A 107,100-nucleotide genomic window follows, 5' to 3' on the forward strand; every position below is an offset into this window, starting at 1 on the left:
TCAAAACACAGATCTTAGGATTTGGGAGCTAGGACACGAGATCTCTTCCAACAACTGTCCTTCATTTGAAAAGCAGGTCTCAGCTTTGATCTGGGTCCAGCAGAGACATAAGACGCATGAACTGGGACTTATCTCACGTGCCAAAGCACAGAGTTGGACGTGAGCAGCAGCATTCCCCTCTTAAATCGAAATGGTACACTCATAACCAGGCTTAAGATGGTCTGGAAAGCACAAGTAAGTCACATGGGTTGGTAAATCAAACCCCAGGGCACCTATGATTGGTGCCTTGATGCCTCCCCCTTACCAGCACCTATGAACTCATAAGCAATGCCTTATGACTAGCTTACAGAGGGGAAAAGGCATGGGCCTTTTTTAGAGGTAAGTCTGCCAGTTCTTAAGTCCCCAGCCAAGAATAGACCACTGCTTTATTACAGTCCCACTTAAGGGTCTCCCTAAACAACAGTAGGGGAGGGAAATTCTCCTGCTGAGCAGAACTTCAGGCAATAATCCGTGCTCCACTTTTTGTATAAGGAGATATAGTACAAATCTAAACTATATGGGTTTATAATCCTTGGTTAATGGCTAATGGGTTCCCTATGTGTCAGGGACGTTTAGAAATGTCAAGATTGATAACAACAGGATCTGAGTGAAAGGTAGGTGGATGGACATGGTGGCCATGAAAATGCCTTGCTCAGCCTCCCAGCTCCATGGAGCATAACTGACTAATGACCCTGAGCTTTGTTCTTCTGGATTCTCCACCACATTCCTGTCCAGGCCACACTTCCCATAGGTAGCACTGAGCCAGTGACTTGGTATGATGGCCTTATGGATACAGACCCATCCCTGTAGACATGGGACTTTTTTAAATGAAGTACTTTGGTTCAAGAACGCTCCATCAGCCTCAGCAAACTATTCTGGAATTGCCCTGAGGTCTGACACACTGTATACACATTGCCCCTTCCTTCTCACTCTATTTCGGAGATGTCATATCTGTCAGAACTGCATTTTCCCACCGTCTCTGCATGTCTCTTCCGTTTTCCTTCACAGGTATTTCCACAATAAATCTCTTGCATGCTGGATGGTATATTTTAACATTTTAATATCCAAAGGTATCAGGCCTTAATCCTAAAATCTGTAAATGTATCTTATTTGAAAAACTATTTCTGTGTAGCTGTGGTTAGTTAAAGATATTGAGAGAAGGAGAGGAGGCTAGATTACCCAGATGGACCCTAAATGCTATCACGAATGCCCTCATAAGAGAGAGGCCAAGCTAGATTTGACATAAACACAAGCAAAAGGAAAGGCAATGGCAAGAGAGAGATTTGAAGATGCTGATAATGGAAAGTATGCAGCAGCCACCAGAAGCTGGAAGAAGCAGGGAACAGATTTTCCTCAAGAGCCTCCAGAAGAGGTATAGTTCTGCTGACAGCTTGATTTCAACCCAGAGAAACTGATTTCAGAAGTCTAGCCTCCAGAACTGCAGAAGAAGGGGTGACTGTTGTTTGAAACTACGCAATTTATGGTAACTTTGTAAAGCAGCCATAGGAAACTAATACACAGGTCTAATTCTGTTTCTTGAGTACCTGAATTTACACAAATGGTACCACCTGTCATCCAAGTCAAGCAGCAATGAGTTTTGGGGGTGAATTCACTCACTGCCCAGCAGGTTAAGGTGATGCCATCCTGAGCGGAGAATGGGGCATGACAGTCCCTGCCACAAGGCAGCCCAGTTGCTAACGGTTACCACTGATGGCATGGAAAGCATTTGGAAGATAAAGAAGAACAATACCTACAAAAAACAGCAGAGCTAGTTGGGTTGCTGATAAACTGTATTGCTAACTACAAAGGAATAATAAGAAACTGCGCATTGCTAAAAATCAGTTAAGGGCTAAGTGTGAAAGCCGTTGGCCTGTTTAATAGCTTACAAAGTGGAAGAGAAGACAGAGCTGAGCAGCCAACTGAAGCTCTAAAAGTTAAAGTTGTAGAGTTCCACAGATGATTAAATAATCAAGGAAGGTCTGTGGTGGAAAACCAGGGGACACTGACCCACAGGTCCCTGTGTTAGAAGATTCTACAGAGGCCTCTCCCATGTAAAGCAACAGGTGCCCCTCTCAGAAGCTGCCCGCACCTCCTCTCCTGGTTGCCAGCCTGATAACTAGGTTTAAATCCCAGCATAACCTGCCAGGGGCCAACCAAGCTGTGTACAACAAAGGAGGAAAGCTGAACGCTCAAGGAGCTGCAACACCAGAAGTAGCCAGGAGAGGGCATCTGGCAGCCAAGTCAGAGGGACCTCAACTGAAGGGCTGGAATATAAAACCACCCAGAATGGGTTCCATTGGAAGAATAGGACACTGAGGAAAGAACTATTCAAGGAAAGTACTGGTGAGAGGGGCGCTGGTGGTTCTGTTGAGGCATTAGCTGCAGGACAGGGCTGGCTGTGGGGAGGAGGCCACAGAGCTAGGTTTGTTACTGTTCCTGGAGATGAGAGTCAGGACAGCGGTGCTCGGCAGCAGACTCCAGGAGGCCACCGTTACCTGGACAACTGGCAGAGCCAGAAAGGCAGCCCAGGGGCTTTGACACATCGGAGTTGGTAATAGGGCTTCACCTCCTAGAGGTAAAATCGATATGCAGCCAACATGGGTGCTCCTTAAAATCTACAACCAGGTGAAAAGGCAGGAACAGAAGAGCAAGAAGGTGAGTGTGAGTGGCCCCCCAATAAACAGTCACAGTCTTACTGGGTTCCCAAATCTGAGCCAGTTTTCAAATCCAGAAAAATCGACTGAAGAGATGGGCTAGATCAGTCCAACTTTGATTCAGAGAAACTGAGGCAAAGCCAAGACAAACATCTTGCCCAGGATTGCACAGCTAGTGTGTCAAGGAATAAACTCAGGAAACGATATGTGCAAACTTATCACAAAATACTGATATGTGAAAGAATCTATAAAGTGGATGAATACCCAGAAAAATGTGCAAAGGAATACAAGTGATAAATGTACTGGAAAAATTTAGTAGAAAGGAACATAAAACAATGTGCTATCATGTTAAACTATATTAATAAATGTTTTAAATAACAATATGCTGAGTTGAAATTCAGGAGTATGTAAACTGGCACATTATTTCTGGAAGTTAACTTTCACTTTATTTATAAAATACCTAAAATTGGGGAATCTTTTGACCTCTAAATTATACACTTAGGAATTTATTATACAGAAATCATCAGGCATTTGCATAAGAGCTTATAATAACTTAGCATAAAATATAACAGGAGAGTTATAAAAAATACCCTGGTGTTTAAAGAAAGATTGGTAAAATGTTATGATATAATCATGGAATAATATAAAGCCATTAAAAATCATAATATTTAATAATATTCCATGCACTAGAAATGTTCGCAAAACATTGTTAGGTATGAAATGGTGAATTTAAAAGAATTTTTATAGTGATGTGAAAGAGTTTTTATCCAAAGAATAAATAACACTTTAATAAAGAGTCACAGAATGGTAGGTGTACTAGACCTCAGAGATCAATTATAGCAACACTCTCATTTTCTGATGAATCCACTGAAACCCAGAAAAGCTAATATTTTAATGTAGAAGCAAAAGAAATAGGCTGAGAACAATTTTGCATCCAAAAAAGTGTGTGTGTGTGAAAGAATTATGAGTTCACACCAAAAGGTGCTTATCTACCTGTAGTGCAAGTATGGATAATAATTATTTCATATATTAAGTTTTCTCTATTTTCATGACTTTTGCAATGAACATGTAGGAACAAATAAGAAATGTTATTTTATTTTTTTAATTTTATTTTATTATCGTACCCATAGCATATGGAAGTTCCCAGGCCGGCAACTGAATCCAGGCTATAGCTGTGACCTATACCAAAGCTGTGGCAATGTCTGGTGCTTTAACCCAATGTGCTGGGGCTGGGGTTAGAACTCAAATCTCTGCAGTGACCAGAGCGGCTGTGGTCAGATTCTTAGCCCACTGTGTGACAGTGGGAACTCCTTTTTATGTTTTTATAGGAAATTTTACTTTTTAAAATTTGTTCAAAGAATCAGTGTGTAAGTAAAAGCCCTCTGTTCCAAAATGAGTCTCAAGATTTGCCTGTACATACCTGACAGTTTTCAGGCAGCATTCATTAGCATTCACACAAATCCTTTAAGCTCAAAATTACCTTGGTCAGGATGCAATCTAATTTTTTTTTAAAAGGTCTGAAACAATAATCCCATTGCATGACTACACAACTAGATTATAGGGACACTGTTGAGTACATGAGTAAATGTGAATATTGAAATCAATAAAACTTAGAATAGAATTCATGTTGGCATATTTAGTTTCATGTCTAATTGTTATTTTAATGCTCAGTAAATAACCTAAGTTAAAATTAGGTTACAAAAGTACTATAATTAGTATTTTCTAATAGCCAAACTAAATTTTGGCTTTTCTTCTTTACGTTGTACCTATTATGAACACAGATTTCTAGTTTTTGCCAGTGTACTATTTAGTTCTCTTCACCGTCATTATTACTATAACCACCCTCGCACTGACACTGTGCTGACACATTAGAAAAACCAGGATCTGAAGTTCCAGCACCACGGACTCCACTTCACACCCTAGCCCTGATGTTACACATGTCCATACCCCCCAGTGCTCTCCCACACTCTTTACCACAATCAGAAACCTGTGAAGAACTAAACACTGGACCATCTCTGCTCTGGATCTCTGAGCAACAGAGGGCTTAAGGTCCTAGGATCTTTGGAGAATGAGGCATAGATTATGCAGAGTGTTAGTTCCACAAGTGCAGGTGTGGTGGGAGAAGGCAGAATGAGTAATCTGCATCTCTGCACTTGAGAATTTAAGAACTGAGACCTCAGAAAAGAGAGACTGACAGTAAAGAACATGGAAAGCTGAGGCTAGCCCAGGGACTTGATTTCTAATCCAGACTCTAGGACATTCTGAAGGATTATAGTGGTTTTACCTTTAGCGTCAGTCTTAAACCCAACTTAATTCAGAAATAGAGGATGCTTGCCAAAAAAAAAAAAAATAGTTCTAATCATTCATGCCTAAAATTACTTTACATACACAAAGAATGCCTTTATTCCCCAATGAGAGAAACACAATAAAATACTAATACCAGGAAGAGTTCATCTGAAGCATAAGTGGAAATTGTATACAGACTAAGAGAATTCTAGGGCTGGACCTTAGAGATCAATTATAGCAACATTCTCATTTTATGATGAGCACACTGAAACCAAAAGAGCTGTATTATAGAATATAAGTAGATTGTGTGATGACTTTCTAAATCCCAAAACACTGGAACCAGAAGTCAGCTAGAAATTTTAAAGAGATTGTTCTAGGACAAAAATAATGAATGCAAATGTTGTGTGCTGATATGTTAATTTAATTGAATCTGTAACCCTGCAAATGTTGTTGAAAACAAGGGTTGAGATAACTATAAAATATAGGCCTTGAGTAGATTATTAGGCAAATTTAGTGCTGTTTGAGATTGATATTTTGATACAGTCTAAAGACCTCTGGACAGCAGTCAAAAGATATAGGCTCTTCCTATTCCACTATCCCACTGTATGGTCCTTAACAAGATAATGGACCTTTTAGGGGCTCCTCTAGTCACTTGAGTATAAGATAGAAGCTCAATACAAGATCTGTAATATCTGAATTCCACATGATTCTATAAAAATCACACTTTCTGCAAATTTCTTGGGGGCTCTGTCTGCAAGTACTAGATTGTTTACACCTCTGATATTATCCACTAAGAACCTCTTATAATTCTTACATAAACAACAACAACAAAAACAGATTCCTCAACCAATAAATCAATAGTATTACTTTTAACAAAATTATCTTATGATTACCATGGGTGAAATCATTCTTGCGGAGGGGGGAGTATTGGGAGAGTGAGAATAACATATACACACTGCTGTATAAAATAGATGATTAACAGGAATTTACTATATAGCACAGGAAAACCTACTCAATAGTTTATAACAACCTACATGGGAAAAAAGAATGGATATATTTATATGTATGACTGATGCACTTTGTTGTACACCTGAAACTAAGACAACAGTGTAAATCAAATATACCCCAACAAAATAAAATTAAAAAAAAAATTTTAATTGCCTTAGATCTCATATAGCACACCCTAAAATGATACATAGTTTAAACCTCTAATATCAATTTAATAAATACTATGAAGTGTTAAAATTCTAATAAAAGTGATGAAATGTATCCAAGAGAAGAGGCAGCAACAAAAATACAATGACCACGTATCCCCACGAATGATGAACTTATAAATTATAGACCTGGTGTGAGTAACGCCTATGGAAATTTTCATAACTAAAGATTAAAGTCAAGATTTAAAAAAAAAGTTTCTCTGTAACTGCTAAGAAAAGCTTCTAATCAACACTGACTTCAAGCAAGATTCTGTTTGCTGTTTCTTTAAATAGCTAGTCAGTTAAAACTTACACTTGTTATATAAACATATCAGAATTTGAATGATCATTTTTAATTCTTCCCTTGACCCTCCATGACCAAATTCTTTAAAAATTATTTTCAGAGTCTTGACATTGCCAGATGTTCCACTGTCCCTTTCTCACCCCCTTTCTAACAGTCAAGGAGACTCATAGTGAAATAGTCGGTGCAAGTGCATATTAAACTAATACCTCCTATCCAGAAACAAGAGCACACAGAAGTTAACCTCTGACCCAAAGGCTAAGTTTAGGCCTAAAAGGAAAGGAATTCTCTCTAAGATTATTGGAAAGAAAAAACAAATCAAATGCTATTCCATTTATTCAGTAAGTGAGTATTCATCACTGATATACTTAACTGTCTGGGAAAACTAATAACTGAAGAATTTCTGAGGGCTTTTTTTGGAAAAAAAAAATATCATTTCAAATTTAAAGAGAGGCAGTGAATGGGATTCTTTTTAATTTATCCAGCAATAGGGTTGTAGAGTTTCAAGCACACGCATTTCCATCAAACACCTGATCTCCTCAAAAGCTGGTACATTCCCACACATTTATCAAGAAATAGTTCAGATTTTTCAGCTTTCCTTAGTTTCAGGGAAAGGTCCTGACATCGATTTTTGCATATGACTCTGATTGGCTTCAGTGGGAGTCCTGCACACAATTCAGTAGTAGAAAATGACCCCTAGCCTAGCAGACTATGCCCCCTTACATATTTTATAGCTTTCAATTCCCAACATTTTATTTTCTAAATCATTTGCTCAGCTCTTCTGAGCTTTCTCTATATATTCTCTAATATTTTAGAGCATAAAGTTCAAAGCTTTGGAAAACCATTTTTAATATATCTTTAACATAGTCACCATGGTCTAAAGTACCTAGAAGTTCTAAGCCATGTTACTGGCACTGACTTTCCAAAAGAAAAATGATAAATTATACCAGTCTCAAGATTAATTCAGTCTCTAGTGTTAATGAGAGTAAGTAGTTGCATACTTTCAATCTGTTGCTGACAGGAACAAATGTGATTTGTTCTTTTCACAGGAATTTGTCATTTAGGAGGAGTTCTGCTTCAAGTAACAAAATACAAGAATTAAAGTGGATATTAACGATATTTTAGTAACTCACTTATCAAGAACATTAAGGATATTTTAGTAACTCACTTATCAAGATTCTTTGAAGTAGGTTTCAGAGTTGGTTAAGACAGCAGCTCAGAAATGTCAGGATTCTGGGTTGGCTTACCTGGTACTTTGTTGGCTCTTCCCTCATGGTCACAAAATGGCTGAAGCACCTCCAGGCCTCTTGCTCTCAGACTACATGTCCCAAGGCAGAAAAGAAGAGTGTGGGCTTCACTTTATGGTTTATTCCCTGGAGCAGAGGGCGTGAGTAGAACTCCACCCTTATCTGCTCACATTTTAGTCATATACTTAAAGAAAATCAGGGTTTTGTTTGCAATGAAGTAGACTTGGTAATGTCTACCTGGACCTCCTTGCTCCACCACAGAAGCCACTTTTATCAGGTATCCTGTATAATAACTTTTGGGGTAGTCACATATGTACAGAAAGTTCCCGACAAACGTATACAGTGTGTATGTGTAGCAGGGTGGTGTCCCAGTACTCAACAAGCTTTTTCTCCAATCAAAAGACCCCAGTTTTAAATAAGGCACCACAGTCAGAGACGCTGGGGTGACATGGAATACCTCAAATACACATCATTAACTTCACTTTAACATTAACCCTAGAATTAGTGAATATTTTACTTAACTATGCATCCATTTACATAAATGACAGTAGTACAGACTTTGCAAAATATTCAATATGCTCACAATAAGTGAATCTTACGGTATGTGAATTATACCTTTCTAAAGCTGCACCACCACCTCCACCTCACCCCCACAAATAAAAGGTAATGGAGTTTCTGCATTGGTACTTTCTTGGAATATCTGCCTTTGGAACCAGCCATGACATTATAAGGAAGGCCCAGGACTGATGGAAGGGCTGCACATAGATGTTCCAACCAAAGCCCCAGCCAGGCCTTCAGCTGACAGCCAGTGTCATCACTACACGAAAGAGTGAGCAAGCCTCCAAATGATTCTAGCCTCAGCTGAAGCTTCAGATATAAGAAACAAGCCATCCCTGTTGAGCACTATCTGAATTTCCAGACCCACGGAAACCATGAGAGATAATAAGTGATGATTGTTGCTTTAGGCCACAAAGTTTTGGAGGAATTTGTTACATCAATAGATAACTGATGCTAATGAAATCACAACACAAATAAATTTAAAATGAAATGTAAAATGAAAATGCCTCTGGAGCAGTAAGTACATCATTAGGGGATGAATTTATTTCTCACAATAAATCCATAAAAATTCAGGGAGTCAGGGTAAATAGGTGTTTGGGACGATTAAACGAGATGATGCATGTTAAATACTTAGCCTAGGGTCTGATTCAATACATGTTGGTTAGTGTTGTTACTATCAGAAAATACTTTGATTACCGGAAACAGAAGGGCCCCAAGTTATCTCCACCTTAAAGTTGCCATTTAACCCACTGATTTTAGAGACAGAGAAATAGTAAGTCTTTTGCAGTCCTCTTTGTCAACATATCATCGATGAAGTTCAAGCATCTTTGTTCACATTTTCTAATTCTTAATTAGTTGCTCAAAATCACTTGTTGAAAATAATCATAAAATCAAGAAGTGAAGTTGCTGATAAACAGTTGAAGGATGAGGTTCTCATTTATTTCTGGTAACTTATGGAATATGATGGTCTAAATATTATTTCATTTGATACCTTCATTGCTTCAGAGGCAGTATTTTTTTTTTTTTGCCTGACTATCAGACAATAGCTTTTTATTTGCTATTTTAGAGAACAAGTAAAGCCAAGAATCAAAATATAAACAATCTAAAATAAGGAGTGAAAGAAGAAAGTTGACTTCTTTTCTTCCATTTCAGTTATTGCATGTCTGTGGTCTGAGAAGCTTCTCAGTAAGCCAGCAGGTTGATAGCAGCTTCAAGCAGCCATAGCCTTTGCTGTTAGCCACAGAGGACACTGAGAATTGGATCCAGTGTCTGAATATCTAAGACAGATATCTTTTGTTGCACTTCACTGAATGACTTGAGATGTGAACAAAAAGGCAGGCTGACTTCTAGTATGAAACAAGCATGCATTTGAAACTTTGCATGTTCACTGTGTCATTCTGCTACTTCAAGGGCATCAGCAAAGAATGCCATCTGAGGAGATTTATAAAAAAGACCATCTTTCTTAAGATTTAGCATAGAGTCTTATCTGTATCTTATCTATCTTGTTGTCCCTAGTGTCTTACACAATTCCTAGACCACAAGAGGTACTCCAAAAATGTATGCTGAACTGAATTAAAGTACCAGGTCAGAAAGTAGACTCGAAATCTTCAAAAGAATACTTTACAGACCACTGAGCATAAAGTGGTATTTCTCTCCTAAGCTCAATAAAACTACACTATGTTTTTCTCACTCTCTAGGCCTTTTCCATCTGAGACTACATGGTATACATAGCGTGGTAGATCAGTGCAAGATGTCTGCAGCACGATGGTGGAGTTCAAATCCCAGATCTGCCACTTTTCTGTGTTACCTTGGGCAAGGTCACCTGCCGTCTCTTACTTCAATACTTCATTTGCAAATGGAGAGAAGCAGGGCCTGTTAGGATTATTGTGAGGAATAAAGCCATAGGCATTTATAAAAGTATATAGATGGACACAATCACATGCTAGTCAATAAATGATAGCTATAATGATCAGCATCCAACCTGGTATGGTTCAGGGCATATGCAGCCCAGCCCAGGTCCTAATTCCTCCCCTTTGCCAAACTAGTTAAGAAGCCACACAGATGCTGCAGCTCAGAACGCTTTTTGCACTTACTCTGAGAAGGATGACTGGAGAAGATTTTCTTTCCTCCAAAGTTCTAGCCAGCATGATAGATGAAGAATCACACCCATGGTCCCAGCTGTAAAGAAAAACACAGTCTTATTTTATTTCATGGGCAGTTATTTTCCTGCCAGTTTGGTTTTAATTTAGTGCCAAATATGCCCCCAAAATTCAACAAGCCCTTGATTTTCCTTAGCAAATTATGCTGTCTTAACCAAACTTCCCCCAAATCATCACTAGCCACACTCAGGAACACCTCCTTTTGTTTATTTTTAAATAATGTATTATAAAGGCTTGAAATGCTGCCATCTAGAGACAACAATTTCCTAAATGTTATGAAGGCAGTGATCATGAAAGATCACTAAAACAGAACTTGGACATGCATTCTACATGTCATATTTAAATTCTATCATGTAAATTGGTTATTTACCTATTTTGCGTAAAATAAATAGGATCAAGAAAAAAGCCAAAGTAATTAAATGTAGAAATAAATAGCATCCTTCATAATTAGTTAAACCAGTTGTCTATCACAAGCAGTGTTCTGCTTTTGTTTTTATGACTGGACTAATCCTTTACTCAGCACAGAATGGGAATGAATAGGAGTGAGAACATCTTGCCTTCCAGCCCACTACCCATGTCTGGGGATCACAGTTCCACCTACTCTGCCCTGATAAACCACGTACTTCTCCAGGAGATCAGAGACCAGATGGTACATGCATGGGGTGAGTCCCAGAGCTCCAGGCTTTGTGCAGCTCTCTCAAGTCCTTTTTTTCATTTTCTTTTTATGGCCACACTCATAGCATGTTGAAGTTTCCAGGGTCAAGATTGAATCTGAGCTGCATCTGCAGCAACACTGGGTCCTTTAATCCACTGTGCCACGAGGATCCAAGATCCTTTAACCCACACCTCTGCAGGGATCCAGCTGCTGCAGTCAGGTTCTTAACCCACTGTACCACGGCAGGAACTCCTCTCTCAAGTCCTCTGTGCACATATGTTTGGGCAAACTATTTTCAGTGTTTAATTACTGACATTACATGGTGGAAGACAGGACATAAGCAGCTAGTTAAGTTCTTTGGTTACAATTAGAAATTTCATGAGGATCAGAAGAAAAAAATTTAATTTGTTATTTCTATCCCACAAGAAAGAATGTTTGCTAACACTATTATTACTCAAAGAATAAAACTCCAACCATAAATATATTGTTTTCTACATTTTCCATTACTATGTAACCAGTGCCTCCTTCACAGCCTTCAAATTTCTTGCTGACGTGTTGCTTTTAGAAACTATTACTGTCTTAGATTCTTGTTAAGCAAACTTCATCTTTTCATTGTTTTCACCACTATTTCCTCCCTATACTCTGGTCCATTTTGTATTCATCTACAAACTCTTGGAGTAGAATCATTCCACAGCTATGTGCAATTGTCCCACCTACAATGAGAATAGAATAAAACAGTCATGGAAATAGCAGAGCTATGTTTAGGTCATTTGAAAGAACAGTGGAAAAAATACTAAAAATTTTAATATTTAGGAAAAAATATTAAAACATTTAATTCCCATGGGGTTTTGTGGCTCGGAAGATTAAGGACATAATGTTGTCTCTGCGAGAACGGGGGTTCCATCCCTAACCTCGCTCAGCAGGTTAAGGATCCGGCGTTGCAGTGGCTGTGGTGTAAGCTGGCAGCTGCAGCTCCTATTTGACCCTTAGCCTGGGAACTTCCATGTGCCATGGGTGCGGCTCTAAAAAGACAAAAAAAATAAAAATAAAAATTAATTCCCCAAAAATGTTTTAGCTACAGTCCAACCTGTACTTGGAAATCCAAAAAAAAAAAGAATGAAAGTCAGCATGACTTTCATTAGACTCTGGGCCAAGTGGCAACCCAATTGCACAATTATCAAGAAGTGGTATGATCATACAACTCTCCCCCTGTTTAGCGGCTAAACACTCATATAGTATATAATGCATTCAAAGGTGAGATATAAACTTGGACCTCAATGTTCACAAGAAGCTAGGATTTGATTATGTACATCAAAACACAACCACAATAAAATTACAGATTCCAATTAGAAATAGGCATTGCAATAAGATAATACTGTTATCACATTTGTTCTGGAAGGCTGGATAAAGAACAAGGAAAATGTAAATGATAAGAAGTTTCTCTAATTTTTTTCTCCCTGTATTATCATGGTTTTGCTCTGCTATAGTCAAACTTGGGATTATTCTATTCTTTTGAAGAAAAGGCAAATCAGGTTCTAGTTTGGCAAACTCCATACTGAAGTGAATATTTGAAGCAATTTATATGTAGTGCTTTTTGAATACTTTTTGTTAATATTCTACTTCAAATAGGTAGACATAATATATGAGGAAAGGATTCATAAGTTATGTGAAAGTGAAAAAAGGGAAAAATATCAGGAAGCACAGCAATGCATTCTAGAGATCAAAAACCCAGATACACACACACACATACACACTCACAAGTGCAAGTGAAAAATCAGAAAAAGACGCATGACACAGTAAGACATCTCTAAACCACTGAGAGATGCTGATAAAAGCCACCATATGAATACTTTCATATTCATCCCTCACATTTAAAAGTGAGAAGCTTTCTTTTCATGTAAATTAAAAATTTATTCATGTAAAATCTCAGAACAAAAAGAGGATGAAGGACAGAAAAACTGGGAATGGTTAAGTAATGGGGTCTTACTGTACAGCACAGGGAACTATGTCCAATCTCTTGGGTTAGAAAATGATGGGAAAACGTATGAAAAAAAAGGATGTATATATACATGTGTGATGGGCTGTCTTTGCTGTACATCAAAAATTGAAGGAACACTGTAAATCAACTATAATTTAAAATTTTTTGAAAAACTTTTCCATCTCTGAATGGCTGGCTCTTCCCTCCACACTCCTTAAAAGTTAGTGGAGAACAATTATCTTAGAATTTACACATGTTGAGAATGGCCTGGCCAAAGATTTGTCCAGCTTCTAACAAAGAGAACTTTTTTGCAAGAGAATTCCTAATTTCTTTTCATGGATCTTCTAAAGCTATGTTTTTACGTTAAGAGTAGAAAATAATGCAAAGGCTATGCCTTAAAAATTAGTGAACTTTCAGAGTTCCCATTGTGATTCAGTGGATTAAGAACCCAGGATAGTCTCTCTGAGGCTGCATGTTCAATCCCTGGCCTCGCCCACTGGGTTAGGGGCCTGGTGTGGCCACAAGCTGCAGCGTAAGTCACAGATGTGGCTCAGATTTGGTGTTGCTGTGGCTGAGGCATAGGCTTCAGCTGCAGCTCCAATTCAACCCCCTGCCTGGGAACTTCCATATGCCGCAGGTGCAGCCATAAAAAGAAAAAATTCTTAATTATTTTTATGCATATAAAATTACTTTGATGCATGGAATGATTCATTTAACAGTCAGTAATCCTAACCATTCACAATGTATCCAAATTGTGTTGGGTTTGTAGAATTATGGATAATATTAAAAGATATCTTCACTCACCAAATCCTAACTCGTGTGATCCAAAACAATATAAAAATGTTGAAAATGAAATCAGAATTCAATTATTTTCTAGCATTTTCATCCACAACAGTATAAGAAATCATATCCAGCCTAATGATTACCAAGTTTTTCTACAAAATGATTCAACATGTGATATCATTATGTCATTAAATGACAAAGTCCTATCCATACTGCTCCCAGGACCTCCTTTGACAGAGCTTCACTGATACAGTAGGGTGACATAGGCAAGGCAGAGTAGAATTCATAGAAATTCCATTGACTGTGAATGCCCACTATCATCATGGAACCAGATGATACAATATCACAAGAAAAGCTCAAAAGAATAAATTTTTTCTCTTAAGTTTTCTTTTTTATGTTAATGTGAGAAAAAGTATATATATACATGACTGGATCACTTTGCTGTACAGTAGGAAATTGACAGAACACTGTAAACCAACTATAATGGAAACAAAAACCATTAAATTAAAAAACTGAAAAAAAAAATCTCCAATTCTCTCCCAGTTTAGTTCCTAGCCTCATCTCCCACATTTCATAGTAAATAAAGCTGTTATCAAGAAAAGTCAAAGAAAAGAGTTTTGATACTTCTCTTAAAGAGTTCCATCTGATGTGCTTATCTGGCCATGTCCCATATTGCCAATTAGCACTATAAAGTTTCCAGATTCATGCAGGTGTTCTTGATATTTTGGTAGCTGAGTTACATAAATTTTTCACAGCAAGTAAGTAAAGATAAAAATGTACCTCCACTTTATCACAAAGAAGGTTGAAATAAGCCCAAAGCCAAAATGAAATGCAGAATGAAAGCCTCTATGGAGGCATTATTAATTTATTTTCATTAACAAAAAAATTAAATTTTGAGAGAAAGTTTCTATCTGCCATGAACAAAGGAGAGATAATAAAGTCATGCCAATGACAGATTTTTAAATTCTGAGTCCCTTCTCCTGGGATCCAGTGCAGTTCATGCAGTATGAGTTCTAGACTATTAAGAAGATATAACTATATGATTACTAATAGATCAGAACTAAGGTCACATAAAATTCCTTGATCAAAAATTCACAGATACTCACCAATGTGTAATATTCTCACCAAAACAGCTCCAAAATGAATAACATTAGCATTTCCTTCTCTGCTTTAAAACGTAGACTGTAGTAAATGGCACTTACTCTTTTCTCACATAAAACTGCTTTATTCAAATTCTTCCCTGGTTACCAAAAGCAAAATAAGAGGACTCTTCTCCCCTCCACTCCATGTAACCAGTCACAATCAGATTAATTTTCATGAACTATGTCTGACATGTCACTTTTCTTCTCAACCACATCCAGGGGCTTCCTCACAAAAGATGAAGTAACTTAACCTGCCTCCATGCCTCCCATAGGCTTTGCCCAATTTGCCTTTCCTGTCTTAGATCCTTGTGCCTGGCCTCTCAAAGCCTCTTTTCTAGTTGGGCTTGTTAGCCCTTTGTTTCAAGCACAATGTGTAGATTCACTATGGCACAACACTGTCCCCCAATTTTCTTCACTTGGAATGAGTTCTCATTCTTTACTCTACCAGTCTAAACCCTGCCCATGATCTCAGGTTCAGGGAAAGTCACATGTTCTCTCTGAAGCTCTCCCTAATCTGTCCATCTCACAGTTATCTATACTTTCTAGGGACTTGTATTACATTTATTATCTTTGCTAACCAATTAATATTTTTAATATTTCTTGTATTTTTCATTAAATACTTGAATATTTACATCTCTCTCCACACATATTTGGCTTTAATAAGGATAGAGGCACCTTTTAATATTGCTTTTGCCTTTAATTGTCCTTCCCCAGTGTATTGCACATAGCAGGTGCTCAACGAGTTCTTAATTCATTCAAAATAAACTCAAACAGCAACACAAGGGATTTGTGCTACATATAAAGCATTCCTTTCCAGAGAAAGCTGCTAAGCATTGCTCTAAGTTGCCAAGAGGAATACTATCCCCTGGGTGTCATTAAAAATAGATACACACTATTTTGTACTGGATGATATAAAGGAAAGTGATAACTCAGTAAAGAAATAACCAGGGGTGTACTGGCCCCAGTTCTCCTGTTCATTATTCTTTATCTATTTCACTGCCTTCCAGACTGTAAACACCCAAAAGAAAGATAATTTAGTACCTGGATGTGCACTTTCATTTCCAGTGTGTAGGGAATAAAGTAAACCAGTAACAATAGTGAGTTCTACTTGTAGTTCTAAAGTTAGGCCTGACAAATTAGTGAAAAGTTCTAACAGACAATATAGCAATATCACATTATATGAGATAGTTTTAACACTACACATTTTCTACTGAAAAGCAGTAGCCAGCTCCAAAAACCAGCACATCTCTGCTTCATCCTTATAATCCCATCTCTACTGTCATCAACTATGCTTTTTTGATTAGTCTGCTAGATCATTTAAATTTAATGCCATTAAGGATATGGTTGATTTAAGTATGCCACTTTACTACTTGGTTGCTATTTGTCCTGTTTTTTGATTCTCTGTTCCTGATTTCCTGCATCTCTTGGGAGGAAGGAGGGGTTAAATAATTTTAGTATTCCACTTTAATTGGTATATTGACTTTTTTTAACTAGACCTACCTATTTATATTACTTGGGTGCCATTATTCAAGGGAATAATTTATCACAATCTACTTAGATTTTATAGTGTGTTAATTAATGTAAAATAAAAAATCTTATAGAAATAAAATTCCATTTAACTCTCTCCTATTTTTGTGCTATTGTTCTCTTATAATTTATTCATGTTTTACAAACCTCAGTTATCTTGTAAAAGAAATAAAAGAAAAACATAGTCTTTTATATTTATGTAGATATTTGCCGTTTCTTTATCCTTTCTTCCTCGCAAGAGATCCAGTTTTCATCAGTTGTTAGTTCCCTCTAGCTGGAGCAACGTCCTTAAGTATTGCTTGAAAGCACAGGTCTGATGATAACTAATTCTCTCAGCTTTCATTTATCTGAAATATTTTGCCCTCATTTTTGAAGAATATTTTCACTGGATATAGAATCACAGATTGGTGGTTATATTGTTGTCAATTTCAATACTTTATAGATGTCATTCTATTGCCTTCAGTCCACCAATGTTTCTGATGATAAGGTGGCTACCATTCATGTCACTATTCCTGTACATGTAATGCGTCTTATTTCTCTGAACACTTCCAAAATTTAAACATATGCTTGCTTTTCAAAACTTTAACTATGATGTGTCTAAGGTGTGGTTCTCTTTGTATTTGTCTTGTTTGGAGTATTCTGAACTTCCTGGGATCTATAAACTGATGTTTTTCACTTAATTTGGGCCATTATTTTTTCAAACTTCTTCTTTCTCCATTCTATGTCCTCTCTTTTCCTAGAACTTGTTAGACATACACTGGATCACTTGTTATTATTCCAGAAACCACTGAAGTTGTGCTATTTTTCTCAGTTTTTGTTTTCCTTCTCTTCCTTCAGATAGTCCTTCTTCATAATTTTTATTGACTTGTTTTCTAGTCACTGACTTTCTTCTGCTTTATCCAATTTGCTGTTGAGTCAATTCAGTGATTTTTTTTTTATTTCAGAAAATAGACTTTTCAACTCTAAAATTTCCTGTTTTCTTTCCTTACTGAGATTTTGCATCTATTCCCTTTTTATAAACATTGTTTCCCTTAGGCCATTTAACATGTTTACAAAATCAAGTTTAAAGTCCTCATATGCTATTGACAGAGGAGTAGATAAAAAAGATGTGGTACATATACACAATGGAATATTACTCAGCCATTAAAAGGAATGAAATACCGGCATTTTTAGCAACATGGATGGACCTAGAAATTATCATGCTAAGTGAAGTCAGTCAGACAATGAGACATCAACATCAAATGCTTTCACTGACATGTGGAATCTGAACAAAAACACAATAAACTTCTTTGCAGAACAGATACTGACTCACAGACTTTTAAAAACTTATGGTTTCCAAAGGAGACAGTTTGGGGTAGGGGGGGTGAGAAGATGCGCTGGGGTTGTGGGATGGAAATCCTATAGAACTGGATTGTGATGATCATTGTACAACTATAAATGTAATAAATTCATTGAGTAATTAAAAATAATAAAATTTAAAAAAATTTAAAAATAGTCATATGCTAATTTTAATATCTGATTAATCTGATTTTCCCCTTAATTATGTCACATCCTACTTCTTCTCTGTATATCTAGAAATTTTTCTTTTATATCACATGTTGTGCCTCATTGTAGAAATGCTATAATCTATTTTCTTTCCCAGAAGACTGTTGGTTTTTGTTATAGAAGTGAGTTAAATTACTGGATGATCACCTAGAACTTGTGGAGGCTTGGTGCTATGTTTAGCTAAGGTAGGTAGGTGGATTACCCTAGGAGTTTACCAAACTCCCTAGTTTGAAAAAACTCAAACTCCTAACTCTGTATTTTCTGCCTTGAGAAGCATCTAACATCTCTAAGTTTTTCATCCTTTCAGCAACTACTCCCTAGTGGGTTTCTTGGAGTCTCTCCCATGCTTGCATAGTCCAGAGGTCAACTAAGCATTTGGAGAGAGTTCATCTTCTTATTTTTGTGTCTCCTTCTCTAAAAATTCCTCCTTTACAGTGTGTCCTCCTAAATTTTTAGTCACTCTGGCATTCCTGAACACTAACCTTTCATTTCTCAAGCCAATAGGGTTTTGACATTTTGCTTAAATCTAAATGTTCTTATTATGCAGATAACAGAGTGACTTGTGTAAAAATGGGTGTGGAGGGACTCATATAAATGTGAATCTCACTTGTGCATATGGGTATCTTCTTTTAAGGTTTAAATCTTCTGTATGTTCTGTCTGCTTCTGGTCACTATTGAATGCTTTCAAATTATATATACACAAACGCATATGTATTACAATTGTTATCTGTGGAAAGTTCAGTCCAATTATCTACAATAACTGAGATTCCTCTTCTAACACCCTTGTATAGCTTTGCATTACATCTAGAATGGTATCCAGATTTCCAAATGTGGCCTTTAGTTACTTAAATAATCTGCCCCTGTCTGTTTCTTCCACTCCATCTTACCTGCTCTCTTATTTGCTCATTAGATTTCACTCACGCCTCAAATCCTTCAACTCGACAAACAACATACCTGCTTGGGAATTTCAGACATGCTGTTCCCTCTACTATACCAGTGTCTCTCTTACTCCTTATATGGATAACCTCACAACATTTAAATTTTCACCCAAATATCACTTCCACAAAGACAGTGAGCTGATTCCACAGATTACTTTAGTCAAGTACTACATTATGAATGGTGAAACTGAAGTACCTTTCCCCTTATTGGCTTAGAGAAAACTGTCAACCAGGATTCAATCCGCCACCATTACCAACACATCTTAAAAGAAGGAGACTGCAGAATTCCTTTCTTGGGTGACCATGCCTAGGATAAAGATCTAACAGAGTCCTCATAACTAGTGTTTGGCTGTAAAACTCCCCAGCGTGATCACACTACAGAGAAGTCTACCAGTTGATAGTCTAGTCTACATATACACATAGAGAGCATTCAGTCAGCTTCCAGTCACTCTGATATGTGAGCACCAGTCAGGGAGCACCAGACTATTAAGGAAAAGTCCAGGATAGAGGGCAGAAAACAGCATGATCTGAAAAAAAAAAAAAAAAACTTGCAGAAACCAGAAATTCTAGATAAAAACCCTTTTTTAAAAACCTCTCACTAATGTCCTCAGAACTAAGCTTTGCTTCTATAATAAGATAAAATAGGAAATTTTAACTAAGACACAAAGATAAGGTGAACAATGAATATCAAAATGAGTTCAGGGACAATATCCAATAGAACTTAAACATTTCAAAGTAGTATAGTCAAGAATTAGACACTGATTATTCTAAAACTCAGGGGAAGATTAATGGGCTATCAGTGAGATTGGAAAAAGCATTTGGGAGGATTTGGGGAGCAGAGAGTTGCTGGGATGCTGTGAGCCAAGGAGAAGACAGAGAGTCTTCAACAGAAGCACCTGAAGGGGCTCGATATGTGCCCAGAGTTGGGGAGATCCAATGGACTGATAAGTGACTCCAGCCCAGGGACTCTTGTGGGCAAGAGAAGGAAAGATCCTACTGCTTTAGGGTTAGCCTGCATAAAGATGCATGTCTATTTTCTGTGGACAGATGTGGCCACATGCTAGAAGTAGCAAGCTTGAGAGTTGTCTTATGTATTGTCCAAAATTGTCACCTAAGAGGGGAAAGTGGCCTTAGCAGAGGAGTTGGAGATAGGCAGCTACACTCTTAGTGGCTGAGTGCTCTGTTCAAGGGTGTGACTGCTTGAATAGAGTACACCAGTCTAAGTCAAGAGGGAGGCACACCAAGGATCTTGGTCTCCAAATAATCTACTGAACCATTCATGGTGGTGGGTCGGGGTGGGGGGAATCAACATTAAATTTCTTCAAGGGTCAGATGAAGTCATATTTGAATGAACTAATAGTAGAATGATTGCCCAGTTGTTCAAGGAATACAAGGTGTTGTGTGATTACATGCCATTTTTGCTTTTTATATGTTTCACCCAAGGATAATTAAAGTTTCTTTATTAGAAAGGACAAGAAGCCAAACATTTATCTAACATTTACTATATTCCAGGCACCTTATATAAACTCCATATTAATTTATTTTATCTTCCCATAAATCCTATTATAAAGGTTACGTTATTATCACCATTTTACAGATGAAGAATCTGAAAGCCAGAAAGGTTAAGTATTACTAAAGTCACACAGCTGCTAAGTGGCACAGCCAGAGTTTAAGAACCTTAGTCTAGCTCTACAGCCTGTGCTCTTAATCAATATAAATTATAGTTAGCTCCCTCATTCTAGATGAATAGATTATTCTCTGGTACATCCCTGACTATAACACATACTAATAACAATACTATTCTGAAATGGGACCTAATCAAACTTACAAGTTTTTGTACAGCAAAGGAAACCATAAACAAAATGAAAAGACAACCTACAGAATGGGAGAAAATATTTGCACATGATGTGACCAACAAGGGCTTCATTTCTAAAATATGCAAATAGCTCATCAATTCAACAACAAAAAAACAAACAACCCAATCAAAAAATGGGCAGAAAACCTAAGTATACATCACTCCAAAGCAGAAATACTATTCTGACATTTTCAACTTGACTAAGCCACTTTCAAAAGGAATAAATTTCTATTGTTGTCAGTAGTCTTCATATTTATTACCTTTCTTAGAAATAAAGCAAAAGAAATCTGCACAACTCAAGGACTATTGTTATAACCATGGAATTAGCCTTTGGAGACAATAAGTAAATTATTAGTTTGATTAAAAGATTCTTGGTAGAGATAAGATTGAGGTCATATGCATCATAATTTAGAGTTAAGTTTGATAAGGGCTGTGTTTTAAACATGTACGACACATTAAAAAACAAACATGGCTTAAGAAGCTAATAAAAAGATTGGAGTTCCCGTCACGGCTCAGCAGAAATGAATCCGACTAGGAACCATGAGGTTGCAGGTTCGATCCCTGGCCTCGCTCAATGGGTTAAGGATCCAGCATTGCCATGAGCTGTGGTGTAGGTCTCAGACACAGCTCAGATCTGGCATTGCTGTGGGCTCTGCATAGGCTGGAAGCTATAGATCTGATTAGACCCCTAGCCTGGGAACCTCCATATGCCACGGGTGCAGCCCTAAAAAGACAAAAGACAAAAAAAAAAAAAGAAGAAGCTAATAAAAAGATAGCAATTTTTTTACTTGGAGGTTACTGTTTTGAACAGAGTTTGTTTTCGATATAAGTAGCTGCCAATATTCTCAGCTATAAATTTCACTTTAGGTCATTGAAAACAGACTTAACAGACTTAAGAAAAAAAGGGTAAAATATTTCCCATTCCAATTATTTCTAAAAGACCACACTGTTAGCATTTTAACTGAGATTTTTTTCAAGTCTCTCAGGATATATCACACATCTGGCTGATTGGAAAGATCTAGATTTCCTGATAACCCTAATTAATTTTCATTCATTCATTTATTCAACAAACATTTCTTATAACGTTTCTGTGTGGTAGGCACATGCTGGGCATGGGAAACCCAAAACTGAATAAGATAAATATAGTTTCTATACTTATGGAGGTTAAGAGTGAATTTCTCACAGTTGTCTAGATTTTCCTATTCCATATACTACTTGTAAGCTGATAAAAATAGATAATCAGGCACATAGGAATGTTATACAAATGATAGTAATTAGCCTTTGAATGAGGACCTAGGGGGATTTCCCATAATAATAAAGCATATGGGCTTTATGATGTGAAGTTTAAACACTAGGATATTTATTTTCCTTTCTTTTCGGATGCTCTTTTTACAGTATACTGCTATCATTGTGTAAGAGGCAGTTTGTCACATTCATAGATAAAAAATTTACTTCCTTTAACCATATTTTCACACCCGTTGATTTTCAGTTACCCACTCCTAGGTGCTGCCTTTTCTTAAGGCAGAAGCCAAAGCAGGGCACAGATTGACTGAAGCAGCATGCTATTGTGGGATTAGCATGTAACAACTGGGTGGTTTGGAAATAGTAGCTTCCTAGCTTGAATCAAAATAATGAATCTAAGAGATTTTTGGTGAGAAGTTTCTTGGCCCTGATAGGATTTTAGTTAGCCTTAAAATATACCTCATGCTAATTAATTCTCACTACCATTTAAAACAAACACCCCAATGTTAAAATAACAAAAGGAAAATATTGGCAACCAATGAAATCCTTAGCACTGAAACTGAAAACAAAACAAGGCCCTCTGTTGCTTAATGTGCTTCATAAACTCCCCCTGAGGGGTCCTAAGCAGTTAGCAGCCTCCAGAGGAGATGTGCTTGCCAAGCAGCTGTGTGAGATGCCAAGGGCACTGGAACCATATCAACACCCTGCTTCCTTTGACTGTGGGTACTTCCCAAACTGAACTCCCTCACCAAACCGTCATTGGAGATGCACTTTCTTATGACAGTCTCCAAATTTCACAATTTTTCTTAAAACAATGTCATACCTTGTTTACTTTTTCAACTCATTTTATCTTTTATTGTTTCAGATGCCCCTCATTTCTCCTCTTTTCTCTTTTATTTCAGAATCCGCTGAACCAAAGATATATATATATTTTTTTTATCACATGGAACCTGCTGGGAGTGAAATCAGCAAGGATCTCTCCAGCCATACTTAATTTTCTTCACAGCAGGTGCTGTAGTGCTGCAGTGATTCTGGGCAGAAGTGCGGTAGGGCTTTTGTTGTAGCTGCCATGCTAGTTATCAGAAGATCAATAAATGATTAGAACACCTGAAGCAGTGAATGATTCCAGTGGTGTTGAAAAGATATAGGAAATCACTTAAGATTCATACATGTACTTATTCTCTGGCTCTCAAGATTTCAAACTTATTATGCATAGCACATAACCCACTTCCTGAATATATTGGTTGAAAGAAGTTTAAGACTGATTTTTCCTCATGTTTTGTTTAAAGAAAGAGAAAAATACAATTCAAATTTTTTGGCAATCAGTTTAATCAGGTAAAAATTAAAGAAATTCAGCAAGAGTTCATTTGTTCTATATTTGTCCATGTAAGAACATTTTCTGGATAGCTAATGTTTACTCTTTTTTAACATAAAAACTTTGAAATTTATAATTGTTTCAATTTCAACAAAAGCTTTCAAATCCCTCTACACAATTTCTTGTTTTCTCAAAAATCTGAACATTGAATAGAATTTTATCTTTTTCTTGATATAAGAATTACAATTACTCATTTGCCCTTGCTCTAAATTTACCTTTAGTTGTAATTGTGGCTTTTACACGTCCTCCATGTTTCCATGTCTGATAGAATATGCCACAACCTCACAAAATGAATACAGTTCAAATTTCCTTTTCCACACTCAGGCTGCACCCTGATCAGCAGCTCTTCTCTTTTTCTTTTTCATCTTTTTCTCATTCATGTAGAAACTAAACTTTTATCTTCGTCCATAGCTTCCAATTCCACTACCCACTCTCACCTCCTTTGTCTTCCTATTACATTGAGAAAATTGAACCATGAATCTGTCAAGGACCCGTCCATTCCTAACTCAACATTTCAACATCAGTTTCCCTTCCTCAGGGGATGAATGGCTCCTCTTCCTTCAACCCCTGCTTTCAATCTCTCTTCTGGTGTATGGCAGGATTTCCATCAATTATTTACCCTGACTCTTCCATCTTAAATCTATTTTTCCTCTTGACCTATAAATATACTTAAGTCTACTGCATCTATAAAACAACAACAAAAGCAAAGCAAAACAAAAACTCCCACTGATGCTGTACCACCTTTCAAAGTCCATTGTTTGTTGTCCATACTGATGCTCACGTACGATTACTTGTTTCTTGAGTATTTTAGAATTTCGAATTTTGAGTTCAGTTAATCTAAATCTATGGAAATGATGAGGGGACCTCATTTAAGTGTTGATCTTCTAGTGAGTCATTTTATTTGCTTCTGCCAGATATTCATGGCCACATTATTTTAATTTCTAGGATTGGGATTACATAAATCCAGGTATCAATTCCATAGAAAGCCATCATTATATTTAGGAATTCTTAGAAACAGAGTCTTTTTATCCTACTTAAAGGCAGACCCAAGGACAAATAAGTGACCTTGTCATGTATCTTTGCTGGTAGGAAGGCTTTATTTTCCTAGCTTGTCTTTTCATTGAGAAAATATCCCTTTGAAGGAACTAACAAAGGAATCACTTTGCATAGGTACAGGTCTTGAGCCATTAAAACAAAAGTCTCCTTGAAACATAAAGCCACAAATCTGGTATTGGCTTACCATGCCAGATTCCCGGTTTTTCTTTATTTTTGAACAATGAAGAGTGTCCTTGTGGACTTTAAAAAGTTGTCGTATTATATCTAGCACATCTGAAGTAGGTGATCTAGCCCTCCATGTTGCTGGAAGCGAAAATCCTCATTTTTCTAGCAGTAAAGATGGGTGTTCTGTCCATCAAGCTAATGTCAGACTGAATCATTGTGATTACAGGGAGTTCCAAAATACCCAGTTTTATATATCTACAGAAAAAACTTTTGGATTATAACTTATTCTCTGGTAGAAAGCAAAAAAATCATCCAAGGTTCCTCACCATTATTATTAACAGAACAGGTTAAAAAAACAAATCTGCATTGCACTGCTATTATATTTAACATAACTTCCATTTCAAAAAAGTGGAGAAAATTAGGTCTTAAAATTTTAAGCAAACTTCCTAAGGTCACACAATTAAGGGTGAGTCTGGTAGGTAAATTCAGAACTCCCTTTTTAAAAAACCTACAATCAGCAACAGGATTATATTCTCTAAGAACTTCTAGCTGTACTTATTGAGTAGACACTATAAAATAACTACTTTAGAATAAAAATGAAAGATGTATGCAAGAAACTCAAGGCATACCAAAAGGAGATGGCATAGAAAAAGAAAAAAAAATTTGAAAGAATAAAATGGAACTCATATAAATGAAAAACCTAGAAACTACTCATGCTTTTCATTTCCAGTAATTGTTAGCAAAGTAGGTCAGATCAACCTTCATGCTAAGAACTAATAAATCTGCCAAAAAATTTTATTAAACCTGTTTGATTCTATCTGAGGATGAAAGAGGCAAGGATTAATCAAAACAGCAAGATCTAGGGGATGAAATAAGAAAAAGATCTCTGGATTTAGGGCCACTTTTCCTTTATGAACATGCTCATACCAGAGAGACATCTGAGAGAATCAGGAATGTAGCAAGATTTTGAACAGATTCATTGTGCCAAAGGAACAAAAACTGCATTTCTGGAGTTCCCGTCATGGTGCAGCGGAAACAAATCCAACTAGGAACCATGAGGTTGAGGGTTTGATCCCTGGCCTCGCTCAGTGGGTTAAGGATCCGGTGTTGCTGTGAGCTGTGATTTAGGTTACAGACACAGCTTGGATCTGGCGTTGCTGTGGCTGTGGCGTAGGCCAGTGACTACAGCTCCAATTAGACCCCTAGCCTGGGAACCTCCATATGCCACAGGTGCAGCCCTTTAAAGACAAAAACAAACAAACAAACAAAACTGGTTTTCATTCTCCCACATAAGATAGGGTAATGATAATCACCGTGGACACTGGTTTGGAACAACAAAGAAATATAACATATGAATGAGGATCTATCATAAAAAGACAGGCTTTTATAAGAACTGAAGCCCAGCTAAGAATCATCCCAAGCTTTCATTAAATTAAATGATCTGGAATTTCTAGCCATCTCCTAGAAGAAACTATAAATCCTCTCTAGTGGAAAATAACATTGTCATACCCCTAAATTATCTCTATTAGTTTGTGTTAAATATGAAGTTTATGTTAAGAAATAAACAAGATGCAGGGAGACAACAACATGATCACAACTAAGAGAAAAACAGACAATAGAAACAAACAGAAAAGCCAAATAATAGAATTATTAGAAATAGATCTGAGTATTTTTGAGGAGATAAGATTTAAAATATTGGCAGATACTAAAAATTATATTAAAAAATCAAGTGAAAATTCTAGATGTGAAAAAATGTAATGAATAAATATTAATAACTCAATATATAGGTTCATAGTAAATTGGCCAATAGATATAAATGAATAAGTCACCTGGAAAATTGGTCTGAAAATAATGTACAGAATGAAGTACAGAGAAATAAAAGGAAGGACAAATAGAAAGACTTACACAGGAGAGTCACAGAGGATACTGTGAAATGTTCAAACAGATGTGTGCTTGGCAGCTCAGAAACAGAAGAGAGAAAAATGGGTCATAAAAATTGTTGAGGAGAGTATGTCTATGGGTTTTTCAAAGCTGGCAAAATAGATCAAGCCATAGATTCAGGTAGCATTTAAAAAACCTATGAGAGATAAATTAAAAAAATCTACATGGAGGAGCATCATAATGAAACCAGTGAAAAAGGAAGAAAAATCACAAATCATAAAATCAGTTATAGGGAATGCAGACAGACTAGCAGTTAGCAATGTTTACAGTGTTTACTAAGAGGGGAAGAGTAGAAGCAGGACCACCTGTTGGCAAGCTATTCTGGTCACCCATTAGAAGAGGACCAGGATGATGGTGGTGAGATTTGTGAAAAGTGGTTGGATTCTGCAGATATTTTGAAGATCGGATGGGGTCTACTGACAGACAGTTAAAGACTATAATAGCTTTACTACTAATAGCTCTTTGCAGATATCATTCCTAATTGATCTACTTCATAATGAAAGAATTTGAACCAAGAAAGGAACAGATGGGAGATGAAACTCAGAGGAAAGAAAATGTTAAAACTTTGACTAATTTGAAGAACAAAAATAGTGGAGTAGAGTTTAAAAATCATATAAGTGGAAAAATTAAAAGTTTTCTAGAGTCTCTATATTATTCATGAGGAGAGCAGATAAAGGTTATAGAGCAAAAATTAGGAAGAAACTTACTTTGTCAGAAATGAAAAAGAGGGGAAAGGTTATTTCAGAAAGGTAAACTGTCATGTGCAAAAGCCCAGACCCCTGCAGGTTTTGAGAAGGGTAACGATGTGGCATGTGGCTGAAGGGTCCTGAGGAAGATTAGGCTGCATCTGGGGCAATAATCTGGGGATACATTGTATAGGATTATTTCAGATCTTTAGGAGTCTGTATTTCATTTTCTTTGACCAATGAAGAGCCATATAAATGTTTTAAAAAGCACAAGGGGTGTGACTTAAACTATGCTTTTAAATACAATTATGTCAAGCATAAATATGTTAAAGAAACATAAACTGAAATCAATAAAACAGTTAAGTAACTCTTGTAAAAATCAAGTATAACGTGCTATGTACATCTGTTGAGTACAAAAATGAATGACTTTGTCCCCAGACTCATATTATTTATAAGACAAGTTGCTGGTGGTTGCAGAGAGAATTGAAAAAAAATGAATGATGCCAGGGATTAGAGGCAAAGAATCTTTGGGGTTCAAAGTGCCAGAAGATGTTCTAGTGGTTGATTTTCCTGCACTTCCATACCCACCCCCTGACACACACACACACATATACAATGTCCCTTTCCATTGTTTCACTTGTGTGTTGTTGAACAACATCATCAGGAAGAGAAAACATTTTCGGGTTTAGGACATTATTTCGTGCTGGTAGTTTAAATTAGAGCATTATGTACTCATTTAAGATGGTAACATACCAAAGCCCATAAATAATTAGCAATGCTTTATGGACTTCTAAACATGTTTCTTTTTCATATTGCTTTTTCTCTTACAAATTATGGAAAAGAAAGCTATCATAGACAGAATAAAATTTATGAGTGAAGCCTCCATATGGTTACTGTGGCTTTTCATGGTAGAGCTATAGAGTTGAATCTCAGTTCTGCCTCTAGTGTTAGAAACAGTCTCTAGTAGAACAACTGAATCCTTTTCTCTCCCATATCCTATTCCAGTGTATATCATTTACTTGAAAGATGAATGTCTCCTATTGCAAGGAGCACAGATGTGCCTCTCTTTCTCAGCTATAATGATGAAAAACTCCAGTATGCAATTATTTTGTGAATGGATTTTACGGAATGCCAACTCATGCTGCAAAACTAATTCATCCTTCTGTTAACAATAAACATTCACCCAAATGTTCCCCCACCTGCCAGAGTAAGTATGATAACAAACACAAGATTTTAGAAAAACAATGTATTTACCAAGTTCTGAAGCAGTGCTCCATCATAGTAATATTAAGGATTTTTATGAGGAAAAATCATTAGATTTTAATATACTGCAGTATATCACAATCTAGAACACTGTACTGTTAACAGCATTTCAAAGAAGCAATCTTGTTATGAAAATTGTTTCAACCTCAAGAAAAACAATTGGAAATTTCTAACTCATGAAACATACATATCTCAAGGAGTTGGGTATCTCAGGTTTGACCCTTTGTTTACCTTCTGATGGTTTATTATAACTAAAGACTTGAAGCAAAACAAGAAGCCTATTGCTGAAAAAGTTAAAAGTTTTTTTTTTTTTTTAAAGAAAATCTCAATGCTTTCTATTATATTGGCGGTTCAGTCTAAATTACGGGTTTTCTACCTAATTAAAAAAAAAAAATCAGAAAAGTTCTCCAGGCTCATTATTTACAAAATGGACAGTCTCAAAATACTTCAATGACTGCATTACCACACCTCCAATATAATCAGTGTATGAATCCTTACTTTTGCACCTCATGTCTGAAAGAAAGAAATGTCCCCTCTAATCTCCAAGCTTAGTTTCTCTATTGCTTTTCTGTGGCTGCTATCACAAATGACCACAAATTTGGAGTTCCCATCGTGGTGCAGAGGAAACGAATCTGCCTAGGAACCATGAGGTTGCAGGTTCGATCCCTGTCCTTGCTCAATGGGTTAAGGATCTGGTGTTGCCATGAGCTGTGGTATAGGTCACAGACTCAGCTCGGATCCTGCATTGCTATGGCTGTGGCATAGGCCGGCAACTGTACCTCCGATTAGAACCCTAGCCTGGGAACCTCCATATGCAGCGGGTGTGGCCCTAAAAAGACAAAAACAAAAACAAATGACCGCAAACTTAAACAAAAGAAATGTATTCTCTCCTAGCTTCTTTCAGCTTCTGGTGGTTCCAGGTGTTCCTTGGCTAGAGGCTGCATCACTTTACCTTCTCCTCTCGTGTGTGTCTGTCTTGAAATTCTCTCTGCCTTTCTCTTATAAGGATACACATGGTTCTGTTTAGGGCCCACCAGCCCACCAGATAATCCAGGATAAACTGTTCTGAGAGAGAGAGCACGAGAGAGAGCAGGAGAGAGAGAGCGAGCACACTAGCCTGATGCCTTAACTTCATCGCATCTTTTGTCATGTAATATTCACAGATTCCAGGGAACTGACAAGGATATCTTCTTCAGCCTACCACACCATCCATCTGGGTTTTTGGGTTTTTTTAAATAACTACTTCATAAATATTTATTATTTACATTCGGGGAGATCTTCTGGTGTGAAGAGTTTTTGTACAAGTTGATGACATGTATAAGCTGTGAGAAGAACGTCAGCATAATGACAAGGGCCAAAGTCAGGAGGCAACGGAAATAGAAAATACGCAAGAGTCCATCTGTGGTTTTACCCCATCCTTCTCAGCCTCTGCTGAGATTTTTAACCTCTGATTCCCAACTTTCTCTTGCCTCCTTCTCCCTTCCTTTAGTATCTTTGATTCCTCCCCTTAAGTGGTTTCTTCCTCTCATATAATCACACTACTAGTTTGTTAGGGCTGCCATAACAAAGTAACACAGATTGGGTGGCTTCAACAACACAAGCATCCCCTATGCCTACAACTGGTACTCAAAAATTTTACTAAATAAATTAATGAGCAACTTTACAGGGTGATACGGCCTGAATATCTACACTGTTATTTTTTCTCCAGATCTTGACTTTCTCTTTTTACTTGTATTTCCCTGCACCTGGTTATTTTTTTTATTTATCCTTGATGAAATAAATTAGGTCTGTATCAATCGCTTTGGAGTGTACCTTCTCTAAATTATGAATGCATATACTTCAAACGTTATGAAAATATCAATAAACATTTAATTGAATGAATTATCTTGGTTGACATATATTGTTTCCACAGGCCTGATACTTTTTGAATGGTAAAATGCCAGAGACAGCCCTAGCAAGAGACTTTCAGCATTCATTTTACATCAAATCTGCAGTCATCACAGACTGCAGCAGGTTAAGGCAGCAGGTCTGAACATGTCACTTGGGAACATGTGGTGTCCCCAAAAGCTTTCGGGGGAGGGGGATCTATGATGTCAAAAGTATTTTCAAAATAGTACTAAAATATTATTTGTCTTTTTCACACTTATTTTATCCTGAGGGTAGTGAAGTTTTCCAGAGACTCCATGATAAGTGATAGCATAACAAACTGAATTAAGAAGCTAGCTACCTTTTCCTAGGCCTATTAAAAAGGAACCAAAACGGAGGGCACAGTCGGAACATACCTCTTGGCCAGACACGAATGGTCATGGAACCAAAACCTAAAACTATCCCAATTTCTCTGAAATGTTGACACTGACTTTTAAACAAAACTGAAGCTTTCCTCCTATCAGTATCACCTTATAGCTTCCTAGCCAATCAAGTGAGTATATACACAAACAGCCAGATAATACAGTACCATTACCCTAAAAGATGCGGGTTTCTAGTTACCAATCATACTAGGAAACAATGCACTTCCTCATTCATGCTTTACGGAGCTGTAATTCCTGAAAGCCAACTTTTTGCCACTGAAAGTTTTGAAATCTCCTTGTTCACAAATAATTTGCTTCTTCATCATTCAAATATTTCTATCAAGTAAAGTTCTCTGAATTTTCTTTTGACAAGCCAAATGTTAAAAAGATTTGCAAAAGCATAAAACAATGCCATTCTTCTATTTTTTTGTTCTGAACACTAGATAGTTTTACAACGAATATTGATGTTAACAGGCATTTACTGTAGTCATTTTCAATAACTATTTTATTTCTGTTTTAAATTTTTGCATGGTAAATATTGTTAGAGACAACCCACACACAAAAGCTCTTTGGGAGATCCTCAAAATGTTTCAGATGACAAAATTTTCCTAAGACTAAAAAATGAGAATGACTAGGTTAAAAGGAGCTCCTTCCTCTATGTAGTAGGAAAACAAACCCGAAAACAAATGTTTTCTCTTTCACTACTCCTTTGGGCTGCTAGTCCCAGGGACTACTCATGATGTCTCAGGTGGGCACCATCCTGGAACACAAAAAATGCTCAGTAGAATGAGAGGAACCTGAGCTACACAGATAGACAGTATACAGATCTAAAGATACGGCCCCAAAGTCAGTTTTCTCTTTGCACTTCCATCTGACATTTACTCCAAGTCCAAACCAGAACTACCTTCCCTGGCTCCTGAGAAGTGAGGATCTCTGATTCTCTTGGCATAATTCCCCAGATTGCTGACATACCCAAACTCGGTGACCCTTACATTTCTGATGCCACTGCCCACAGATCTTTTCACATGAGGCTGTTTCTCGGAGGCATGGCCTTGGTCTGGAATGGCAAATATATTTCATAGCAAGTGCTAACTCCAACATCTTGTTAGCAGTTGGCTGGAACATTATTTGAGAAGAAATCTGAGGCATTTCCAGGCTTAGCAAGACAAATGCCATCCCTGATTAGTGGTCTGCCCTGGGTTCTCAAAGAAAGTGTTAGTTTGTGTGCTGTGTATTTGCTGACCCTATGAAATCAGTTGGAATTGCTATGGTCAGACAAATGTAGAGCAAGATAAATGTTTAGTCCATGCAAAAACTACACAGAAATGTAGTTACTATAGTGAATAATAACAGATATCAGCCATACTATCTCCATCACAAACAAGCTCAATCTGCCTAAAATATAAGCATATATTTTAAGATCCAAAGAAACAAAGTCATTTAAAAGAGCATAACAATTGCCTTAAAGGTTTGCAAAACATAGCCTGTATATTTGTATATCTGAAGACACTTTTACCTTTCATATGAATTAGGCTAGATGCCAACTCTCCTTGATTTTGGCACTTTAGGAGCTGGCCAGAACTTACTTTCAGAAACAATTTCCCCAGAATGGAATTTAGGCAGGTGAATTTTAGGGATGCCAGCTATGGCTCTTGACAACTTCCAGGTGTTGTCACTGCTGCTGTCATAGTATGACATTTGCTATAAGTCCTTTTTCTTTACAATATATCATCTTGTTGGTGTAATTAATAATTAATACATGGAGAAATAGGAAATTGAGAGAGGAGAAGGAACAAGAGTTAAAGAAGAAAGAAACCAGACAAAGACAAATACTGTATGATATCATTTACATATGAAATCTAAAAAAAACAAAAATTTAATTCATAGATGCAGACAACAGACTGGTAGTTGCCAGAGGTGAACAGTCAGGAGTGGGTGAAATGGGTGAAGGTGGCCAAAATGTACAAAAGAAGAAGGAAGACACAAGTTGTTCCTGGAGAAGTGAGTCGGTCTCACTATTCTCTTGCTTGTCAGGAAGCACAGATACTACCTATTTCTTTAAAATGTGTTCCCACAACTGTTAACTCTACATACCAACTGCCTTAGCACTGATACAAGCTGGCAATATATTCCTTTAAATCATACTTTGGTGGTGAAATAGAAGAATTTTTCATCTCCTTTGAGAACAAAGCCCAAGCGCTGCCAAGAACACTAACGTGTTCCTTTGTGAATTTGCCGTTTTGTCATTTTTGCCTGGAGTTACACTGTGGAAAAGTGTACACAGGAAAGCAAGTGATGCCTGGAGCTAATAAATCTGGCTCTAAATAGAGCACTATGAAGTAACTGGCGGGAAAAAAAAGCAAAACCAGAAAAGACTAAAACAGAATTCGTTCCCTTGGAAACGAAAGAATACTTTGTGCTTTTGGAATAAATATATATATTTGCAGTACAATTTTCACAAAAGTATGGCTTTAAGACAAAATTCTGACAACATAATCACAAACATTACTAGCAAGGAATAAGTGGGGGCATAAATATAGAGAGAATTTTATAGCTTATAAAGTATTTACATGCATTTGACTCCATAGGTCAGACCGCAAAGATTATGTACCAAAGACAAAGTGATGTGAACCAGAAGCGATGGTTATTGCTTTATTGATGAAGGTGAAATGTCACAATGCACAGAAACTTGCTCTTTCACCCACCAACAAAATGTACAAATATACAAAGGGGAATTTTAAACCTCATTTTGGAATAAGAAGAAAAACAAAAATATGTGAAGAGGGGCATATTCTAAAATAAATCATTAAATAGATGGCTTTGTAGGATTTAAATAAAGAAAATGGTGATTATTAGGAAATAATCTTGAAAAATTATTAAGAGTAAGAAAAATTCACTCCTCATAAGATTAATAAAGATTAATAATTTTGAATTATGAAATTCAAAAGGTGGCATAAACAAGGTGGTATTCCATGATCTTCCCCTTAAACAAAAGGAGAAATACAGTATTTAAGACAATTATACCAGAGATGCATGTTAACCATTAACCATCTCTTGTAAAATAAATGAATCACACTGTTAGTTGTTCCTAAAGTCCCCTCTGGCTCTAAAGTTTTTTAAATCTAGGATCCTACTGTATGAGTGTTACCACTTACATAGGTATATGTCCTTGATTCTCTCTTAATCACTTTTGGTGAGTTGGATAAAAACTTGATCATATTTATCAAATTTATAAATGATAGGTTATGTCAGAAGTAACAATGTTGAATGACACAGTTAATTCCTGAAATAATCTCAACCAGTTAGAACAGTGTTCTTCTTGGTATCCCCAGGGCATACCACAAAGCCTAGCATACAGTAGACCTCAAAACACAATTTGCTGAAAGAATAAATGAATGAATGGGTCAAAACTAACAAGTGAAAGTTATCAAATAAAATTAATTTGTTCAGGTACAGAAAAGACTAAACCCGGTTTGATAGCAATTTAGATAAACACCAGTCAGATACAATTCATTACCAGCTCAACTGAAGCCAAGCGTACAATTAATAGAAGCATATTATCTAGGGAAATTAATCTCACTGTCATCTGCTCTAGTCAGACTATGTGTAAAATACTAAATTCCTTCTGGGCATCACTTTCTAAAGCTGACATTGGCAAACTGACATTGGTTTAACAAGAGAGGGTGACCAGGATATTTAGAAGTCTGGAAATCTTGTCAGGAGATAGAATTGAAGGATCTGAGATATTTAACTTGGAAAAAGAAAACAGGAGGGACATGCTTTGAATATTTGGAGAACTGTCATGAGAAAGATATATTAAAGTCATTCTGTGAATCACCCAAGGAAAGGATATGGAAGTTCTAGGGAAATAGACCTTGCTTTAGCATAAGGAAGGAATTTCTAACAGATCTGTCCCACTCTGGATTAATCTACTCGCAAAGAAGAGAACATCTCATCACTTTAAGCGTTCAAGCAAAAGGCACAGTCTGCCAGGGCCTTGCAAAGTCATTATTACTGACGATGGTATTAGCATGAAAGATCTGAAGAGCCTTTCCTGCCCTGATATTCTCTGATTCTATGAACCCTGACCTATTTGCGGCCTAACCCTCAACATCATCATAATCTCTCTTTTCATTGACTTATGTTCTTTTCATTTAATATTTGGTAAGTTCTCTTTGTTCTTTCTCCCATTATTCTCTAGAGCTCATGAGGTAGTCCTACAATCTGACTTCCACTGCAATCGCAGAAGGGAAAAAAAATTCCCTCTTTGGCCTAAAAGCCAATGGGCTTGCATTTATTTACATTCTCTTTGATTGTGCAGAGGTATTGTTAACTGTTCTATCTCCTATGCCTTCTAGCTTTCTTTATTTCTATTTCTTAAATTACATCTCCTTTTCCCACTGACTTTTTTTCTCTTTCTGCACCAATGAATCAGTAGTTTCCTAAGGCATTGATGCTCTCTATGTATAGGATTACACTGTCATTTTTGATAGTGAGATTCACTGTTAAATCCCTAACTACAATAAGCTGTTAATTACAGCTATGTTATTAACACTATATCTTAGTAATTTATCAACAATGACAAATAGTAAACGCTGACTTGCCTGAAATACCCATTTTGTAGTTGTTCAGGTTTTTTTGTTTGTTTGTTTTTATCTTTTTGCCTTTTTTAGGGCCACACCCATGGATATGGAGGTTCCCAGGCTAGGGGTCTAATGGGAGCTGTAGCCACCAGCCTACCCCAGAGCCACAGCAACGCGGGATCCAAGCCGTGTCAGCGACCTACGCCACAGCTCACAGCAACAAGGGATCCTAAACCCACTGAGCGAGGCCAGGGATCGAAACCCACAACCTCATCGTTCCTAGTCGGATTCATTAACCACTGAGCCACGATGGGAACTCCCAGTTTTATTTTCCCAGATGAGTTGGAGAAAGTTTGTTTTGGAGGAACTTTTTAGGATCATATTTCATACCATATGAGTGAAACTATCAATACACATTACAGATGTCAGAATATTTTATTATCCTTTGAAATATAAAGGAATCTAAGGATAGTGTCACAATCATGTACCTAGTGTAGCTGAAAAGACCTTGAGTCTTTCCCACATAATGTGCACCCAAAATTCAACTTAAGTTTGTAGGCACAAACTGTCAGAAAATTTTCTGGAGAATTGAATCTCTATTTTTCAAGTCTACAGAAAGCTTGTTCTTAGAAAGAATCTCTCATCTCTTATTAAGCAGCCATTTGTGCTGTTTACCATTATTTTATCAGGCAACATTATCAGACGTTGGGCAACAGTAAAATATTCCCCATTCAAACTCAAAATAACTGAAACTAGTTGGGATACATGGTTGCTAGGTGTAGGTGGCTACTTTGAGTCACACAATCTCAGAGTCTCAGCAAATGTGTACCCTTATCAAAGGTCTAAACCATGGCTGTACAATAGAAGTTTTAGTGAAAATTGGTTTCCTACACTATTCCATAAGATAGCCATGAGCCACATACAACAAATGAGTACTTGAAAGGTGGCTACTGTGACTAAAGGAATAAGATTTTATGTATAACATATATAAAGTCTTAAACACACACACACACACACACACACACACATATATATTTTGCTTTTTAGGGCCACACCTATGGCATATGGAAGTTCCCAGGCTAGGGGTCAAATTGGAGATGTAGCTGCCGGCCTATGCCACAGCCACAGCAATGCAGGATCCAAGTTGAGTCAGTGACCTACACCATACCTCATGGCAAAGGCCTGATCCTTAACCCACCGAGCAAGGCTAGGGATCGAACCCACATCCTCATGTATACTAGTCGGGTTCATAACCTGCTGAGCCACAGCAAGAACTCCTATACATACACATATTTAAGGCTTTATTTTTTTTAGAGCAGATTTAGCTTCACAGCAAAACTGAGTGGAAGGCAGAGAAATTTTCCATATACCCCCTGCCTTCCACACATGTATAACCTCTCCATTATCAACATCCCCCATCAAAGTGGTACATTTGTTACAACTGATAAACTAACATTAACACATCAGAATCACCCAAAGTCCACAGTTACATAATGGCTCACTCTGGGTGTTGGACAGTCTATTGACGTGAATAAATGCATGACAAGTCCATCAGAGCATCATACAGAACATTTGCATTGCTCTAAAAAGTCTTTGTGTTTCATCCATTAAACCCAGTTCCCTTCCCCAAACCTGGGAAACACTGATCTTTTTACTGTCTCCAGTTTCGCTTTTTCCATAATGTCATGCAGTTGGAATCCTATATTATGTAACCTTCTTTCACTAAGTAATATGGATCTAAGTTTTCTCCATGTCTTTTCACCACTTGATAGTTCAGTTCATTTTAGTACTAATATTCCATTGTCTGGATATACTACAGTTCCTTTATCCATTCACTTATTAAAAGAAATCTTAGTTGCTTCCAAATTTGGGCAATTATAAACAAAGATGCTATAAACATCTGCGTGCAGGTTTTAAGTAGATCTAAGTTTTCAATTCCTTTGGGTAAATACCAAGGAGTACGACTGCTGACACACACGTTAAGAGTATGTCTTGTTTTTAAGAAATGTCAAACTGTCTCCAAAATAGTTGTACCATTTTGCATCCCAGTCAATCAATGAGAGTTCCTATTGATCCACATCTTAGCCAGAATTGGTGTTATCAGTGTTCCAGATTCTGTCCATTCTGTTAAGTGTGTAGTGGTATCTCATTGTTTCAATTTGTATTATTTTGATGACATATGATGTGGGGCATATTTTCATAGGCCGCTTTGCCATCTGTATATCTACTTTGGTGATGTGTCTAAGATCTCTGGCCCCCCCCCTTTTTTTTTTAATCTGATTTGTTTTCTCACTGTTGAATGTTAAGACTTCTTTATATATTTTTGAAAACAGTCTTTTATCAGATATGTCTTTTATACATATTTATTCCCATCTTGTGTCTTGTCTTCTGTTCTCTTTTTTATTTTGCTTTTTAGGGCCGCACCCATGATATATGGAGGTTCCCAGGCTAGCGATCCAACCAGAGCTACAGATGCTGGGCTACACCACAGCCAAAGCAATGCAGGATCCAAGCCGCATCTGCGACCTACACCACAACTCACTGCAATGCAGGATTCTTAACCCACTGAGCTAGGCCAGGGACTGAACCTGCAACCTCATGGTTCCTAGTCAGATTCGTTTCCACTGTGCCACGATGGGAACACCTTGTCTTCTGTTCTCTTGACATGGACTTTTCCAGGGAAGTTTTTAATTTTAATGAAGTCCACCTTATCGATTATTTTTTTATGTGTTTTGTCTTTGATCTTGTATCTAAAAAGTTGTTGACATACCTGAAGTCATCTAAATTTTTCTGTTATAGTTTTTCCTTTCCTAGGAGTTTTATAGTTGCATTTTACATTTAAGTCTGTGATCCATTTTCAGTTAATTTTAATAAAGACTATAAGGTCTATATGGAGATTCTTTTTTCTTTGCATGTGAATGCCTAGTTCTTCCAGTACTATTTGTAAAAAGACTATTTTTACTCCATTGCATTGCATTTTGTTTTTTTGTAAAAATTAGTGGGTTTATTCTTGGGCTCTGTATTCTGATTCCTTGATCTACCTGTCTACTCTTTTACCAATACCACACTATCTTGATTACTCTAGCTTTGCAGTAAGTTTTAAATTTAAGTAGTGTCAGTCCTTCAATTTTATTCTTCTCTTTCAATATTGTGTTGGATATTCTGGTTTTTTTGCCTCTCCACATAAACTTGAAAAACAGCTTGTTGATATCCACAAAACAACTTGCTGGGATTTTAATTGGAATTGCACTGAATCTGCAGATCAAGTTGGGAAGAACTGACATCTTGACAATATTGAGCATTCTTATCCAAAAACATGAACTATCCACTTATTTAGTTCTCTGATTTCATTTATTAGAGTCTGCAGTTTTCCTCATGTAGATCTTACATATATATTGTTAGATTTATACCTAAGTATGTCATTTTGGGGGTTGCTAAGGAGAAAGGTGTTGTGTTTTCAGTTCCAAGTTCCACATGTTCATTGCTGGTATAATCTTAATTTTAATTAATTTAAATTTAAATAACTTCATCTGTCTAGTAGCTATCATTTTATACAGCACAAACATAAACTACAAAGTATAATCATGAATTATTCTTTTTTAGGAATTATTCCCTTTTTCAGAATAAATATAAATGTTATTCCTATTATTGAAGTGTAATGTTGCACCAAAACATTTACCTTGACTTATTCATTTAACATTTATGGACTATATCAGGCACTACATACCAGCTGCCATACTAAATGATAAATCATGCCATTTAGGAGCTCATTGAGTAACTCAGACTAAAGACTACAGTACAATTTTGCTTGCTACTAGAGACACCTGAATAGATAATTCAGGGAACATAGCATATAGAATAATCACAGGAATTTTAAGTCTCATTTAAGATTTTTATTTAAGCTTGGACACCGTGGAAAAATAAACTTAAAAATAAATGCAAGTAGGGGACAGTGAGGAAGAGGACAAGCATTCCAGAAAAGACATGAAGTCCTGAAAGGACTCGGTGTTTCTAGGACACCGTAAGCTAATCCATATGTGGTGTGCAGCTGCAGAGGATGCTGATAAAAAGAAGACTTCATTCCATCATAAGAGTCTTACATGGTAAGCAAGAAGTTTGGATGTCAAGTAGTCACATAGTACATTATATTTCCCTTATCAAATATTTTTAAAAAATCTGCTTCAGCAGGTGTACAAGTTGTTTATAGCAAGACCATGTCTGCTTTATCCACCACTGTACTCCACGGCATCTGATAATCAGTAAGTATATATTATATGCATGAATGCTTCTGCTTGTTTTGAGGCTTGATGTCCGTTGGGATCATATCACCTACTCTATTCCAAGTTATTTCTTTAACTTCTAGTGTTCTACCTCTCAGTTTGCAATGACACAGCCCAATAGCTTGCCTGTTTGGTGGTAGTACTTAGTAACAGGTTCTATTACTGTGTTTTCTTGCATTTTAAATGAAGCTGGGAACTTGACTGGACAAGAACATTTGTGGCATTGGCTTTGAGTTACCAGAATGAGATACTGAGATGGGAAAGTAACTGAAATAACCATGTTCACTTATTCTATAGGGCTTATTTAAAAGGAATATATATGTATAATATATACACTTTTTAAGTGAGGAGGGAGGTATAAAAGTAAAAGCGATCAAGAAGAGTACTCCAGAGTAAATTATCTACTTTTTACTGATTTCAATGTAGGGAAAAGCAAAACAAATGTGCTTTTCTTTTCTTCCGTTCCATCCACAGCCCTTTACATTTATTACCTTATGTTTATATTCTTCATTATTTGCTGGAGCTAATATTCTCCTTAAGAGAAAAAGGAAAGGCTCTAGGATACATGAAAACAATCCTCAGCATTTATGGTACCCCAATTATTCATATTTGTGCAAAAAGAAAAGTAATTACCTAAAAGGTGCAAAGCTTTGAGCCCAAGTAAAAACTATCTTAATTCCCTATACAAATGGGACTGCCCTGCATTAATTAACAGCTAGAGGGGAAGATAACTGAAGGCCCTGGCACATCTCCTCCCCGCCTCCTCCCCAGATAAAAACCAAAAGGAGGGCAGAAAAAAAGAAAAGTGGTTAATTTGATTATCACTGCGCCAAAACATTAGGGATAATGCAAACAAATACCTAAATTAAACGTTACTAACTTGGCTTTCCTGCATCACATCCGCAGACAAACACCTTGTAACCTGGCTCTCAAGCAGCTCTCGCCCGGCTCCCACAGCTTAGAACAAACCTCCCGCGCGGGTGGGCGGGGCTGCGGCTCTTCCGGCCACGCCCCCGGCGGCTCTGGCCTCGCGCGTTCCGTAGCTGCGTCGGGGAGGAGTTTCTTGTCCCTCCGCGCGGCCCGTTCTGCCTCCGCTCCTGAGACCTTTGGGCTGACGTGTCTGCAGTTTGTCGGCAGCTCGGCGAGTAGGGCCGAGATGGCGGACGCCTGGGAAGAGATCAGGCGGTTGGCGGCTGACTTCCAAAGGGCGCAGTTCGCAGAGGCCACACAGAGGTGCCTGACCCTCCCTCTCCATTTTGGAGGCCCAAATAGCCCCTGGGCGGCCAAACCAAGACCGGAGGCCGCAAACCCTGGGCCCTGGACCCTCCCATCTCCTGTCAGGGTTCCCGCCTCCCCCTTCCTCCCTCAGCATGGATTGCGTTTCCAAGTATAGTTCCAGGCAGGAAGGCCGAAATCTACTCCCGGAAACTAACCCCAGCCCCTTCCTGGAGCCGAGCCCCAGCCAGGTGTTGAGGCGCGGCCCGCTTCCACCCCTGGCCAGGACTGGTAACTTGGAGCTGTCTTAAGAGTGCCCCTCTGATGTTACTTGACCATCAGCAAGTCCCTGTGGCATCATTGCCTGTTATACGTTTCCTGACCTAGAAAGAGCTTGAAAGCAGAGATTAACCCCACAAACAGTCCTTTGTAAATACTGTGTTGACTCTTTAAACATTATGCCTTTTTGTTCACTAGAACAAATGTGCTAGGCCAGAGCCATTGTCCCATCTGTCATTTTTAGGGACTCCGGACACTGACATTTACCACAAACCTGCTAGCTTGTGGGGATTGTGCCTTAAAAAGCTTTTTACCATTACAGAGCATGTGAAATGCTAGTAGAACCCTTTTTATCTGTTGAGTGTTTCTTGCCTTGTTCCTTCTGATGCTGAACACCTTAATCTCTTGATGCTGTGTGTTCTGTAGTATAGTGAGCAGCTAGGACACTTACTTAAGTGCTTGCAGTTGTGGTTGTGATCTTTCTATGCCAGGTCTTCTGCCTACAGATCAGTTGTAAGAGTGAGGTAATTATGCATTTAATTTAAAAGAAAATTTTGTTTTTAACTGAAACTAAAGTGAAAATTGAAGTAAAAGTAGGTCAGGTTTTTTCCATACCTGAATTACGTGTCCTCACTTTACCGTTCATATTTAAAGAGTAGAAGCAGGCCTAGGAAAGAGCAAACTTGAAATCTGTAATAGAAAGATTTGTAACAGTTAAGTAAGTGATTAAGTGCATATAAACCTGTTTACGCCCTAGAATTTTTTTAAAATAAGAGAAACAGATTTTACAATATAAAACTTAATGCCTTTTTATGCAGGCCTTTTCAAAAGCCCATTTTTTCATACATTCTCTTAATTTTATTGAGCACTAAATCTATCAAATGCATTTTTAAAACTTTTATTTCCCTCAGGTTGTCAGAGCGGAACTGCATTGAGATTGTAAATAAATTGATTGCTCAGAAGCAGCTAGAAGTAGTTCACACACTTGATGGGAAAGAATATATTACTCCAGCCCAAATTAGTAAAGAAATGAGAGATGAGCTACATGTTCGAGGTGGTAAGTCAGTCCTTAGTTTTTTTTTCTTTTAGTTGTTTGCAGAGGGGGGAAAAATCCTTTAAATCATAAATGATTTGGAGATTATAGAACACCCTTCTCAATTGTTAATGTGATCAGCCTTATTATTTTTAATAGGTTTGGGTAAACATGATCATATAATTTAAATAAAATCAAATATTGTCACTTTACAAAATAGCATTTATTATTTTGAGTTGTGTTCTATATGTGAATTAATCAGTTTCTTTTCACAGTTCATGAATTTATTGCATAACTTAGCTGCCTGTTACCAAGAGATAATTATGAAGGAGGAACAGAGATTTTAAATTAGAGATTGTTGAGAATCAAGGCTGTGTTACCATGTTTTATTTTTTGCAAATTAGGAAACAGTTTAATATGGTGGTACATCTGTTAGATTGTAGAGAATGCTGTTATAGCATATAAAAAAAAGTTGTTTCTTCTTAAAAAATTGAACAAATTACTGAGAAAATTTGACACTTTTATTAAAATGGATGCAACTGTGAAAACACCTCATTAGGTGTTACTAGGTATATACCCTTGATGTTTTTTTTTAATCTTCCTACATAGGCCTAATAAAATATTAACTATAATTTGGAATACTTAACAGATATTCTTTTGCTAATAAATGGAAACTTACCAGTTTCAAATATTTTTTAAAAGTTTATCTCAATTTAGTTGTCAATATCTCTTTGGTCACAGTAGATAAATTGTAAAGGGAAATAAATAACCCCCATAGATCTGGCCAGCTAGCATGTCAGTTGATGCTTGTAATTGGCCTGATGTGGTAAATGAAACTTTGAAAATAAATTAGCATCTATACCGTCAGCCACAAAGACTTAGCTAATGGTTTATATTTGAAGGCATTAATTACTGCTTCCATGTGTTCTTTGTAGAGGGAGGACCTTGGTGGTCCAAAACATAAATCTGTTAGAATTTCCAGTTTCTGGTTTGTATGTCTTACTCGTAACTTAAATGAATATTTTTTTCTTTAAAGGTCGTGTGAACATTGTTGATCTGCAACAGGTAAGTTTCAGTTTCTTAAAAAGGTTTTGTTTTTTTATTTTTTAAATTTTTTTATTAACTATAGTCATTTTAAAATTTCTGTCAATTTCTGCTGTACAGCGAAGTGACCCAGTCATACATGCATATTACATTCTTTTCCACGTTATTTTCCATCATTTTCCATCGCAAATGATAGGATATATTTTCCTGTGCTATACAGAAGGATCTCATTGCGCATCCATTCTAAATATAATAGTTTGCACCTACCAACCCCAAACTCCCAGTCCATCCAACTCCCTCCCTTCCCCATTGGCACAGGTCTGTTCTGCACATCTGTGAGACTGTTTCTGTTTTGTAGATAGGTTCATTTGTGCCACATTTTAGATTCCTCACATAAGTGATGTATGACACTTGTCTCTCTCCTTCTCACTTACTTAATATAAGAATATCTCCTTGCATCCATGTGGCTGCAAATAGCATTATTTCATTGTTTTTTATGTCTGAGTAGTATTCCATTATGTATATGTACCACATCTTCTTAATCCATTCATCTATTGATGGGCATTTAGATTATTTCCATGTCCTGGCTTTTGTGAATAGTGCTGCTATGAACATATGGGTGCATGTATATTTTTTAATTGTAATTTTGTCTGGATCTGTGCCCAAGAATGGGATTGCTGGGTCATATGGTAGTTCTATATTAATTTTCTAAGGAACCTCCACACTGTTTTCCATAGCGGTTGTACCAATTTACATTCCTACCAACAGTGTAGGAGGGCTCCCTTTTCTCCGTACCCTCTCTAGCATTTGTTATTCATAGATTTATTAATGATAGCCATTCCAACTGGTGTAAGGTGGTACCTCATTGTAGTTTTAATTTGCATTTCTCTAATAGTGATGTCAAGCATTTTTTTATGTGCCTGCTGGTGATCTGTATGTCCTCTTTAGAGAAATGTCTGTTTAGGTCTTTTGTACATTTTTTGATTGGTTTGTTTGGGTTTTTTTTTTTTTTTTTTTTGCTGTTGAGTTATAACCAGTGGGATCTAATTATACTTACAAGCTTTTGCTCAGCAAAGGAAACCATAAAAAAAAAAACAACAAAAAAAAAAAACCAAAAAAGCCAACCTACAGAATAGGAGAAAATAGTTGCAAAGGATGCAACTGACAAGGGCCTAATCTCCAAAATATTGTTTTGTTTTTATGGCTGCATCTGCAGCATATGAAAGTTTCCAGGCCAGGGATTGAATCTGAGCCCCAGCTGCAACCTATGCCAGATCCTTTAACCCATTACGCTTTGCCTCTGTAGGAGCCAGAGCCACTGCAGTTGGATTCCTAGGCCTCTGTGCCATAGTGGGAGCTCCTGACTTTATCAAAGTTTTTACTTGATTCCTCAATATTTTGATACTATTAATTTTTTCAGTGTCTTAATTATGCACTGATACTGGTATATTTCATATGTTTGTGAAGAAAATATTATATAACCCTCACTGGTACATTTTATCAGTTTAATAAGTTTATTTTTCTTAGTTGACTTGCTTATTCTTTACAAAATAAAGTTATAGTTGGCATTTTATGTAATTAGAGTTTATGTAATTTTGGGGGAAAATCACTAGTTTCATGTTTGTTTTTAGCATGTGAAAGTAATAAAGACATTTAAAAAAGTAGATTTTTTAGAAAATACAAATGTACATGTCATCAGTAGGATACACTACAATATATACAAGAAACTGGCAAATCTTGTGAAATGGTGCCTATTATTTAAAACTGTAGCTGCTGCTGCTTTTTTTTCTCTTTAGGGCCACACCTGCGGCATGTGGAAGTTCTCAGACTAGGGGTCGAATCAGAGCTACAGCTGCCAGCATACGCCACAGCAGCGTGGAATCCAGGTACCTGCAACCTGCACAACAACTCACGACAACACTGGATCTTTAACCCACTGAGCAAGGCCAGAGATTAAACCTGTGTCCTCATGGATACCATCGAGTTCGTTACTGCTGAGCCATGACGGAAACTCCATAAAACTGTAGCTCTTTAGTACAGACCTTCTTAGCAAGTCAAAGTGTAATAGTTCAGAAATGAAAGTAAATAAGCAAGGAGCATCTAATTTTTTTGAGACTTTTTATAATATTTCAAGTCAATTTGAAATTCACCTAAGGATAAGTAAGTTATTTAAAAAGTTCTAAATATGTAAATTCAAACTTAAGAAACAGTATGAACTTATCACTAATAGAATTTGTACTTATTCTTCAGGTAATTAATGTGGATCTGACTCATATTGAAAATAGAGTTGGTGACATCATTAAATCAGAAAAACATGTTCAACTAGTGTTGGGACAATTGATAGATGAGTAAGTACAATATTAAAGAGCACTTTGTTGTGTTTCTTTTTTTGTAAGTAAATTTATATTTAAAATTAGAACAATTGTGACCACTTCGGCATTTTGTTTAGAACTCTTCTAGAGCTAGTTCTCATCATAAGGATCGTTGTACTTAAAAAAGTAAGTGCTTAATTGTGTGTAGTACTCGGAAATAATATTAACTTTTATTTTTTTCTATTATTTTAAAGCAACACAAAACACAATTTATTATTTTTCTTATATGATCTTAACTCTGAATGCAAAATTGTTCTAAAAATATTGATGAAAATGACTACAGAATTTTAATTGTTGAAAACAATTCCGGCATTTATTATTTGATTAATCTTAAACTTAATTACATTGACAAGAAAATCATTTTCAGAATAAGTGACAATTGGTATTTACCTAAACTTACTATATTCATTATTTTTGTGGCATACCTTACTTCAACAGAAATTAAACATAAAAGATAGAGGAAAATCCTAATTCCTAACTGTTTTTTTCCCTTTTTTAAATTTTTTTAAATATTAGGAACTATTTGGATCGGTTAGCAGAAGAGGTAAATGATAAATTACAAGAAAGTGGTCAGGTAACCATATCAGAACTATGTAAAACCTATGATCTTCCTGGAAACTTTCTGACACAGGTATTTTTTTTCTTAATAGTAAAATAAGTCTTTTCAGATCAATAACCAAAGCATTCTAATGGGAGGAAAAAAACCTAAACTTTCTTACCATTAAATGATTTTTTGCAAATATTTAACTACTGATGTTGTAGCAATATATTTGGGGGGCACTTATACATTGATGGCTCTGGTGAGATTGTTTAAAAATGGTTATAATCTTCCTGTATCCAGAGACACCCTAAACTTAATAGACTTAAGTTTGCTTTGATGCAGTAGCAAGTATACCATAAGTACATAGGTTTATTTAATGCTTCTCATATCAGCTATAAGAAACTTTAACCAGGATATCTACAGTTTTGATTGCATGGTCATATTTTAAGAAATAACTGATGAAGATTATAATTTAGAGGGGATATTACTGACCTCTTTTGAGGTAAAGGTCAAGGATGCTGCTAAACATCCTACAGTGCACAGAACATGCCCCCAACAAAGAATTTTCTTCCCCCAAATGTCAATAGTACCAGCATCTCTTGATGTCACCTTTTTAGTTCCTCTAAACTGTCAATGTAAGGAATCTCTTATATCCTCTTAATTTTAGGTGCTTATGTGAATTCTCAAATCACATAGCTTGATTCATAATGTAAAACAAAGCTGCCTGAAAGTACAGGCTATTTCCTTGTTTGTTATTTCTTTTTTCTTAAAGTGGTTTGACATTTTAGAATTCAGAAGTCCAATTGGTACAGTGGAAAGTGCATGGGCTCTGGAGTTAAACAGACCTTAATTTGAAGTCTATCTCTGCCACTGCATAGTAATTCAGTTAAGAAAATTTTGTGTTTCAAGTTACATTTTGTGTTTCAAGTTACATTTCTGAAAATGGGAATAATTTTTCATTGCCTTCAGTGAGGTTGTATACATAGGATACCTAGTGAAATGGCTCGCATAGTGGAAGTACTCTATAAATTATAGTTTTGTTTTGGGTTGCTGGAACAAATAAGGGGAAAGCCAAGTCTTTTTTAGGTATATATCACTTTAAGAAAATACAGTTTCCAAAAATTTACTAAACCATAATTGCATGAGATTAATTTATAATAAAACAAATCTACTTAGCTGTTTTAAGAGTGATTTCTCCTAATTGTATCTGAATTAACATTTAAGGCATAGATGTATTTTACAAAACATTTCAAGAGCCTGGGTTCCTGTAGGGAATATATATAATCAAGATTTACAAATATATGTAAATCAAAAAGGTTAAAAAAATTTTTAAACATTTTTAAGTAAAAGTATCTGAACAGATACAAATGATTTCTTATAAAATTGTGTTAATGACACATTTTGAAAATATATATGGTTTCTTAATATTTTTCAGTTTTAATTTTTCTGTCACAGGCAGTATTCTAAAAGTTCATTAAGAAGTTGTTTGAAAAGCATTTTCTGTACCCTAACAATATCAGCCAGGCTGACTGGAGTAGATTTAACTTGTCCTGGGGTGTGAAATATTGTTTAGGCTTATTTCATATGTACTTGATCCTAGTCATAATGTACCTATGGACAAATACTCTCTTGAGATTACCAAGAAATGGGGTTGTCAGTGTAGATCTCTGGACACAGATAACCTGTTAATATTTGCATCATAGAAGATAACTTTTCAGGTCTTATGTATTCTTGGGCCACAGAATCTTGGAATAACATTTATTTCTCTTTATTATTGTTGGAAGCTCTACATAGGGTCTTCTCTAAGACCCATGTATATGTTTTGGTTGTCTATGTTTCATGCTGGCTGTGTCTGGGATATTGGTTAATCAGTCTCTTATTTTACCATAGAAATAGGCCTTATTAGCTGAGCCTTTTAACATATCAACTATTTGACTCATTCACTTCTTGGCTTTGTCATAAGATTATGAAGTTTCCTAGATCCACAGTCTTCATTTTAGCTGATATATATATACTTCATGCTTGTTGAAATTTCTCCATCATGTGATTAATACAACCTCAGCATGCAGCATGACTTTAGTAAGACTGTACAAACGTAAATGTGCAACTTTGTTCTTTCAAATTAATGCAAATTTTTATTCATCTTTACCCTTAGGCACTAACTCAGCGACTAGGTAAAATTATTAATGGACACATTGATCTTGATAACAGAGGAGTAATATATACTGAAGCTTTTGTAGCTAGACATAAAGCACGCATCCGTGGGCTGTTCAGTGCTATTACCCGGTAAGCATCTTTTAAAGTATATGTATTTTTACATTTCTTTAATCGTGGTTTGCTTTTTTTTCTTAATGCAAAATCTCATTCAAGACCCTAGTTTATAAAACAAATAGAAGAAGAGCTTCTGTGAAATAGGAATAGGGATTCCAGGCCTTAGAATGTAGTTGCACTCTCTCCAACCCCATCTCCTCTCCTTCCCTACCACCCTAGGACCTAGATGCCCTTCTGCAGAGCACATACAGTGTCATATACAGTGTCACCCTGGGATCCTGAAAAAAGCATAGAGTTTAAGGTCAGAAATCCTCGGGTCATAGCTCTATCATGTAGTAACCATGTGACCTTGAGCAGATAAGTAAGTCACTTAACTTCTTTGAGACTCAGATAGGGCTGGATGACTTTAGAGCTCTTTTAATTAAATAACATTCTAGAATTCTAATGAAAAAATGTTACTTGAAAATCACTTTAACTTTTCTAAAATAAGAATTTTTGAGATGTTTGGGGCCTGTGTGACAAACTCCAGTGTGGAATTAAGAAAACCTACATTCTCAGTTATCTCCTGTCTCCTATTCATTAAGCTTATCTCTGTGATTTTTGGATCCCACCCATGTTAAAATATGTCCAGATTTCTCCCATTTTAAAACAATCAAATCTCTTTCAACCCCATATTCCACTCCCTCTACCACCTTGTTTATTCCTTTCCTTAAAGAGAACCTTCTTAAATTGATGCCTACAGTTACTGTCTCAGTTTTCTTACCTTCTGTCACTTGTTAACTCACCCATCTGGCTTCTACCACTTAACATAGCAGTGATCTCAGTGTCATTAAATCTAATGGGTATTTTCTGTCCTTGTTTTACTTGACTTTGCCACAGTACTGTTGCATCTTCCTTCTTGAAATGTTCTCATCCCTTTTTTTTTTTAATACCACACTTTTTTACTGGTTTCTTCTTAACCTCTCTTGGCTGTACCTTATAAGTCACCTTTTCTGTCTCTTTCTCCTTTCCCTAGCCTTTTAAGTTTTGTTTCAGGCCATTGTCTCAGTCCTGCCCTGTCTTCCTAGGTGCTTTTACCTTTCTTTTAAATTTCACACTCATACTACATGTACAGCATCTTTATTGAAATGTTTTACAAGTGCCTCAAATTCAACATATTTAAAATAACTCACTACCTCTGAGCTGTTCCACTCCACCCCCCTTTTGAATTAATTCTTCCACGTCCACTTCTGTTACCAGTATAAGTCATCATCAGGGTGGTTTTGCCAGAAAACTGGGAGTCATCCTTTATACCATCCTTTCTTTTACTCCCCTTTCCATATACAGCATCTTTTGAATTCTTTGTTCTAAATATTTATGTAATCTTTGCTTCTCTGACATCACCATTCTCACTACTTCAGTCTGTTTTTTACCTGGACTGTTTTAGTAGCTTTCTAACAAGTCTCCCTTCTTCTACTCTTGCTACCTTTCAAGACATTATTTACGTGGCAGCCATGGTGATTGGAACAAAAGACTAGAAGCTTAAAAGGAGAGCTTGCAACTTAATGCAACAGTTTTCTCCTTTCTTTCTTTTTTTTTATCTAACACCTACAGAGAAAAGTTGTAAGAGAACCTTTTTTTTTTTTTTCTGTCCCATTTGAGAGAAAGTGACTGACATGATGTCTCATAACCACAAATACTTTAAAAAAAAAAAAGTATTTCCTACAAACAAGGACAATATCCTGTAGAACTATAATACTACCTTGAATCCCATTCGTGTTTTACTAGTTTTTCCAATAATAGTCTTTATTGAGAAAGGATCCAGGTCAGAATCACTTGTTGCCTTTAATTGTCATTTCTCCTTAGTCACCTTCAATCTGGAACACTTAACCTGGTTTTTCCTTGACTTCCATGACCTTGACACTTTTGAAGATTACAGGCCAGTTATTTTGTAGAATATTCAGTTTTTCTTTTCTGCTGTTTTTGCATGCTGGTATTCAGGTTATGCATCTTTGGCAGGAATATCACAGAAGTGATTGTGTGTTCTTGTCATTGAACCCTGTCAGGCAGCATACAATTTATATTTTTCCAGTTTCCGATGAAGTGCATTGTGACTTCATTAATAAGGAAATATATGATAGGCTTTTTATAAAGCTGCTTGTTTTCTCTTTTGTGTGTGTGTATTTTAGGGCCACACCTGCGGCTTGGAAGTTCCCAGGCTAAGGGTTACATCGGAACCGGCAGCTGCCGGCCTATGCTACAGCTACTGCAACTCCAGATCCTTAACCCACTTAGCAAGGCCAGGGATCAAACCCGCAACCTCATGGATCCTAGTTGGGTTCTTTAACCACTGAGCCACAAAGGGAACTCTTGTTTTCTCTTTATTTTTAAGTATTTGTGGGGAGGGCAGTTTGAGATGATGTGAGTTTTTCGTAAAATTTTCAATATATTCATTTATTAAATCACTATGGACTTAGGGTTTCCAGTAATTGTCATTGGATATAATTTATTTTTATCATTACTTAGATTTTCACATTGGCTCTGATTTAGCTAGTGGCAGGACCTTTAGGCTGGCTTCTGTGTCCTTTTGACAGATCCCCATCATTCTTGCAAAACTTTTTTCTGGCACAACAAGAAGTTCTGGCCTCAGTTCATACTTTCCCTGGACCAACCTTGGAACCAGCCATTTTTCCTAGAAGCCCTGGTTCCTTTTACTAGAGTGTAGTATTTAGAAACCAGGATCTAGACACTAAATTGCTTATTGCTTTAGATCTTTCCTGCTCCCAAGCTCTCTCAGCAGATAGATAAGGGATACACATATACACATTAATACACCACCCTCTGTATCTGTATTTCTTTATCTTTGTGTATCAGAAACCATGAGTTAACACTGATACCTCCAGTTCTCTTTCAACACCATACATTTTTTCTTTTTCCATAACTCTTATCTCTGACCATGAGAAACCTAGCTCCTATTATCTTTAATGTAGTTACTTTTTTGAATAATTCCCTTTTTTGTCACTGATCTCCCATTGTTGCTGTAGCTCTCTTCCCTATGTGGATGCCCTCTTTACTCCACATAGGCTCTGACAGATTGTAGAGATCACCCTCCTAACACAAGAAGTGGGTAACAGTAGTTTTTTTTCCGTGAAAGGAAATGAGCAGCTGAATGGTGAAAATGAAGGGGGACTCAGTTTTGTAACTTCTTATACTCTTTACATTTATTTATTACTTAGTCAAAAAGAAAAACGAAAAATATTTTTTCCTGTTAACAAATATTTATCCTTTTTCTGACTAATTATTAGTGGTGAGTGTAGTTATCAGTTTCAACAAATAATATTTTTCTGACTCAAAGTAGCCCTGAGTTTCTCAGAACGAACTTTTTGGGTGATAGAAAACTTTTAAAACTGGATTGTAGTGTTCATCACTCAACTCTATAAAGGTATTAAGATAATTGGATTGTATATTTAGGATTGGGTAGATTTATGATATATAAATTACATATATCTCACTAAAGTTTTTTTTTTTTTTTTAAGAAATGTATATAGTTATCACAGAAAATACTAATAAGGAGTTCCTGTTGTGTCTCAGTGGGTTAAGAACCCAACTAGTATCCATAAGGATGTGGGTTCAGTCCCTGGGCTCATACAGTGGGTTAAGGATCCTGCATTGCCTCAAGCTACAATGTGGGTCACATAAGCGGTTCAGATCCTGTGTTGCTGTGGCTGTGATGTAGGCTGGCAGCTTCAGCTCCAATTTGACCCCTAGCTCAGGAACTTGCACGTGCCACAGGTGTAGCAAAAAAAAAAAAAAAAAAGGAAGGAAAGAAAATACTAAAAAGCAAAAGATATTTAAATTGGGTCTCTTCCAGTCATGCACCTTAACTGGAATACATCATTCCATATTCCTTTCAATATGTGTGTGATCTCATTTTTCTTTAAAAATAGAATCCAATAACATTCACTGACTTCCCAGGTGGGGAAAGAGCCTTCCAGACAGAACTAAGAGGATGAAGAAAAATAAACATGCAATAAAGGGCAAGATAGATAGTTAAGAATCATTAAATTTGAGGTGAAATTTTGGTGGGAAAATAAATTGATCCCAGATTGGGAAGACCTGTCAGTTACCTAGTATCTCAGTAGCATAATTCTGATTAAGGATGTAAAATTTGGTACAATTTTTTTTTCTTTCTAGATTTACAGTATTGGTTTCTGGTGTACAACGAGTGATTATTATACATATTATGTATATATATTTCTTTCTTGTTCTTTCCCATTATGGTTTATTTATTAAATACAGTTCCCTAGGCGATAACAGTAAGACCTTGTTGTTTATAATACTTTGTATCTGCCAATCCCAAACTCTTAGTTTACGCCTTGCCACCCCATTTCCTCTAAGTTTGTGTTCTATGTGAGTCTATTTCTGTTTTGTAAATAAGTTCATTTGTATCATATTCTAGATTCCCACATATAAGTGATTTCATATGGTATTTGACTTTCTCTGACTTAGCTTCACTTGATATGATAATCTCCAGGTCCATCCATGTTGCTGCAAATGGCACTATTTCATTCTTTTTAATGGCTGAGTAGTATTCCATTGTATACCACCACATCTTCTGTATCCATTCATCGGTTGATGGACATTTAGATTGTTTCCATGTCTTGACTGTTGTAAACAGTGCTCTTTCCAAATTAGAGTTTTCTCAGGATCTATACCCAGCAGTGGGATTGCTGGATCATATGGCAACTATTTTTAGTTTTCTGAGGCACCTCCATGCTGTTTTCCATAGTGGTTGTACCAATTTACATTTCCATCATCAGTGTAAGAAGGTTCCCATTTATAAACACCCTCTGTAACATTTACTGTTTACAGACTTTTAATAATGGCCATTCTGACTGGTATGTGATGATACTTCATTATAGTTTTGATTTGCATTTCTGCAATAATTAGTGCTGTAGAGCACTTTTTAATGCACCTTTAATGGCCCTGTTTAGGTCTTCTGCCCATTTTTTGTTGGTTGTTTATTTTTTTGTTATTGAGTTGTATGAGCTCTTTATGTATTTTGAAGATTAATCCCTTGTTGGTCACTTTGTTTGCAAATAATTTCTCCCATTCTGTGGGGTTTTTTCATTTGTTTATGGATCCTTTGCTGTACAAAAGATTGTGAGTTTGATTAGGTCACATCTGTTTATTTTTGCTTTTATTTCTATTACCTGGGGAGACTGACCTAAGAAAACACTGATAAAATTTATGTCAGAAAATGTTTTGCCTATGTTTCTTCTAGGTGTTCAATGGTGCCATGTCTTATATTTGTGTCTTTAAGGAATTTTAAGTTAATTTTTTTATGTAGTGTGTGAGAGTCCTAACTTCCTTGATTTACATGGGGCTGTCCAACTTTCCCTGTACCACATGTTGAAGAGACTATCTTTTTCCCATTTATATTCTTACCTTCTCTGTCAAAATTTAAGTGACAGTAGGTGTCTGGGTATATTTCTGGGTTCTCTATTCTGTTCCATTGATCCATGTTTGTTTTTGTGCCAGTACCACTCAGTTTTGATTACTGTAGCTTTGTAGTATTGTCTGAAGTCTGGGACAGTTATGCCTCCAGCATTGTTCTTTTTCCTCAGGATTGCCTTGGCAATTCTGAGTCTTTCATGGTTCTATATAATTTTTTTGGATTATTTGTTCTAGTTCTGTGAAAAATGTCATGGGTAATTTGATAGGGCTCACATTAAATCTGTAAGTTTTTTGTTTGTTTGTTTGTTTTAGGGCCGCACCCACAGCATATGGAAGTTCCAGACTAGGGGTTGAATCAGAGCTGCAGCTGCTGGCTTATGCCACAGCCACAGACATTCAGTATCCGAGCTGCATCTGCAACCTACACCACAGCCCATCACAATGCCAGATCCTCAACCCACTGAGCAAGGACAGGATTGAACGCACATTCTCATGCATACTAGTCACGATGGAAACTTATAAATCTGTGAGTTGTTTTGGGTAGTATGGCTGTTTTAATAATATTAATTCTTCCATTCTAGGAGCATGGGACATCTATCCATTTCTTTGAATTATCTTCAATTTCTTTTATTCAGTGTTTTATTATTTTTGGCATATGAGTCTTTTACCTCTTTGGTCAAGTTTATTCATAAGTGTTTTTTCTTAGAATGAAGCTACCATCTCCCTGGGAGTGATCCTTCCTCATCATTCCTTTGGAAGATTTTGAGAGGAATCAATATTAGTTGTTGTTTTTTTTCTTTTTTGAAGTTTTATTTAAGTAGAGTTGCTTTCCAATGTTTCGATAATTTCTGCTATACAGTAGAGTGACTCAGTTGTATATGTACACATATCCATTCTCTTTCAAATTCTTTGCCACATAGATTATCATAGAATATTTGGGTAGAGTTCCCTGTGCTATTCAGCAGGTCCCTTTGGTCAATCAGTCCCTATACCTCAGTGTGCATATGCTAATCTCCAACCCCCAGATCACCCCTCCCCTGCCTCTACCTCTTCCCTTTGGTAACCATAAGTTTTTTGGGCTTTTTGTTTTGTTTTGTTTGCTTTTTAGGGCCACACCTGTGGCATATGGAAGTTCAGGCTAGGGATCAAATTAGAGCTAGAGCTGCTAGCCTATGCCACAGCCACAGCAATGTGGGTTCTGAGCCACGTCTGTGGTCTACACCACAGCTTACAGCAACACTGGATCCTTAACCGACTGAGCAAGACCAGGAATTGAACTTGCATCCTCGTGGATACTAGTCGGATTTATAACCTGCTGAGCCACTCTTGGAACTCCTCCATAAGTTTGTTTTCAAAGTCTTTGAGTCTGTTTCTGTTCTGTAGATAAGTTCATTTGTATCCTTTTTTTATATTCTACATGGAAGTGATATCCTGTGATGTTTATCTTTCACTGTATAACTAACATGGCTTAGTGTGATAATCTCTATGTCTATCCATGTTGATGCAAATGGCATTATTTCATTCTTTTTGTGGCTGAGTAATATTCCACTGTATGTATGTACTGCCATATTCTTCTAGTATGTTCTTTGTGTGTTTGATAAAAATACCATGATATTCTTCTAGATCTTAGTATGTTTGGTAAAATTTCCCATTGAAGCCACATAGTCCTGGACTTTTGTTTGCACTGAGTTTTTTAAATTATAGATTCTATTTCATATCAAGTGATTGGTCTGTTCAAGTTTTCTACCTCTTCTTGGTTCAGTTTTGGTATGCTTTTATGTTTCTAGAAACTTGTCTGTTCTCAGTTGTTGAATTTATTGGCACATAATTGTTTCTGGTATTCTCTTACGGTTTTTGTATTTGTGCAATATCAATTGTTATTTCTCATCTTTCATTTTTTTTAAATTTTATTGGAATATAGTTGACTTACAATGCTGTGTCAATTTCAGGCATACAGCAAGTAAATAAGTTATAGATACACATATGTCCATTTCTTTTCAGATTCTTTTCCCACATAGGTTATTGCACAGTATTATATACTTTTTCCTATACTATACAGGTCCTTGTTACCTGTCTGTTTTGTATATGTTCTTGTGTATATATATAGGTCCCAAACCCCTAATTTATCCCTTGTCTCTCCCCCAGTTTCCCCTTTGGTAGCCCTAAGTTTGGTTTCAAAATCTTTGTGTCCATTCTCTGTTTTGTAAATTCTATTATATCATCTTTATAAGATTCCACATATTAGTGATCTCATAGGACATTTGGCTTTCTCTGACTTACTTCACCTAGTATGGTAATCTTTAGGTGTATGCATGTTGCTGCAAATGGCATTATTTCATGCTTTTTTCATGGCTAAGTATTCCATTGTATATGTATGCTGTGTTTTTTTTTATCCATTCCTTTGTCGATGGGAATTTAGGTTGCTCCTGTGTCTTGGCAGTTGTAAATAGTGTTGTAGTGAACATTGGGGTACATTTATCTTTTTGAGTTGTGCTTTTCTCAGAATATATGCCCAGGAGTGGTATTGCTGGATTATATGGCATTTCTATTTTTAATTTTTTAAGGAATCTCCATACTGTTCCCTATAGTGATTGTACCAGCTTATGTTCCCACCAACAGTGCAGGTGGTTTCCCTTTTTTCTCATTCTTTGGGTTGTCTTTTCATTTTGTCAGTGGCTTCCTTTGCTGTGCAAAAGCTTTTAATTATGTCCCATTTGTTTATTTTTGTTTTTATTGTCATTTACTCTAGGAGATGGATCGGAAACAATATTGCTGTGATTTATGTCAAAAAATGTTTTGCCAGTTTTTCTATAGGAATTTTATAGTATCTGATCTAACATTTTAGGTCTTCCATTTTGATTTTATTTTTGTGCATGGCATTAGCATTCTAATTTCATTCTTTTACATGTAGCTGTCTAATTTTCCCAACACCACTTAATGAAGAGACTGTTTTTCCTCCATTGTATATTCTTGCCTCCTTTATCATAGATTAATTGACTTTATGTGCATGAGTTTATTTCAGGGCTTTTTATCCTATTTCACTGATTTTGTGCCAGTAGCATACTATTTTGATGACTATAGCTTTATAGTTAGTTTGAAGTCAGGGAGCTTGATTCCTCCAGCTCCATTTTTCTTTCTCAAGATTGCTTTGGCTATTCATGGTCTTTTCTGTTATCATTCAAATTGTAAAATTTTTTCCTCTAGTTCTGTGGAAAATGCCTTTGGTAATTTCATAGGGATTGCACTGAATCCATAGATTGCCTTGGGTAGTGCAGCCATTGTGATAATATTGATTCTTCCAATCCAAGAGCATATAGTACAGCTTTCCATCTGTTTGTGTCATCTTTGATTTCTTTTCATCAGCATCTTATGGTTTTCAGGGTACAGAACTGAGTCAGTTCTCTCCCTGAGTCTGATCCCCAGAGCCCAAGTTTTAGTTCCCAACCCCTGTTGGCACCAACAGATGGTTGTCTTGGGCTGGGAAGGGCAGGGTGGTAGCACTGGCCACTTGTGTGGGACTGATTCCATTTTAATTACTTCAAACCAATTGCTATGTTCTCCTTCTCCAAGATTCTGAACTTCCACCTATGTCCTAGCTGATTTCACCACTGTGTGTAGGGGGGTTCTTCCCAGTGTAAAGGAACTTTTCTCCTTTCCCAGCTCCTTCCTGGGGGTGCAGGTCCCATCCCCCTTCCTTTCTTATTTTTTTTTCCTCTTTAGCTTTTTTCTTCTTTCTTTTATCCTCCCCAGTTATGTGACAATTTGCTTTCTCTATCAGAATTCTGAAGTCTTTTGCCAGTGTTCAGCAAATTTTCTGTGTGAAACGTTCACATATAGATGTATTTTTTATATATTTGGGGGAATAGATGAGCTTCATGTCCTATACCACCTTCTCCTCCTTTCTCTTTCATTTCTTTAAGAAAAAAAAAATTTATTAATGTTTACTTGATTTACAATGTTGTGCTACTTTCTGCTGTAGAGAAAGTGACCAGTCATACATACATATGTATGTATGTATGTGTGTGTATCTTCTTTATATTATCTTCCTCAAGATTTATTCCAAGAGACTGGATATAGTTCCCTGTGCTATACAGTGGCACCTATTGTCTGTCCATTCTAAATATCATAATTTGCATCTATTAATCTCAAATTCCCAATTCATCCCACTCTCTCTGCCCTACCCCTTGACGACCGCAGGTTCATTCTCCAGGTCCATGAGTCTCTGTTTTGTAGATAGGTTCATTTGGATTCAGCCATATTTTGGATTCCACTTGTAAGTGATGTGGTATTTGTCTTTTCCTTTCTGACTTACTTCACTTAGTATGATCATTTCTAGTTGCATCCATGTTGATGCAAATAGCATTATTTCACTCCTTTTTTTTATGGCTGAGTAGTATTGGATTGTATATATGTACTGCATCTTTTTAATTCATTCGTCTGTCAATGGATATTTTAATTGCTTCTATGGCTTGGCTATTTTGAGTAGTGCTGCTATGAATACATGGGTATATGTATTTTATTGAATTGTAGTTTTGTCTGGATATATGCCCAGGAGGGGGATTGCTGGATCACATGGTAGTTCTGCTTTTAATTTTCTGAGGAAGCTCCATACTGATTTCTATAGTGGTTGTAACAATTCACCTTCCACCAACAGTGTAGGAGGGGTCCCCTTTTCTCCACACCCTTTCCAGCATTCGTTATTCATAGACTTCTTAAAGGTGGTCATTCTGACCAGTGTGAGGTGGTACCTCATTGTAGTTTTGATTTGCATTTCTCTAGTAATTAGTGATGTTGAGCATCTTTTCATGTGTCTGCTGATTATCCTTATGTCTTCTGTGGAGAGAAATGTCTATTTAGGTCTTCTGCCCATTTTTTGATTGGGTTGTTTGTTGTTTTTGTTGTTTTTTGTTTGTTATGTTTTGTTCTTGAGTTCTTGAGTTTTATTAGGTGTTTGTATGTCATTGCCTTGTTTGCAACTATATTCTCCTATAGGTTGTCTGTTTCTGATTTTTTTTTTTTCTTATGGTTTCCTTTGCTATGTAAAAGCTTGTAAGTTTGATTAGGTCTCATTTATTTATTTTTGTTATTATTTCTATTTCCTTGTGAGACTAACATAAGACAACATTTGTATGGTTTATGTCAGAGAATGTTTTGCCTGTATTCTCTTCTAGGAGTTTGATGGTGTCATGTCTTACATTTAAGTCTTTAAGCCATTTTAAGTTTGTGTGTATGGTATGAAGGTGTGTTCTAGTTTTGTTGATTTACATACATCTGTCCAGTTTTCCCAGCACCACTTGCTGAAGAAACTTTTTCCCATTTTATATTCTTGTCTCCTTTGTTGAAGGTTAATTGACAGTAGGTATCTGGCTTTATTTGGGGGCTCTCTCTTCTGTTCCCTTGGTCTGTATGTCTGTTTCTGTACCAGTACGACACTGTCTTGATGACTGTAGCTTTGTAATATTGTTTGAAGTCTGGGTGAGTTATGCCTACTGCTTTGGTTTGGTTTGGTTTGGTTTTTCCTCAAGATTGCTTTGGCAATTCTAGGTCTTTTATGGTTCCATGTCAGTTTTTGGAGTATTTGTTCTAGTTCTATGAAAAATTTCATGGGTAATTTGATAGTGGTCACATTAAATCTGTAGATTACTTTGGGTTGTATGGCCATTTTAACAATATTTTTTCCAATCCAAGAGCATAGTATATTGTTTCATTTCTTTGAATCCTCTTTAATTTCCTTGATTAATGTTTTATAGTTTACAGCATATAAGTCTTTCACCTCCTTAGGTTTATTCCTGGGTATTTAATTTTGGGGGGTGTGATTTTAAAAGATATTTTTTTATATTCCATTTCTAGTATTTCACTGTTAATATACAGAAATTCAACTAATTTCTGAATGTTAGTCTTGTATCTCCTACTTCGCTGAATTTTCTGTCACTTCCACTTGCATGAAATATCTTTTTCCATCCCCTAACCCTCAGTATATGTGTGTTCTTTGCCCTAAAATGGGTCTCTTGTAGGCATCATATTGTGGGCTCTTGTTTTATTATCCCATCTGCCATTGTTTCTTTTGATTGGAGCATTTAATCCATCAACATTTAAAGTAATTATTAATGTATATTTATTGCCAGTTTAAACCTTGTTTTGCAGTTGATTTTGTCATCTTTTTTCCTCTCTCTCTTTCTCTGTCTTTTCCTTTTGTGGTTTGATGGTTTGCTTTGATATTATGCTTAAGTTCTCCTCTTTTTGTTTTTTGTGAATCTGTTGTTTTTGATTTCTGGTTGCCTTGTTTTTTTGTTTGTTTTGTCTTGTTGTTTTTTGCTTTTTAGGGCTGCACCTGCAGCATATGGAAGTTTCCAGTCTAGGGATCAATTGGAGCTGCAGCTGCCAGTCTGTGCCATAGCCACAGCAATGAGGATTACAGCTCACAGCAGTACCAGATCCTGATCCACTGAATGAGGCCAGGTATTGAACCTGCGTCCTCATGGATACTAGTTGGGTAGGTACCTCACTGAGCCACAATGGGAACTCCCAAGGTTAACCTGTTTTTTAAGTGTGTTAACCCATTACTAACTAGGTTCATTTAGACTGGTAGTCATACAAGCTCAAACACATTCTTTAAAAAAAGTAAAACCTAAATTTTCTTACTCCCTTCATGTTTTATTATTTTGATGTCCTCTTTTACATTTTCATGCTTATCCTTTTTTATTCATTGTGGTTTTCTTTGCTTTTCACAAAATCTTTTTGATTTTTTAAAAAAATCTCTAGTGGTTTATTTAAGTGATTTACTTTCCTATTGTGATTTTTCTCTTACAAATTTTTCTTTTCTAATTTAGAGATGACCTTTTAATATTTCCATTAGGATAGGTTTAGTATTGTTGTTTCTTTAAGTTTTGGTTTGTCTGAGAAATTCCTTATATTCTATTCTACATGATAATCCTGCTGGTAGAGTATTCCAGATTGCAGGTTTTTCCCTTTCAGCCCTTTGAATATATCTTGCCATTCCTCTGACCTGCACTGTTTCTATAATCAGCTGATATCCTTATGAGAGTTTTCTTGTAAGTAACACATTGTTTTTCTTTCGCTGCCTTTAAAATCCTCTCTTTAACTCTTCCCATTTTAATTATAATATGTCTTGGTGTAGTTTTGTTTGGGTTCATCTTGTTTGGGATCCTCTGTGCTTCCTGTATGTGGATATCTGTTTCCTTCTTTAGATTTGGTGAATTTTCAGCCCTAATTTATCCAAATACATTTTCAGTCCCCTTTTCTCTTCTTCTTCTGATATTCCTTTATGTGTAGATTGGCACACTTTATATTATCACATAGGTCTCATATTACTTTCATTTTTTTTGTTTGGTTTTCTGTCTGCTGTCCTGATTGGGCGATTTCCATTCAATCTTTCAAGTCACTTAGTGGTTCCTCTACATCATTCATTCTGCTATTCATTGCCTTTAGCCCACCTTCATCTTGGCAAATGAATTTTCTAAGTTTTCTTGGCTTCCCCTTATAGTTTCTAGTTCCTTTGTAAAGTAATCTGAATTAATGTTGATATGTGCTCTTAATTCTTCAGTATTTTCATTAGCTTCTCTTTGAGCTCAGGATCTGGTAGATTAGAGAGGTCTGTTTCATTGTTTGTTCTTTCAGGGGATTTTTGTTGTTGTTGTTGTTCTTTTAATTGTGAACGGTTCCTCTCCTTCCTTTTACTCTATTTCTCAGACTTTGGATTTAGGAGAAAAACTTATCTAGTGTAGTCTTGAAGGGCTTTTTTTATGTGGGAGCATCCCTGTATAGCCTATGTGAGTCTGATATCTTTGGTATGAGGGCTCTTTTTAATATGGATATATGCCATGACTTTCTTCCAAGAGTGCTGGCTCTTATCCCCTTTTTAGGGGTATGATGGGTGTTGAGTGAAGCTTCATCTTTGCTCTGTGGTTGTACTAGCCCGGTTGAGGGGTAGGATATGCTCCCCATTGTTGTGGTAGAAGCCCCCAGATTCGTTTTTGAGCTCCGTGTGAGTTTGGTGGGACTGCAGTGCTTCTTCTGGCAGAGGATCCACTCAGTATTCCTCCACAGGAGCTGTCCACTGGGGAGTGTACTCAGTACCGTCACCTGTCACCCATATGTGGACTTACAAAGTATGTTGTTATTGGCACTGCCCCTGGCCCTGCCTCAACTATAGGAATGCAGACTTGGCCTTGTTGACCCTCAGGTGCTTTGTTCACAAAGCCACTAGTGCAGATCCATCAGTGTAGATCCACTTAAGTCAGACACCAGGACTGCTGTAGTTACACACCTGGACCTGCCTTGGGATCTGTGGAATAAGCTTAGAGCCCAGCCCTGCTTCAGTGTGCATGCACCTGTAAAGCCCATAGCTGCTAATACCAGACTTGCCCCAGCTGCAGGAACACCAGTAATCTGCTCGGATGTCTCACAGGTGCAAAGCTTTAAAGTTAGCAAATCTGTAGCTCTGTCAGCCACTGGACATGGCTCAGATTTCAGCTCTGCCTCTGAGGTCTTGGGGCTCCTGGGGTTCAGTTCAGATTTCAGCACTACCTCCCATGTAGAAAACCTACTGGTGCTTGCATGTTCTCAGGGCCTGAAGAGATGGAACCATGCCTGCTTTAAGCACACAGAGAATGAGGCTGCTCTGGTGGGATCCCTGCCCTCCCTTTGTTCACAAGTTAGCAATGGTGCTTTGTAGAAGACCTGGGCTCAGTCCTGCATATACTCCGGCTTGCAGCCAGGAGCACACTCCAGCACCCTCAGGCTGTCTCTGCACAGCCAACCCTAGTCCTGTCCCCAAGTCTGTCCACTGAAGCCTGAGTTTAAGCACCCAGCCAGTGTGTGCACTAGCAGATGTGCTTCTCAGGCTGTGGAGTGCAGATAGATGGTCAGGACTCTCTGTTATGCCTGCCTTAAGTTGGTTGCCATACTCTCCTCTGAGCCTCTGAAGCTCCCTTTCTATCCTGGATGTTTTCCAGCTAGTGAAGGGGGCAGGGTGAAGGAACATTTCCTCTTTCAGAGCTCTCTCTCAGGAGCACAGATCCTGTCCCAATTTCTTCCTTTCTTTTTCTTTCTTGTCCTACCCAGTTACATGTTGATGTTTCTTACAATTTTGATTGTATGAGATCTGCCTACATTCAGTAGGTAGTCCATGAGAATTGTTCCACATGTAGATGTGTTTTTGATGTATTTGTGGAAAGAGGTGAGTTCCATGTCCTTGGGTTCTGCCTTCTTGATCTCTGGTGCAATTTTTGCCTTCACTTTTTTCTTCTAAATTAATTTTTGTCTTTCATTAACTAATCATCTTAGTTTGGTTTTTTTAAGTCATAAATATGTATTATTCTATAACAGATAAAGGGTTTTGTTTTGTTTCTTTTTCATAAAGGCCTACACCAGTGAATTCTTTGATTTCAAAATATGGATTTCAGGAACAACTTCTTTACTGTGAGTTTGGTTTAAAGTATACATCTGTTAATTCGCTGTTGAATAGACTTATTATAAAACTTAACCAATTTTAATGTTTTTATCTCTTTTAACATTAAAACTTATATAACTTAAATATTTCTGGTTGAGTATTTCTATATACCAGTTGTCATGTATGTGTCTTACCTGATGTACCCAACCAAATATTAATGTTGGGTACTGCAAAAAGAGTGGAATTAAAAGCAAATTATGTGTGTGTATAAAGATATACTTTTGTCTTATAGATAGAGACTTAAAATTTTAGAATTAAGAATGATTTTCATTTTGTTTCTTACAGATTTTTACTACATTTTCTTATGAAAGTAGTGCTTGGCTAAAAATTTTTACTAAAAGTTTATAGCATTACAAATAAATTCTTAGCATTCAAACAGTTTTGTTGTTGTTGTTTTTAAAGGTTTGCTGGAATTTTTTTTTTTTTTTTTTTGATCCTGGGCCAATAATCAGATCCAAGCCACATTTGTGACTACATTGCAGCTGTGGCAATAGCCAATCCTTTAACTTGTTGTGCCAGGCCAGGAATTGAACCTGTATTCTGATGCTTCAGAGATGCCACCAATCCTGTTTTGCCACAGCAGGAACTCTGGCTGAAATAATTTTTAAAAGCAATGACTTAATCTTTTGACTCAGGAATCTGTGCAAATATAAGAATTAAAATGAATAAGGGGAAAAAGCTCAAATACAGAACCAAAACTTAATTTTTATTCACTGTATTTTCCAGAATCTGGAGTTGAATTTAAGTTTTTTAAAACAAATTTAAAATCAAAATGTGGTGATTTGGAGATCTGCATAATTGGGGGGTTGGTGGAATTTCATTGTAATGGTAAAGTTTTTCAAGTAATTGATAAAATTGATAACTTTGAATTTAGCTTGGATTTATGTTGTAGTCACACAAAATTTAAAATTATGTGTTGTAGTCTATTAAGTTATCTAGACTTCTGATGTACTCTAATTAGCATTGAAATTTTGAAATTCATATGTAAACTAATTTTTATTTATGTTAAATTAAGGCTAATTTTCCTAAATCATTCTTGGTGCTAGACACCTTGTGAATGTTTTTGTTGGTTTGCTTAGAAATAACTCCTTCCTATCTTCTTCCTTTTCTTAAGGAATTTTGATATTTAAAACAACAAAGTGTATAATCAAATATTAGAGTTGAAATAAAAAGCATAAATTTGGTGTTAATGGCAGCACTATCCAGTTCTCAAACTGGCATTAATCCATTGATTTTGATGTAGTGATGGTGGTGGTTGTGGTTGTCACAGTGGTGGTGATATTTAGTTAATATTTATTGAATATTTATTATATGCCAGCTAATGTTCTAAGCACTTTACTTGAATACAACAGCCCTATGAGATGGGGATCATAATTATCCTTATTTCACAGATGAGAAAATGGAGGCATAAGTAAAATGAAACACTTGCCCAGTGTTTGTCAGCTCGTAGGTAGAGTTGAGGTTTGGTCTTAGGCTGTCTGGATCCAGTAACCATGGTGTTATACTTCTGTTATAGGTAGGGTTAAAATGTGTTGCTTCAGTTTAAACAGTGGAAATGAAATAATTTGTACAAATTTTCATGGCTTTATTTTACACTGTTGATTCTAATAGGATCCAGGTGTCCTGATTTTTTTCTAAAAATGAGAAATTTGAACTTGGTAACACTAGTGATTGTGTATTGTCTATTCTCAAAGTGTGTAGTCATCTACTTTTAATCATGAGATAAATAACCGCATTTTTTCCCCCAAAATTACTCAGACTAAAAAAATTCAACATTAATATTAACTAGTTTGAACTACAAGTCCAGCATCTTTAGCAAGTTGCCAGAATTTCTGAGATTTATGACCTGAGTATTCTCATAAATGACAGGAGAGTTTTGTCTAAAATATAGTGTCTTTAGTATGCAATTTGAATTTTAAATTACAATTTTTAAAGGGTAAGAATAACGGAATTGTGAAATAGCATTATTTCACAATTAATAATAATATGTAATTTGTAATAGTGTATTACTTTTTAGATTTTTTTACCTACTCTGATTTATTGCTATTTGTTTGGTTTCCTTTTAAGCTGTTCTTGAGGAACTTGTTAATAGTGGACGCTTACGAGGCACCGTGGTTGGTGGAAGACAGGATAAGGCGGTGTTTGTCCCTGACATTTACTCCAGAACACAAAGTACTTGGGTAGATTCTTTTTTCAGGCAGAATGGCTATCTAGGTAAGTCTTTTTTTTAACTGAAACTCATTTGTAATTCTAAACACATTCCTAGAAAGATTGTATTAGCCCTGGGAATACGCATGTACTTTATTGTTGCCAGCAGATTGCAGTGGTTGTTTTTGAGTACAAAAGTAGTCACACTGCAGGTTTCTGTGGCTCATGTAACTGAGTTTAATTCCATAGTTATTGAACTGTTATGATGTAGAAAGGCCAAAAGCTGGTAGTAAATTATCATCCTCCCAGTAATGTGATTCTATATATAAAATACTTCAAGTACTTTTTAATTCGTAAAAATTAATTATACTTATTAATCCTATAACTTATGCAGTTGCCTGGTTCTTTTGTTTGTTTAGTTACATAATCTTAGAAATATATTTTTGGCTATCAGTCTTACAGTGTTTATTTTTATTAGTTATCCACTACTTCAGAAACATTGAAATTATTCTAAATAATATTTCTGAGGTTCTGTCATTTGGATCAAGTATATTGATTAAATTTAATCATTGAAACAGTGTGTGTGTGTGAGAGAGAGAGAGAGAGAGATAGAGATTCAGGACTGAGTTGGACCAATTTCATAACCCAAGTCAAATTACATGAGATCATTTACCTATAAATAAGTAAACCTATAAGTCATTAGCATTCAGTTAAAATTTGCTAGAATGAATACTGGGCTTACCTTATGTTTTCTTGACTTGCTGTAATGTACCTTTTCAGTTTCTTCAGCCAAGGACTTGAATTAGAATTTTGTTGTAATTAAGTTTCTTAAATATAATTCTATAGGGCCAGAGAGAGGATGGTAGATATCTCCATTAACTTTAATGGCTGCAAATTAAAGTCTTAAGTTTGTACTTTTGTTAAATGCTAAATCTTTTACTAGTTTAAATTAGACTAGAGAATTGCTTTGTCCTCATTTGATGAAACTTTTGAGAAATAAATTCCATTCCTGTAGATAACTGTAATAAGCAAAATGAATTTTTTTTCTCTACTTCAACCATTACATTCCTTTACCCCATTTCTACTTTTATTACTCTTTAGTCCTCATATTTCCCTTTGTCCCCTTGATTAGAGAGGAAGTGACATAGCTGGATTAATGAAGTACTTGAATGAATTTTTCTACAAATATGTTTAATAATTAAAAATTGTTAAGGTAACATAATCAGGGAATAAACTGTGGTAACCTTCTATATTTTATTCTTATGAAGGCAATATTAGAATATAGTACATTCCCAAAGAATAGATTTTGGTAGAACTTAACTTTTTCTAAGATTTCTAAAAGGTGTGAATGATTGACAGTTCTGTTCCAACTTTGTGATGTATTTATAGAATTTGATGCTTTGTCCAGACTTGGAATCCCAGATGCTGTGAGTTACATAAAGAAAAGATATAAGACTATACAGCTCTTGTTCTTAAAAGCAGCTTGTATTGGTCAAGGACTTGTGGATCAGGTGGAAGCATCAGTAGAGGAAGCCATCAGCTCTGGAACATGGGTTGATATTGCTGTATGTTTCATCTTTTTCTTATTAATTTTTCTTTAAACTGGTGGCAACTGATATTTCACTAGTATATGACCATTTTGAGAATAGAATACACAAAGATAGTCATGGCTTTAGGGCTAAATTCTAGTAGTCATTATTATAACAAATAATCATAATTACTTTATGCTTGAAGACTTCTTACCTTTTGAAGAAGGGTGATTTTTTTATATATGGAACATCAACATCCAGAATTCTGTGAATCTCAAAACAAACACACATGCATATAACACTAATATCAAACCTGCCACTCAGAAATTGGTGAGATTTCTTACAGTCTCATCCAAGCATTTGCAGCTTTACTGGTATCAGGCAGCAAGTGTCATTTATTTATTTCTTATCCATTAATCTCTGTTAATATGTAACAAAAACTTCTTTAGCCCCGATAGTGTTTTATGTCAGGATTGACCAGTCTTTATTATGCCAAAAAAGATAAGTGTAGGTGAGGAAAAAGAGCCAGAGGCCCATCCATTATTTATTAGTCAGGGCCCAGACTTTCTTTGTAAAGTTGAAAGGACCTTGTTTTGGATACACAATTTCCCAGAGATTCCAGATGTGTTTGTTTATTCATTCAACAAATTTTATTAAGTACTTTATGTGTGCCAGGCACCACTTTACTTGCTGAATATGTTACGTCCCAACAAGTTTCTAGCCCTCTGGGAGGGGTATTTGGTGGGGGTAGGGAAGGAGTGTCAGTGAAAATAATTTCAGAGAGTAAAAAGAGCTAAGAAGAAATGTGTTTTGGATGCAAAGTTATCAGGACTTGAAGATGGACTGATTGTGAGTTTATGAGAGGAACTAACTTACTTGTAGGTTTGGGGCCTGATAAGCAAAATGGAACGTGGTTCTAAATTGGGATGGGAGAATGATGGTAAAGAGAACATGGGAGTCTGTGGGCAGGAGATATAAATCAACATTGTTTTGAACAGGATATGTTAAAATGTGAGATGCCTGTTAGATATCAGAGTGGGGAGGTTAGGGAAGAAGTAGGATATGTGATTTCAGAGTTCAGGTTAATGAGAAAAGCAGAAATAGAATTTGGGAAGCTGCCAGCACATAGATGGTTCTGAGACCCCATAGATTTAATGAAAGCATATTATATATAACAAATGCTATATCTGTATTATATTACATTTATACTTTGTTCTTATTTTGTTTGTAATTAGCCTCTGCTACCCAGTTCCTTGTCAGTTGAAGATGCTGCGATACTGCTTCAACACCTGTTGAGAGCACTCAGCAAACAGACTTCAGCTGTAGTCTTTAGTGACACTGTTGTAGTCAGTGAAAAATTTATAAATGACTGTGTAGAATTGTTCAGTGAACCGATGCACCAAAAAGCTGAAAAGGTATGTCAGATTTTCCTTCATCTACTAATTTTAACAGTATTTTTACATTAGAATCATCTGATGATTTTTGAAAAATGAGGTAAGCATTATACCCAAAACCAAAGACTGTTTCTTACATTCTTTCCCTTCAATGCATCATTTCTTTTTATTTTTCTTTCCTGGATTTTTCTCCTTCATTCCCATCAAATATATAAATTAGAACTCAGGAAGCTGATTTTATGAATTAAAATCTTATGAAAGAAATTACACATTTCACAATGAAGTAACCTGAGGGTATTGGTCCAATATTAAAAGCCATTAAAATGATATCTGTGGTATATGGATAAGTATATAGTAATATTTATCAATCAGTGCACAGTATATTTACTGAATTTAGCAGAGCTTTATTAATATTACCTATTTGGGGTATGCCAACAGGATAACTTATTGAGGAAAGAAATTGTTACTATATCAAAATTGATTAGTTCCTCTGAGGAACTGCTTAGAAGTTTTTAGAGGTGATGGTCATTCCAGGTCTGCTTTAATGGCTATTCAGTTCATGTTTCTAGTTAACACCACCATCTGCTTACAAAGCTGCTCACAAATAGATAGAAGAAGCCCATTTATCTTGGTGAGACTGTTAATAAATTCATAAGGGCTTATTAAATATATAATTTGCATTCATCTATATTTCTTTTACACTCCTTATTAATCTAAAAAAAAATGAGATAGCATTCTACATTTGACCTGAAAAGCAGCAAAGAGGAGTAAAAAGTACACAGGATTGATGTCAGTAAACCTGAATTCTAATTTCAACTTGTTTACTCTCTGTTGGCTTTGACAAATAGACCTCTAGTTTCCTCATCTACAAAGAAAAGGATAGTGATATCTACTCTCACAAGGATAACTATAAACTGAGGGGCAGTGTAAATAAAAAGTCTGGTATATGTTAGTTACAAATTACTAAATGACTATTATTTTTATTTGTGACCTTTTACTAAAATAAAAATTTATCCATTTTTTTTCTTTCCTTGGGCTCCTCCCTCCAACCATAAAAATAAATGCAGGGGAAAAAAGTGATTCTTTTGTTTGAATTGTCAATATTCTAAATGTATTTCTTTGGAAAACAAGGAAATATTTTTAATGTGAAAATGTGTGTTTGTCTCTACAGATTTAGAACCCTCTCCCATGATAAAGAACCATTTTCTGAACTTAGAAATAGTTCATTGTTTCTAACTTAAATTATGAAAAGCAGAGATAAAGAATGAGTCCAGAGGGGAAAAAAGTTTACGTGACATAGTATGCAATTCATATATAATCATTATGGTGGGGATGGCGATTTTGTTATCTTTCTAGTAATCTCAGATACCAAGGGGCACTGGACTTGGAAATCTCAGAAAGAAAGGGAGCAAGTGGTAAAATCAGCCAGTAATGGTTAAAGAGGATTGCATCTGATGCTGTGTGATCGGTTGTTCAGTGACTGGATAGGATTTCTCATTAGCTGGTGATAGATACAAAAACCCAAGAACAGCAAGGGAAGACACTGATTTTTAGCAAGGAAAAACAGTCTGAGTGAGCGGCAGCTAAGACAAAGCACTACAGTTTTAGCAATGAAACCAAAGAAGAATAGTTAGGATGTGAGTATATAAACAATTTTTAAGCTTTTTGTACTACTGTATATTTTTTTCTACAAAAAAATGAGCATGTTTTATTTTAGGAAATGAAAAATAATCCTGTTCATTTAATCACTGAAGAAGATTTGAAACAAATCTCCAGTTTAGAAAGCACTAATACAAATAAAAAAGATAAAAAAGATGAACGAAGGAGGAAAGCAACAGGTAACAAATTATTATTAATAGCGAAGTTTCATAATGAGTTTTTTATTTGTTGCAGTGAACATTCCGTTTATTAGGTCTTTTGAAAGGCCTTTTATTTGATTGATTCACCTTTCACTGCTAATACTAACCAAATCTTGCTAATGAATTAATAACTGATTATAAAAATGAAAATAGTGGTCATTATTTATTCTGTGTTTAATTTTGTGAGAACTATGCTAATGTCATGACCTCCTGTTCCCATCTCATCTTTATGTTCCAGCCCCAATAGCATTTTTTTTTTTTTTTTTTAATCTCAAACTTTGCAAGCTTGTGTTCATCTCAAGCCCTTTGCACAAGCTTTTCCCTGTACCGGAATGTTTTCTTCTGAACTTCAGGTAACTGTTTTCTTCTTGTCATTAAGAGCTCACCTTTAAATGTTAGTTCCTCACAGAGGCCTCTCTAACCATCCAGGGTAGTAGACACACTGTCACTTTTCCATCATATTATCTTCCCAGTTTTTTTACATCACTTTTATCACTGTGATGTGCTTTTTATCCTTTGGGACTCTTCTCCCACCTCATTTATTATTGTTTCCCTAGTACTTAGAGCACTCCTTGGTGTATTTTAAGTGCCTCATTAATATTAATTGAATAAATGAATTTCCCAAGAAGATTTTTTTATATTTCTTTTTTTAATCTAGAGTCACTGGAAATTATCCTTGGTAGCCCTGATACACTGGTAACTTGTATTTGGAAATTAATATATATTTTCCATACTTTTTATAGTAGGAATAATTTTATTAGTGCTGTATCAGGGTTAAAGAAATTAAATGTTCAGCAGACACATTTCACTGTTAAATATACTGTATTGAACGTGTTACAAAAACTTCATTTTTATTTGCTGTCAGAATTCACTCCTATTTCTTTTGAGATTGTTTTACTTTCAAAATTCTTCTGCAGAATCTTTCAATAATGATATTTTGAAATTTCTATTCTGGGAAAATTATATGGTAAATTACCCCAGTAAATCACATTAGTATTCACAGCCATGCGTATTTTATCGTATTATTTAAAGACATAGTTATAAATCCACCTTAATCAATTAGTGCACTTATGTCAGAATAACTAGTTGGTTTTTTCCTTAAAATTCAAGGTCATCTGGTATTTTGTTCTTAGTGATAGTGCTATTGTAATTGATTACAGTTCATGGAATAATGTTAAACATGAACATCTTCCCCATAAGAAACGTATTACCAAATGTAAAAAATACTTTAGATTTATATTTATCTATCGTAAAAGCAAAGGGAGATAAATTAGTAGAACTTATAGGATATGATGAAATCTAAGGGAATTCTTAGAGTTTAGGAAAAGATCTTTCATTTATATAAATTCTTTTATTGAAAAAATTGAATATTTTATGAATAAATATATTTTCATGGAGTTCCCATGGTGGCTTAGCAGTAATGAACCTGATTAGTATCCTCGAGGACATGGGTTCGGTCCTTGGCCTCACCCAGTGGTTTAAGCATCTGGTGTTGCCAGGAGATATGGTGTAGGTCACAGACATGGCTTGGATCCTGCGTTGCTATGGCTGTGGCTTAGGCCGGTGGCTATAGCTCCAATTCAACCCCTAGCCTGGGAACTTTCGTATGCTGTGGGTGCAGCCCTAAAAAAAGACCAAAAGAAAGTAAATGAATATTTACTTTTTTCAGTAATTTTCAACGTAACAAAATCCCATTACTATTCTGTTTTTCTGTTATTAAATAACATATTTTAGTCTTCTGTTTTTGAATTCATATTTTTAAATGTAAATATCTTATAGAGATGAAATTTACCTCAGTAACATTTTTTTACTTTTACTTACTGTTTCATAGTTTGTATATTTTTATCTTCATTTAGCCAGTAGATGGTTGAGAACTATATTTTTCTACTTAACCAATTTAAAATTTATGGTCAACATTTATTGAGCACCTGTTATGTGTCAAACATTGCCTTAACCCCAAGGATACAAACACTAGGGGGACATGCTCCCTGCTCAAGTAGTTCATTGTCTTTTTGGGTGGAGGGAGAGTCAGGATGTCTCCTATAAACCTGAGGAATAAGCTTTCAGTCAAGAACACAAAACGAAGTAGTAGTAAATTTGTGAAATACTATATTAGGGTATATTAATGAGGCTGTAGTTGAGCAAATTAGAGCACCTTTGAGGAAAATAGAAGAGGAGGTAAAGGAATGGGTTTGGCCAAGAAAAAGCCAGTCAAAGATACTGAAAATAGGTATCATTAGAGAAAGAGGAAAAGACTGCATTTAGAGCAGGCAGGCTATCTAAGTGAGTTGCTCAAATTCAAAATATTTCATATTTTAGTATTTATTAAATTTTATTGACTGAATTTACAAAACTTTTTATTTGGCTTTTATCTTTCTAAAGTTAAATACAGCAATATAGTGTCATTTCTAAAAATAGTAATTTAGGTAATACTAACTAATGTAATTTTCCTCCAGAGGGCAGTGGAAGTGTGAGAGGAGGAGGTGGTGGCAATGCCAGAGAGTACAAAATTAAAAAAATCAAGAAGAAAGGAAGAAAAGATGACGATAGTGATGATGAGTCATCTCACACTGGTGTGTAGCCTTGTTTCACTCTTTTTTTCCCACATATGCATGTTTTTTTTAACATTTTCTTAAGGTGCATACATCTTAAGATGTCTGCTTATACAGGATGTCCTTGCCTTGAACAGTTTCACTGGGAACAAATTTCACAGTTAAATAAAATCAGTTCCCCAGTAACAGTTCATATTTTAGTTACTAGAGTATATTAAATGTGAGTATTTGCCTAAACTACAAACTTTGCTGATTCCCTAGTCCACATATCAGCACATAAGTAGCAGGTGTGATTCCTGATCTGTGACAGTCACATCACTTATTTTAAAGTTTGTCAGAGATTGATCACTATGCATCTCTTAATTTACTTTATGCACAGAAAACACAGCTTGTAGCTGTGTTGCCTCCTTGTCCCCCAGTGATAAATCCATGTGACATTTTACAAAAATGGATAGTCAAAAGAGGGAATTGGCCAACAAAGATGAAAGTACAGCTAAGAAGGGAAAAATGATAACATTGGATATAAAATATGAATCAAGGATAAATGAAGTTACAGAAGAAATACCTGACTGTGGGAATGTTAAATGTTGCTTTTTTTCGAGAGACTCTAGCCAGGCAGGCAGAGAAACTTGGTAAAGGCACACTTGACGTAAATGAGGGAAGTGGCTTTGACGAAAAGGATAAAAATGTCTTAGAGGATGTGAAGTTGGCAAAAAGCTTCACATTAAAGGAATTCCCAGAGATGTTTCACAATATTAAAAGGGCAAAGGATGAAATGTTGGAAGCTGATCCAGAGTTAAAAAAGGAGTATGACAACTTGTCCAGGCATAAAAAAGATGCTTGCTCTGTTTTTTAAGTTTAGAGAATGAGAAGACAAGCACTGTTCAAACTACTTTTGATAAATTTTTTACAGAGAAATAAAACATTTTCATTCTCCATGTTTCTGATACACTCATTACAGTGTACTAAATTAGAACTATTAGATCTTGATGCATAGTGATAAGTGATTTTTGAGCCATTCTATTTTTATTTGTTTCATTTTTATATTCAATAACCTAATTTAGCTGGAAATAATTACTTCTTTTATGCCTTTACAATTAATAACGGAAATATTGTTAGATTTCTTTGCAACTCAGACTTTTCCAAGTGATTAGACATAGCATTTCCACAGTTAAAAATCATTTTCATTACAGTAGCTGCATACAAATTTTCCTTGGTATAGAATTATTCTTGTAAGAGCAAAAATAAATTATAGGTATAAAATTGTGAGTTTTTTTTTTCATCCATGCCTTTCCAAAAAGACATTTTAGCTTAATTCTACTGGAGATGTGTGTGGTTTACTTGATTATAAAGATTTTTCCTATAATGCTCATATAAATTTTAAGGATTTGATTTTTAGTAAATATTTATTTTTATAAATAAGGAAATTCTGCTCAGTATCCATTTTCAACAAAGAGAAATTGTCATTTCCTCAAAGTTTTTTTTTTCTATCCGCTTGTTTTGATTTCCAGCTATGTGCATCATCCAGGTTAGTTTGGAGTGAAATCATCTTTATTATTTTTGACTGACTTGGAGAAAACAAGTTAGAAAATTATTACTCAAAAGAACTGGCACTGTATTTCCTACTTTAACAGTTTTCAAGAGTTATTGAAATTTGAAATTGGCAGTTTTGGTGATGAAAACAGTATTAGAGACTTTATGGTAGGCAGTGAATGAATTACCATCTTATTAAATATATTAATGGAACTTTATTTGCATGTAGCTTGTTGTTTTGTTTTTCTTGGTTTTTCCTATGGCTCATTTTTATTACAGGAAAGAAGAAACCAGAGATCACTTTTATGTTCCAAGATGAGATTGAAGATTTTTTAAGAAAACATTTACAAGATGCCCCTGAGGAGTTTATTTCTGAACTTGCCGAGTACTTAATAAAGCAAGTATAAGAACATATGTTTTCTTTTTTATGATAGAAATTTAGTGATTTATTACCTAAAATTTTCACCAAGATCATAGACAACATATAATTTAGATGTTTTCTTTTCCATTTAGACTAGGTTAAAACCTAGTTTAACCTAGTAACCAAATTCCAGATTTTGTTTACTTACAGAAACAGTTCATTAAATATATAAGTGCTCTGGGCAAGGCAATATGGGAAATCCAGGGCAGGAGACTGGGGCATTGTTCTTCACTAATCTTACCATCCTAGTTGGGAGAAGAACAGCACTGATCACTGGCTGGTCCCTTCTGTTGCATGAAAAGTAACATCTAAAATGAAGAAAAGCGCATCTTCTATCTGGATTTGACAGATTTTTTTTATAAATTTAAGTGAGCATTCTTGTGCTTGAATATGTAACATAATTACATTTTCCATATGCAAAGAGATGAAATAGTTATTAATCATTTTCCATTACTTTTAAAAATAATCTATTCTGAGATTTTGGTTATAAAAAGGTTTTTTTAATATCTATTATAGTACTTTAAAAATTGAGAATTTAAATTTTTCCTGAGGATGGGGAATAGATTTATAGTCTAATATTCTCCAAGTTAACTGTAAAAAGTTGCTTTGAATTGAATTTAAAGTGAAGCTTTTTTTTGTTGTGTTCTTGTTGGCTTTAGTACAATAATTATGAGTACTTTAAAAATGAGAAGAATAATTCATTTAAGTTATAATTCCTGGGATTTGAAAGAAAATTCTTGTGAACTACTCTTCAAATTTTTACTTTTAAAAAAGTAGGAATCTTATTTAAAGCCTTATCCCATAAAAGCAGAATTTCTTATCTACATAAGCCCAGTACGTTTTAATAAACTAAATATATCTATCTCATACACAGACCACTAAATAAAACTTATCTTGAAGTGGTACGTTCAGTATTCATGTCTTCAACTTCTTCTGCCTCTGGAACTGGCAGAAAGCGCACAATCAAGGACTTGCAAGAAGAGGTTTCAAACCTTTACAATAATATTCGATTATTTGAAAAAGGGACCAAGTTCTTCACAGGTATTATATATTTAATACTGTTTTTTCATTGATTCTCTAATTGTTTTTGGAATTTTTTTTAATTTATTTTATTAAAGTACAGTTGAATTACAATGGTTATTTTTCATTTTTAAAAATTTTATTGAAGCATAGTTGATTTACAATGTTGTGATAATTACTGCTATACAACAAAGTGATTCATTTATACATATACACACATCCATTCTTTTTCTGATTCTCTTCCCATATAGACCATCACTGATTATTATAGAGTTCCCTGTGCTGTATAGCAGATTCCTGCTGGCCATTCATTCAGTATACCAGTGTGCATATGCCAGTGTCAAACCTCAAGTCCATTCCTCCCTCTACCACCTGTCAAATTTGTTTTCAAAGTCTGTGAATCTATTTCTGTTCTGCAAATGAGTTCATTTGTATCTTTTTTTAGATTCTACATATAAGTGACAGCAGTCTTTCACAATGTTACTAAACTTCACTTGGCAAAATAATCTCTAGGTCCATCCATGTTGCTACAAATGGCATTGTTTCCTTCCTTTTTATGGCTGACTAATATTCCATTGCCAACATCTTCTTTATCCATTCCTTGGTCAGTGGACATTTAGGTTGCATTCATGTCTTGGTTATTGTAAATAGTTCTGTGGTGAATATTGGGGTGCATGTATCTTTTTGAATTGTGGTTTCCTCTGTATATATGCATGCCCAGGAATGGGATTGCTGTGTCATATGGTGGTTCTATTTTTAGTTTTTGAGGAACCTCCATATTGTTTACCATTGTTGTACAAGAAGATTCCCTTTTCATTGCACCATCTCCAACATTTATTGTTTATATAAACTTTTGGACAGTATCCCTTCTGGCTGGTGTGAGATGGTACCTCCTAGTAGTTTTGATTTGCATTGCTCTTATTAGTGGTGTTGAGCATTTTCATGTGTTTTTGGCCATCTGCATGTCTTATTTGGAGAAACGTATTTGTAGGTCTTCTCCCCATTTTTTGATTGTTGGCTCTTTTGATTTTGAGCTTCATGAATTGTTTGTATATGTTTTGGGGATTAATTCATTTTGCTTATGATTTCTTCTGTGCAAAAACTTTTAATTAGGTCCCATTTGTTTATTTTTGTTTTTATTTTCATTACTTTAGGAGGTATATCTGAGAAAATATTGCTGTGGTTTATGTCACAGAATGTTCTGTGTGTGTTTTCCTCTAAGAGTTTTATAGTATTTGGTCTTATATTTAGATCTTTAATCTATTTTGAGGTGTGTTTTTTTTTTGGTATGGTGTTACAGCATTCTAATTTCATTCTTTTATGTGTAGCTGTCCAATATTGCACCCCAGCTTATTGAAGAGACTTTCTTTTCTCCATTGCATATTCTTGCCTCCTTTGTCATAGATAGTTGACCCTAGGTTCATGGGTTTATTTCTGGGCTTTCTGTTGTGTTCCATTGATCTGTATTTCCATTTTTTGTGCCATTACCATACTGTTTTAGTGACTGTACCTTTGTAGTATACTCTGAAGTCAGGAAGCCTGATTCCTCCAGCTCCATTTTTCTTTCTCAGGATAGCTTTGCCTATTCCAGGTCTTTTGTGTTTCCCTATAAATTGTAAAGCTTTTATTCGAGTTCTGTGAAAAATGCCATTGATGATTTAATAGGGATTGAACTGAATCTGTAGATTGTCTTGGAGAGTATAGTCATTTTAATAATATTGATTCTTCCAATTCAAGAGCATGGTATATCATTCCATCTGTTTGTGTCATCTTTGATTTCTTTCATTAGCATCTTACAGTTTTCAGAGTACAGGTCTTTTGTCTCTTTAGGTAGGTTTATTCTTTGGTTTTTTTATTGTTTTTGATGTGATGGTAAATAGGATCATTTCCCAAATTTCTCTTTCTGATTTTTTGACTGTTAGTATGTAGAAATATAACAGTTTTCTGTGTATTAGTTGTGTATCATGCAACTTTACTGAATTCATTGGTGAGCTCTAATAGTTTTCTGGAAGCATCTTTCAGACTTTTTATGTAGAGTATCATGTCATCTGCAAACAGTGATAGTTTTACTTCTTTTCCAATTTGGATTCCGTTTATTTCTTTTTATTCTCTGAATCGTGGAGCTTGGACTTCGAAAAACCTGTTAAATAAAAGTGGTGAGATTGGACATCCTCGTCTTATTCCTCATCTTAGCAGGAATTCGTTTACCTTTTATTGTTGAACCTGATGTTAGCTGTGGGTTTGTAATAAATGACCTTTATTATGTTGAGGTAGGTTCTCTCTATGTCCACTCTCTGGAGGGTTTTTATCAGAAATGGGTGTTGGATTTTGTCAAAATATTTTTCTGCATCTAATGAGATGATCATTTGGTTTTTATTCTTCACCGATTGGATTGCAAACATTGAAAAATTCCTGCATCCGTTGGATAAATCCCACTTGAGCATGGTGGTCAAAGTCATGATATGATCATTTTATGTGGTTTGCTAAAATTTTGTCGAGGATTTTTGTATCTGTTTTCATCAGTGATACTGGCCTGTAAATTTTTTTTTTTTCTTTTTTGTGGTATCTTTGTTTGGTTGTGGTATCAGGTTGATGGTGGTCTCATAGAATGAGTTTGGGAGTGATCCTTCCTCTTCAATTTTTTGGAAGAATTTCGGAAGGATAAATGTGGACTCTTCTCTAAATGTTTAGTAGAATTCATCTGTGAAGCCATCCAAGCCTAGACTTTTTTTTTGTAGCAAGTTTTTTGTATTGTTTTTTGTTTGTTTGTTTTCTGCTGTACAGCATGGGGACCCAGTAACACATGCATGCATACATAATTTTTTCTCCCATTGTCATGTTGCGAAGTAAGTATCTAAACATAGTTCTCAGAGCTACACAGCAGGATCTCATTGCTAATCCATTTAAAGAGCAATAGTTGCATCTGTTAACCCCATGCTCCCAATCCCTCCCACTCCCTCCCCCTCTACCCTCCTCCTCCCAGGCAACCACAAGTCTTCTCCAAGTCTATGATTTTCTTTTGTGTGAAAAGTTTCATTTGTGCTGTATATTAGATACCAGATATAACTGATATTGTATGGTATTTGTCTTTCTCTTTTTGACTTCAATCAGGATGAGAGTCTCTAGTTCCATCCTCATTGCTGCAAATGGTGTTATGTCGTTCTTTTTATGGCTGAGTAGTATTCCATTGTGTATATATACCACATCTTCCTATTCCAAACATCTGTCAATGTACATTCGGGTTGTTTCCATGTCTTGGCTATTATGAATAGTGCTGCAATGAACATGTGGGTTCAGGTGTCTTTTTTAAGGAACATTTTGTCTGGATATATGCCCAGAAGTGGGACTGCTATGTATAGCTTTCTAAGGTACCTCCATACTGGTCTCCATGGTGGCCTTACAAGCTTACATTCCTACCTACAGTGCAGGAGGGTTCCCCTTTCTCCACACCCCCTCCAGCACTTGTTATTTGTGGACTTCTTAATGATGGCCATTCTGACTGGTGTGAGGTGGTATCTCATGGAAGTTTTGATTTGCATTGCTCTAATAATCACGGATGTTAAGCATTTTTCCATGTGCTTGTTGGCCATCTGTATATCTTCCTTGGAGAAATGTCTATTCAGGACTTTCGCCCATTTTTCCATTGGGTTGTTGGCTTTTGTGCTGTTGAGTTGTATAAGTTGCTGGTGTATTATAGAGGTTAAGTCCTTGTCAGTTGCATCATTTGAAACTATTTTCTCCCATTCTGTCAGTTGTCTTTTTGGTTTGCTTTGGTGCGCAAAAGCTTATCAGTTTGATTAGGTGCCATTGGTTTATTTTTGCTTTTATTTCTGTTGCTTTGGGAGACTGTCCTGAGAAAACATTTGTAAGGTTGATGTCAGAGAATGTTTTGCTGATGTTTTCTTCCAGGAGTTTGATGGTGTCTTGTCTTATTTATTTATTTTTTTATTTTTATATTTTTTATTATTTTTTATTTATTATTTATTATTTATTTATTTAGGTATTTAGGTCTTTCAGCCATTTTGTGTTTATTTTCATGCATGGTGTGAGGGTGTTTTCTAGTTTCATTGATTTGCATGCAGCTGTCCAGGTTTCCCAGCAATTCTTGCTGAATAGACTTTCTTTTTCCCATTTTATGTTCTTGCCTTTGCCAAAGATTAATTGACCATAGGTGTCTGGGTTTATTTCTGGGTTCTCTATTCTGTTCCATTCATCTGTCTGTCTGTTTTGGTACCAGTACCACACTGTCTTAATGACTGTGGCTTTGTCATATTGCCTGAAGTCTGGGAGAGTTATGCCTCCTGCTTGGTTTCTGTTTCTCAGTACCACTTTGCTGATTCTGGGTCTTTTGTGGTTCCATATAAATGTTTGGATTGTTTGTTCTAGTTCTGTGAAAAATGTCCTGGGTAATTTGATAGGGACTGCATTGAATCTGTAGATCACTTTGGGTAGCATGGCCATTTTATGATGTTAATTTTTCCAACCCAGGAGCATGGAATATCTTTCCATTTCTTTACATCTTCTTTAATTTCCTTCATTAATCTCTTAAAGTTCCCAGCATATAAGTCTTTTACCTCTTTGGTCAGGTGTATTCCCAGGTATTTGATTTTTGGGGTGCAATTTTACAAGGTATTGTATTTTTGTAGTCTTTTTCTAATATTTCATTGTTTGTATACAGAAATGTGCCTGATTTCTGAATGTTAATCTTATATCCTGCTATTTTGCTGAATTTGTTGATCAGTTCAAGTAGTTTTTGGGTTGCGTCCTTAGGGTTTTCTATGTATAGTATCATGTCGTCTGGAGTTCCCGTCATGGCTCAGTGGTTAACAAATCCAACTATGAACGATGAGGTTGCAGGTTCGATCCCTGGCCTCGCTCATTGGGTTAAGGATCCGGTGTTGCCCTGAGCTGTTGTGTAGGTCGCAGACTCAGCTCGGGTCTGGTGTTGCTGTGGCTGTGGTGTAGGCCAGCAGCTATAGCTCCGATTAGACCTCTAGCCTGAGAACTTCCATATGCTGCGGGTGCAGCCCTAAAAAGACAAAAAAAAAAAAATCATGTCATCTGCATAAAGTGACAGTTTTATCTCTTCTCTTACTGTTTGGCTGCCTTTTATTTCTTTGGTTTGTTTAATTGCTGTGGCTAGGACTTCCAAAACTGTGTTGAATAGCAGTGGTGATGGTGGGCATCCCTGTCTTGTTCCAGATTTTAGTGAGAAGGCTTTCAGTTTTTCTCCGTTGAGTATTATATTTGCTGTGTGTTTGTCATAAATGGCTTTGATTATGTTCAGGAATGTTCCCTCTATACCCACTTTGGTGAGGGTTTTTCTCATGAATAGATGTTGGACTTTGTCAGATGCTTTTTCTGCATCTATTGAGATGATCATATGGTTTTTGACTTTTCTTTTGTTAATGTGGTGTATGACATTGATTTGCGTATGTCGAACCATCTTTGTGAACCTGCTGGTGAAGTATGATCTTTTTTATATGTTGTTGGATTCGGTTGGCTAGAATTTTGTTGAGAATTTTTGCGTCTGTATTATTCAAAGATATTGGTCTATGGTTTTCTTTTTTGGTGGTACTGTCTAGTTTTAGAATTAGGGTGATGGTAGAGTCAGAGAATGTCTTTGGGAGTGTTCCTTCTTCTTCAACCTTTTGAAAAAGTTTAAGGAGAACAGGCACCAGATCCTCTTTGTATTTTTGGTAGAATACACCTGTGAAGCCATTTGGTCCTGGACTATTTTTTTGTAAGGAGTGTTTTTATGACATAATCAATTTCATTTCTAGTGATTTGTCTGTTCAGTTGGTCTCTTTCTTCTTGGTTCAGTTTTGGCATGCTCTTAAGACTCTAGAAAGTTGTCCATTTCTTCCAGACTGTCAAATTTGTTGGCATATAATTGTTCATAGTATTCTCTTACCTTTTTTTGTATTTCTGCAGTATCCATTGTGATTTCACCTTTTTCATTCCTTATTTTGTTTATTTGGGTTCTTTCTCTCCTCTTCTTAGTGAGTCTAGCCAGAAGTTTGTCAATTTTGTTTTCCTTTTCAAAGAACCAGCTCTTGGTTTGATTGATCTTGTCTATCATTTTTTGAATCGCTATTTTATTGATTTCCTCTTTGATCTTTATAATTTCCTTCCTTCTGCTAACTTTAGGTTTTGTTTATTCTTCTAATTCATTTTTGTGGTGGGTTAAGCTGTCAATTTGAGACTTTTCTTCTTTTGTGAGGAAGGCCTATATTGCTATGAATTTCCCTCCGACCACTGCTTTTGCGGCATCCCGTAGATTTCGAGTGGTTGTGTCTTCATTATCATTTGGCTCGAGGTATCTTTTAATTTCCTTCTTGAGTTCCTCATTGACCCATTGGTTTTTTAGTAGCATGTTGTTAGTCTCCATGTAGTAGGTTTTTTGTCATTTATTTTCCTGTGGTTGATTTCTAGTTTCATGCCATTGTGCTCAGAGAAGATGCTTGAAATAATTTCTCTACTCAAATTTGTTGAGTTTACCTTTGTGCCCCAATATGTGGTCAATTCTTGAAAATGTTCCATGCGCACTTGAGAAGAATGTGTATTCTGATTTTTTTGGATGTAATGTCCTGAAAATGTCAATTAAGTCTAACTTTTCTATTGTGTGCTTTAGGATCTTTGTTGCTTTATTGGTTTTCTGTCTAGAGGATTTGTCCATTGATGTGAGTGGGGTGTTAATGCCTCCTACTATGATTGTATTCCCATCGATTTCTCCTTTTATGTCTTTTAATATTTGTTGTATGCATCTGGGTGCTCCTATATCTGGGGCATATATGTTGACGATTATAATATCCTCTTCTTGAATGGATCCATTCTATTTAACCATTAAATAGTATCCTTCTTTTTCTTTCTTTACGGCCTTCGTTTTAAAGTCTGTTTTGTCTGAGTATTGTAACTCCTGCTTTCCTGTCATGTCCATTGGCATGAAATGTTTTTTCCCACCCCCTCACTTTCAATCTATATGTGTCCTTTGTCCAAAGGTAAGTTTCTTGTAGGAAGCAGATTGAAGGTTTTTGCTTGTTTATCCAGTCAGCCACTCTTTGTCTTTTGATTGGAGTATTCAGTCCATTGACATTGAAGGTGATAATTGATAGATGATTATTTATTGCCATTTTAAACCTCGTTTTCCAGTTGATTCTATGATTCTCCATTCTTCCTTTCTTCTTTTGATTGGATGGTCTCCAATTGATTTTCTGCTTGAGTACTTTTAATTTTTTGTGAATGTAATGTTTGGTTTTGATTTGTGCTTGCCCTGCTTTTTAAGTATGTTAACCCTTTCCTATAATTGTGTTTTAGCCTGATAGTCCTATAGCTTCAAGCACTTCATTACCATAATAAAATTTTAAAAAAGAAAAAAGAAAAAAATGTATTTATTTCCTTACTTCCCTTGCCCACATTTTATGATTTTGATGTCTTTTTTTTATTTTATTTTAAACATCTTTGTTATTAGATCTGTATGCTGGCTTAATTGAGTGACTGCTCTCTGATTGAGCTCTCTGATTGCATCCTAATTCTTCCTCTTTTTTATTTTTAATTTAGAGAAGCCCGTTCAATATTTCTTTTAGAATGTGTTTTGTATTGCTATATTCTTTTAGTTTTTGTTTGTTGGAAAAAATTTTTATTTCCCCTTCTATTTTAAATGATATTCTTGCTGGATGGAGTATTCTAGGTTGCAGATTTTTTCCTTTCAGCACTTTAAATATCTCTTGCCATTCCCTCCTGGCCTGTAGTGTTTCTGTAGAGAAATCAGCTGATAGCCTTACGGGGGTTACCTTACAATTGACCCTTTGCTTTCTCTTGATGCCTTTAGAATCCTCTTTATCATTAACTTTTGCCATTTTTATTATGTCTTGGTGTGGGTCTATTTGGATTCAGCTTATTTGGGGCCCTCTGTGCTTCCCGTATCTTGATATCAGTATCCTTTAGATTTGGAAAGTTTCCAGTGATAATTTCTTCAAATATATTTTCATTCCCCTTTTCTTTTTTTCTCTCCTTCTGGAATTCCTATTATGTGTAGATTGGCACTTTATATTATCCCATGGGTCTCTTATATTGCTTTCACATTTTTTCATTTTGTTTTCTGTCTGCTGTCCTGATTTGGGTGATTTCCATTATTCTATCCTCCACATCATTAAGTTGTTCCTTTGTATTATTCATTCTGGTTTTTACTGCTCATAGCTCAGTTTGTATCTCTGCAAATGAATTTTCTAGTTTTTCTTGGCTCCTCCTTGTATTTTCTAGTTCCTTTCTGAGGGAGTCTGCATTACTGTTCATTTCTTCTGTTTAATTCCTTCAGTATTTTCACTATGTCCTTTTCAAACTCCAAGTCTGTCATACTACAGAGGTGTGTTTCATTGTCGACTGCTTTAGGTAAGTTCTCCTGTTGGTTTAACTGGGAATGGTTCTGAGCTTTTTCATCTTGCTTGTGTTTTTCTTTTTCGTGGTGGAAGTGCACTCCCCTTGGCCAGGCAGGATTTGCCCTGGCACTGCTGTGAAGTGTTTCCTGAGGGCTGGCAGTGTTGGCCGGCCTTCTTTGAGGCAGCAGGGCATTTCCCAAAGGTGGGTGGGGCTAGCAGGGTCACTCCGAGGCAAAAGAGTGCTTCCCAAGGGTGGGTGGGACTGGCAGGTCCTCACCGCGATGGAGGCGCACTTTCCATGGATGGGCAGGGCTTGCCCTGGTACTCCTGGGCCGCAGAGCTCTTCCCGAGGGCAGGCAGTGCTGGGCTGCTGTTCCACAGGACTACAGTGCCTCCTGAGGGCAGGTGGGGCTAGCCAGGTAGTTCTGAGGCAAAGGAGTGCTTCCTGGCAGGTCCGCACCGTGATGGAGGCACTTGAAAGTTTCTTAATCATAGTTTCCATTTCAGGACTTGTGTTTGGTCCATTTGGCTTTGTATTTCTTCCTGGTTCAGTCTTATAAGACTGTACCTTTCTAAGAATGTATCCATTTCTTCTAAGTTGTCTGTTTTATTGGCATATAGTTGCTTGTAGCAGTCTCTTATGATCCTATATCCTTTAATGTATTTACGTGGTGTTTGTAATTTCTAGTTTTTCATTTCTGATCTTATTCATTTGAGCCTTCTGCCTTTTTTTCTTATGAGTCTCACGAAGGCTTTATCAGTTTTGTTGATCTTTTCAAAGAACCGGCTTTTAGTTTCTTGATCTTTTTGTTTGTTTGTTTCTATTTTATTTCTGCTCTGATCTTTATGATTTTTTTTCTTGTGTAATTTTGGGGGTTGTTCTTTCTCTAGTTGCTTTGTGTGTAATATTAGGTTGTTTATTTGGAATTTTTCCTGTTCCCTGAGGTAGGCTTATATTGCCATTAACTTCCCTCTTAAAATTGCTTTTGCTGCATGCCAGAGGTTTGAGATGAATGTGTCTGTTTGCATTTGTCTCTAGGTATTTTTTCTATTTCCTCTTTTATTTCTTCTTTGATCCATTGGTTGTTTAGTGGCATGTTGTTTAGTCTCCATACAGTTGTGGTGGGTTTTTTTGGATTTTTTTTTTCTTATTGATTTCTAGTTTTAGCATTGTGGTCAGAAAGATGCTTGATATGATTTTGATTTTCTTAATTTACTGAGGCTTGATTTGTGGCCCAAGATATGGTCTATCCTAGAGAATGTTCCATGTGCACTTGAGAAGAATGCGTGCTCTGCTCCTTTCAGATGGAATATTCTATAAATATCTATTAAGTCCATCTGGATATGATTTTTTTTTTTTCTGGATTGCTGTAAGCGGAGTGTTGAAGTCCCCCATGAATATTATGTTAGTATCAGTTTCTCCTTTTATGGCTGTTAGCTGTTGCCTTAGGTATTGAGGTGCTTCTATGTTGTGTGCATATATATTTATAGTTGTTATGTCTTCTTGGATTGCTCCTCTGATCATTATGTAATGTCCTTTTTTTTTGTCTCTTATAACAGTCTTTATTTTAAAATGATTTTTCTGATAATGAGTATTGCTACTGCAGCTTTCTTTTGATTTCCATTTGCATGGGGTGTCTTCTTCCATCCTCTCACTTTCAGTTTTTTCAGTTTGTTTTGTCCCTAGAACTGAAGTGAGTCTCTTATAAGATAGTATTTATATGGGTCTTGTGTTTGTATCCTTTCAACCAATCAGTGTCTTTTGGTTGGAGCATTTAGTCTATTTATATTTAAGATAATATTTTTTCTTTTTTTCTTTTTAGGGCTGCACCTGTGGCATATGGAAGTTCACAGGCTAGGGGTCGAATTGGAGCCGCCAGCCTGTGCCACAGCCACAGCAGTGTGGGATCAGAGCTGTGTTAATGACCTACACCACAGCTCATGGAAATGCCAGATCCTTAGACCCCTGAGCAAGGCAAGGGATCAAACCCACAATCTCATGGATACTAGTCACATTCATAACCTGCTGATCTACAATAGGAACTCCTAAGGTGATTATTGATATATATGTTTGTATTGCTATTTTGTTAATTGTTTTCAATTTGTTTTTATTCTTTTTTCTTCACTTTTCTCTTGAGGTTTGATGACTATCTTCAGTGTTGTGCTTGGATTGCTTTTTCTAATTCCTGTGTGTATCTGTTTTAGGTTTTTGGTTTGCAGTTACCATGAGGTTTTGATATAGGTGTCTATATATATAAGATTGATATAAGTTGCTGGTCTCTTAATTGCAGATGCATCTCCAGAATTCTCCATTTGTACCCTCCTCTTCTCACGATTACTGGTTTTGGTATCATATTTGTCTGTGGATGGTTTCCCTTTACTACATGCTTGCCTTTACTGGTGAGCCTTCTCATTTGTCATTTTCTTGTTTCTAGTTATCCCTTTGCTTTTCTCCCTAGATAAGTTCCTTTAGTATTTAATATAAAGTTCATTTGGTGGTGCTGAATACTCTTAGCTTTTGCTTGTCTATAAAGCTTTTGATTTCTTCAAATCTGAATAAAAGTCTGGTTGGATAGAGTATTCTTAGTGTAGGTTTTTTCCTTTCCTCACTTTAAGTATATAGTGCCACTCCCTTCAGGCTTGCAAAGTTTCTGCTGAAAAATAAACTGATAACCTTATTGGGGTTCTCTTGTATGTTATTTATTGCTTTTCCCCTAGCTGCTTTCAGTATTTTCCCTTGGTTTTATTTTTGATCAGTTTGGTTTATATGTTTCTGCCTTGAGTTTCTTCTATATGATATTCATATGCTTCCTGGATTTGAGTGATTCCTTTTCCATGTTAGAGAAGTTTTGGGTTGCTATCTCCAGCGCTTTCTCTCTCTTCTCCTTCTAGCACCTCTATGATGCATTATTGGTGTGTTTAAAGTTATTCTAGACTTCTCTTAGATTGTCCTCTTCTCTTTTCATTCTTTTTCCTTTATTCTGTTCTGCATCGGTGATTATCTCCATTCTGTCTTTCATTTATTCTTCTGCCTTCTGTATTCTTCATGTTGGTTCCTTCTAGTGAATTTTTAATTTCAGTTACCATGTTTTTCATCTGTCTGTATAATCTTTAAATCTTTTATTTTTTTGTTCATTTATTCTTGTAATTTATCGATCTTTTCTAGTTTTTTTTCCCTTGGAATTTATCGATCTTCTCTAGGTTTTTTTTAATGAGATTTTGCATCATCTTTGCTATCATTACTCTAAAGTCTTTTTCATGGAGGTTGCTTATCTCCAGTTCACTTTAGTGGTTTTTCTGGGGGTGTCTTGTTCCTTCATCTGGCTCATATTCCTCTGCCTTTTCATTTTGTATAGTTTTTTTGTTTAGTCTCTTTCTGTGGGCTACAGGGTTGTAGGCTCTCTTGCTTCTGGTGTCTGCTACCTTGTGGGTGAAGATGATACAGGGGCTTGAGGCAGGCTTCCTTAAGGAAGAGACTGGTGCCTGCCCACTTGTAGGTCGAGCTTAGTCTTGGCCCTCTAGGGAGTGAGGCTTTCTCTCTGGGTGTGATTAAAGGCAGCTTATGAGAGGACTTTAGGCAGCCTGTTTGCTGATGGGTGGTGCTGTGTTCCCATCCAGTTTGTTGTTTGCTGTGAGACTTCTCAGTCCTGATGGATGGGGCCAGAGTTTTCCAAAATGGCAACTTTCAGGGGCTGTCACACTGATGAGTGTATTCCCTGGGACCACTGCCTCCAACATCCTGACCCCATAGTGAGCCACTGCCACCCCGTGCTGTTCCTGGGACCCAGTGCACATGAAACCCTCTGCGTGCCCTCCAAGAGTGGAGTTTCTCTTTCCCCCAGTCCTGTGGAGCTCTGGCACTGAAACCCCACTGGCTTTCAATGCCAAGTGCTCTGAGGGCTCCTCCTCCCAATGCCAGACCCCCAGGATCAGGAACCTGGTGTGCAGTTCAGAACTCTTAGTCCTATAGGAAATCCTCTGTGATATATATATATATACATATATATACTATATATGTATATAGTTACTTTCCAGTCTGTGGGTCACCCACCTGGCAGGTGTATGGGATTGCTTACATTGCGAAAGTTCTCTTTTTACTATCTTGATTGTTTTCTTCTTTGTCTTTGGGTGTAAGATATCTTTTTTGGTAGCTTCCTGTCTGTCTTGTTGATGGTTGGTCCAGTTGTAATTTTGGTGTTTTCATTGAAGGAGGTAATCTTGAACCCTTCTACTCCTCCATCTTGCCTTTCAACCTGATTTACAATGTTGTATTAATATCTGCTGTACAGCACAATGATTCAATTTTATATTTTCATATTCTTTTCTATTATTATAGTTTGTTACAAAATACTGATTATAGCTTCCTGTGCTGTTCAGAGAGCCTTATTGTTTATCCATTCTATATGTAATAGTTTGATCTGCTAACCCCAGACTCCCAGTCCACCTTCCCTCACTCCCCCTATGCCTTGCCAACCATAAGTCCGTATACTATGTCTGTGAGTCTGCCTCTGCTTGACTGATAAGTTCATTCATATGATATTTTAGATTCAACACATAAGTATATCATATGGTATTTGTCTTTCTCTTTCTGACTTACTTCACTTAGTATGACAATCTCTTTTTCTTTATATGCTGCTAATGGCATTATTTCCTTTTTTTTTTTAATGGCAGAGAAAAGTATTCCATTGTCTATATGTACATCTTGATCCATTTATGTGTTAAGACATTCATTTCAATAAAGCAACTTTATTTTCCAGATGATACCCAGGCTGCTCTTACCAAGCACTTACTGAAGACAGTATGTACTGATATCACTAATCTCATTTTCAACTTCTTAGCTTCGGATTTAATGATGGCAGTGGACGATCCTGCAACCATTACAAGTGAAGTAAGTTAGTGATTTTCTTACTACTTCTCATGTTTTTGCTTTGAAATCTGAGCATGTTTCACTTTCTCACATCTAAAGGAAAATAAGATTTAGGAAGAATTTTTAGGAAAAAAATCTGTCGTATTTTTAGTTCAAGTTTAGTACATGTATATATAGTTATTTGCAGGATTGGTAATATAATCAGCCTATCAAAAGTAATGATAAAACTAAGGAAATAATAGTCATTATATCTGGAAATGCTGTGTAAAAATTATGCATGTTTGGCCTTCTACTTTTTTTACCATGTAGAAAGCAACAGGAGAACACTATATATTTACTTTTCTCTAAGATAAATAAATGAATAAGCCTAATAGTCTACAGAATCTTTTTTTAAACTCATCAGATAGCTCAGATTGCAAGGCTGCCTGATAAAATTAAATCCAAAGAGTGAGGGTGGCTATTCAAAGAGGTGGGATTGAAAGACAAGGCAAATGAACAAGCTTACTTTAGGTAGATCTTTAGGAACAGGAGGTGTCCATTATAGAAGAGGAAATTAGAACTGAAATTAAATTCTAGGTTAGCACAATCATTTAGAATTTCATGTAGCAACCATAACAGGGGAGAAAAAAAGTAATGATGTTTATTTACTTTGTAACCAAAAGTCTTTATTTTTTCCTAATGTTGTGTTACATGCTTTTTGCCTGCTGAGTTGCAAATCCCTTTTCATTATGACCAGATTCTATAACTTTTCAGTCATTACATTGAATGACACCATCTCATTTGTTTGGATTAATTCTAATTCATTTTTTATACTTTTTTAAAAAATTATAGTTGATTTACAGTGTTGTACCAATTTATTCTGTACAGAGAAGTGACCCAGTCATACATATATGTGTGTGTGTTTCTTATATATATGTACATATATATTTCTTATATTTTCCATCATGGTCCATCCCAGGAAATTAGATGTATTTCCCATATTTCCCTGTGCTATACAGTAGGATCTTATTGTCTATCCACTCTATGTGTAATAGCCTGCATCTGTTAATCCAAAATCCAAGTGTGTCCCACTCCTCTGTCCTTGGCAACACAAGTCTGTTCTGCATGTCTGTGAGTCTAATTCTCTTCTGTAGATAGGTTAATACATGCCGTATTTTAGATTCCACATATAAGTGATATATACTGTATTCGTCTTTCTCTTTCTGACTTACTTCACTTAGTATGAGAATCTCTAGTCGCATCCATGTTGCTATCAGTGGCATTATTTCATCCCTTTTTTATGACTGAGTTGTATTCCATTGTATATATTTACCACATCTTATTAATCCATTCTTCTGTCAGTGGACTTTTAGGTTGTTTCCATGTCTTGGTTATTGTGAATAGTGCTGTAGTGAACATAGTTTTGCATATATCTTTTTCAGTGAAAGTTTTGTCTGGATATATGCTCAGGAGTAGGATTGCTGGATTATATGGTCGTTCTATTTTTACTTTTCTGAGGAACCGCTATACTGTTCTCCATAGTGGTTGTACCAATTTACATTCCCACCAACAGTATAGGAATGTTCCCTTTTTTTCACACCGTCTCCAGCATTTGTTATTTATAGACTTCTTAATTATGGTCATTCTGACTGGTGTGTGAGGTGGTACCTCATTGTAGTTTTGATTTGCATTTCTCTAATAGTGATGTTGAGCATCTTTTCATGTGTCTGCTGGACATCCCTGTGTCACCTTTAGAGAAAGTCTGTTTAGGAGGTCTTCTGCCTATTTTTCTATTGGGTCGTTTGTTTTTGCTGTTGAGTTGTATGAGTTGTTTATATATTTTGTAGATTAAGCATTTGTCAGTTGCATCATTTGCAACTATTTCCTCCCTTTCAGTAGGTTGCCTTTTCTTTTTTTTTTTTTTTTTGTCTTTTTGCCTTTTCTAGGGCTGCTCCTGCAGCATATGGAGGTTCCCAGGTTAGGGGTCTAATCGGAGCTGTAGCCACTGACCTACACCACAGCAATATGGGATCTGAGCTGCATCTGCAACCTTCACCACAGAGCAGTGTCTGTGACCTACCACAGCTCATGGCAGCACTGGATCCTTAACCCACTGAGCAAGGCCAGGGATCAAACCCGCAACCTCATGGTTCCCAGTCGGATTTGTTAACCACTGAGCCAGGACGGGAACTCCAATTGTCTTTTTTTTTAATGGTTTTCTTTGCTATGCAAATGCTTGTAAGTTTGATTAGGACCCTTTGTTTTTTGTTTTTATTTCTCTTGCCTTTGGAGACTGACATAGGAATACATTTGTACAGTTTATGTCAGAATGTTTTGCCTATGTTTGCTTCTGGGAGTTTGATGGTATCTTATATTTAAGTCTTTAAGCCATTTTGAGTTTATTTTTGTGCATGGTACATAAGCATTTAAGTCTTTCACCTGCTTGGTCGGATTTATTCCTAGGTTGTTGTGGGGGGTTTTTTTGGTTGGGTTTTTTGTTTTGTTTTGTTTTGTTTGTTTGTTTTGATGTGATTTTGAAAGGCATTGTTTTTTATATTCCTTTTCTAATATTTCATTGTTAGTATTCAGAAATGCAACCAATTTCTGAATATTAATATAGTATTCTACTTTGCTGAATTTATTAAGTCAAGTAGTTTTTGTGTGGAGTCCTTAGGGTTTTTTATGTACATTATCATTTCATCTGCATGTAGTGACAATTTTACCTCTTTTCTTCCAATTTGGATACCTTTTAGTTATTATTTTGTCTGATAGCTGTGACTATAATTTCCAATACTGTGTTGAATGGACGTGAGAGTGGGCATCCTTTTCTTGTTCCAGATTTTAGAAGGAAGTTTTTTGGCTTTTTTCCTTTGAGTATTATATTGGCTGTGGGTTTGTCATAAATAGCTTTTATTATGTTGAGACATGTTCCCTCTATACCCACTTTGGTAGGAGTTTTTATCATGAATGGTTGTTGAATTTTATCAAATGCTTTTTCTGCATGTATTGAGATAACCATGTGGCTTTTGACTTTTCTTTTGTTAATGTGATGTATTATGTTGACTGATTTGCATCTGTTGAGCCATCCTATGGACTTGGGGTGCATCCCCACTTTATCATGGTTTATTATCTGTTTTATGTGTTGTTGGATTCAGTTGGCTAAAATTTTGTTGAGAATTTTTGCATCTATATTCATCAAAGATATTGGCCTACAATTTACTTTTTTAGTAGTATCTTTGCTTTTGGCATAAGGGTGATGAAAGCTTCATAGAATGTCTTTGGGAGTGTTCCTTCTTCAGCCTTTTGGAAAATTTTAAGAAGGATTGGTGTAAGTTCTTTTTTGTATGTTTGGTAGAATTCATCCATGAAGCCATCTGGTCCTGGACTTTTGTTTGTAGGGAGTGTTTTTATTACATACTCAATTTCATTTCTAGTGATCCGTCTGTTAACTTTTTTTTTTTTTTTTGTCGTTTAACTATTTCTTTGGGCCACTCCCGTGGCATATGGAGGTTCCCAGGCTAGGGGTTGAATCGGAGCTGTAGCCACTGGCCTACGCCAGAGCCACAGCAACTCGGGATCTGAGCCGCGTCTGCAACCTACACCACAGCTCACGGCAACGCCGGATCGTTAACCCACTGAGCAAGGGCAGGGACCGAACCCGCAACCTCATGGTTCCTAGTCAGATTCATTAACCACTGCTCTACGACGGGAACTCACCGTCTGTTAACTTGATCTCTTTCTTCTTGATTCATTTTCAGCAGGCTGTAAGTCTCTAAAAAGTTGTCCATTTCTTCTAGGTTGTCCAGTTTGTTGACATATAATTGTTCATAAAATTTTCTTGTGGTTCTGCAGTATCCATTGAGATTTCTTTCTTTATTTTTTATTTTTTGTTGTTGTTTATTTTGGTTCCTTTTCTTTTGAGTCCAGCCAGAAGTTTGTCAGTTTTGTCTGTCCTTTCAAAGAACCAGCTCTTGGTTTTATTGATTTTTTTTTTAATCTCTATTTTATTGACTTCCTCTCTGATCTTTATTTCTTTCCTTCTACTGACTTTAGGTTTTGTTCTTTTTCTGATTCGTTTAGGTGGTCATTTAAGTTGTTGATTTGAGATTTTTCTTCTTTTTTGAGGAAGGCCTATATCACTATGAACTTCCCTCTAAGAACTGCTTTTGTGGCATCCCAAAGATTTTAAATAGTTGTGTTTTCATTATCATTTGTCTTAAGGTATTTTTTTAATTTCCCTTTTGACTTCCTCAATGACCCATTGGCTTTTTGTAGCATGTTGTTTAATCTCCATGTAGTCAGACTTTTCTGATTTCTTTTTCTGTGGTTGATTTCTAGTTTCATGCCATAGGGTCAGAAAAGAAGCTTGAAATAATTTCTGTACTCTTAAATTTGGTGAGGTTAGCTTTGTGCCCCAATATGTGGTCAATCCTTGAGAATATTCCATGTGCACTTGAAAAGAATGTGTATTCCATATTTTTGGATGTAGTGGCCCGAAAATATTAAGTCTAACTATTCTTTTCTGTTACTTAGGATCTCTATTGCCTTACTGATTTTTTTCTCTAAAAGATCTGTCCATTGATGTCAGTTGGGTGTTCAAGTCTCCTACTATTATTGTATTCCCATCAATTTCTCCTTTTCGGAGTTCCTGTTGTGGTGCAGCAGAAACAAATTTGAGTAGTAACCATGAGATTGCAGGTTCAATCCCTGGCTTCACTCAGAGGGTTAAGGATTTAGCATTGCCGTGAACTGTCACAGACATGGCTCAGATCCTGCATTGCTACAGCTGGGAACTTCCATATGCCATGGGTATGGCCCTTAAAAAAAAAAAAAAAAAAATTCCTCTTTTTGTGTTTGTTACTATTTGTTTTATGTACTTGGGTGCTCTTTGTATTAGTGTCATATATGTTGATGAGTGTAATATCCTCTCGAATGGATCCTTTTATCATTAAGTAGTGTCTTTATCTTTCCTTATGGCCTTTGTTTTAAAGCCTATTTTGTCTGAGATGAGTGTTCCAACTCCTGCTTTTTTTTCGTCACGTCTATTTGCACGAAATATCATTTTGATCCTCTCCCCTTCATCTGTGTGTGTCCTTTGCCCTAAGGTTGGTCTCTTATAGGCAGCATATTGTGGGCTTTTTTTTTTTTAATCCATTCTGCCACTCTATGTCTTTTGATTGGAGCATTCATTCCATTGACATTTAAGGTAATTATTGATGGATATGTATTTATAGCCATTTTAAACCTTGTTTCCCAGATGATTCTGTGTTTCTCCTTTGTTCCTTCCTTTTTCTTTTTCGTGGGTTTTTTTTTTTTCTTCTGTTTATTTCAGGGCCATATCTGTAGCATATGGAAGTTCCTAGCCTAGGGGTTGAATCAGAGCTGCAGCTGCCACAGCAGCACCACCACAGCAGCACCAGATCCAAGCCATGTCTGTGACCTACACCATATCTCATGGCAGTGCCAGATCCTTTAACCCACTGAGCAAGTCCAGAGATCAAACCCAATTCCTAATGGATACTGGTCAGGTTCTTAACTTGCTGAGCCACAATGGGAACTCCTTTTTTAGTGGTTTGATGATTTCCTTTTTTATGTTTATGTTCTCTTCTTTTTGCTTATTGTGAATCTCTATTGTTTGGTTTTTATTTGTAGTTGCCCTGTTTTTCAAGTATGATAACCCCCTCCTATATCTGCTTGCTTTGGACTGATAGTCATGTAGGCTCAAACACATTCTAAAAAAAGGATCTGGATTCTCTTACTCTACTTCCCCACACTTAATGACTTTTATGTCCTTTTTTACATGTTCATGTTTATCCTTTTGCTGTTCCTTATTTATCATTTCTCTCACAAATAGCTTTTCTTTTTGATCTGTATATTGGCTTAAGTGATTACTCCCTAATTGTGATTTCCTCCATCTTATGTATTTTTTCTATCTAGAGGTGATCTTAAATATTTCTTTTAGGATAGGTTTAATATTGATGTATTCTTTTAATTTTTGCTTGTTGAGAAATTATTACTCCTTCCATTTTAAATAATAATCTTGCTGGGTAGAGTATTTTAGATTGCAGATTTTTCCCTTGTAGCACTTTGAATATATCTTGTCACTCTCTTCTGGCCTGTAGCATCACTGTAGAGAAATCAGCTGATAGCCTTATGGGGGTTCCCTTGTGATTAACTGTTTTTCTCTTGCTGCCTTTAGCATCCTTTCCTTATCTTTTAACTTTTGCCATTTTTATTGTAATATGTCTTGGTGTAGTTCTTTTGGGGTTCATCTTGTTTGGGCCCCTCTCTGCTTCCTTTATCTGAATTTCTGTTTCCTTCTTTAGGCATGGGAAATTTTCAGCCATAATTTCTTCACATTTTCAATTCTGTTTTTCTTCTGGGATCCCTGTTCATATATTGGCACACTTTATATTATCCCATAGATCTCTCTACAGTGCTTTCTTTTTTTTTTTCAGGCTTTCTGTCTGCTGTCATGATTGGGTGATTTCCATTATTCTACCTTCCAAGTCACTTATTTATTCCTCTGGATTATTCATTCTGCTCTTCATTGCCTTTTGCTCAGCTTTCTTCTCAGCAATTGAATTTTCTAATTTTCCTTGGCTCTTGTTTATAGTTGCTCTTTAAACTGCATTACTGTTGATATCTGTTCTTAATTCCTTCAGTATTTTCATTACCTCCTTTTTGAATTTAGTGTCTGTATTTGCTCCTTCAGGGGAATTCGCCTTTTCTTTCAACAGGAGTAGTACCTGTGCTTCTTTATTCTGCTTATATTTTTCTTTCTCTGTGAGTTTAGGGAAAACAATTACCTACTATATAGTCTTGGAGGGCTAATTTATATGCGGGAGCATCCCTGCATAGCTTGTGTAGGCTTACAGTTGTTTTTGTAGCAGGGCTGCTTTTTGTTTGGATGTTTACTGTCTCTTTCCTCAGTGCATGAAGACTGTTATCCCCTTAATAGAGGTTATACAGGTGCACAGCCTGAGCATGCCTCCAAGAAGGTGGGGGCAATGGGTGGCAGCTGCTGGCAGTGTCAGGTCACCAGGCCCTTGTTGGTGGCAGTGAGCCTTGGGGCGATGGGGGGTGGGGGACAGCAGGCTGCACCTGGTTGCGGGGCCCTTGGCAGTGGAAGTGATCCCCATGGTGGTGGGGACAGTTTCCAAGGCCTTTGGCAGCAGCAGAGTGTGTATGTTTCCAGGAAGGTAGGGGCAACAGCTGGCACTTGGTTGCAGGGTATTTTATAGCAGCAACCCCTGGCATGACTGGCTCTGCAGGTGCTGCCTGGTCATGGGACCCTAAGTGGTGGTAGGCTCTGCCCACCTCTGGAGTGTGAGATGGCTGCATCGATTTGCACCCACCCCTATAGCTGCACAAGAGGCACCATGCCACCTGAGCACCCACACATGGCAATCTTGCCCACCCTTCTCTCACACTTCCCAACAGTGGCACTTTGCTTCTCTGGCAGGCCCAGGCTTCCTCTCAAACTCCCTAGCCCCCTCAGGCTGTTTCCACATAGCCAATCCTTATTCTCTCCCTGGGACTGAACTGCAAAGCTCAAGCCTCAACACCAGACCCAGCTCAAGTGTCTTAGGCAGTGGTGCACTGAGCAGTAGTACCTGTGGTCTCTGTGGCTCTCTTTCTGTTTTGCCCTCCTCACATTGGCTGCTGCACTTTTTCCAAGGCTTTTGTCTCCCTCCTCCCTGTTTATCTTCCCTCCATTTGGTTGGCCTTAGTGTCTCCTGGTGCAGATTCCTTTCCTCTTTCACTGCTCCCTCTCAGGAGTTCTGATCCCATCCTGGTACCTTTTTCCCCTCTTTTTTTTTTTTTGCTCTTTAGTTCTACCCAGTTAGGTGGAGGTTTTGCCCTTTTTGGAAGTCTGAGGTCTTCTTCCAGAGTTCAGTAGGTATTCTGTGAGAATAATTCTGCATGTAGATGTGGGGTTTTTTGATGTGTTTGGTGGAAAAATTGAGCTCCATGTCCTATTCCTCTGCCATTTTGCTCCCAGATCTTGTGTTCATTTTCTTAAATTCTAATCTCAAACTCAGGGTTCATCTCTTCCCTTCCTGAAATGTTAGGTGGAGCTATGGCTCCCTGTTGCCTAGAGGAGGAAAGATATGATCTGTCCCTGGGACTCCTTCTCTTCTTTTTCACCCTAGATCCACTTAAATTTAGAGATTTAGGAAAAATGAAAGACGCAAACATGCCTTCATGTGACTGACTACATATCACTGGCATTGATCTAAATCAAACGAAATCAGTCTAATGCTTGTGGCCTCTCATGATGTGGCCACATATATGGGATATGTTGTTTTGGTGGGATGTTTTCAGTTTGATGTGACTCCCTCTCGTAGCAAGGACTCCGCCTAAACCTTCAAACGGGTCCATTTAAATCTCTCTCCTACACCAGCAAGGTACTGTTTCCCTTCCATTCTTAAGCTTGAGCAGTGATTCCCAACTGCCTGGACAGGTCCATGTATCTGCCTGCTTGCCATGCCCTTCACGAGCCACAGAAGGATTGTTGTAGCATGGGTCAGAAGTCAGTAGGTTAGTTGAGTCTTCCAAGGCATATTATGATTTTCAGATCCTGCTGGTCAAGCCATTCCAATAAGGTCTACAGAAATTTTGCTGTAGAAGCATAATACTATGATCAAGAATGCTGGCAAACTTTTTACAAAACTCATCTTTGGAGAGGGGTGCTGAAAAGATGCCACACACCAGATAGTATAACAAGCATCCATGGTACAAATCCCCTTATTTTTAGAGGCATCCTATTATGAGTGAGGACCCCTCACCTGGCCTTAGGGAAAAACACTTTTCCCATCACAGTGGAAAAAAGAGGGAGCAGCCTCTTACCCCAAATTCTCTTCTTTTCACAAGGTAGGTGGTGCATACTCTCTCGCCCTTTTCCTCCCTCTCTCCCTTCATCTTTCTCTTACACTGCTGGAGCAGATGAGAGGAATGAGGGCTGCATCTAGCTTCTTTGGCTGACTGGATGTTGACTGGCTCTCTGATTTTAGAGTGCTTTAGCATATATTTATCCCTAGTTTGTGGTCTAAAATTCAAGAACAAAGATAAATTTCATTCGTCTTTTTTTTTACAGTAGTGAATATACATTTTTTTTGAAATTTTACTCAATAAATGTCAAAGGCATAATCCCAAAGAAATCTTTTTTCCCTATAGGTAAGAAAAAAAATTCTAAGTAAATTGTCAGAAGAAACTAAAGTAGCTCTCTCAAAACTCCATAGCTCTCTGAATGAAAAGGTAAGTAAAGTTTTATTCTGTTTAGATATTTGGCCTAGAATTTGTGATCTCCGAGTGGCTTTTTATTAGAATAATTTAAAAGTAAATCTAAAACTACTGTCCTGCACTCAGATACCTCTTTGGGAGGTGAAAGAAGAGACCATCATAGGGGGCATTTTACCCTCTCTAGTCCTAAATCACAATTTCAAACTTAATGAAAAAATGACCCTTTAAAAAATTATGTTCAGGGAGTTCCCATTGTGGCTTAGTAGTAATGAACCTGAGTAGTATCCATAACGAAGCAGGTTCAGTCCCTGGCCTTGCTAAGTGGATTAAGAATCCAACGTTGCCATAATCTGTGGTGCAGGTTGCATACATGGCTCCGATCTGGCATTGCTGTGGCTCTGGCATTGGCCGGCAGTTGTACCTCCAGTTGGAAGCCTAGCCTGGGAACTTCCATATACTGCAGGTGTGGCCCTAAAAAAAAAAAAAATTTTTTTTAATTATATTCAGGATATAAAATTATAAAATAGTATTAAATGAATGTTTTTCTTTAGGTTACCTGTTTATGTAAAAGTAAATAATGGTATTAAATACCTTTCCAGAGCATAGAAGACTTTCTTTCTTGCCTGGATTCTGCAGCAGAAGCTTGTGATATTATGTTGAAAAGGGGAGACAAAAAAAGGGAAAGGTAACATTGAATTAATCTGTATTAATAAACTTTTAGGTGTGTCATATTTCATTGAAATTGGATTTTGACTATCTGAATCTTGTATAGAGAATGCCTGTAGACCTTTAAGCATAGTCAGTCTTCATGTCCTTAGTTGGCCCTCTCAGACCCAACTTAATAAGGCAGCATAGTAGGTTGATGAAGCCTGGGAACTTACTAGCCTAAAGACTTTCTTTATAAGAAATCTTTTTTTCTTTCTTTTCTTTTTTTTTTTTTTTGTTTGCCTTTTCTAGGGCCGTACCAGCAACATACGGAGGTTCCCAGGCTAGGGATCTAGTAGGAGCTGTAGCTGCTGGCCTACACCAGAGCCACAGCAACGCAGGATCCAAGCTACATCTGTGACCTACACCACAGCTCATGGCATTGCTGGATCCTTAACCCTCTGAGAAAGACCAGGGATCGAACCTGCAACCTCATGGTTCCTAGTTGGATTCATTAACCACTGAGCCACGACGGGAACTCCTTTATAAGAAATCTTAAACAGTGCACTTCTGTTTGATACCCAACAATTCAAAATAAATTGCATACTTTGAGTATCCCTATATATTTTATCATTTTCTAGCATATTATTTTATCCATGCCATTTAGGGTTATGTATGTCTGTATTCTATTTTAAAGATCCTTTAAAATATTTATGGAACTAGGTTAATTAAACTAGAGGAGCTAAAAATGGATAGATACATAAGGGAAGAACTGAAATTGATGAGAACTTGTTAAAATATAGTATATGTTTATGTGATTTTATTTTTGTTCAGGCAGATACTGTTCCAGCATCGACAAGCACTGACTGAACAACTAAAAGTCACAGAAGATCCTGCTCTTATTCTGCACCTCACATCAGTTCTATTGTTTCAGTTCTTGACCCACAGCATGCTTCATGCACCCGGAAGATGTGTCCCACAGATCATTGCTTTCCTGAGTAGTAAAATTCCAGAGGTATTACATTCTCAGTGCACTCGAAGCTTTTTGATTCTTAATATTTTTAGTGGATAGATGTGAATCATTGTGAACACTAGGTCACAAAATGTTTTGATGTTCCTGATTCCAAGAATGGAAACAGTGAACTAGGATGTTGATTTTAAAAACTCAGCATAGCTCCAGAATGTTTCAGGATTCCTATAAAAGACCCATGGTAAGGTATATTCTGAATTTGGAAATTAAGCTTTTAGAAAAGATGTAATATTAATGTTCAGTCTTCCATTTCAGTTTATGCAGGTGTAACTGTGCTTCAAAGATTGATCTGCCTAAAAAGTCTATCATGCACAAATTCTTCTGAGAAGCTCCTCGGCTAAAAAGTATCTTGGCTACTTTGAACTTCCTATCACTTTGTATCTTTGGTGATAGAACCTGGCTCAGTCAACTTAATTAAATGATCTGTAGTCATGTTTTATATCCCCCAAACTGTAAACTCTTTGAGGGCAAGGGCTTTGCTGGTTTCAGTTTTCTGCTTATAAGGACAATAATTTGTAAAGATGAAGACCTGCAATGTATACTGAACAAATCCTACTTTGTTCCAAAGAAAATTAAATCATGTTTTTTAACTTTTCTTCTCCTTTCTCTTTTCGTAGGATCAGCATACCCTTTTAGTAAAGTATCAAGGTTTGGTTGTAAGGCATTTACTTAGTCAGAATAAGAAGACTGGGCAGGGAGAAAATTCCTTGAGTGATGAATTAGACAAAGAACAAGAAGATATCACAAATACTACTCGTAAAGAGCTTCAAGAACTTTCTTCATCCATTAAAGACCTTGTTCTCAAATCGAGGAAATCATCAATGACAGAAGAATAATGATTTTAATTTACTTAATGTTGTATAGTAGACATTTTTTGCCCAAAGTTAAAGGTGAGTGGTTACCAAAAAAAATAATCATTTCACAAGCCTCAGTCCCCTTAATAGCACCTCCCACATTCACGGTTTAGTTAAAACAGTAGCATTGCATTCACTGTAAATCTTATAAAAATGTGAATTTTTGTAAATTGAGTTCTCCATGGAAGATTTCTTTTTCACATTATAATTCTAAAAATTATACATTTCATGTTTATTTTCTTTTTAGATGCTGAATGAAGAATAAATTCTCTGATATTTTTCATTTCTAGGAAAGGGCTCATTTGTTGTGTTATTGGATTTCAAGTGACATTATTATATTTACACACATTAGGCAGAAACTTAAAAAAAAAGCCCTTGGTGTCAGAAATGAAAAGAGTGTATTTTAAAATTTAACGGAGAATATTTCAAACCTAAAATACCAAAATTTGCAAGATATTATTACTAAGCCTTTACTTATAGAGGGCCTCTCATCTCCCCACAGGAGTGAACTTTTTTGTGGCTGAGGGTTTCAGGATTACCTTTACAGGTGCAAAAGGACACCAGAGGGGCCCATGCATTGCTGCACCCTGTTCTAAAATAAGATACTAATAATATTTAGAGAAAAAATATAATTTACTACTCATAGGAATGTCACATTATAATAACTAAAAATTTAATACAGATAGTTTTCTTTAACTCAGTTTTCATTTCCAGATTTCATTTTTTATATCACTAGTTACTCTAGCACCCTATACTATGCTGTAGGAGTATCTATAAGTACATTTAAATCATTGAAACTTTTTTTTCAAAATTGAAACCCTTATTAAAAAGTAAGTATTCTTGGAGTTCCCATTGTGGGCTCAGCAGTAAGGAACCCAACTAGTAATCCTAACAGTGTGGGTTCGTTTGGTATCTGGCCTCACTCAGTGGGTTAAGGATCTGGTGTTGCCATGTCACAGATGCAGCTCTCAGATCTGGCATTGCTGTGGCATAGGCTTGGCAGTTCAGTCCCTGTCCTGGGAATGTCCATATGTCACAGGTGCAGCCTAAAAAGCAAAAAGTATTCTTGTTTTGTTAAGATCAGTAGTTAAAAGGAACTAAAATAGTTCCTTAGAGTAATCATTTCAGCCAAATGAGCTTGAAGCAACAATTTATTGTGTACCAAAAAAGAACTTAATTATTTAAAATCTCAAATATTAAAAAAACTTTTATATAATTCCTTATAACTATGTTTTGAAATGTTTGAATACAAAGATCAGTCTACCTCTAATTCTAGACAAAGTATTAATATTGACTGAAGTTAATTTGCTAAGCTTTATTAAAGTTGATGGGAATATAAGAAATTTAAAAATATTTTCTACTTGTAATTTTCTATTAATATATTTTCTTAGGGGCAAAGGAAAAAAAAAGTGACAAATCCTCTGTGACCATAAACTCCAAATAGTTTTATTTATTGATTTAGCTTCCAAAATGTTGAACACAAAACCTCATTTTTTTATTCACTCTTTAAGGACCTTATCACTTATGTTTCAAGAGATACCAAAGTAATCCACATTTGTGTAAAACTAGGTCATAGAAAATGAAGCAGCTAAAAAAACCATACTGTCCTATTTTGTCTGCATTAAATTTTATCAAAATGGTTCTTATTTTTCCACAGTAAATAAGAGCAGTTTATTGTTCTTGTAAATAAAATTATGTAGCTGATTTTGTATGTAAAAATCTAATTTCATTAATAATATCAAAATTGTTAAAAAATTATCTACTATGATCTTAATGGGCAGATTTAAGGATGTTATTTAAAATAAAATTACCTTGTGGTTTCTGTTAAATTTTATGATACTTTGATGCTTCCATTATTTTATTTACTTGTTAGGATTAATTGATGCATATATTATATGTAATGTATTTACATTTTAAAATTCTTATTCTGAACATTTTTAAAGCACTTTATTTTTTTTTACACAAAGATGGTTCCATAGTCCTCTGTCTTTCATTCCTTTAAGGTTTGCCATTAACGAAACGTTTCACCTTAGAAAAAAAGCATTTTCAATTAGCTAGATTTCAGCAAACATGTGGCTAAACTCTTATCCGCTATTCCCTACTATTGCACATAGCAGAAATATTTAAATAGTGTATTCATGTGCTCTATCTCTAGACCATGTGTTTTTGAATAGTCAAAAGAAACCTACTTCTGGCCATCAGAAAGATTCAGTGAAGGTTGTGTATCTTACCAAAATCACAGTGTATTTTATGAAAAGATCTTAATGCCCTAATGCTAAATTAGAACAATAAATGTTGGAGTTGCTTAACCTGAGTATAGCACCACCTTGAACTTTTCGGAGATTGTACTTTAATCAGACCATAAAGCATTAAGAATGAGGTCAAAGTGCAAAAGTGATCTGAAGTATAGTGTACCTGTAAATTAAGAAAGAATGGTTCATTCCTTCATCAGAAATTCCACTTGACCCATGGCCAGATAGGTATCCTGTAACTAATTTTTATGAATTTGGTAGGGGGTGGGACGATGAAAGATTTGCTTGCTTTGACTAATACCAGTTAATCCTTTGCACCAGTGTATATGGGAGATTAAATAAAAACATTTATAAACTCTGGGATGTACATTTTCCACAAATCTGGCAGCACTATTAAAGTAGCTATTAAAATGATCTGCAGATTCCCACAAGTTACTCCATCATGAAGTCCACACTAGGCAAACAAAAAAATTAGAACCCAGGACTCCATAGCAATCAGAGAAGAAGGAAATATAAGGAATCCAAATTGGAAAGGAAGAAGTAAAATTGTCACTGCAAGAATTCTCATTGTGGCTCAGCAGTAATGAAACTAATTAGTGTCCAAGAAGATGCAGGTTTGATCCCTGGCCTCACTCAGTGGGTTAAGGATCTGTTGTTGCCATGAGCTGTGGTGTAGGTTGCAGATGTGGCTTCAATCTGGTGTGGCTGTGGTATAGGCTGGCAGCTGTAGGTCTGATTCAACCCCAAGCCTAGGAACTTCCATATGCTGCAGTTATAACCATAAAAATCAAAAAAAAAATTGTCACTGCAGATGGCATGATACCATAGAAAATCCTGAAGATGCCACCAATACACTACCAGAGCTCATTAATAGATTTGGTGAAGTCGCAGGATACAAAATCAAGACACAGAAATCTGTTGCATTTCTATACGCTAATAATGAAATATTAAAAAGAGAAATTAAGGAAACTATCCCATTTGCCATCACATGAAAAAGAATAAAATACCCAGGAATAAACCTACCTAAGGAGGCAAAAGACCAACTATAAGACACTAATGAAAGAAATTGAGGATGACACAAACAGAAGGAAAGTTATATTCTTGAATTGGAAGAATTAATAGTTAAAATGACCCTACTATTCAAGGAAATCTATGGATTCAATGCAACCCCTATCAAATTACCAATGGCATTTTTCACAGAACTGGAACAAAAAAATTAAAATTTTTATGGAAACAAAAAGATCCCAAATAGCCAAAACAATCTAGAGCAAGAAGAACACAGCTGGAGGAATTACACTCCCTGACTTCAGACTACACTATAAAACTATAGTAGTCAAAAATGTATGTTACTGGCACAAAAACATAGATCAACAGAAGAAGATAGAGCCCAGAAATAAACCAATGCACTTATGGTCAATCTACAAAAAAGGAGGGAAGAATATGCAATGGAGAAAAGACAGTCTCTTCAATACGTGGTGCTGGGAAAACTGGAAGAGTACTTGTAAGAGGATGAAATTAGAATATTATGTAATACCATATATACAAAAATAAGATTGATTAAACACCTAAATATAAGATGACGTTATAAAACTCCAAGACAGGCGTTCCTGACATGGCACAGTGGAAACCAATCCAACTAGGAACCATGAGTTTGCGGGTCCCGTCACTGGCCTCGATCAGTGGGTTAAGGATCTGGTGTTGCTGTGAGCTGTGGTGTAAGTCTCAGATGCGGCTCGGGCCTGAGTTGCTGTGGCTGTGGTGTAGGCTGGCAGCTGTATCTCTGATTGGACCCCTAGCCTGGGAACCTCCATGTGCTGTGGATGGAGCCCTAAAAAGCAAAATAAATAAAATTCCAAGATGAAAACATAGGCAGAACACTCTGACATAAATCACAACAGTATGTTTTGGATCTGTCTCCTAAAGTAATGGAAACAAAACAAAAATTGGAGCCAAATAAAATTAAAAGACTACACAGCAAAAGAAACCATAAACAATTTGACAACTTACAGGATGAGAGAAAATATGTGCCAATGATGTGACCAATACGGGCTTAATTTCCAAAATAGTTTATACAGGTCAATATTAAAAAAAAATCAAAAAATGGGCAGAGAATCTAAGTAGACATTTCTCCATAAAAGACATACAAATGGCCAGTAGGCACATGAAAAAATGTTCAACATCACCAATTAGGAGTTCCCGTCATGGCTCAGTGGTTAACGAACCTGACTTGTAACCATGAGGTTGCAGGTTCAATCCCTGGCCTCTTTCAGTGGGTTAAGGGTCTGGCGTTGCCATGAGCTGTAGTGTAGGTTGCAAATGTGGTATGGATCCCACATTGCTGTGGCTGTGGCGTAGGCTGGCCACAGCTCTAATTAAACCCCTAGCCTGGGAACCTCCCTCCATATGACACGGGCGCAGGCCTCAAAAGACACACACAAAAAAATCACTAATTATTAGAGAAATGCAAATGAAAACTACAATGAGGTATCACCTCATACCAGTCAGAATGACCATCATTAAAACGACTGCAAATAATAAATGCTGCAGAGGGTATGGAGAAAAAGAAATACTCTTACATTGTTGGTGGGAATATAGATTGGCACAGCCACTATGGAGAACATTCTGGGAGTTCCTTAAACTGAAAATAAGAGTTACCATATGATCTACCAATCCCACTCCTGGGCATTTATCTGGAAAAAACAAAAATGAATTCATAGAGATACATGCACACCAATGTTCATAGCAGCACTATTTACAATAGCCAAGACATGGAAACAATCTAAACTTCCATCCACAGATGAATGGATAAAGATGTAGTATACACACACACGATGAAATATTACTCAGACATGAAAAGGAATGAAAACTGCCATTTCCATCAACATGAAGGCACCTAGAAATTATCATACGAAGTCAGAGAAAGACACATGCGATGACTTATATGTGGAATCTTAAAAAAAAAAAATGGTGTAAGGGAACTTATTTACAAACAAATAGAAAACAAACTTGGGGGAAGTGGGGATGGGGATAAATTTGTAAATTCGGATTAACAGATGCTACTATATAGGAAATAAACAAGGACCTTCTGTATAGCACAGGGTACTATATAAACTCAATATCTTGTAATAACCTATAATAGAAAAGAATTTGAAAATATATATATATATATATATACATGTATGTGTGTGGGTATAACTAAATCACTGCTGTACACCTGAAACATTTTAAATCAGCTATATTTCTTTTAAAAATAATTTTAAGAAAAAAATAGAACCCAGGACAGACTTCTTCCAAACCCTCTCAGCAAGAAATCTTGACTTTTGGGCCTTCAGAAACAGTGTTACTTCCATTTACATCATAGAGAAAAGGAAGGAACAACTACTTAAATTTTTTTAAGTTCCCAGTGTTGTGTTTAATCTGTTTTTCCAGGCTTGCCTCTATTTGCACCTCTGTTCCTCTTCAATGATTAGTAGTAAGACTTAACCTGGATCTGTGCTTGAAGAGCAAGAAGGAAGGGATTATTATGGGGTGTGATGGAAGAAAGGGAAGGCATGGTGTAGGCCCACAGCGGCAGCTCAAATTGGACCCCTAGCCTTGGAACCTCTCCAAGCCACGGGTGTGGCCATAAAAAGAAAACAAAAAACAAAAAAAATAGTGCTCTCTGGGGTGCTAATTAAGATCTTTTGTGAGCTTAATGAAGCTTTGGTGGAGGAGTTTGAGGAGGGAGCAGGAAGCTAGAGGTTGGATCATTCAGTGTAGATAACCCTCTCAGGAAGCACAGGAGTAATAAAGAGGGTGGTAGCTCCATAGCTAGAAGGGGACATAGGCAGCCTTCTATCTCCTAGACTCTAGGAGAAAGGAGAAGATTAATGCCTATCTCTGGTGTCACGAGGATTAAAACCTATCACTAATTGAATGTACTTGTGTCCTTTCACTGAATCAATTTGTTGCTGCTAATCACCCATGTTTCATTTTCATAGTATCTTCATCA

The 107,100-nt window shown here is 36.3% G+C and overlaps 1 protein-coding gene and 1 long non-coding RNA gene across 2 annotated transcripts; one reads left to right on the top strand and one right to left on the bottom strand.

Moving 5' to 3' along the window:
- Window positions 1-7,726: 7,726 nt before the first annotated feature.
- On the bottom strand, window positions 7,727-41,098 carry LOC125116265 (uncharacterized). Its single transcript, XR_007132293.1, has 3 exons — window positions 40,620-41,098; window positions 10,372-10,456; window positions 7,727-7,791 (listed from the first exon to the last, which is right to left on the bottom strand). It is a non-coding gene; the product is annotated as an uncharacterized LOC125116265 (long non-coding RNA).
- On the top strand, window positions 40,797-102,691 carry UFL1 (UFM1 specific ligase 1). The gene is made up of 19 exons (XM_047761297.1): window positions 40,797-40,972; window positions 42,145-42,290; window positions 43,303-43,331; window positions 45,561-45,658; window positions 46,199-46,313; window positions 48,379-48,509; window positions 63,313-63,371; window positions 65,470-65,616; window positions 66,940-67,115; window positions 68,315-68,494; window positions 70,191-70,311; window positions 72,789-72,905; window positions 74,697-74,814; window positions 75,713-75,879; window positions 88,994-89,124; window positions 98,263-98,343; window positions 98,928-99,013; window positions 99,808-99,988; window positions 100,621-102,691. The coding sequence occupies exons 1-19, from the start codon at window positions 40,896-40,898 to the stop codon at window positions 100,837-100,839; spliced, it is 2,379 nt and encodes a 792-aa protein (XP_047617253.1). The 5' UTR covers window positions 40,797-40,895; the 3' UTR covers window positions 100,840-102,691.
- The last annotated feature ends 4,409 nt before the right edge of the window (window positions 102,692-107,100 follow it).

Source organism: Phacochoerus africanus, chromosome 2, assembly GCF_016906955.1.
Source record: "Phacochoerus africanus isolate WHEZ1 chromosome 2, ROS_Pafr_v1, whole genome shotgun sequence".
NCBI classification, from domain to species: domain Eukaryota; kingdom Metazoa; phylum Chordata; class Mammalia; order Artiodactyla; family Suidae; genus Phacochoerus; species Phacochoerus africanus.

Coding starts and splice junctions, on each gene's coding strand:
- UFL1 (XM_047761297.1), top strand. CDS start 40,896: ATGGCGGACGCCTGGGAAGAGATCAGGCGGTTGGCGGCTGACTTCCAA. Junction 65,617..66,939: donor CAGGCAGAATGGCTATCTAG/GTAAGTCTTTTT, acceptor ATGTATTTATAG/AATTTGATGCTTTGTCCAGA. Junction 99,014..99,807: donor GGAGACAAAAAAAGGGAAAG/GTAACATTGAAT, acceptor ATTTTTGTTCAG/GCAGATACTGTTCCAGCATC.